This window comes from Eschrichtius robustus, chromosome 18 (assembly GCF_028021215.1).
Source record: "Eschrichtius robustus isolate mEscRob2 chromosome 18, mEscRob2.pri, whole genome shotgun sequence".
Taxonomy (NCBI): Eukaryota; Metazoa; Chordata; class Mammalia; order Artiodactyla; family Eschrichtiidae; genus Eschrichtius; species Eschrichtius robustus.
The window spans coordinates 43,591,210-43,735,388 of NC_090841.1; the positions used below are offsets into that span (position 1 = coordinate 43,591,210).

At 35.3% G+C, this 144,179-nt stretch overlaps 1 pseudogene; it reads left to right on the forward strand.

Moving 5' to 3' along the window:
• The first annotated feature begins 4,266 nt into the window (after positions 1-4,266).
• On the forward strand, positions 4,267-71,848 carry LOC137751863 (uncharacterized; annotated as a pseudogene).
• Positions 71,849-144,179: the final 72,331 nt, after the last annotated feature.

Sequence of the window (144,179 nt, forward strand, 5' to 3'; positions counted from 1 at the left end):
TAAATAGAATTATCACCTAATGTAAATAAGAATAATGGCATAAATAACTAAAATTAATATGTTTAAATATATAATATCTTATCTGTTTATTTAAGCTCTATCATCTGAGGTTTTCAAATAAAAAACAATTTTTTTCTGTCATCTTCTGTTAGCCAATCTACTTGTGCTGGCAAAAAAGCAAGACTTTAAATAATTATCTGTATAAATCGGGTAAAAATTGGTTATTAGGAGCAAATAAACATTAAATTCTGATCAAGGTAATATTTATATTTATATTGGTAACAAAGGTCTATCAAGCACAAGGTAAAATAGAAGGTAAGCAGTATCTAGACTACATGATGTCCAAGAACACTGTATTATTTATTACCCAATTAAATGGAAAGTGTACATAATTGAGTTAATTATGCATACAATTTTAGAGTAAATTGTCTCTAGTCTTGAGGAAAAAATGTGCTTCCAAGCTGTAAAATTTCTAAGTAAACTGTTCATATTGATAAAATTTATTGGTCTTGGTCAATTATCTGTATTACTTTTCCAAGATAGTCAGGGCTTTGTTGTTTCCTGTCCTGTATTTTATTTTATTTCATTGAACTGCTAATTGAATAGTTAATGGTCAGTGAAGTGGTCAAAGGGTAGATGGTAAATAGAAGAAAAAAGGCAAATATATAGATTTTTCCTTTATGGAAAGGACAGCCTGCAGTCAATCTAAGCAATGAACTGATTCATTTTCCAGTAGTAAACCTATTCCATTAATTAAAGAAATTTTTTTTTCCAAGTAAGTCAATGTAGGTTTTTTTTAAAGATGTTTTATAAGGATTTATTCTCTTAAATTTTAATTTAATGAGAGAAATTTTATATATTGTTGAAGTACTGTTTAAAGATTCTGAAAAGCTATAGAAAATGAGGAAATAGTCAAGGACAGAAGAGTGAAATAGAGAAAAATGTTGAATCTTAGAGATTACAGACCAATATGTTATAGTCCATTAGCCATAGGCAAACGACTATTGATTATTAGAATAATTTCTCAATAAATTGCATAAATAGAGACATTGTGAAATGTTAATTATTTGGAACTTGAATAGTTTACTGATTAGAAGAAATACCACAATGCCTGACATATAGAAAGTACACAATAAATAATTTTGATCTGACCTGTTCCTCAAATAAAGAATTTTATTCAAATAACATTGCATTTCATGACTAATTGAGAACTAAAACCTAATCCTGGTTTTTAATAGGTATAGGCTTTAAGCATAGATACTACATGTATCTATTTATAGCACTGTTACCAAGCAAGGGATTGTTTGCCTGCAGCACAGAAAGCCTAACTCTGACAGGGGATGTATGGAGCAAGCCAAGGGTTTATTTGCAAGGCACCAAGCAAGGCGAATGGGCAGCTCATGCTCAAAAGACCCAAATTCCCTGATGTCTCTCAGGCAAGGCTTTTTAAAGACAGTGTTTGGGGAGAGAGTAATCAGCTTGTGGAGCTTCTTCTGATTGGTTGTGGGTGAGGTAACAGAGTGTTGTTTTGGGAATCTCAACCTTCTGGTTCCAACCAGTCTGGAGTCTAGTGCTTGTGGTCAGAATGTAATCACCATCCTCCACCTGGGTGGTGTGGTGTGGGGGGTTGGTTCTTAGTTTCTACCAAGCAACTCAAAAATATGCATCACATTGTGATCTATATCCCTTCAGGAGGAACTAGGAGTCTGTGCCTCTGCTGTCCTAATCATTAGATGCTTGAGCCTACTCTTTGGAACTCAGAGAAGGCCTAGGAGATGAAAGCCCATTTTTCTACAAACAAGAAACAGGGGACACAGAGGGGCTTTTATACCTGGGAAGGCCTCACAGAGTCTTTTCCTTGGTTTCAATCTCCCCCTTCCTTTGATACTCCTCAATTCTGAAGGGTACAGGGCCCCTGTATTACTGTTAAGCATTCAGTTGGATTTTCCTGTATTTCATCCAATTTGGGTATATGTCTGTTTGAAATAATCAAAACCAGGTTATCAATCAGGGTTTGGGGTTGCAAGTGAAAGTTCTGGAGATCTGAAATATAGATGGAACTATTTATGAAGAGACCTGGTAGCTGCAGAATTAATGGGACAGAAGAGGAAGCAAGTATAGAAAATGAAAGGTAACAAGGATGAAAAAAAAAGAATAAAACCCAGCCTAGGACCTACTAGGATCCTTCGGGTAAGATGCTGCCAGGTGCTCGGGAACCAGTCCACCCTTGACACCACCACTGAGCACCTACACATGTTGCCTTGGCACTACTAGGAGTAATTTGGCAAGTGATGTCTTTTTACCTTTCCCTGTTGATTTGAAGTTCAAAGCATTTGATAGTTCAAGTTTAAGTCATGTCTGAGGTTCAAGCTTGTGTTTTCAAGGGGTAGGAAAGTATACCAGGCCTGTAAGAATTCCAGAGTGGGATGTGGGGTACTGCACAGCAGGGCATTCCCTTAAATTAGGATATCTGTTTATGTTCAAAGCTGTTTCATAAAGGCAGATATCTATAAGTCCATTTTATCTTCCCTTATTTTTTTTACTCTAAGAATTAATGCAAGCTCATTATGCTATAGAGAACTAAGAAGCAGAAAATTACAAAGAAAAAGCATAATAAATTCATAATTTAACTATTAACAAAACACAACTATTAATATTGTATCTTCTTTCTGGTTTTAAAAAAAATCAGGAATATGTTTGTATGTATATTGCAGATGTACCCATATTTTAAAAACTTAGAATCTGCATAAATGGATTTAATTCTGTATCCTGTTTATTTAAGTCAACATTTCATCAAGAACAGTAAACATTATTTTAAAACATAATTTCTATGTTGTATAGCATTCCACTCTATAAACGTATCACCTTTTACTTAAACATTCCTTTAGTTTAATATATATGCTGTCTTTTTTGTTGTTATAAATAACAAAATAAACTTTTCTCAGAAACTTTACATGCATTTGTTTATTTCTTTTTCTTTAGCATAGATTCACTCAGAAGGAAATTACTTTAAGGATAGACCTTTTAAAGTTCCTGAAAATATTGATATTTTTTCTAGAAAAGTTAATTACAGTATGGTAAGATAATGTCATTTTAAACTTTCATTCAGTGATAAAATTGTAGAGAGTATTTCCTTATATATAAAAACAACTTGCTCTCTCATTTTGCATTTGACCATTTGTGAAGTTAATGTGTTTATTTTATAAATATGTATTATGTATGCTAAGACTAGTGCCAAGTATAGGGAATACATTAGTAAAAGGAACTATACTGATTCCTTCTCTCTCAAAGCGTACAATGTAGAGGAGGAAACTCATGAAGCGATTAAAAGCTCGTTTGTTAAGAGCTGTGCAGTATAGATGATGCTATGAGATGACATAATATGAGCAGCACAGCCAAATCTCATAGTCAGTTATGCCTCCCAGAAGAAAGAACCTCCTAGACTGAGAGATGAGCAACTGTACAAAGAAATGAGAGAGATGGAAAAACAGTATTACAAGTGGCAAACACTTGTAAATTACACATTACAAAAGTTTGGCCACATGAGAATAAGACATAAAGAACTTAATTTGAAAGTTTATAGTGTAGAATGTGAAAAGTGGTGGTCAAATATGAATCTGAAGGAATAATCAAGAGCTGAATTATATAAAGCTACAAAATATAAAAAATAAGCTAAATCAAGGGACTGAAATTTCATTCTGACAGCAGTGAAGATTCATTGAGTTTATTATTTGTTTTAAAGCAGGGAATGCCATTTCTACTACACGCCTCAAGATAGAGTTCTATGGAAATGGAGGTAGAGACTTTGGCAATAATCTTGATGAGATATAATGATGAAAAATTAGACTTGGAGCAGAAAAATGGAAAAAATTAAATATTTTTAAGATATTTAACTTGGTGATGGATTTTGTAGTAAGGGATGAGTGGGAGAGAGAGAAGGAGAAGAATCAAATATTACAAAGAATGCAGTTTGGAGAGCAATACTTTTGAATTATCTTGTCTTTAGGATATCTAAGAGGGTTTGCAAAGTAGGCAGAAATCATTTTGACTCTGCTATAAACTCAACCATGTCTCCACAAAATTCATATGTTAAAGCTCTAACCCCCAATGTAACTGTATTTGGAGATAGGCTTTTTAAGAAGTAATTAAGCTTACATGAGGTCACAAGGGTAAGGTCCTAATCCAATAGGATTGATGGGTTTATAAGAAGAGGAAGCTCTCTCTGTCTCTGTCTCTCTCTCCATGTACTTGCAAGGAAGAAAGGCCATGAAAGCACACAGTGAGAATGTGGCCGTCTGCAAGCCAGAAAGAAAGCCTTCACCAGAGCCCAACTATGCTGGTATCCAGGTCTTGGACTTCCAGCCTCCGGAACTGTGAGAAAATAAATTTCTGTGTTTATGCTTCCCAGTCGCTGGCATTTCATTATGGCAGCCCAAGGTGCCTAACCCAGACTCTATATCTCAGAAGATATGGCTGAATGAACAACCAGAGAAGAGGCACTGTAACAGAAACAGGAACGCCAAAATCATAAATAGGCTTATTAATCTTCGCTTGTCTTTTTATTTACCTTATTATGTCTGGCCATGTCTTTTTTTATCCCTGATGAAGTTTTAAAGATTCTCATATCTGTGTATACAGATCTTTGTATATTAAGAATATCAACTCTAACTCCACTGTTTCAGGTGTGTTTTGTCAATTGCAGTTTATTTTCTGTGATGTTCGAATTGATATTTACAGACATGAGTCACTTAACCATATAGTATTGCCAATCTCCAAATCGTGGTAGGATGTTCTAATATGTTCTAATATCTAATATTATCTCTAATATCTAATATCTCTATTTCATACTTAAAGTGATTCTTCTTTGTGTAAACTTACTTGTACATGTAATGCTTTATGAGAGATAAATGTTGGGCTAATTTCTCATTGCACTAACAAAAATTCTTCTCAGCAGTGGAGCAGATGAGGTGTGCTGCCTAGCAACACTCTTCCATATATACTCTGAGTTGCTTAGCAGCAAACTTTTGATAAAATGCTACCTTGAATTGGTATAATTCCTCTCTTCCTTGAGTAGAGAAATGCATGGCTACCCAGATCCACCTTCTTTAATAGCTACATTATGGAATCTGGACAGCGCAGCAAATTAATATTTCTAGTTCCTTTTGGCTCTTATATTCAGAAGCCTGTCTCCTCAAACAAATTTTCTTGACCTACCAGAGGCCTGAGGGTGACTTAATGAATAAGGAGACTAATCTCTCTCAAAGAAACTCATATTTTATTGGTCTTATACTTCAGGGTTGTGGGGCCTAGCATATATATTTAAAACCAGGATAAAGAGAAAATTTTTTTACCATAGGTTTACCATAGTTTTTTACCATAGGTTTGGCAAATGTATGATGTTACATCATAACATAGTTTTTCAAAAAACAATTTGTTAGAATGATGAAATATCCAATAATAATGCATCATTTGTCAAGACTTGAGGCTCAAGCCATTAATTGATTTCAATTCAGTAGTGTATGCCCTTACTGTTCCTCTGTCAATTTTGATATGTTTATGATAGTTTTTTGGTCTCATTTGCATTGGGAAATGTTACCAAAGAGATCAAGTTTTTAACATCTTGATGGGGATATTACCTTCACAAAATCTAGCCTTGGGTTTTATTATGTCCATTTAAATATGAACCTAAATAAAGAGAGTACAGGATCTTAAAGGGGAGTGTTTTCTAAATGAGAAGAATAACCCATGTGACTTGTAAACTGGATGCTTGATGACATTTATCCTGTTTATTTCTTTTTAAGGCTTATCTCAAGTGGAAATATATAATTTAAAATTAGCAGAGTGGGCAAAAATCATAAAGTCTACTTAATAACTAAGGAAAGCTGTCAAAAAGAATATGAGGTACTTAGGACAGTCAAATTCATAGAGACAGAGGGTAGGATGGTGGTGCCCAGGGAGTGGGGGGAGTGGGTGATGGGGAGGTATTGTTTAATGGGTACAAAGTTCCAGTTTGGGAAGACAAAAAAAGTTCTGGACATGGATGGTGGCAATGATTACACAACAATGTGAATGTGCTTAATGCCACCAAACTGTATATTTAAAAATGAATAAAATGGTACATATATTTTGTATATTTTGCTGCACTAAAAAAGAATAAATCAGTGTAAAACAATATTTATATTATTAAACCAAATTAACATCTAATAAGCTTATTATTTTTTCTAAAAAAGAACAGAAAATATTTAGAATTAATTAATAATGATTTAAAATTATATTATTAAGAGAGTAATCTTATAAACTTTATTATATATATCTTATAAACTTTATTATATTCATTTCTCAGATGAAGCAGCAGAGGCACACATAGATAAAGTCACTTCCCTACATCACAGGATGAAGAAGTAACAGAGACCAGAGATTAAGTATACAGTTTATATCCTTAACCACTGTGCTACACTGTTCTTATAGAGATAATTTCTTTATACTAAGAACTTACTATGTGCCAGATACTTTTTAAAATACTTTACAAGTATTACCTTGTTTATTCAGCAGAAGACTGGACTATTAATTAACAACAATAACAAGTGTTATATAAATATATTAACCTATTAATCTTCATTCTATATTATGTGGATTAAATAACCCTATGCATGTTAAAATATTAACTTGGTTTCTCATATATATTAGACAGTAAATATGATATACTATTAACAATACTATCTTTAGGTGTGTAGTCTCAGAATCACTTTTTTACCAACTACCCTGTTGGTCATATTTTAACATCATTGTCAATAATTCAGAAAAAAAGTATCATTTAAATCCTATGAATATTTTTTTTTTTAGTAAATCTCCTGTCTTTGTCCTTAGTTTATCTCAGTCAATGATACCTAGGGTAGGTATTATCTTTCCCCAAATTTTTATTGTAGATTTCATTATTGTAATAACTGCCTAATTCATTTTTATGCCTCAGAACAAATTGGTGGAGAGGGTCCTTTGAGTTGAAACATTAAAAGTCTATTCATACTACATGTATAGACAATATATGTTACATTTAAATCATAGAATTTTAAGTAGAATTGAAATACTAAGTAAGCAGCATGGTTGTTTTCTTTCTACTTGTAAGCTGTTAGGCTATTAAGAGGTTTATCCTATGTAGGACGCAGCTAACTTTAAGTCAAGGTTAGCAAAAATAATACACATTCACCAGCATACTAACAAGGTGCATCATGATTTATGTGCCTATTTTAGATATGAGGCGGGAAGAGTGCCTTCATTTTAACAAGCTAGCTTTTAGTTTGAAAGTAGAAATTATTAGGCTCATGTTCTCACATAACATTCTCAAGAGAACAAAACTAAAAGAGGAACTGAAATAGATGTCATATTAAGCACAGTCATTTCAGCAATGTTTTTGAAAAAAACTCACATTCGTCCAGTTCACACTTTAAAAAATTATAAAACTTATAGGATGAATAGATTTATAAGCTTATGCTTCAAAAGCTATGTAACTGTAGCTGTAACCAAAACAACAGCAATACTTATACACATACGTACAAGGCTAAATACTCTCTGATGCTCATACCTCGAATCCCATTCAGTCCATCTTTTGAATGGAATTCCTCCATCTAGCCTATATATTCTTTAAATTTCTTGCTCTCTTCCACAAGTCATCTTGAACTGTTCACAAACAACATTTTTAAAGGCTTGAGCTGATTAGCTTGATTGCTTTATTTTCTCCCACAAGGCTTAGAAAATTCAACTATCTTGTCCAGAGAGAATAATTTGGTCCAAAAAAAGGGTTGAAATTCATCTCAGGCAGTCATCCTACCAAGCATGTGTTCTTATCATCAACACCACCCAGAAGTTTAAAAGAATGAAAATGTAAGTAAAACTAATACTAACCACCAATGGCACAGTGTATTATATTCATATGAGAGTTTTATTTTAGCAAAAAAAAAAAAATGTTTTGGATATTAGTAGCAGATAACCACTTCCTTAGAACTCCTCAAATGAAAATCAAGTGATAGAAACTAAAAGACAAAGAGATTTGTGTTTCGGTTCATCTCCAGACCTAACCTATATCTAAATCTTGAATGCAAGATTTAAAAATATAGTTTTTTGTTGTTGTTGTTTTCCTTTTTTACATGATATAAAATATTGATATGGTTTGGTGAAAATCCGTTTTCTATTCAGAATCCAAAACATAGTAAAATTTCAATAGTTATTGTTAATATTTTGAGGAAGACATATGCACATTTATGTAGAGTTTCTGTAATGTGTTCTTTTTTTTTAATTGGAGTATAGGTGCTTTACAATGTTGTGTTAGTTTCTGTTGTATAATGAAGTGAATCAGCTATATGTATACATATGTCCCCTCCCTCTTGGACATCCCTCCCACCACCCCATCCCACCCATCCAGTTCATCACAGAGAACCGAGCTGAGCTCCCTCTGCTATACAGCAGGTTCCCACTAGCTATCTATTATACACATGGTAGTGTATATATGTTAATCCTAATCTCTCAATTCATCCCACCCTCCACTTCCCCACGATGTCCACATGTCTGTTCTCTATGTCTGTATTCCTGTATTCCTGCCCTGCAAATAGTTTCATCTGTACCATTTTTCTAGATTCCACATATATGCATTAATATACAGTATTTGTTTTTCTCTTTCTGACTTACTTCATTCTGTATGACAGACTCCAGGTCCATCCACATCTCTACAAATGACCCAATTTCGTTCCTTGTTATGGCAGAGTAATATTCCATTGTATATATGTTTCTTCTTTATCCATTCATCTGTCGATGGATATTTAGGTTGTTTCCGTGTCCTGGCTATTGGGCAACTTTGCTAATATGTTACTGTAGGTTCATTTGAGCATGGATCTATGCTCTTATGGTTTTATTATATTGCATTATACCATATTGTGTCTTATAAAATTATTTTCCTGTACGTGGTTTGGAAGGTTTTCAATTTTGTGAAATGTCAGGGCACAAAATAGAAAGGATTCAACACATTTTAAAAATATAATCAGGTTTCAGATGACATGATCATGTAGATGTGGTTGAAAGTTTGAGGGATTTCTAGATTACTAATTGTCAGTCATATTTTGGCTCTCATGCTACTTCTTTATAGAAGCCTTCCATAATCACCCACTCTACTGCAGTCCCCTCTAACCTGCCACTGGGTATCACATTAGTCTGTTTATTAACTAAAGAAGCTATATCGATAATTTATATGATCTTATTACTTTGTATATTATGTCTATTTTCCCTGCTGTAATGTAAACTCCACATACAAGCAGGATCTTGTTTCTGTTTCTGACCACTGCATTTTGATCTAGAAGGGAATCTACTTGTAGGGCTCATAAATAAAGAGTCTATGAATGAATAGATAAGTGAATAAATAAATAGTATCAGTATCATCATTTTTCTTATATTATTATGTATTGAAATTACACAGACCAGAGGGAAAAAAATAACTGATAGTAAACACTGATTATGCAACTTCATTTCTACTTGTGTTTCATTGTTCAGATATGATTATCTGAGATAATATAAACTTTTTAGATACCAAAATTTGAAAAAAATTAATTAGATACTTTTTTCTCATCTAATTTCTCATATGTAAAACCTATTTAATACAAAGGACTCTGAAAGATGTGAAATCATACTATCCACTCAAGTAAACATCCCCTTAATAAACCTTAAAATAGTCGCATATCCTTATAAATTCCCAAGCGGTTGGAATCAAAGAGCTTTGTTTTTATTTTGTTAAGTATAGCTATTTCAAAAGCATGTAAAATGAAAACCCAAAAGGGGATTATGGTACTTTAACATATCATACTGATTTTAACCATATCATTAATTATTTCTTATGCAAACTTTCTTGACAGATAAATTTGGTAAGTCTGATTTACTTGTGAATTCTTGAAACTGGGTAAATTGATATATTACTCATTGTTCTCTATGTAATCACAGAAATTGCAATCACATGTGACACTGTTAAATCCAATTGTCAAGTCTTATCCATGAGCAGGCCTTATGAACAGTCAGAGTAGGCAGCTGAATATGTCATATGATTTGAAAGCACTGGGAAATTATTTTTACTTAAAATATCTTTCTCATTATCTTTTTCTGTGCATGAAATTTCATCTTTAAAAATCTCTCAGGCCTTTAACTTTAGTTTTCACTTAATACTTGGAAGTTTGAGTCTTCTCTTTTACAAATGCTTTTGGAGAGCTCATCTGGAGATTCAGGGAGGACGTATTTTCTTAACACCCACCTGAAGAACTCTTCTCCTATTTCAGGGAAGTCTTTTCTGTCATGAAATTTAGGTATGATACATAAAGAAGAGAAGAAGGTGGCCCTTGCAGCTGACCAGATCGGCCAAATCATACCTGGGGACAAAGGCAAGTCACTCATGTTGTAGCCAGACAGCACTCATGTGCCCTCAGGAGGTTAGGTGACCAACATAAAGGCCAGGAGAAACATGGTGAGGAAGAGGAGAATCCAAACTATAAGATCTGATAATTTTGTATTTATGAGAATATTCAGCGCTTCATCTGAAGTTTAGCCCATCATTCTACCAAAGAACTGAGGATACAAGAGATTATTATTTTCTTAGAGAAACACAGATAGTTCTTGATGAGAAATTTACCCACATTTTCTGAAAACTGTCTCTTTTTCTACTATGTACAATTGTTTCCTATCCTGGAATCAGGAAAAGGAAAAAATACATTTGGGGTTTAATTATTCTTTTCTGTGTGTATGTGTTCTTATTTTGTTGTTGGTATTGTTTCATAAAACTTGTTTTGAATGGATCACACGTTAGAATGAAGCTAATGTATTTAGTTTGTAAACAAATAGATATAAGGAAAAAAATTAAACTTCATTCCATTACTTAATCATTGTTTGTTCTACTTCCCAGTTTTGAGTAATAAATATAAAATAGTCAATCACCAATATTTCCCATTTTCCTTCTTCTTTTATTTTACATTTAGCAATTAATACTCTTTGACATACCGTATGTTTTGCTTATGTATTGTATTTATTGTCCATTTCCTGCACCCTTTGCCAGAATTAAGCTTTATGAGACCACAGATTTTTACTGATTTTATGTATTGCTCTGTTTCCAGTGCCCCCAACAGTATGACACATATTCAGTATTCGATAATATTTTCTGAATGAATGAATGGATGAAATTTGAGACAAGAGAACCACAATCTTCATTAAACTAAAATGTTAACAGTAGCACCTCCAACACTAATACATATTATTTCTAATGCCAGACATAATCAATGCATGGGGAAAATGCAAATGTTTGAAACAGGCAGTGACAAACGAGTCAAGGAGAACCCATAGCACACAGTCATATTACAGAAGAGCAAATCTTGTCTTTTAGTGGTCTGTTACTTTACAGTCCAGATGTCCTTCTTAAGTGCATACTATTTTGCAGCTTCTAAAGTTGAATTGTAAGTGATTGCAAGGTTTGTTGGATTTATTTCTCTGTTTCCTCTTTTCTTTTCAAGATTTCCTAATGAATAAAAGATAAAAATATAAAGAAATTGACTTCAATCTTCATGTATTATCCAATGCTTTTCTGTGTATATGTAGTACTTAGATGTTCTTTAATTAGCTACGTTGGGCAGAAAATGTCTGGTTTAGAATGTTAAAAAAACAATAGGATTCAGAGAACAATTAAAGGTAAATGTAGTGTTAGATTGTCTGGTGAAAGATGAAAGTTGTTTGATGTTATTATCTTTTTTATAGTATATGTTATTTCACTGTAAGATGAAAATTTGTCAGTAAGCAGTTGGGACACAAACATAATTAAATACCTTTGTTTTCTACATTTCTTGAAAAAATGAGAATATTAAATAATTTGTTAGTTGTTTCATACAGTGTGTGATCACTGAGATCACAATCAATATTTTTAATCTACCTATAATGATTAAGTTCACTGTTTATTTTAAGGGTATAACCATAGTGTTCATTTTCTAAACTTACTAGAGAGAGAGCTCTCTTAGCAAAACTGTGCATCCATGTTTGTTTTGATTTTGGTTCACTGCTTAGCATCTTATCTTGTCTTTAATCAACATAAAGCTTGTCTAATTCATTGGCTTTATATGAGATTTAAGGTTTTCATGGCATGTGAAGAATGTGATTTAAACATGTAATTTTATTATGTGTTAACATAATCTTCCGAGTTAAAAAAGAATAGTTGAGGGAATTCCCTGGTGGTTCGTTGGTTAGGACTTTGTGCTTTCACTGCCAAAGGTTCAATCCCTGGTCATGGAACTAGGATCCCTCAAGCCACACAGTGTGGCCAAAAAAAATAAAAGTTGAGGCAGTTCAGTCTAATACATAAATTCACCCTTTATCATGAGCTAGGTGTTTAAGAATAAAATCCTAGTTACAAGAAGGCCTGTATCTCCAACAGCCTTAATCTTATGGTGCATAATCATGATAGTAAAACTAGAAAAAAACAAAACAGAAAAAAATCAGACTATGGGAGAAGTAGTTATAGACCGTCTGTAACCTAGACAAATCTATGCAACATAAAGAAATAAGAGTTCAATTAGTGCAGGAGATAGAAAAGAAATAAAAGACCACTATCCAGACACTTGAGGTCATTTATTGTAGGGGTAAATGACTTCTATAACTGAAAAAACGCTATGTTACTACATAATCAATTTTACAGTAAGCCTTTCTCATAATTAATTTTTTAAATTATGTTCACAGTTTTTTCTTTTAGGTTAGCTTGGAAGTTCATAATTTAGGAAGTTTTCTATTAGTGAATTCAATAGAGAAATCTAAGTATTTTGGCATTGCTCAATAAATAATAATAACAATAAGGTAAATAATGAAAAGTTATTTTCCTTTCTTTTTCCTTCCTCTCTTCCTGCCTCCTTCCCTCCCACCTTTTTTCCTGCAAATATCTAAACAATATTTATTACACACAAATTATACACTAAAATTCAGCTTGTTACTAAGGCTATAAATACAAATGAGGTAAAAATCTCTGACTTCAAAAAGCTTGTAGGGGAGAATCTGGAAATTTGCAAATAAAAAGATGTAATTCCTCCCTATTTAAATCAAATAGACATTTACGAGATTCTTGCTATAAAAGAAGTTGCTGAGATAGATTTCATCATCCCTTTTTTCTGTACTACACTTACCACAATATTTGGCTCATTAAAGTTGCTCAAAATAATTTTACTAAATTAATATTTTGTGTGTGTATTCTATGTGAACTTTCTGTGTGGGACTCAACGTGCAAATACTCCCTTGTTGGTATTAACGTGGTAAAGACTTTTTCTGTAAGTTTGTTGATGATTGGAAGAAGATAAGTAAACATCATCTAATGATATTTAAAAATTAATTAGTACATAATAGAGAAATCAAACATCTCTTCTACTCTCTCCCTTTATATGTCTATGTATCTTTCTCTCGACAACACATATATTCAGTAGAGGCACTAATCACAACTTACAGATGTAAGGGGAAAAAAATGAAGAAATAAGTCTTCAATATATTTATCTCAAATCAGAGTATCATGCACTTATGAATGATAGAGTCATCCGTATTATAGGATTTTGATTATTAATTAATTAATTTAATTATTATAGGATTTTAAAACATGTACCTTTCAGCCAGAAATAATGGTTTCTAAACCAAAGCAAAAACTACCTGATTGACAGTGGCCTGCTCTTTGCTCTTCGTCACTAGACTATAGGCTCTGCGAAGGGAAGGACTTGTCCATCAAGCTCATTGATGTATTTCTAGCACATAGCACGATACCTAGTACATAGTAGCTATTCAATGACTATGTCTTTTATAAATAAATGGTTTCCAAAGTTTAAAAGCCTTTATAAGATTTTGTAGGAAAGCAGATAATATTCATTTTTAAGCTTGTTTTAGATCTTGCCTCAAGCAGCTTTCCTATGTAACCCCAAAGTAGATTAAGTCTCTTGATAAATGCTCCAGGAACACCTCATAATTGTCTTATGTGGCATTTACTACATTACTGCATTTGTTAATTATTAGGTGACTTTATTATTTTACTTTCTGTCTTGTCCTATAGATTGTAATTCATAAAGACAGAACACACATACTTAGTTCATCAGTTTGTCTCTGCTAAGTATAATATTCCCAGAAACAATATTAATAACTTGGAAAATATTAAATTATTTAAGGAATTACTGTGCTTCAGCTCATAAGCTAATACAAACCTTAGTCAATTTTGCCATGTTTTTGGTAATATTGCTACACTATGTTAGAAGTGTAAAATTATAGGTTTTATATGATGTTTCCCTCCCTTCTCAAAATCTAAAACTCATGGGCTTCCCTGGTGGCACAGTGGTTGAGAATCCGCCTGCCAATGCAGGGGACACGGGTTCGAGCCGTCGTCTGGGAGGATCCCACGTCCCGCGGAGCGACTAGGCCCGTGAGCCACAACTACTGAGCCTGCGCGTCTGGAGCCTGTGCTCCACAACAAGAGAGGCCCGCGCACCACGATGAAGGGTGGCCCCCACTTGCCGCAACTAGAGAAAGCCCTCGCACAGAAACGAAGACCCAACACAGCCAAAAATAAATAAATTAAGTAATTAAATTAAAAAAAAAAATCTAAAACTCATAAAGCTCACCAATCCGCAATTAAGTTAGCCCACCTAATTCTAATTTTGCATATGTTAGATTACCATCCCTTTATATATTTCCTTAAATTTATGTTTAAAAAGTTATTATTTGTTATTAAAACAGGATATACTAATTTTAGGCAAGGAATCATATAGTTAAAGATAAAGGAATAACTCTTAATTAGTTTTCAATAAAGCTTTAAACTCATTGTCCTTTTCGACTAGAGTTATATTGCCTTTTAACAGCTAAAAATATGAGGAACAAGGTAACCTTTGAGAAAAGAGAAAAGAAATGTCATCTTTATTGCCAATAGGGCACAAAAACATGACAGATTTTTTTATTGGTAATATTCAGGAAACTGATGACAAGGGTGTCCTGTCAGTGAATGATAATTGTTGAATATCCATGAGTGTGTTAGAATTTCACTGTTCCTGTGCAAAGCTGTGAGGTGAGAGCTGCATGCTTCTTTTCTCTCTTAGTTTCTCATTCAAATTTCTCTCTCAGCACCTCCCCTCACATGGTCTCCATGAGTGCCCAGTTCACTCACAATTCCCCTTCATTGTACACAGCCCCTCATTTCAGCACCCCACAGAATTGAAATCTCCCCTGACCTACGATCCAAGGTATTTATTACAAGCCCCACAACCAGTTCTCCACATTCTAGTTTATTTTCTCAGCTATTGTCATGAAACAAAGTAGTCTAATAAACTAAGTCACAGACAGCTGATAGTGTGTTTTATTATCCTTTGCCTTTTATTTATTTTAAGAGTAGATGTGTAGAAGTTACACTAGCTTAACTCAAATTAGTATGCCAATGATCAGGCAGATTATAAGGCCTTTTGTAGGTGTATTTAAGGCATATTAGGCAGAATACAATTTTCATTGACTTTAAAATTCTAAGTCCTAGTTGCCTACACTATTTTGATACTTTGATTTGTTGGAAAAAATATTATTCAGTAGTTGCACTTATTAGGCCTTGTGAACAGAGGCTATAGACTTTAATTTTTTAAAAGTCATCTTCTTCGATCATCTTAGGAATAAAAAAGAATGACGCTTGTGTTTAAAATGATTAACCTAAGTAGTGTTATATTTATCATCAATACTGCAATGACAGTGCCAAGATTATCAGACTGTTGCTACGATATGTGAAGCTGCACTTGTCCTACATGTAAGGCCTTTTAGAAGTGTACCCAGGAATTCCTTCTCAGTACGTAGGAACCACCATCACCACCAGCATGGAAACACAGTTTAAGTCTCTTGGCAAAGAAGTTGTAATAGTGTCAATATTTGAAAGAAAACTACAAAACTCCCCCTGCTGGCAGAAAGTACTGAAAAAATTATCCATAGTATATAAATCTTTTTTGCAGGCAACAGAGAAGGAAAGAAAATGATAAGAATCAATCAGTTGCCCAAGGAAATATAATAATCAGAAACCAATCAGCAAGTTAACTGCTCTGGGGCAGTGAGTGGCTTTCTAACGGCTGATAGATAATGATACATAGTAAGAAAAACAGGCTTATAGGTAAGTAACCTTCATTTTTTCCAAAGGCAATGCACACCATCTATTATACTGTCATGATTCCATAGCTGGAGGCTTAGAGAGCTCTTAACTTGTAAATAGATTTTGGATAATGGTTAACTCCAAATGACTTCATTCTTGAGGCAGATTACAGATAGCAATTTTTAAGGAAGGTTTGATGGCAAGACTAGCTAGTTGCCTTGTAATTTTCCACTGTTGTAACATTTTGACGCTTAGAAATATGTTGAAGTATTGCTGTTCGACCCTTTTTCTTGTTGCCAGGTTTCTGCTGGCACTGTTACAGTAGCAACATCTTCTCAAATGTCTAAGGTTTACATGATCCACCTAAATGATTTTCAACATTAACTTTCAGAGACAATTTTAAAGCAGAGTATATATAACTAGTAAGGCATAAACTGGAGCCACTCCCTTAGGTAGTGATATTTTAACAGAAACCAAAATCTTAATCCAAAGACACTCTAATTAGAACTTTAGGCATTGGCACACATTTGAATAGATGAGATTATTTGGGGGACATATTTCTCAAGGCAGACTTATTCTGTTCTTTTTTCCTATAAAGATAAATTGATAGGTTTACATCAATATTTCTGCAAGATATTATTTCTACATACATGTGTTAAAAAGTTTGCGAAACACTGCTTAATATATAGTATCTCGTAGTATCCCCAATGTACATCCATATATTGAATTATCTAGAGTTTACAAAATATATTTTTGTTGGACACAGCTTTCCCAACCAAGTGTGACCATGAAATTTTTTCAATGTAAATTCGTGTAACATCCTATGATACACTATAAGAATACTGTTCTAGAAAAGAAGGACATTGACTTGTCTTTGATCATATTTAAGCCAACATATTTTTCTAAGGAATGAAAGCATGGTAAAATATATTAAGATTTTTTTAATCTATAGAGTTAATTAACATTAGATATAAAATTATGTCATGTTGCCATATGTTGAATTATTTTAGGTGTTCACAATAGTCACTCCCATATTTATATCCTTTCCACAAGTATTTTTCAGTACATACAGCTCATGGATGCAACATATGATGATCACAGAACAATCTTTCTTCACCTGAAATATTACAGCGATGTGAGTCACGGGAGAGCAGAAAGCAGATTATAGATTCATAGTGCTCTCATATGCTCATAGGTGAGAAAGAACATTGCAGTTTCAGGGGAGTAAGGATGGCTCAGCACAGATGGAGGCTCCCATGTCTGCTGATCTAATGTGCAGCATAGAAGGGAGATGAAGATGCAAAGAGAGGCAGTGGTCGGAACATGAAATGCTTTGCCTGCAAAGCCAAAGTCTTGGAATATGACGTATAATCTATGAAAAGAAGGCTTTTATGCAGGGGGAATAACTGGAAGAATAAAAATGTTCATGGACTGCATTTTTCTCCTGCAAATTACAAGGGCTTTCTTGATGTCTATGAAAAATATATATATATTCTTATAAATTGGATGATCTATTTTCTTGAATGGAAGAATGTTACTGAGAAATTGGCACTGCTCTTTAATAATGAAAGTTAATATTAATATCTAGAAATCTTTTAGAATGAACAACAGAAGCAGCCTTATCATGCACTCCTCTCATCTGTGATTTGCTTTAGAATTTGCCTGGCATGTGAGATCTCATGGCATGCTCACTTTCAGAGAAAGCAATGAAAGTTCAGAAGCTTCAGGTTACTTTCTCAGTCTCACACTGAGGAAGAGCTGGAGATTCAGATTCCTTTCAATGAGGCATTTGTTGAGCACCTATCGAGTGTCAGGTACTGTGCTGGGCATACGGAGTAGAGCAATAAATAAAAGTCTTCCGTCAGTCTTTCCAATACCAGGCTCTTTTTTTTTTTTTTTTTTTAAATGGAGGCTCTCCATCACCTTGGGCTAGTCCACCTGATGTATTGTTGCCACCTGTGATCTCTAGGGTATCCTTGCTATCACTGGATTTCTCTCCAAATCCTAGACCCAAGTCCCAGGGCGGGCACAACACTGCATCATTCACAGACAGAGCATTTCTACAGATTTCTTTTGCTAAACCACTTTTTCATTCTTGAAAAATTGTGGTTACATGCTGGTTGTACCATACTCACTCTACTTCTAGTGTTTCTCCTTTCCAAAAATGGAATGCTGCACTTGAAATTAGGTTGCAAAGCTAATTATATATATATGCTGGTGGTGGGCATTGAGTTGCTCATGCCTGTGCTGCTGGAGAGAAATCGTCAGAACGATTTGTACCAGGAGTGTACTGCAACTTAGAAAGATGATTGAAGCTTATGTAGAACAAATAAGCCTTTCTACTTAGTGTAGAAAAAAAAAAAAAATCTAAAGAGACAAGACTAAACACCAATTGGGAGATAATTTAGAAGGTCATTGCTGAAAGCAAAATAAGAAATGATGAGGGTCCAGCCAAAATAGAGGAAATAGAGAGGATTGAATAGGAAAATACTTAGAGAATAAAATCAAATGTATTTAATGGATGGCTAGGTATAAATGAAAACAGAAGTCTGACATAACTTCTATATTTATGAGTTGTACACTGTAATGTCCCTTTAAGAAAGGAAAAATGGGAAATGTGACCTACCCAGCTTTGAAAAATTGAGCCTATGTATGTCTAGTCACACATATAAAGGTTGCTATTTCCTTGCTAACTTCTTCCCTTTCACACTCAGATTCCTAGGAAATTTCACTTATTTTTGTGGTTTAAACTAGTACTTATATACTCATAATGAATAACTATAAGATAAAATAAAATAATTAATATAATATAATATACTTATCCTGGCTATTCCTCCTAAGCGTCCTACTTTTATATCCAGCTCCCTATTAGACCCCTCCAACTCTATTTCCCACTGGTGAATTCATTCAATATGTCCTAATCTATACTCATAGTCTTTCCATCCTAAATTGTCCTCCCTGCTATATAGTATCCTTTCAGTTCTCTAAATTCATTTTCTTATCTATAAAAGAGAAATAATAATATCTACACTAGATTATTTCTATGAAGTTTAAATGAGACAAAAGTATTAGCATTATGCTCTCATACTAGTAAAAGCTCAACAATTGGAAGTTGTTGATGATTTGTTCATCCATTCAATCATTAATTCTTAAATATTTATTGAGTAGTTATTATGTGCATGTATTATTACAGGTGCTAAAGATGGAGCAATAAACGAAACAAGGCCTCATATCTCCTATAGTTTCATTCCAACTGGGGGAAAGACAATAATAAAAAATAAATATGCATTGAGGTTAATGATATAAGAGCTATAAAGATAAATAAGTCAAGCTCTGTGAATCCACATTAGTAGGGGTGCGCTTTCTGATAAAGAAATCACTGAAGGCCTTTTGGAAGTGGTGACATTTGATCAGACATGGTAAAGTTTGGAATGAACGGAAGGAAGAACTTTCAAGGCAAAGACTAAGGAACTGAAAAGACAGGACCATACTTGGTGTATTTAAGGATTAGCAAGAGGCCAATATGAGACCAGCTGGGACCTGGGACCCTATGCTTCAGTGCTTACACCTGGACAAACATCTCCTCCAGCAACAAAATACAAACTCTAAGGAACTAAAATTAACTATGTGCATGAGCAGATAGGACAAATTATGAACAGCAAGATATAAAAAGACCAAAACCCACACAGCACCACCAAGGGGGTGGGAAGATCACCTAAGCTACCCCTCTGGCTGGACCCTACCCTCACCCCATATAAGGAATCAGCTTGCCCTGCCTCAGAGACAAGCAAAGAAACCTGCTACTTGTTTTTGCTCCCTCCTGCTGCATCAGGGGCCTCAATAAAGCCTTGCCTGAATTTCTTGTCTGGCCTCTTATCAATTTCTACTGACTAAGTAGGCCAAGAACTCTGGTTGGTAACAAATATGGCTGTTGTTGAGTGGGGAAATCCACAGAAAATAAGGTCAGAGAGAGAGAGAGAGAGTCACAGGCTAGATATTCTGGTGTTTACTGTACACCATGGATTGCCATTTGTTCTAGAAACACCAGAGGGAGATACAAAATAACTCTCTTTTAAAAATCTGTTATAAATATAATAAATAGAAACAATAACAACAAAATCTTATGTAAAGAAAATAATAATGAAAAATTATTTTAAATAACTCAGAGTGTATTGTGATCAGTCTAAATTTAAATTTAGTCTGGTATTATTGTTTTGTAGATGTTCAGGTGTATAGCACTAAATCAGACTTTACTTTGTCCTCTGTAGAGTTTGGCCCTTCATTTACATATTAACCTTGAATACAGCTTACTTAATCCAGGAGTTTTTGTTTTGGGTTTTTTTTTTTTTTTTAACTATTTTTAACAAGTGGTAAAAATTGTACCTTTAGCTTATTTTAAGTTTTCCCTTTAAAATAAGTTTAGCTTATTGTAAACATTAAAGTTGCAATCACTTTCTATTTCAAATATGCTCTACAAAATTTCACAACTATAGCATAAATGTTATACTAAAATTTTACATATCAGCTTGAATCAAAGATTTTGCACTTCTCATTTTTTATAAGGCATTTTTTTCATAAGAAAATACATACTAGCTGACCCTCAATCCAACAAAAAGATATTTTCATAATTTGAGTTTGTGTTCTGGGATGGTGATGATGGAAAATGTTTAATATTTACACAAAATACTTTCTCAGGATTATAAACACAGAAATGTCATATTTCTTTTAGTTGGCTACAACATAGCTACACTCAAGAACTTTTTAAGAATTGATGCAGTTTTATAAGAAAAATCATGTTTGTGTTTATTTCCCTCATAGTGGTATATACCCACCCTGAAAGCTTGAATTTATTAGTACTCAATAAAGAACTAGGTTTGTTGGACTGATCCCATAAGACACTTTACTGCAGAAGGAGAAACAAAGACCTCCAATAATAATTTATTTGGGGGTTGAATTTAATAATATGCCAGGCAAGGAAGTGTCTTAAAGAAGAGTCTCCCCAGCTCTGAAGTATGAAAGTGTCATATAGAACAAGGTGGAAATACCTTCCAACTAGGATAAGATTTGAAAAGGCATTTACTGATTGCTTATAGAAGGGAACTGGAAATCTGTCTTGCTCATTGTTGTTGCAGTGTCACATCATTGTTGCAGGCATGACACTAGGCTCATTTCTTTAAAAGGTCTGGAATGCTGAAACTTGGCTTAGGGTCATGAAAGGGTCAAGCCCACATATGCGTGTGCAAGACTGAATAGAGATCTCCTTTATCATTACTTATACTCATTTAGTGCCTGCCTATAACCTAGAGGATAAAAACCCCAAGTATATATTTCAAGTTGTTATATGGTCCACTAACTGTTGGTCTATTCAGCGTAAAGTCTTTATACTTTTCTGTTTTTATTTCATGATTTGACTATCAGGAATTGGTGGCAATTAGCCCATATTTAGTATGCTGTTGACACTGAAATGTCTTTACACACACTGTTTCCTTTGTCTCTAATCACCATCTTAATAAATATTTATTAACAATGCATATTTAATAGGTATTTATTATACATTAATTATGTGCTAACAAATAAGATAGATAATGGTAAACTAAAAGTATCACAAGATTTATTAATTCAGTAAGTATTTCTGTTTAATATATAATTTGTGCTAGGTATGGTTCTAAGAAATAAGGATACCATGGTAAGCTGAACATAAATTACCACCATCATGGTGTTGAAGGAAACCAGAATACGTCACCTCCAAATACATCTCTCTGACATAAAAAATTATTTTGAACAGAAGGTATTTAAGAAGCAGCAAATGTAGAGAGAGCTTTCTCTCCTTCTTCTTTACTGCCTAAAGCCCCCAAATAAATTCTCCCTTTACTGCAGACAGACTCTTATCAGCCCAGAGATGGCACCAGAGAAATCTGTAAACAAACCTTACTCCTTTAGTTTCCTCCCGTATAGTTTCCTTTTCACAGTTTGCCTTGGAAGCCTTAAACTGCTTTCCTTTGTCCTGATATTTCTCTACAAATGTATTTTTCTTTCTTGAAGTAAGCCAGAGTTCCAAACCACCACTTTGAGTTACTTTTCTTTGAGGTTTCTCCCACGTGATGTACACTGCATGTGTTAACAAGCTGTTCATTTTTCCCTTGTTAGTCTGTCTTTTTATTAAAAAGCCCCAACTGAAAACCTATTTTGGGTTAGAGGTGAATTTTTGCCTAACTTACAATATTTACATTCAAGTGGAGGGTTCAGAAAATAAACAAGAAAATAAATAAGATTAGTATGATGAACAGTATCAAAGCGAAAACTGCAATGGACAAAGTTAAACAGGCAAGGAAGACTTTTTCCAAGATTATTACTATTGGGAAGGGAGGCCAAAATTAATCAGAACTCGAATCTACTGAAACAAAGAGCAGGAGAATTTTTAAAGTTTGCAATAAACTAGTGGAAAACTACTGGAAGATGTTTTGAGAGCAGGCTGATCAGAGGGATGTATAAAGTACATTGAGTTATTTCCTGAGTTTGCAGATAATTTTCTCTGTGATTAGACAATCTGTGTTTGCTAATTGGCTGCCATGGAAGTTAGTATCCTATTCTTTCCATAGAGACTGAGAAATAGGGGCATTATCTTTCTTGATGATTACATTTCAAAGGGATGTCTTCCAAGTCTATGAGAAAAAACATTCCTGGGTTGTAAACTGGCAAGAGGCTTTTTAGAAAGACTTACATTTATCTCAAAGGGGCAGAAGGAATAACTCACAATTACAGTTGACCATTGAACAACACAGGTTTGAACTGCATGAGTCCACTTAAACACAGATTTTTTTCCATAGTGAATACTATACTACTATATGATCTGTTTTTTGTTGAATCTAGGGATACAGAACCATGGCTATGGAGGAATCATGACTCTAGTTATATGTGAATTCTTCACTGTGCAGAGTGTTGGTACCCCTAACCCCTGCATTGTTCATGAGTCAACTCTATAACTTTTCTAAAGAAAATACTCTGAGAAAAGAGAGGGCAGGGACCTACAATGAGGAAGAAAACTATATAAAGTTTAGTCAAGCTGAGGGAAGTGTGAAGGCTACCTTGGTCAAGAGAAAGCAAGCAAGAGAGAATAATAATGGGAAACAGCTCATTTAGAAAGCATTTTAAGGAGATGGCAGAGGAGGTGATATGTCAGCGATGACAAAGAGGTGAGAAATCCTGGGAGCCAAAGTTTCTAGGCAGGGAGAAAAGAAAGGATGCTTTTTTTCTGTTGTTCCCCTTTTCACTTCCATTCTCAACATTGTCATAAAGCAGGAGGAAAGTTAAATAGTTTCTGTGGTCTTCTCTTTTATATCCTGGGTTAGAGGACAGCCTTGATCAGAAGTATTTGTCTTCTGGTCCCCAGCTCTTCAGCTGATATGGAAGATGGTTCCATAATGAAATGTATCAGAACACAAGGCTAATGGAGCCTATAGGTCCACATACATTTCTTATAGCAAAGAAATGTTCTCACATGTATTTCATTCACTGTGTTGCTTACACGAAGACACAATGTGAACTGCTATTTCTTTACCCACTATTATTGTTTAAGTACTGTTTAATCTACAGTCTCTTTAACTTATATTCCGTACAATTATTTGTATAAAAATGTTAGAATGGAATTCTACACTGCCATACATTTTTATTACTTTTATACATTTCCAATGACTGACAACTATATTTGTAATTGAAATTCTTTTTAGTTACCTCCTTATAGTAGGCTATGAACTCCAAATTAAAATGTGAGTCAGCCTGTCTGAATTTAAAATATAAAATGAATTATAGAATTTTTGAGACAATACAGTATCATTGCTATTGTATTCATCCATCCCAAACAATGCTAACAAAGTGGAGATCTTCCAAGTGAAGGTCTTCCAGGTCCTTCTTTAATGAATAAATAAACTTCATTAACACTTTATTTGCACATTAATAAGAATGAAGTACTTGAATATTCTCTCAGGTATATTAAATGTTTCCCATGCAAAGTTATTTCCTTATTATTAAAATTGTTTATTTTTATACAAAACTAAGGAGGAAAAGAGTAAACTCTAGCCACAGAAGTTCAATTCAGTAAAAGTCATTATTACTCCCCCTCCCTCATAAACACACACAGTGGAGTGAACTTTCAGAAAATGGCTTACATCCTAGCTGGATTTATAAAGCTGAATGATCTATAAATAACTTAAATAAGAATCAAAATATTTCACGAGGAGTAACTGCACAAATTGAGTTTATATGACAGTGTTTTAGAACTACTGCTCAGTTTGAGTAGTAATAATTTTAGGAAAAAATGTATATCTGCCTCATATTCATATATTATTTATTGTAGCAACTATACGTATTCATATTTCAGTAAACATTTTAAATATAAAGAAAGTCTTCATCACGGTGAAAACAGACAATATGAACAGCAACAAATAAGTCCTTAATTGTTCTAAAAGTACCTACTTTTTCTTTTTTTTTTTTAAACATCTTTATTGAAGTATAATTGCTTTACAATGGTGTGTTAGTTTCTGCTTTGCAACAAAGTGAATCAGTTATACATATATATATGTTCCCATATCTCTTCCCGCTTGCATCTCCCTCCCTCCCACCCTCCCCATCCCACCCCTCTAGGTGGTCACAAAGCACCAAGCTGATCTCCCTGTGCTATGTGGCTGCTTCCCACTAGCTATCTATTTTACATTTGATAGTGTATATATGTCCATGACACTCTCTCACCCTGTCACATCTCACCCCTCCACCTCCCCATATCCTCAAGTCCATTCTTTAGTAGGTCTGTGTCTTTATTCCCGTCTTGCCACTAGATTCTTCATGGCCTTTTTTTTTTTTTTTTCCTTAGATTCTATATATATGTGTTAGCATACTGTATTTGTTTTTCGCTTTCTGACTTACTTCACTCTGTATGACAGACTCTAACTCCATCCACCTCACTACAAATACCTCCATTTCATTTCTTTTTATGGCTGAGTAATATTCCATTGTATATATGTGCCACATCTTCTTTATCCATTCATCTGTCGATGGACATTTAGGTTGCTTCCATGTCCTGGCTATTGTAAATAGAGCTGCAATGAACATTTTGGTACATGACTCTTTTTGAACTCTGGTTTTCTCATGGTATATGCCCAGTAGTGGGATTGCTGGGTCGTATGGTAGTTCTATTTGTAGTTTTTTCAGGAACCTCCATACTGTTCTCCATAGTGGCTGTATCAATTTACATTCCCACCTACAGTGCAAGAGTGTTCCCTTTCCTCCACACCCTCTCCAGCATTTATTGTTTCTAGATTTTTTGATGATGGCCATTGTGACTGGTGTGAGATGATATCTCATTGTAGTTTTGATTTGCATTTCTCTAATGATTAATGATGGTGAGCATTCTTTCATGTGTCTGTTGGCAATCTGTATATCTTCTTTGGAGAAATGTCTGTTTAGGTCTTCTGCCCATTTTTGGATTGGGTTGTTTGTTTTTTTTGTTATTGAGCTGCATGAGCTGCTTGTAAATCTTGGAGATTAATCCTTTGTCAGTTGCTTCATTTGCAAATATTTTCTCCCATTCTGAGGGTTGTCTTTTGGTCTTGTTTATGGTTTCCTTTGCTGTGCAAAAGCTTTGAAGTTTCATTAGGTCCCATTTGCTTATTTGTGTTTTTATTTCCATTTCTCTAGGAGCTGGGTCAAAAAGAATCTTGCTGTGATGTATGTCATAGAGTGTTCTGCCTATGTTTTCCTCTAAGACTTTGATAGTGTCTGCCCTTACACTTAGGTCTTTAATCCATTTTGAGTTCATTTTTGTGCATGGTGTCAGGGAGTTTTCTAATTTCATACTTTTACATGTACCTGTCCAATTTTCCCAGCACCACTTAATAAAGAGGCTGTCTTTTCTCCACTGTATATGCTTGCCTCCTTTATCAAAGATAAGGTGACCATATGTGCATGGTTTTATCTCTGGGCTTTCTATCCTGTTCCATTGATCTATATTTCTGTTTTTGTGCCAGTACCAAACTGTCTTGACTACTGTAGCTTTGTAATATAGTCTGAAGTCAGGGAGCCTGATTCTCCCAGCTCCATTTTTCGTTCTCAAGATTGCTTTGGCTTTTCGGGGTCTTTTGTGTTTCCATACAAATTGTGAAATTTTTTGTTCTAGTTCTGTGAAAAATGCCAGTGGTAGTTTGATAGGGATTGCATTGAATCTGTAGATTGCTTTCGGTAGTAGAGTCATTTTCACAATGTTGATTCTTCCAATCCAGGAACATGGTATATCTCTCCATCTATTTGTATCATCTTTAATTTCTTTCATCAGTGTCCTATAATTTTCTGCATGAAGGTCTTCTGTCTCCTTAGGTAGGTTTATTCCTAAGTATTTTATTCTTTATGTTGCAATGGTAAATGGGAGTGTTTTCTTAATTTCACTTTCAGATTTTTCATCATTAGTGTATAGAAATGCAAGAGATTTCTGTGCATTAATTTTGTATCCTGCTACTTTACCAAATTCATTGATTAGCTCTAGGAGTTTTCTGGTAGCATCTTTAGGATTCTCTATGTATAGTATCATGTCATCTGCAAACAGTGACAGCTTTACTTCTTCTTTTCCGATTTGGATTCCTTTTATTTCTTTGTCTTCTCTGATTGCTGTGGCTAACTGTTCCAAAACTATGTTGAATAATAGTGGTGAGAGTGCACAACCTTGTCTTATTCCTGATCTTAGTGGAAATGGTTTCAGTTTTTCACCGTTGAGGACAATGTTGGCTGTGGGTTTGTCATATATGGCCTTTATTATGTTGAGGAAAGTTCCCTCTATGCTTACTTTCTGCAGGGCTTTTATCATAAATGGGTGTTGAATTTTGTCAAAAGCTTTCTCTGCATCTATTGAGATGATCATATGGTTTTCCTCCTTCAATTTGTTAACATGGTGTATCACGTTGATTGATTTGCGTATATTGAAGAATCCTTGCATTCCTGGGATAAACCCCACTTGATCATGGTGTATGATCCTTTTAATGTGCTGTTGGATTCTGTTTGCTAGTATTTTGTTGAGGATTTTTGCATCTATGTTCATCAGTGATATTGGCCTGTAGTATTCTTTCTTTGTGACATCTTTGTCTGGTTTTGGTATCAGGGTGATGGTGGCCTCGTAGAATGAGTTTGGGAGTGTTCCTCCCTCTGCTATATTTTGGAAGAGTTTGAGAAGGATAGGTGTTAGCTCTTCTCTAAATGTTTGATAGAATTCGCCTGTGAAGCCATCTGGTCCTGGGCTTTTGTTTCTTGGAAGATTTTTAATCACAGTTTCAATTTCAGTGCTTGTGATTGGTCTGTTCATATTTTCTATTTCTTCCTGGTTCAGTCTCGGCAGGTTGTGCTTTTCTAAGAATCTGTCCATTTCTTCCAGGTTGTCCATTTTATTGGCATAGAGTTGCTTGTAGTAATCTCTCATGATCTTTTGTATTTCTGCAGTGTCAGTGGTTTCTTCTCCTGTTTCATTTCTAATTCTATTGATTTGAGTCTTCTCCCTTTTTCCCCTGATGAGTCTGGCTAATGGTTTATCAATTTTGTATATCTTCTCCAAGAACCAGCTTTTACTTTCATTGATTTTTGCTATTGTTTCCTTCATTTCTTTTTCATTTATTTCTGATCTGATCTTTATGATTTCTTTCCTTCTGCTAGCTTTGGGGATTTTTGTTCTTCTTTCTCTAATTGCTTTAGGTGCAAGGTTAGGTTGTTTATTCGAGATGTTTCCTGTTTCTTGAGGTAGGCTTGTATTGCTATAAACTTCCCTCTTAGCACTGCTTTTGCTGCGTCCCATAGGTTTTGGGTCGTTGTGTCTCCATTGTCATTTGTTTCTAGGTATTTTTTTATTTCCCCTTTGATTTCTTCAGTGATCACTTCATTATGAAGTAGTGTATTGTGTAGCCTCCATGTGTTTGTATTTTTTACAGATCTCTTCCTGTAATTGATATCTAGTCTCATAGCGTTGTGGTCAGAAAAGATACTTGATATGATTTCAATTTTCTTAAATTTACCAAGGCTTGATTTGTGACCCAAGATATGATCTATCCTGGAGAATGTTCCATGAGTGCTTGAGAAAAATGTGTATTCTGTTGTTTTTGAGTGGAATGTCCTATAAATATCAATTAAGTAAATCTTGTTTAATGTATCATTTAAAGCTTGTGTTTCCTTATTTATTTTCATTTTGGATGATCTGTCCATTGGTGAAAGTGGGCTGTTAAAGTCCCCTACTCTGATTGTGTTGATGTCGATTTCCCCTTTTATGGCTGTTAGTATTTGCCTTATGTATTGAGGTGCTCTTACGTTGGGTGCATAAATATTTACAATTGTTATACCTTCCTCTTGGATCAATCCCTTGATCATTATATAGTGTCCTTCTTTGTCTCTTGTAATAGTCTAAAGTCTATTTTGTCTGATATGAGAATTGCTACTCCAGCTTTCTTTTGATTTCCATTTGCATGGAATATCTTTTTCAATCCCCTCACTTTCAGTCTGTATGTCTCTAGGTCTGAAGTGGGTCTCTTGTAGACAGCATATATATGGGTCTTGTTTTTATATCCATTCAGCCAGTCTGTGTCTTTTGGTGGGAGCATTTAATCCATTTACATTTAAGGTAATTATTGATATGTATGTTCCTATTCCCATTTTCTTAAATGTTTTGGGTTTGTTATTGTAGGTGTTTTCCTTCTCTTGTGTTTCTTGCCTAGAGAAGTTTCTTTAGCATTTGTTGTAAAGCTGGTTTGGTGGTGCTGAACTCTCTCAGCTTTTGCTTGTCTGTAAAGGTTTTAATTTCTCCATCAAATCTGAATGAGATCCTTGCTGGTAGAGTAATCTTGGTTGTAGGTTTTTCTCCTTCATCACTTTAAGTACATCCTGCCACTCACTTCTGGCTTGCAGAATTTCTGCTGAAAGATCAGATGTTAACCTTATGGGGATTCCCTTGTGTGTTATTTGTTGTTTTTCCCTTGCTGCTTTTAATATATTTTCTTTGTATTTAATTTTTGAACAGTTTGATTAATATGTGCCTTGGCGTGTTTCTCCTTGGATTTATCCTGTATGAGACTCTCTGTGCTTCCAGGACTTGATTAACTATTTCCATTCCCATATTAGGGAAGTTTTCAACTATAATCTCTTCAAATATTTTCTCAGTCCCTTTCTTTTTCTCTTCTTCTTCTGGGACCCCTATAATTCGAATGTTGGTGCATTTAATGTTGTCCCGGAGGTCTCTGAGACTGTCCTCAGTTCTTTTCATTCTTTTTCCTTTATCCTGCTCTGCAGTAGTTATTTCCACCTTTGTCTCTTACAGGTCACTTATCCGTTCTTCTGCCTCAGTTATTTGCTGTTGATCCCTTCTAGAGTATTTTTAATTTCATTAATTGTGTTTTTCATCGTTGCTTGGTTCCTCTTTAGTTCTTCTACGTCCTTGTTAAATGTTTCTTGCATTTTGTCTATTCTATTTCCAAGATTTTGGATCATCCTTACTATCATTATTCTGAATTCTTTTTCAGGTAGACTACCTATTTCCTCTTCATTTGTTAGGTCTGGTGTGTTTTGACCCTGTTCCTTCATCTGCTGTGTGTTTTTCTGTTATCTCATTTTGCTTATCTTACTGTGTTTGGGGTCTCCTTTTCACAGGCTGCAAGTTTGTAGTTCCCGTTGTTTTTGGTATCTGTCCCCAGTGGTTAAGGTTGGTTCAGTGGGTTGTGTAGGCTTCCTGGTGGAGGGAACTAGTGCCTGTGTTCTGGTGGATGAGGCTGGATCTTGTCTTTCTTGTGGGCATGTCCACGTCTGGTGGTGTATTTTGGGGTGTCTGTGGTCTTATTATGATTTTAGGCAGCCTCTCTGCTAATGGATGGGGCTGTGTTCCTGTCTTGCTAGTTGTTTGGCATAGGGTGTCCAGCACTGTAGCTTGCTGGTCGTTGAGTGAAGCTGGGTCTTGATGTTGAGATGGAGATCTCTGAGAGATTTTAGCCGTTTGGTATTACATGGAGCTGGGAGGTCTCTTGTGGACCAGTGTCCTGAAGTTGGCTCTCCCACCTCAGAGGCACAGCCCTGATGCCTGGCTGGAGCACCAAGAGCCTTTCATTCACACGGCTCAGAGCAAAAGGGAGAAAAAATAGAAAGAAAGAAAGAAAGAAAGAGGCTATAATATAGTGAAGTAAAATAAAGCTATTATAAAGCAAAGCTATACAGACAAAATCTCACCCAGAAGCATATACATATACACTCACAAAAAAAGGAAAAGGGGAAAAATTAATATATCCTGCTCCCAAAGTCCACCTCCTGAATTTGGGATGATTTGTTGTCTATTCAGGTATTCAACAGATGCAGGCACATCAAGTTGTTTGTGGAGTTTTAATCCGCTGCTTCTGAGGCTGCTGGGAGAGATTTCCCTTTCTCTTCTTTGTTCAAACAGCTCCCTGGGTTCAGCTTTGGATTTGGACCCGCCTCTGCGTGTAGGTCACCTGAGGGCGTCTGGTCCCCGCTCAGACAGAACAGGGTTAAAGGAACAGCTGCTTCGGGGGCTCTGGCTCACTCAGGCCGGTGGGAGGGAGGCGTACAGAGGAGAAGGGGCGAGCCTACAGCGGCAGAGGCCTGCATGACGTTGCACCAGCCTGAGGCGCGCCGTGCATTCTCCCGGGGAAGTTGTCCCTGGATCACGGGACCCTGGCAGTGGCGGGCTGCAACGGCTCCTGGGAGGGGCGGTGTGGAGAGTGACCTGTGCTCGCACACAGGCTTTTTGGTGGCGGCTGCAGCAGCCTTAGCGTCTCATGCCCGTCTCTGGGGTCCGCGCTGATAACCGCAGTTCGCGCCCGTCTCTGGAGTTCGTTTAGGTGGTGCTCTGAATCCCCTCTCCTTGCGTGCCGTGAAACAAATAGGCAAGAAAAAGTCTCTTGTGTCTCCGGCAGCTGCAGACTTTTTCCCGGACTCCCTCCCAGCCAGCTGTGGTGCGCTAACCCTTTCAGGCTGTGTTCACGCCACCAACCCCGGTCCTCTCCCTGCGACCGAAGCCCGAGCCTCAGCTCCCAGCCCCGCCCGCCCCAGCGGGTGAGCAGACAAGCCTCTCCGGCTGGTGAGTGCTGCTCGGCGCCGAGCCTCTGTGCGGGAATCTCTCCGCTTTGCCCTCCGCACCCCTGTGGCTGTGCTCTCCTCCATGGCTCCAAAGCTTCCCCCCTCTGCTACCCGCAGTCTCCGCCCACGAAGGGTCTTCCTAGTGTGTGGAAACCTTTCCTCCTTCACGGCTCCCTCCCACTGGTGCAGGTCCCGTCCCTATTCTTTTGTCTCTGTTATTTCTTTTTTCTTTTGCCCTACCCAAGTACATGGGGAGTTTCTTGCCTTTTGGGAGTTCTGACGTTTTCTGCCAGCGTTCAGTGGGTGTTCTGTAGGAGCAGTTCCACGTGTAGATGTATTTCTAATGTATCTGTGGGAAGGAAGGTGACCTCCGTGTCTTACTCTTCCGCCATCTTCTCTGGTTCCCCCTCCTACTTTTTCAAAAAAGAAACTCGATTAGTGAAAATGTTATGGTAGAACATAAAAAAAATTAATGAAACATTTCAGAATTGAGTAAATTGTTTGCTTTAAAACATTGCTACTAGTATGTGAATGGAAAAAAATCTGACATTACAAAACTCCTTGTTTAAAAAATATCTTTAATTATACTATAATTTAAGTGCATAGGAATTATTTCCCATGTAATGGAATTTGCTCTTCACCAAAACAATGAAGAGCTATAAAACTGATTAACATTAGCTGACAAATTATTTTATTACTGAGAATGATTTTTACTTTTTAGTAATTTGTTAATTTTAGTTGACATTTTCCAAGTAACTGAATACATTAACAATTTATTAGAAACAATTGTGCTTATTTAAAATGTAATATATTCTCAAATTATAATGCAGCCATTGTGTTCTTTGTTATGTAAATATCGGTCGACCACTATGCAGAGTTTTCTTTACCTGAGGATTTGACTATTCCCACGTCGTCAAGGATAAAAATCCCCAATTGTTATGCATTATCACCAGTGTAGGGTACAAAATAAAGGCACTGTGTAGCAAGGAGGAAGCGGTCAACATCTCATTAGTCCACTGAACAAGATTTACACTGCAGCACATCCTCAAGCTTCAATCTATAAATTATGTAGAACCTTTACCCCCAACCCGGGGACATATTTGAGGCTGCTATTCAAAAGGTAGGCAAAAAAATCCTTTCATGTGCTGAATTTAAGTAAAGGCATGGGTTCTAAAATAGCAAGTTTAACATAAACACTTTAAAGTTATGTAGATGGATAAATGTAATTTTTATAAAATAGTATTCTACAATGGTGGATCTATAATATGTTTGTAAGTCTCTTTAAAATACATAATAAACTAAAGGGCAGATAATTATATGAGATTAGAACTTATTTTATAAAAAAAGAATTGATAATTATTTTTGAATAACTTGTATTTAGGCCTTAAGTGTTTGTGTGTTCTTCTGTACACTGGATTTATTTTTCCCCCAGAGGTCTTAAAAATAGAAAAATAGCATAAAGCCTATTCTATTAAAAAACCAAAGGTATTTTAAAGAGGCAGAATAATAGTTTTCTAGAGTAAGTTGGGGAATTTATTATGTATCTTTCACAATTCTGATAAACAGAGAAAGAATTAATAGACATCATTTGGAAAAAGAAGTTAGTGGGACCCGAATTTGACAGCTGATGCTGTTAAGGGAAGTGAAGATGGGCACATGATTTAAATATTCTGATGCTCAGTTTGCTCATCTAATAAAATGGGGGTAACCATTTCTAATAATAATTATGAAACAAAAACTTGTGTAAAACTCTTAACATATGTGCATTAGGATCCCTCAAATAATATGCATCTCTAAATATATAGGCTATTGTTGTTTTATTTTTATTCTTGGCCCTAACAAATGTCTTCATTATTACTATTTGTAATGACACCATAGTGACTTATCAGTAATGTAATGTTTTAGAGCCTCTTATTCATTATGTCATCACCCTATTCACAAACTTTCTCTTAATTTCTTTAATCAAGTGTTTAAGTGCTTCTACTATTTTTCCCCTAAAATCTATTTTTTCTTTCCTCTAGCTCTCTTCCCCAAACATACACCTATGTCAAACTATATGACTTCATATTTCTTAGAAATTTCTTCCTCTGTGTCTTTATCCGCATCCTTGTTTTCTCATTCTCAATTACCTTTCCCTCACTGCTGGTCTGGTCTACAGAAATTTCTCATTTTTTAAGAATCAGTCAAATCCTGTGTATAATTTTTACTGACTCTCGTCTTTCCCCTCCTTTGTGCTGTTTTTGTGTATAGTATTTATATAACATACAAAATAAATAGCTTTATGTTACAATTGTATAAACTTTTCATTTACTTTCATGAATTATAAAATATTTGAAGGGGCTTCCCTGGTGGCGCAGTGGTTGAGAATCTGCTTGCTAATGCAGGGGACACGGGTTCGAGCCCTGGTCTGGGAAGATCCCACATGCCGCGGAGCGACTAGGCCCGTGAGCCACAATTACTGAGCTTGTGCGTCTGGAGCCTGTGCTCCGCAACCAGAGAGGCCGCGATAGTGAGAGGCCTGCGCACCGTGATGAAGAGTGGCCCCCACTTGCCGCAACTAGAGAAAGCCCTTGCACAGAAACGAAGACCCAACACAGCCATAAACAAATAAATAAATAAATAAATAAATAAATAAATAAATAAATAAATAAAACCCAAGCTTTAAAAAAAAAAAAAAAAAAATTGAAGGCCCCACTACTGTCTTATATATCCCTATAACTGTGACATCAAGTATATTATATATGTAGCTTTTTTCTTGAAGAGTAATACTGTGCATTGAGTTTACCTGAAATCATGTCTGCACACAGAAATGAATCAGTTCCCAAATGAAAATCAAACAATTTGATGTGCTTTTTTTTTTGGCCATTAAACTTAACACTTAAATATGGAATATATACTACACTGTGTGATAGTACTGCAGTCCCAGTTTTATGTAAATGGCTTCTGACAATTTAGAAAACAGTGTGAGTGCAAGAGTGATAACCTTGAAACAGAATTTTTAAATTATTTTTCATATTTACAAAAGGTTAAGATGTAACTTTGTTGAGAAACACATATATCTGGAATACCAAAACACACATTTATTGAAAGTATTCTACAAATGAAGGCACAGAACAATTTTACAAGGTTTTATTATGAGATGATTATAAGCTAACCTTGAGGTTAATGGAAAGTTTGCTTAAGAGTACTTTACAAAAAAAAAAAAAATCGAAATCTGGTAATACTCAGTAAGCCAATGTCACTAAAAACTTTCAAGGAAAAGGGGTTATTTTATAATCAATATGTTGTTTAACCTGTAATTTGGATAAAAATCAGAAAGGAGCATGAAAATATATTCAGACTGACATCTTTTGCAGGAAAAATCTGGCAGCAGCATCCAGCACCAGCTGGAGTTTATGCAGGTTCCTCTTGGGCCAGAAGCCAGGAGAGGATTGCAGTAATCTAATCCTGAAATAGCAAAAGCGTGAAAGACTATTTCAAGGTCTAATTCAAATAGACATGATTACAACCTAATGGGGGTTCCTTTAGGAGAAAGGAAGATAGAATACCTTCCCTAGGAAATTAAATATTTTAAAACAAAATAAATCTAGAGAATATAGAAAGCAATAATAATCTTTTATGATTAGTCATTTCTACCAGCAATTAAAACATTTAGTTCAATAGAAGAGGAAAACTTCAAAAATAAACTACCATATGAAAGATAATTAATACAGAAAAGGAGCATATTGCGGCTTCAATTATTTCTGTAAATATTCTTCCACAGTCCATAGTGAATATATATCACACAATTATACTGTAGATAATCTGGCTGGCTAAATTATAGGAACCAGGAAAATATATACTGTTACTGACTATTCTTTTTGCTATATGATTGGAATCTAACTCCACTAGAAATATTTTAAAATGTATAAAAATAATAAGCAATACATTAAAGTGATGAATTAACAGTTAATAATAAAATATTTGTAATAAAATGAAGAAACATTTTAAAAAGCCAATTGTATAACAGACTGAATAAAGAAGAAAAATAAAAGACAGAACTGTTTTGTGAATAAAAATAGTAAATTAATATTACATATATGTGATTATAAATTGCTCTGATTGAAGCAGTTATATATGTTATACACTATGGCTGCCATCAAATGTCAAGTTAAGCTCAAAGGGAATCAGTCGACCTCAAAATAATAATTTTGTTTGTTATTAGCACTATTGGTACTTAAATATAAACAGGACTTTATATTCAAAACATTTTCAAATCTTGAATTTCTGTTCAGTTGAGACTATCAAATTATTTTAACTTCTCAATTCATTCAAACCAGTTCATTTGATCTCCCTTCCCCCCTCTCATCCTCAATCTCCCTCTGTCTCTTCCTCCCTCTCTCTCTCTCCACATGCAGACACACATAGGACACATATTATATAATCTGCTTATCATAACTGAAAACTATTTATTAACTTTGATATTTAAAATGCTAGGTTCACCTATAGCTCTATAAGTTCACATGAAGACAGAGCTGACAGATCTTTTGACCAATGGCTAGCATTCCAATCCTTAAATTACACTGCAGGCAGATGTGACCCTCTAGGTCACATTGAAGGAATAGAAATGGTCATGCCCAGATCTTTTAACGATCCTAATGGTAAAGATCTGCTGATATTCCACAGCATCCTAAATGAAGCATTTATAAATAATTACTTGATAAATTTATGGAATCTACCCATTCCTTGAGATTAAGCAGTCAAAATAAGAATTGTGGTCTTGATAAACTAAGAAGCAAGTTTGTTGTAAAATTTGCCAAAATACCCACAATAAATTATGGTATAAAATATCCAAATGTTTAAACCATTAAATTTAAAAATATATCTATTCATCCATTCCTTCTTAATAAAGAAGAAATAGAGTCTATTCTATTCAACCATACCTAACAACAATTTCTATTCACTAAACAATCAATTTGGAAACAAGGATTATGAGACTATAAAAACAGATCAAAATCTTAATAGATGCTTGAAGCTTCTATTTAGTGAAAATTTGAGTCATTTTGAAAATTTACGAAGGAACAGTTCTACATTTCCCTTTGTGAATTTTATGTAAGAGAGCTTGAAGACCAAAATATGGAATACTATTAAGACCATACTGAGTTTGGCACTAAAATACAAAGAAAAAAGTGCGTGTAAAATAGCTCTTTCTAAAGAAGGTAGAGAAACAGAAGAGGAGGAAAAAAAAAAAAAATGGAGGAGCTGAGTTCAAGCACATAAGCTTAGGAAAATCGAAGAGAAGTTTACAGAGTAAAGTGGTTAAAATGTTCCCCCTGGATTGTTGTAATGAAGTCATGAAAGTAAACTGTTTCTAGAGGGAAAAGCAGGTCTTTGATCTATACCTCACCTCAAAGCCTGAGGGATGTAGGTGGATTATATTTTGAAAGCAAGGTCAGAAGGCTGTAAGAAACAACCAAAAAATCTGTAAGGAAATATTTGGTGTTGGCAAAGGAAAGAGGTCTTGTCTTATTTATTCATATTATCAAAGAAGTCAAGATTCCCTGACTCTCAGGACAGTCTCTGATACAGACAAACCAGGGTCCTCTCGTCTTATCTTTTATCGTTGATTTTTGAACCTAGATAAAGACCTTCAGATTTATCATCAGAAAATCATTTTAAAAGAGTACAACCTTCCAGTTTGGGGAGTCTTGCTTTTGAAAAATCAAAAAGTAACAGAAGCACGATAAATTATTATCAATGATATAGCTTCCCTCAGCACCTAAGCTGCAGAACTGTCGATTGGTAGGAGTTCTATTGGGAACTATAAACCTCAGGGCTGCCATTAGTCCTCATGTCTACCCTTCAAGTCAGAGGAGAATATTTTTTTTCTTTTTCTACCTTCCAAATATCATGTAAGTATGTAGTTTGGACAAAATTCAAACCAGATTTTTGCTGACAACATTGTCTGGAAACATGATTCTTGTTTGCCAGTATGTTTCATAATACAAAAAATTCAAGAGCACATAGATGATCATTCTATCAAAATACAGTATCCAGAAATATTTAGCCATTAGTTAACAATCAGAAAACTAAAGTCAAAAAAAAAAAAAAATTGAAAATGAAATGTAGATGCTGGATGTGAGGAGCAGAGAAAGTAAAGAAAGCAGATAAACTTTTTTGTTTTTTGGTCTAGCGGTACATATTGGCTGAAATCTGGAGTGGAAGAGAATAGGGAGGTGAAGATCAACAACAATAGATTTACAAGTGCTACCAAAGTTATTGAGGGAATACTTAAGAACCTTTCAACTACTTACATATTTTCCTAGGACTGACCTCTACACTTTTCTCAGTGAATCAACCATGGAAGAGTGTAAGCACGTCCATTTGTAACTAGAGTGTGTAATCTGATATCTCTGAAGAATAGTGGCCGGGTATATTTACTGAGGTTGAAAATAGCATATAATGAAAAATAGTAAATAGTAAAAAATAATAATTAATTGTCATATGACTGTTATATGATTTATTAAGAATTAAATAGAAACACTGCTATTGAGAGCTGGAATTATCTTTAAAGATCAACTTTTCTAATCATCTTATTTTAAGTATAAAGAAACTGAGGCTCAGAAAGTTTAAGTGTCTTGATACCACACATCTAGTAAATAGATCTATGCATAATAACTTTGTCTTCTTATTTCTAATATTGTGCTTTCTTTGTGATACCATCTTTAGGTTATGCAGTAGACAACTCTTGTTTTTACCCATTCAGCCTCCATTGTGCTACTTCTAGTATTATTCCTGTCTTGGTTAGGGAACAATCATACCATTGTTGAATCATTGTTGAACCATTAAACAAGTTGCCAGATAATCCTTCTTTTTACATTACAAATTACATGTTTCCAAGTTACATGCTCCTGACAAAGCCAGGCTAAATAAATGCTCTATGCCTTAAATTTAATCAGTAGTAAAGTATATAGGACTGAAAAAAATTAGCAGTCCATTTCTACAGTGGTGTCTTAAAGAAACCATGCATTAAATTCTCCTACATAGCTCATTTCCTGTTTAAGAATAGATATTTTTTCTTTAAATTCTGTGATATGATTCACATAACTTCAAAACATTCCTTCCTGCATCCAGTAGGCAGTATAATTATTGTTATTTGCAATCAATCCTAATCATACAGAAATTGTTACCAGAGAATGAACACTCAGAACAGATGGTCAGGGAAATGTACATGATTTCGTAATGTGGGGTAGAGTAAAAGACAGTGAGATTCACTAAATATTAGTTCGGAGTTTACTTGAATCTTTCATAAATCTGGATATCACTATTATCCTTAAAACAGAGTCATGTATTATAGGAATCAGATGACAAAGTTTGATTTTGTAGTGAGATCCTTTATCAAAACTTTGCCATTTCCTCCATTCTTGAGTACATAATAGAAAAAGATATACTCAGCTTCTAGAAAAATTCTAGCATAAAATTAGAGTAATTTTGGTTTTGAGGGCTAAATAGAAGACATTGAAGCTCTTACTACCTACCATGTACATTCCTGCATAACTACTTGAAACATTCAGTAGTAAAGATTTTAAAAACTAGGTAAGGCAATGACTCCAACTATAATTGCTGTTCCAGATATGGGCTTTCCATAAATTGATAAGGCCTCTGGTTCTTGGTATATGGTTATCAGCTTGACAGATGCTTTTATCTGCAAGGGAAATATATATACATATATATATATATATACACACTATATTAATATAATGTGTATATGTATAATGCATACACACTATATTAGTAGAGATTGATTAAAGCTGCTGAGCCAGTTATATAGAAATAAGGGGTTTATTATAGATATTAAACCATATGCAATTGAGGGAGCTGGTGGAGAAGTCTAAAAGGCTGTTGCCTCTGCATACCGTGTTAGACTTTAAGCCACCATAATTAAGTGAGGCTGGTAGTCATGGTGTGTAATGGCAGAAAGCATGGAAAACTGAAACACAAAAGTAAAAACTGAAACTTATAACAATATGGAACCGTCAAGGACAAAATGGGATGATGAATGAAAAAGTGGAGCTCATGTTTGCCTGGTGGGATTATGGAGATGGCTCATTAGCCCATGAGAGGCCAAATGGTAAATGTTGCTTTTGTTGTGGTCATCCATGTACAATGCTTGGTGTCAGTCTATTTATCTCTTGTAAAAATAAAATACAGGGTGTGTGTGTGAAAAATAAATAAATAAATAAAGTCTATTTGGTCTGATACAAAAAAAAAAAAAGAATTTGTTGAGACAGTTAACATAATATTGGTAGGTTGAAATAGGCCATGGTGAGAAAATTTTCACCATTAAATTGGCAAATTCTTCTAATTAGAGATTTTATTTTCTGGAAATCCAACTTCTAAACTTTACCACTACAACACTGCATCTACCTCCAACCACCTCCAACCCCAATGACTTCACTGACTGATGTCACACCCTCCACCACCGGGGAGCAGCGTGACTGCTTAGCCCAGGACTCCGAAAAGCTGAAGGAGAAAGTCTATGGGAGCTGGAGCTGCAAGCTGGGTGATCCCACTCTCAAGGAGATGAGGCAACAACAACATGTGATCTGATGTAAGCTGAACACCTTGCCCTGAACTTCAGAGCATAAAAGCAGCTACAGCTTCACTTCTCCCTCCAAATGTTACTCAATTTTTCCACATTGTAAACCCTATTTCAGAAATATTCAGGGAAAAGAATTCTAGAAAATGTAGTTCCAACTAAGCTAAGTTGACAAAGCACAAAACCACTACACAGCCAGACACCATGCATTTGCACTTGTCTGGGACAGGTATAGTTGTTTCCCATTTTGTTTCAGAGACATGTTAGCTCTCTGAATATGTACCATTCTGCAGAATTGCTAATCATCTACCATGCTGTTGATACTGTGTTGATAAAATCTGAAAAATATGTGGTATTTAGATTTCCAATTAGGTGTCTCAAAATAAGCCCTCTTGGTGTCCTGGATCACACGTACAAATAACACTGTAGCAGGTAAGTTTCATTCCCAATTCTTCATTTCTCCTTAGTACTACAATAACCCACACGCTCGCAATGGTTTCACTGTAAGAGGAACACACTTCCATTTTCCCAAACCATAATTTTGGTGAGGCCATGTAACTTGCTTTAGCCAATGAAATGAATGCATCAGCATGATATATGTATGGGTGTTTGGATTTAGTACTTTTGTGCTTCTGCTATTGCAAAGTGAAAGAAATACTCCAGACAGCCACTATCCATGATGTCTGGAGCCGAGGCCAGCTGAGCCTAGCAGAGGCCAGCTGAGTTCATGGAAATTTCAGTTAACTTTCAGACTTGTGACTTGAAGGAGAACCATTTTAGCTAAACTGGAGAGCTACGGAAAAGAAGATAAAAGAGGATAAATGCTTATTATTGAGTATCAGTGAATTTTCTGGTAGTTAATAAGCATTATGGTGGCAAGAGCTAACTAACACAGCTACTTTATAAGGAGACTTTCTTTTGGTGCAGAAAACATGTTATAAATTAACTGAAAACAATGTTGGCTTAAATAGATATTTTATAAAACTTGATTATAATATGTCGGTTTGAATCTAGACAAAAACATTTCTATTTAAAATGTTAAGAGTGAGACTGGCTTTTAGCTTTGTATAAATTCGATGGTTTACTTGCTGAGTCAGTCCCAAAACTCAAATTCAGGACTACTACCAGTGGACTTCATAAATATAAATAATCAAATAGCCATCTTTCCAGGACAGTGTGAAAGAACGTAACATGCATGCTACTGATGGCAAAGATATAGCATCTGCAAACAGCCATTGTCAGATGTGTTCTTCCTGCCCCAACCGTATGAGAAAGGACACAACGTGGTACCTGAAAACACATCATTGAGGCCTCTCTCAATATTCAGCAGGCATCTTCTGCCTTGAGTGACAAGAATCACCTCTTTCATTACTTTTTAGTATCACCCTTATCTTTTGACCTGAAATCAGTGGAAATTGCCTGATAAATAATTTTTCTCAAATCTCTTAAGGATCTGTATTACTTTCTTAGGGTTGCTGTAACAAATAACCACAAACTAAGTGGCTTGAAACAATAGGAATTTATTCTTACATAATTCTAGGGACTAAAGGTCTGAAATGAAGATTTTGCCAGGGCCATGATCTCTCTGAAGGCTCTAGGAAAGAATCATTCTTTTCCTCTTCCAGATTGTAGTGGCTTCCAGCAATCCTTGTCATTCTCTAGCTTGTGACTGCCTTCTAATCTCTGCCTCTGTCTTTGTATTGTTCTCTCCTCTTTATAGGACACTAATCACTGGATTTAAGGTCTACCCTAATCCAGTATGATATCATTTTAAATAATTACTTCTGAAAAGATCCTATTTCCAAATAAGGTTGAATTCTGAGGTTAAAGGTGGACATGAATTTTTGACCACTATTCAACAGACTATAGTTTGCTCTTGGGTCCCCTAAAATCCATACCCATCCGACATGCAAAATATTTACATTCATCTTGTCTCAACATCCCCCAAAGTCTTAACCTATTCCAGCATTAACTGTAAATCCAAACTTTAATCTAAATATCATCAACTGAAAATATTCCAAATCTTGTCATCTATATCATATATGGATGAAACTCTGGACATCATCTATTCTGAAACAAAATATTTCTCCATCTGTGGACCTGTAAAATTAGAAAGCAAGTTATTTGCATTCAAAATGTAATGGTGGAACAGGCAGAGTGTAGGCATTCCCCATTCAGAAAGGAAGAAAATGGAAGAAAAAAAATGGGATTACTGCTCCAAAGCAAGTTTACAGTCAAGCAAATCAAATTCCATTAGATTTTAAGGCTTTGGAATAATGTTTTTTGGTTTTATGCTCTGTCCTCTGGGACCTTGGCTGCAGTGGTGGCTCCACTCTGCAGACCAAACCACAGAAAACTTAATGTCTTAAATAATAATTTATTATTATCACTAAGGATTCTGAGGTAAACTTGGCATAGCTTGTGGTACGTGCTTAGATTTTTCATACTGTTACAAACAATCTGGGGCTAGAGTCCCCTTAATGTTGGGCAAGCCAGATGGTTTGTTGAAAAGACTGATAATTAATATTTACCATAGGATGGGACTGTTTACTAAATTATGACATGGCCTCTCTGTGTGTCCAGGCTCTCAAAACATGGCATCTATCTTCCAAGAACAAGAGTTCTAAGAACAAGAGTTTCAAAATGTAGAAATCTACAGCTACTGGGCAAATCAAGGGCTACTTCCAGAACTACTCTCATGCCACTTCTACCATGTTTGATTGGTCATAACAGTCACAAGCATGTTCAGTGTCAAGAGGTCTGAGAAACAAAAGCCATATCTTGATGGAGGAGTTTCAAAATCACATTGCAGAAGAGCATATGAGATGGGAACTACTGTTTCGACATCTTTTTAGAGATACTAGTTTATTAAATATATATATATATGTTTTGCATGTTATCTTGTTATACTATGTAATATGGGTATATTAGTAAGGATTTTCCAGAGAAACAGAATCAATAGTATATATATCTATATATATATATATATATATATATATACTCACACAGAGAGAGAGAGAGAGAGAGGAATTGGCTCATGTGATAATGGAGCAAGTTAAGAAGTCCCACGATCTGTCATCTACAAGCCAGAGATTCAGAAAAGCTGATGGCATAATTCCCATCCCAGTCCAAAGGCCTGAGAATCAGTGGAGCCTATGCTGTAAGTCCTGTTCCAAGAGCAGGAAAAGATGGATGTCCCAGCTCAGCAGAAAGGCAGGAAGCAAAAGGGACAAATTCCTCCTTCCTCTCCCCTTTTTGTTCTATTCAGGCCTCAGTGGATTGGATGATGCCCACCCACACTAGGGAGGATAATGTGCTTTACTGAGTCCACCAATTCATATGTTAATCTTATCTGGAAACACCCTCACATACATACCCAGAAATAATGTTTAATCTGGACACTCCTTGGCCCAGTCAAGTTAACACATAAAATTAACCATCACAGTGGGTCACATTTTTCTCCAGCATCCAATGAAAAATTTTATTTCTTCCAATCTCCTGAAGGCCTTCAGATCTCTGCCCTCTGCACAATCCTAATACTAATGTCACATAATTGTTTTTTAATAACAGTATCTCATTCCAGGAAGTAATTTCTGTTCCAATTATCTATTCTTGCATGCCAAGCTACCTCAAAACTTCATAGGTTAAAACAATCATTTATTATTAACCTTTGTATTTCTGTAGATTGTCTCAACCTAGCTAAGTGGTCTTTCTTAGCTCTCTCATCCATTAGTCAGGTGACAGGTAGGACTGGAGTTGCCAAGTAGGGTCACTGACATGGCCTTTGATGCTGTTTGTCAATTGGGAATCTCAGCTGGAGCTTTCAACCAGAGTACCTATCCTCTTAATGTGGTTTGCGCTACAAACAGGATGGCATCTTTGTTCCAACTGGGAGCATCTCAAAAATCAGCATCCCAAAATATGTGAAGCTGCAAACTTGATTGAGGACTACCCCCAGAACTGGCAAGGTGACATTTTTCCTAATCTATGTGTTAAAGCAGTCTCAGGCCCTGCTGATATTCAGGGGGTTGGAGAAATAAATGCAAATTCTTGATGAAAGTGACAAAGCCACTTTGCAGAATAGCATATGGGAATGAACATATGGTTGTGGACATCTCTGGAAAATATGACTATGGAAGGGGTTTCTCTTGTAAGAGAGACTGAAAGGTAACTGCTCTGGTCTGATGTTTTGCTTCTTCAAAATTCATACATTGAAATCCAGTCCACCAAAAGTCATGGTACTGGGACATGGGACTTTTAGGAGGTGCTTAAGTCATGAGGCTGGAACTCTCATGAATGGGATTAGTGTCTTGTAGAAAGGCTCCACAGAACTCCCCAGCCCCTCTGACCATGTGAGGATACAATGAGAAGTCTGTGATGCAGAAGAGAACCCTCACTCAACCCTGCTGGCATCCTGACCTCTCTCTTCCAGCCTCCAGAACTGTGAGAAATATGTTTCTGATGTTTATAACTACCTAGTCTCAGGTGTTTTCCCATAGTAGCCTGAATAGACTAAAACAGAAACCATCTAAATACATTTTCATTTCACTTTAGGCACAGAGCTAGAAGACATTTGTAGTTTCTTTAACTTTTAGGAATGGCCATATCACTGACATCTTAGAATGAACTTAGAAATATGTGTACCACCTCCATACCTGAACCATGATTCTCCCCATTGTGTTATTTCTGACTATTTTTCTGTTCTTAGTTGGCTAGGACAGTGATACCCAAGGGCAATCTGGGAAACAACATGTTGAAGATGGCAGAATCTCTGTAACCCTGTGTCCCAAAGTGACTGTGTGGATTAGACAGAGCCATCGCTGACACAAGCCTCTTACCTTGATTCTTCTATGTGTAATGTGTAATGAGTGTAGAATTCTAATATGACAACTCCCACCCCATGACCATCACCCTAATTCCCTCCTGTTGAATGTGGACAGAATCTATAAATATGATGAGATATTTCTTCCACGCTTTTATTACTGTTATAATCTATAGCAAATGAGATTTTGCAGATATAATTTTCAAAATCATTTGACTTTCATATTGGGAAATTATTTTAGGTAAGCTGGACCTAAGGGGCTCTTTCTGGTGAAAAATATTCAAAGACAGAAATGTGAAGCATAAGAGGGATTTGATGTGATGGAGATTCTACATTGTTGGCTGTGGCAAGGAATGTAGATGACATTTAGGGCCTAAGAGTGACTTCTGGATGACAATCAGCCAAGAAATGAGGATTCCAGTCTACAGTCACAAGGAACTGAATTTGTCCAACAACCTGAATGACCTTGGATGTGTACCCCAAGCTCCAGATGACCACACAGACTGCCAAAACCTTGATTTCAGCCTGGCACGGCCCTAAGCAAAAATCCCAGCCACATAGAACCTCAACTTCTGATGTACAGAATAATGGGGGTGTGTTGTTTTTAAATTTGCTATATTTTCCCTTTATTGTACAGGTAAACCAAGTGTAATTTTAAAAATTTAATAAACTTTTTATATTTTAGAAAAGTTTTAGGTTGACAAAAACATTGTGTAGAATGTACAGAAAGTTCTTTCTCTGTGCACAGTTTCTCCTATTAACATATTGTATTATTGTGGTACATTTGTTATAACTGATGAACCAATATTGATACACTATTATTAACCAAAGTCCATAGCTTAATTAGGATTTACTCTTTGTGTTGTGTAGTTCTATAGGTTTTGACAAGTGCATAAAGTCATGTAACAGCCATTACAGTACTGTAGTATACAGAATAATTTCACCGATCTAAAAATTCTTTGTTCTACCACCTTTCTCTCCTAAACCCCTAGCAACCAGTGATCACTTTACTGTCTCTATAGCTTGTCTTTTCAGAACGTCATTTAGTTGGAATCATACAGCATATAGCCTTTTCAATTAACAATATGAATTTGTTTCATCTATGTCTTTTGTGATTTGATAATTTCTTTTTATCACTGAATAATATTCCATTTTATGTATTTACCAAAGTTTATCTATTCAACTATTGAAGAATATCTTGGTTGCCTCCAATTTTTGAGTAAAGTTGTCATAAACATTTATGTGCAGGTTTCTTGTGTAGACATAAGTTTGCAACTCATTTGGACAGATATGTAAGAATATGATTGTTGGATCAGATTCTAAGACTATGTTTAACTATGTGAGAAACTGTCAAATGGTGCTCTGAAGTGGCTGTACAATTTTGCATTCCCACCAACAATGAATGAGTGTTCTTATTGCTCCACATCTTGACCACCATTGGGTGCTGTCTGTGTGGTACAGTTTAGCCAGATATGTGGTACTATCTTGTTTTCATTTGCAATTCCCTAATGACTTATGATGTTGAGCATCTATTCATTTGCTTATTTGATGGCTATATATCTTCTTTGGTGAGATGTCTGTACAGATCTTTAGTCTTTTGGGTTTTTTTTTTTTTTTTTTTTTTTTGGTCTTTTTTTATTATTGAGTTTAAAGAATGTTTTGTATATTTGGATATAAGTCCTTTATGAGATGTATGTTTTGCATATATTTTTCTTCCAGGCTATGACTTCTCTTTTCATCATCTTAACACTAACTTTCACAGAGCAAGACTGTTTAATTTTAATGAAGTTCAACTTATATTTTTTTTCATGGATTGTGCCTTTGGTGTAGTATCTAAAAATTTATCACCAAATTTGAGGTCACCTACATTTTTTCCATTTTTATCTTCCAGATATTTTTATAATTTTGTATTTTACCTTTAAATCTATATTCCATTTTGTGTTAATTTTTATGAATGTTGTAGGGTCTAGAGAGTTGTATGTAGATTTATTTTCTTGTATGTAGATGTCCATTTTGTTCTAGAAGCATTAATTGAAAAAAAAAATCTTTTCTGCATTGAATTATTTGCCTTTACTTTTTTGTCAAAGATGAGTTGACTATGTTTGTCTGTGTCTACTCCTGGGTTCTCTATTCTATTCTATTCATGGTTTTGACTATTCTTTCCCTAATACCATAATTTCTTATTTGCTGTACACTTATAGAAGTACTTGAAGTCAGGTAGTGTCAGTCTTCTGACTTTGTTTTTCTTCTCCGGGTATTGTTTTAAGCATTCAAATTTGTGGTAATTTCTTACTAATCACTGGAACAGCTACATAAGGTTAGAAATGAGTAAACATTGTTATCTTTACAACACAGTTTGTGTGTGTATGTGTTATTTCAATACAATCTATCCTAAATACACCACTTATTATTATCCAGAAAAGTTTGGTAATTTTGGAATCTTTTTGTTCCATGAATGTCTTGTAGAAATCTCTGCTTGAAACTTTCTAGCTTTAAGTGTTATTTATGGAAAGGTTGATTACTGATTTGAATTTTCTAAACTTTATAGGAGTATTCATTCTTATGTATTTATGAGTCAGTAATGCAAATTTTGGTTTTCTAGGCATTTTTCCATTTAATTCAAATATTTGGGCAAAAAATTTTGTTTAATGTTCCTAATTGATTTTTTGTGTCTTCACCATCTGTTGTGATATCCCTCTCTTGTTGCTAATATTGTTAATTTGTACATTCACTGTCAGTTTCATGCTCATGAAAAAAAATTAATATTACTACATCTTAACAAAGACTTTTTTGAGCAAGATGCTGGCTTAATTAAATTTGGTCTTTCTATATTTTTCAATATTTGATCAATTTTTGTAAATGTTTTATGTATGCATAAAAGGAATGACTATTTTATTATAATTGAGTACATTTTTCCATATATGTATATTAGGTCAATTTTTAATTTGTGTTGTGCAATTCCATTATATTCTAATTATTTTTGTCTTCTATAAATTACCAGAAAAGATGAATTAAAATCCCAATATGATTGGGGATTTGTCTCTTACTCTTTACAGTTTTCTCTCTCCTTCTCCTTGTTCACCTCCCTCTCTCTATTTCTTTCTCATTCTCTCTCTCTCTATATATATATATATTTATATAATATATTATATATATATAATAGAAAATAGAAATAGTCATAGAAAATATTTTTGCTTCTTGTAAGTTTTCTAAGGCATCAGTTGTTTCCTTTCAGCATTATTAAAAGTATCATGCCTCTATCTACTGACTTGCATTGTGATCTTCTACTTAACTCCATGTCCTTTGACTTCTTTTCCATCTTTTCCATCTATTTATCTTTCTTGTTACTACATCCTGGATAATTTTTTTGAGCTGTTTTCCAGTTCACTAATTTGTTGCTAACCTATGTCAACTGGGTTGTTAAACCTGTCCTGTGAGTGTTTAATTTTGATTATTATTATTTTTTCCAGCTTTAGAACACTTGAAGATTTATTTTTCATTCTTTAGCCTTCAAATTACATTGATTATTATTTTTTAAATCTTTATTCCTTAATTTTCTAAATGTCACTGGACTCAGTCCATATTTTTAACTTGATTTTATTTTTTCAAACATAGTAATATTTTTAATGTTTGTGTCCAATAATTCAAGTCTCCTCATACACTTGTATTAATCTATTAGTGCAATACACTATGTAACTCTTTCTGCTCTCTCTTCCCTCTAATACTTCTCTCTCACTATGTTTCATTTTCTTCTGTGTTAGGATATTTTTTACTATCTTTCACATGTTTTTTTTTTCTTTTGACCATCATCCTTCAACTTCCCCTCTCCCGCCCTCTGTCTCTGGTAACCATAAGTCTGATCTCTTTTTCTATGTGTCCCTTGTTTTTTGTTTGTTTGTTTGTCTCTTTGTTTTTTTAGATTTCACTTAAAAGTGAGATCACACAGTATTTGTCTTTCTCTGTTTGAGTTATTTCACTTAGCATAATACCTTCAAGATCCATCCATGTTGTTGCAAATGGTAGGATTTCCTCATTTTTTTATGGCTGAATAATATTCTAATGTGTGTGCATATATACACACACAAATATATATCACATATTCTTTACACATTCACCCATCAATGAACACTTAAGTTGTTTCCATGTCTTGGCTATTGTAAGTAATGCTGCTATGAACAGCAGGGTGCCAATACGTTTTTGAATAATGTTTTTGTTTCTTTTGGATATATTGCCAGAAGTAGAATTGCTGGATCATAAGGTAATTATATTTTAAATTTTTTGAGGACTGTTCATACTGTTTTCCATAGTGGCTGCACCAATTTACAATCCTACCAACAAGGGTTTCCTTTTCTCCACATCCATGCCAGCATTAGTTATCTCTTGTCTTTTTAATGATGACCATTCTAACAAGCATGAGATGATACTTCACTGCAGTCTTAATTTGCATTTCCCTTATGACTAGTGATGTTGAGCATCTTTTCATGTACCATTTGGCCTTTTTTATATCTTCTTTGTAGAAATATCTCATTAGCCTTTTTCACTCATTTTAAAACTGGGTTCTTTTGTTTTTGTTTTTCTGTTTTGTTTTTAATTTTTTTGCTATTCAGTTGTATGAGTTCTTCGTATCTTCTAGATATTAACCTCTTGTCAGATATATGACTTGTAAATAATTTTCCCATTCTGTAAGTTGTCTTTTCACTTTGTTGATGGTTACTTTTACTGTTCAGAAGCTTCTTAGTTTGATGTTATATATATTATAATTTTTGAAGTATTATTTATGAGATATCTTTGAAGGCTGGGATAAAGATATTATCTTCAAGAGAGTATTTGGGTATGCTTCTTGTAGACTCAAATCAATACATATTTAGTTTATAATTTATAGCTTGAAGTTTATGGGACCCTGGGGATGAAAGCTTGGGCTGTAAATCAGTGTGCATGCCAAAGGTATTTGCTGCTTCTCAGAAACAGTTTTTCTTTTTCCTGCCCTATTCGTCAACAAAGAATCTAAGTGTCAAAGTATTTACTACTGCTTCAATTGTCTCAAGAGAATGTATCTCTTGAGGTATTCAAACTTAATACCAGGAAGATCTCCTTTAGGCTGCTCAATTTGGTAGTATCTGGACTATGATTTCTGAAGTCCTTATTCTACTAGGTCATCAAAATTATAGTAAATTTCTTTAATATTGACAAATGCTGTCAGGAAAGATGTGGTATTTTGTCTTTCCTTCCTCTCTGTAATCTAGCTTTCTCTTAAATTTAACCTTTATGTTTATAAAACTCCTATGTTTTAAGAAGACTTTTAAATTGTTCATCCACATTTTTAGTTGTTTTCAGTAGGAGACAGGACTAAATATTCCAGTACACTGTATTCCTGAAATAAAATAATGTGTACCTTAAATAAAAATCTTGTCACATTTACCTGGAGCAAGAGCTGAAGAGAGGTCAATATGTAAACTAATTCGTGGGTGGTGGCTAATTAACCAGCCAGATGTTAAGTAACCTGTCTGTAGCAAAAATAGATGGTTAATGTCAATGATGTTTTGGAAGGAAGAGAAAAAATAGACCTCTTTAATTACACAGAAATTAAGACTATTCATTGACTGTGTATGTTTATCAAGAGATTCAAATTACAGAATATGTTCTTAAAAATCTGCTAGAGAAGGTGACCATTCTTAGATTAATGAGCTTGTGAGCAGAATGAGAATTGTGATAAAAATTTTGACTACAAATGGGCTCAACAATATGGGCTGACAGAGACCTTCAAGATGGTGAAAGAATAAGATGTGGAGATCACCTTCCTCCCCACAAATACAACAGAAATACATCTATATGTGGAACAACTCCTACAGAACACATACTGAACCCTGGCAGAAGACCTCAGACTTCCCAAAAGGCAAGAAACTCCCCACGTACCTGGGTAGGGCAAAAGAAAAAAGAAAAAAACAGAGACAAAAGAATAGGGATGGGACCTGCACCACTGGGAAGGAGCCGTGAAGGAGGAAAAGTTTCCATATGCTAGGAAGCCCCTTTACTGGCGGAGATGGGGGGGTGGCAGGGGTGGAAGCTACAGAGCCATGGAAGAGAGCTCAGCAACAAGGGTGCAGAGGGCAAAGCGGAGAGATTCCCACACAGAAGATCTGTGCCAACCAGCACTCACCAGCTCAAGAGGCTTGTGTGCTCACCCACCAGCCAGGACGGGTGGGGGCTGGCACCTGAGGCTCTGGCTTCTTCGGAGATCAGATCCCAGGGAGAGGATGGGGCTGGCTGCAGGAACAAAGCCTGAAGGGGGCTAGTGTGCCACAGCTATCTGGGAGGGAGTCCGGAAAAACTCTGGACCTGCCTAAGAGGCAAGAGACCATTGTTTCAAGGTGCACAGGGAGAGGGGATACAGAGCACCACCTAAACGAGCTCCAGAGAGAGGTGTGAGCCATGGGTATCAGCGTGAACACCAGAGACGGGCATGAAATGCTAAGACTGCTGCTGCAGCCATCAAGAATCCAGTATACAAGCACAGGTCACTATCCACAGCTCCCCTCCTGGGTGCCTGTACAACCCGCCACTGCCAGGTTCTCGTGCTCCAGGGACAACTCCAGGATAACACACGGTGCACCTCAGGCTGTTGCAATGTCACGCAGGCCTCTGCCACCACAGGTCAGCCCACTTTCTCTACCCCTCTTTTGCCCTGGCCTGAGTGAACCAGAGCCCCCTAATCAGCTGCTACTTTAACCCTGTCCTGTCTGAGCAAAGAACAGATGCCCTCAGGAGACCTGCATGCAGAGGTGAGGCCAAATCCAAAGCTGAACCCCAGGAGCTGGGTGAACAAAGAAGAAAAAGGGAAATCTCTCCCAGCAGCCTCAAGAGCAGAGGATTAAATCTCCACAGTCAACTTAATGTACGCTGCATCTGTGGAATACCTGAAAAGACAACGACTCATCCCAAAATTGAGGTGGTGGAGTTTGGGAGCAAAGATATATAGATATTTTTCCATTTACTCTTCTTGTGAGTGTGTATGTGGATGCTTCTTTGTGTGATTTGGCCTGTATGACTTTACTTTTACCATTTGTTCTAAGATTCTGTGTGTCCTTATTTTTCTTGATTTTTTTATTTTATTTTTTTTTAGTATAGTTTTAGCACTTGTTAACATTGGCAGATTTGTTTTTTGGTTTGATTCCTCTCTTCTTTCTTTCTTTCTTTTTTTAATTACTTTTTAATTTTTTAATTTTTAATAATATTTTTAAATTTTTTATTTGAATAACTTTATTTTATTTTATGTTTTTCCTCTTTCTTTCTTTTTTTCTCCCTTGTCTTCTGAGTCATATGGCTGACAGGGTCTTGGTGTTCTGGCCGGATGTCAGGCCTGTGTCTCTGAGGTGGGAGAGCCGAGTTCAGGACATTGGTCCACCAGAGACATCCCGGCTCCATGTAATACCAAATGGCAAAAGCTCTCCCGAAGATCTCCATCTCAATGCTAAGACCCAGATCCACTCAACGACAAGCAAGCTACACTGCCAGACACCCTATGCCACACAAAGAGCAAAACAGGAATGCAATCCCACCCATTAGCAGAGAGGCTGCCTAAAACCATAATAAGATTACAGGCACCCCAAAACACACCACTGGACGTGGTACTGCCCACCAGAAAGACAAGATCCAGCCTCATCCACCAGAATACAGGCATCAGTGCCCTCCACAAGGAAGCTTACAAAACCCACTGAACCAACCTTAGCCACTAAGGGCAGACACCAAAAACAATGGGAACTATGAACCTGTAGCCTGCAAAAAGGAGACCCCAAACACAGTAAATTAAGCAAAATGAGAAAACAAAAACACACAGCAGATGAAGGAGCAAGGTAAAAACCCACCAGACCAAGCAAATGAAGAGGAAATAGGGAGTCTACCTGAAAAATACTTCAGAGTAATGATAGTAAAGATGATCCAAAATCTTGGAAATAGAATGGAGAAAATACAAAAAAGGTTTAACAAGGACCTATAAGAACTAAAGTGCAAACAAACAATGATGAACAACACAATAAATGAAATTAAAAATTCTCTAGAAGGAATCAATAGCAGTATAACTGAGGCAGAAGGATGGATAAGTGACCTGAAAGATAAAATAGTGGAAATAATTACTGTACAGCAGAATAAAGAAAAAAGAATGAAAAGAACTGAGGACAGTCTCAGAGACCCCTGGGAAAACATTTAATGCACCAACATTCGAATTAGAGGGGTCCCAGAAAAAGAAGAGAAAAAGAAAGGGACTGAGAAAATATATGAAGAGATTATAGCTGAAAACTTCCCTAATATGGGAAATACAATAGTTAGTCAAGTCCAGGAAGTGCAGACAGTCCCATACAGGTTAAATACTAGGAGAAACACGCCAAGACACATATTAATCAAACTATCAAAAATTAAACACACACACAAAAATTAAAAGCAGCAAGGGAAAAACAACAAATAACGTACAAGGGAATCTCTATAAGGTTAACAGGTGATCTTTCAGCAGAAACTCTGCAAGTCAGAAGGGAGTGGCAGGACATTATTTAAAGTGATGAAAGGGAAAAACCAACAACCAAGATTACTCTACCCAGCAAGAATCTCATTCAGATTTGATGGAAAAAATGAAACCTTTACAGACAAGCAAAAGCTAATAGAATTCAGCACCACCAAACTAGTTTTACAGCAAATGCTAAACGAACTTCTTTAGGCAGGAAACAAAAGAGAAGGAAAAGACCTACAATAAGAAACCCAAAACAATTAAGAAAATGGTAATAGGAACACACATATCGATAATTACCTTAAATGCAAACAGATTAAATGCTCCAACCAAAAGACATAGACTGGCTGAATGGATACAAAAACAATACCTGTATATACGCTGTCTTCAAGAGACCCACTTCAGATCTAGAGACACATACAGACTGAAAGTGAGGGGATGTAAAAAGATCTTTGGTGAAAATGGAAATCGAAAGAAAGCTGGCATACCAATTCTCATATAAGACAAAATAGACTTTAAAAGATAGACTACTATAAGAGACAAAGAAGGACACTACATAATGACCAAAGGATCAATCTAAGAAGAAGATAGAACAGTTGTAAATATTTATGCATCCAACATAGGAGAACCTCAAAATATAAGACAAATGCTAACAGCCATAAAAGGAGAAATCGACAGTAATACAATCATAGTAGGGTACTTTAACACCCAGTTTCACCAATGGACAGATCATCCAAAGGAAAATAAATAAGGAAACACAAGCTTTAAATGATACATTAAACAAGATGGACTTAATTGATAAGTAAAGGACATTCCATCCCAAAACAACAGAATACACTTTCTTCTCAAGTGCTCATGGAACATTCTCCAGAATAGATCATATCTTGGTTCACAAACCAAGCCTTGGTAAATTTAAGAAAAGTGAAATTGTATCAAGTATCTTTTCCAAACACAACGCTATGAGACTAGATATCAATTACTGGAAAAATCTGTAAAAAATACAAACACATGGGGCTAAACAATACACTATTTAATAACCAAGAGATCACTGAAGAAATCAAAGAGGAAGTCATAAAATACCTAGAAACAAATGACTATGAAAACATGATGACCCAAAGCCTATGGGATGCAGCAAAAGCAGTTCTAAGAGGGAAGTTTATAGCAATACAACCTCACCTCAAGAAACAAGAAAAATCTCAAATTAGAAAAAAGAACAAAATAACACCAAAGTTACCAGAAGAAAAGAAATCATAAAGATCAAATCTGAAATAAATGAAAAATAAATGAAGGAAACAATAACAAAGATCATTAAAACTAAAAGCTGGTTCTTTGAGAAGATAAACAAAATTGATAAATCATTTGCCAGACTCATCAAGAAAAAAAAGGAGAAGACTCAAATCAATAGAATTAGAAATGAAAAAGGAGAAGTAACAATGGACACTGCAGAAATACAAAGGATCATGAGAAATTACTACAAGCAACTATATGCCAATAAAATGGAAAGCCTGGACGTAATGGACAAATTCTTAGAAAAGCACAACCTTCTGAGACTGAACAAGGAAGAAATAGAAAATATAAACAAACCAATCACAAACACTGAAATGGAGACTATGATTAAGAATCTTCCAACAAACAAAATCCCAGGACCATAGGGCTTGACAGTTGAATTCTATCAAACATTCAGAGAAGAGCTAACTCCTATCCTTCTCAAACTCTTCCTAAATATAGCAGAGAGAGGAACACACCAAAACTCATTCTACGAGACCACCATCACCTCGATACCAAAATCAGACAAAGATGTCACAAAGAAAGAAAACTACAGACCAGTATCACTGGTGACCATATGCTAACACATATATATGGAATCTAAAAAAAAAAAAAAAAAAAAAAAAGGTTCTGAAGAACCTAGGGGCACAACAGGAATAAAGATACAGACGTAGAGAATGCACTTGAGGACACAGGGAGGGAGAAGGGTAAGCTGGGACGGAGTGAGAGAGTGGCATGAACTTATATATATTACCAAATATAAAAATAGATAGCTAGTGAGAAGCAGCTGCATAGCACAGGGAGATCAGCTCAGTGCTTTGTGACCACCTAGAGGAGTGGGATAGGGAGGGTGGGAGGGAGATGCAAGATGGCGTAGATATGGGGATATATGTATATGTATAGCTGATTCACTTTGTTATAAAGCAGAAACTAACACACCATTTTAAAGCAATTATACTCCAATAAAGATGTTAAAAAACAACAACAACAAAAACAATATGGGCTATTTTTACTATAAGTATCCTTGCCTCTGCTTAAACAAGTATTGCACAATTTTCTAGAAGCAATGCCTAACATGAACTCCCAATATATTAGAATGGTCAGTGATTTGTCTTTCATGTAGTAAGTAATTATTTTGTATTTTTATTTGCTTTTTCTTAACCTTATTTTTTTCTCACTATTATAATCTGGACATTCACTGGAAATCTTTATGATATACAGGATTGCTTCCAAAAAGTAATTCATATCACAGTAGAAAGCTAGTACCCATGAAATATACATTTCCTAACATTTACCTTATCAGTGGAAGCAATTTGATTTTACTTTAAAATGGTGGTATGGCTTTGAAAATCAAAATGCTCTGATGCTTTCCAGCAGAATGTGGAATATGCTATAGATTTGTAACTTATATATGATCATGTTCCTTCCGTGTCAAGAGTACATGTTACTGGGGACTAAGGTATGAGGGTAGAAGAAGGGTCTATTATTATTATTCCTAGATATATTCCCTAAATATTAACTTTCTTATCAGGATACAATGGGCTGTGTTTGTTCTATTAGATTTTCTAATATTAAAACAAGGAATACTTTCACCAGAGATTGCTTTTAAGACAGCAACTTATCCATTCTCAAGTCTTCAGGGCACAGGGTTAGCCCTTCTAAAAAGAAGAAATGCTGTGATGACTGTAGTGATTTGTTCAAATTTACACATGGAAGTAGAAATGCTACCATATAGTGAACACTGAGTATTGGTGAACTCTGAAGAGGCCCATGGGTCACCTTGTGTCCTAATGTGGCTGGGGATGACTTCAATGATTTGATGGTGTCAGAGTTGATGCTGGAAGATCTACTTCTAAAAAGCCTTTTTCAAATGTATGCACCTGGTGCCTTGATGCGGGTGAGTAGAAGGCTTGGCTCAGCTGGGTCTCAAGTTCACAGATATAAACACAGACTCTCTAGCATGACACTTTCTGCGTAGTTGGGCTGAACTCAGCTCAGTTTTACATCAAACAAGATGGAAACTATGGGGCATTTTATAACTTGGCCTTAACAATTACATAGCATCATCTCTACAGTACTCTGTTTGTCAAAGTAGCCATAAAATCACCCTGAATTGAGACAAAGGGATACAAATCCCAACCTTTCAGTGGTAAATATGTTACAGAATTTTAGACATAGAATTAGACACAGAAATGCATAGACATTTAAAAAAATAATCTAAACTCACTCTCTGATCACAAATTAATTACATACCTTTTACATATAAAATAAACTCCCTTCCAGGATCCCCAAAAGTCCAATCCTTTTATGATATCAGTTCAGGCTCATGGTTGAAGATCTCAATCACATCAGAATACATATGAGTATCTTTGGATTTTGTTCTTCAGGTAAAATTTCTATCAATCTGTAAACCAATGAACTAAAGAGACCAATTTTCTGCCACCTAATAATCAACATCAAATGGAAGAAAAATAATTACATAACCAATAACCACCTCTACTCACAATGGAAAAAAGGAAGGTGTACAGAAAGCACTGGTCCTAGCAAATCTGCAATCAAGCCAAGCAGACATGTCTCGTTTCTTGATTAGGCTCCAATCCTGCTTCCTGGGACTTTTGGTTATATCTTCTGGACATTAAGTTCTACCTTCTCAGTCATCTTTCCTTTTCCATTATAAATAGGCAATGTCTGTAGCTGAGTAAATATCTCAACCTCCTTCCTGCCCATAGAATTTTGGAGTCCACTGAGATATTTTCAGGCTGTATTTTGTGCATAGAGTCCAGGTTGCTACAGTATTTTTAAACTGTGTTTCTTATGAAACTTTTCATAATTTAGTCCATTAAACAAAAAACTATGTTCACAAATTTCCTTGAAATTAACCCTTCTTTACCAAAGCTTCCTCTGAGCTTGCTATAAGACTACAATTATAAAATTCTTAGAAATCCTGTTGTTTCAGAGAGAGGGACAGTGAGGCACACCTTTGGGAACCTTTGTTTTCCTTATCTGAAAGATTCTATGAGACATTAGCTTAAGATATTTGTCTGTTTGTTTGTTTGGTTTTGAGGGTTTTTTTTACTTTTTCCTTTTCATCTTTTTTTATTTTTTTGAATTCTATTTTATTTATTTTTTATACAGCAGGTTCTTATTAGTTATCTATTTTATACATATTAGTGTATATGTGTCAATACCAATATCCCAATTCATGTGACAACCACCCTCCCCCCACCTGCTTTCCCACGTTGGTGCCCATACGTTTGTTCTCTACATCTGTGTCTCTATTTCTGCCTTGCAAACAGGTTCATCTGTACCATTTTTTCTAGGTTCCACATATATGCTTTAATATACGATATTTGTTTTTCTCTTTCTGACTTACTTCACTCTGTATGACAGTCTCTAGGTCCTTGCACGTCTCTACAAATGACCCAATTTCATTCCTTTTTATGGCTGACTAATATTCCATTGTATATATGTACCACATCTTCTTTATCCATTCCTCTGTCGATGGGCATTTAGGTTGCTTCCATGAGCTGGCTATTGTAAATACTACTGAAATGAGCATTGGAGTGTATGTGTCTTTTTGAATTATGGTTTTCTTTGGCTGGATGCCCAGTAGTGGGATTGCTGGGGATATAGTAATTCCATTTTTAGTTTTTTAAGGAACCTCCATACTGTTCTCCAAAGCAGCTGTATCAATTTACATTCCCACCAACAGTGCAAGATGGTACGCTTTTTTCCACACCCTCTCCAGCATTTGTTGTTTGTAGATTTTTTTGTTGATGGCCATTCTGACCAGTGTGAGGTGATACTTCATTGTAGTTTCGATTTGCATTTCTCTAATAATTAGTGATGTTGAGCAGCTTTTCATGTGTTTCTTGGCCAACTCTATGTCTTCTCTGGAGAAATGTCTATTTAGGTTTTTGTGGTGGCCCCCAAGCTGTAAGCTTATTCAGCTTTCTGCTTTCCGGAGAACTGCTTGTCTCTTTCTTGGTATGCACTCCTGACGCTGTGGTATTGAGCGTAAAAAAGGAAAATGGCTTGCGGCCAGTTTCGTTCCAGGTGCCTGCTCTGGATCTAAGAGCCCCTGGTTGTTCCCCAGAAGAAGGACGTGCTGCCCTGAGGGGGAAGTCTGTATCTCCAAAGAATGGCCCATAAGGCATGCTGATGCATAGATAGTGGCGCATAGATAGTGGCGCATAGATAGTGGCGCATAGATAGTGGCGACAGAATTATGTGGAAATACAAGGTTTACTGATTTATTGTCTAATATTCGTTCCGTACTAAACCTATATATACATTCATGCTCTTTGAATAAACTTGCCTTGCAACCATCAGTTGTCTTGGCCCTTCTGACCCCATACTGGTGCTTTTCAGTTCCTTACCCCTCACCGCCAGGAACTTCTAGCTTTCTGCAGCCGGTCTGTGGCAGGTTTTCTGCCCATTTTTTGATTGCCTTGTTTGTTTTTTAATATTGAGCTGCATGAGCTGTTTATATATTTTGGAGATTAATCCTTTGTCCATTGATTCATTTGCAAAGATTTTCTCCTATTCTGAGGGCTGTCTTTTCATCTTGTTTATAGTTTCCTTTGCTGTGCCAAAGATTTTAAGTTTCATTAGGTCCCATTTGTTTATTTTTGTTTTTATTTCCATTACTCTAGGAGGTGGGTCAAAGAAGATCTTGCTGTGATTTATGTCAAAGAGTGTTCTCCTATGTTTTCTTCTAAGAGTTTTACAGTGTATGGTCTTACATTTAGGACATTAATCCATTTGGAGTTTATTTTTTGTATGGTGTTAAGAGTGTTCTAATTTCATTCTTTTACATGTAGCTGTCCAGTTTTCCCACCACCACTTATTGAAGAGGCTGTCTTTTCGCCATTGTATGTCCTGCCTCTTTTGTCATAGATTAGTTGACCATAGGTGCATGGGTTTATCTCTGGGCTTTTTAGCCACTTCCATGGATCTATATTTCTGCTTTTGTGCCAGTACCATACTGTCTTGATTACTGTAGCTCTGTAGTATAGTCTGAAGTCAGGGAACCTGATTCCTCCAGCTCCGTTTTTCTTTCTCAAAATTGTTTTGGCTATTTGGGATCTTTTGTGTTTCCATACAAATTGTGAAATTTTTTGTTCTCGTTCTGTGAAAAATTCCATTGGTAGTTTGATGGCGATTGCATTAAATCTGCAGATTGCTTTGGATAGTACAGTCATTTTCCCAAAGTTGATTCTCCCAATCCAAGAACATGGTATATCTCTCCATCTGTTTGTGTCATCTTTGATTTCTTTCATCAGTGTCTTATAGTTTTCTGAGTACAGGTCTTTTACCTCCTTAGGTAGGGTTATTCCTAAGTATTTTACTCTTTCTGTTGCAATGGTGAATCGGATTGTTTCATTAATTTCCCCATCTAATCTTTCATTGTTCGTGTATAGGAGTGCTAGAGGTTTCTGTACATTAATTTTGTACCCTGCAACTTTACCAAATTCATTGATTAGCTCTACTAGTTTTCTGGTGGCATCTTTAGGATTATCTATGTGTAGTATCATGTCACCTGAAAACAATGACAGTTACTTCTTTTAAAGTTGTATTACTTTTATTTCTTTTATTTCTCTGATTGATGTGGCTAGGACTTCCAAAACTATGTTGAATAATAGTGGTGAGAGTGGACCTCCTTGTCTGTTCCTGATCTTAGAGGAAATGCTTTTGGTTTTTCACCATTGAGTATGATGTTTGATGTGGGTTTGTTGTATATGGCCTTTATTATGTTGAGGTAGGTTCCCTTTATGCCGACTTTCTGGGGAGTGTTTATCATAAATGGGTGTCAAATTTTGTCAAAAGCTTTTTCTGCATCTATGGAGATGATCATATGGTTTTTATTCTTCAATTTGTTAATATGGTGTATCACATTGATTGATAAGCATATATTGAAGAACCTTTGCATCCTTGGGATAAATCCCACTTGATCATGGTGTATGATCCTTTTAATGTGTTGCTAGATTCTGTTTGCTAGTATTCTGTTGAGGATTTTTGCATCTATATTCATCAGTGATATTGGTCTGTAATTTTCTTTTTTTGTAGGATCTTTGTCTGGTTTTGTTATCAAGGTGATGGTGGCCTTGTAGAATATGTTTGGGAGTGTTCCTTCCTCTGAAATTTTTTGGAAGAGTTTGAGAAGGATGGGTGTTAGCTCTTCTCTAAATGTTTGATAGAATTCACCTGTGAAGCCAACTGGTCCTGGACTTTTGTTTGTTGGAAGATTTAAAATCACAGTTTCAATTCCATTACTCGTGATTAGTCTGTTCGTATTTTCTGTTTCTTCCTGGTTCAGTCTTGGAAGGTTATACCTGTGCAAGAATTTGTCCATTTCTTTCAGGTTGTCCATTTTATTAGAATAAAGTTGCTTGTAGTAATCTCTTATGATGCTTTGTATTTCTGCAGTGTCCATTGTAACTTCTCCTTTTTCATTTCTAATTTTATTGATTTGAGTCCTCTCCCTCTTTTTCTTGATGAGTCTGGCTATTAGTTTATCAACCTTTTTTATCTTTTCAAAGAACCAGCTTTTAGTTTTATTGATTTTTTCTATTGGTTTCTTTGTTTCTATTTCATTTTTTCTGCTCTGATCTTTATGATTTCTTTCCTTCTACTGACTTTGGGTTGTGTTTTTTCATCTTTCTCTAGTTCCTTTAGGTGTAAGGTTAGATTGTTTATTTGAGATTTTTCTTGTTTCTTGAGGTAGGCTTGTATTGCTCTAAACTTCCCCCTAAGAACAGCCTCTGTGGCATCCCATAGGTTTTGGATCATCCTGTATGCATTGTCATTTGTCACTAGGTATTTTTTGATTTCCTCTTTAATTTGTTCAGTGATCTCTTGGTTATTTAGTACTGTATTGTTTAGCCTCCATTGTTTGTGTTTTTTTACTTTTTTTTTCTCCTGTAATTTATTTCTAATCTCATAGTGTTGTGGTCAGAAAAGATGCTGATATGATTTCAATTTTTTTAAAATTTACCAAGGCTTGATTTGTGAGCCAAGATGTGATCTATCCTGGAGAACGTTCTGTGTGCACTGGGGAAGATAGTGTTATCTGCTGTTTTCAGATGGAATGTCCTGTAAATATCAATTAAATCTATCCGGTCTATTTTGTCTTTTAAAGCTTGTATTTCCTTATTAATTTTCTGTTTGGATGATCTGTCTATTGGTGTAAGTGATGTGTTAATGTCCCCCACTACTATTGTGTTTGTGTCGATTTCCTCTTTTATAGCTGTTAGCATTTGCCTTTTGTATTGAGTTGCTCCTATGTTGTGTGCATATATATTTATAATTGTTATATCTTCTACTTGGATTGATCCCTTGATCATTATGTAGTGTCCTTCCTTGTCTCTTGTAACATTCTTTATTTTAAAGTCTATTTTATCTGATATGAGTATTGCTACTCCAGCTTTCTTTTGATTTCCATTTGCATGGAATATCTTTTTCCATCCCCTCACTTTCAGTCTGTATGTGTCCCTAGGTCTGAAGTGGGTCTCTTGTAGACAGCATATATATGTGTCTTACTTTTGTATCCATTCAGCCAGTCCGTGTCTTTTGGTTGGAGTAATTAATCCATTCACATTTAAAGTAATTATCAATATGTATGTTCCTATTACCATTTTCTTAATTGTTTGGGGTTTGTTTTTCTAGGTTCTTTACTTCTCTTGTGTTTCCCACTTAGAGAAGTTCCTTTAGCATTTGTTGTAGAGCTGATTTGGTGGTGCTGAGTTCTCTTAGCTTTTGCTTGTCTGTAAAGCTTTTGATTTCTCTGTCAAATCTGAATGAGATCCTTGCCAGGTAGAGTAATCTTGGTTGTAGTTTCTTCCCTTTCATCACTTTAAATATATCATGCCACTCCCTTCTGGCTTGTAGAGTTCCTGCTGAGAAATCAGCTGTTAAACTTCTGGGAGCTCCCTTATATGTTATTTGTCATTTTTCCTTTGTTGCTTTTAATAATATTTCTTTGTCTTTAATTTTTGTCAATTTGATTACTGTGTGTCTCTGCGTGTTTCTCCTTGAGTTTATCCTGCCTTGGACTCTCTGCACTTCCTGGACTTGGGTGGCTATTTCCTTTACCATGTTAGGGATGTTTTTGACTATAATTTCTTCAAATATTTTCTCTGGTCTTTTCTCTCTCTCTTCTCCTTCTGGGACCCGTATAATGCAAATTTAGTGCATTTAATGTTGTCCCAGAGGTTTCTTAGGCTGCCTTCATATCTTTTCATTCTTTTTCTTTATTCTTTTCCATGGTATTGAATTCCACCATTCTGTCTTCCAGGTCACCTACCTGTTCTTCTGCCTCAGTTATTCTGTTATTTGTTCCTTCTAGTGTTTTTTGTTATTTTTGTTTGTTTGTTTTTCATTTCAGTTATTGTATTGTTCATCTCTGTTTGTTTATTCTTTAATTCTTCTGGGTCTTTGTAAAGAGTTCTTGCATCTTCTTGATCTTTGCCTCCATTATTTTTCCAAGGTCCTGGATTATCTTCACTATCATTTTTCTGAATTCTTTTTCTGGAAGTTTTCCTATCCCCACTTCATTTAGTTGTTTTTTCTGGGGTTTTATCTTGTTCCTTCAACTGGTACATAGTCCTCTGTCTTTTCATTTTTTCTGTCTTTCTGTGAATGTGGTTTTCATTCCACAGGCTGCAGGATTTTAGTTCATCTTTCTTCTGTTCTCTGCCCTCTGGTGGATGAGTCTATCTAAGAGGCTTGTGCAACCTTCCTGATGGGTGAGACTGGTGCTGCGTAGGGCTGGGTGTTGCTTTGGTGGCAAAGTTCAGTAAAACTTTAATCTGCTTGTCTGCTGATGGGTGGGGCTGCTTTCCTTCCCTTTTGGTTGTTTGCCTTGAGGCCACCCAGCACTGGAGACTACAGGATCTTTGGTGGGGCTAATGATGGATGCTGGGAGAGCTCACACCAAGGAGTACTTCCCAGAACTTCTGCTGCCAGTGTCCTTGTCCCTTTCCTCTAGGTCCCCTTTCCTCCAGGTTCTAAACGACATTTTTCTTTTTTTTTTTCAATTCTTATTAATAACTTTTTGTAGGCCTATCAGGCTTCTCTAACAGTGTCTTCAAAACTCTGCCACATCCTATCTGAATAGCCAAAGCATCGTGAAAAAGAAGAATAAAGCTGGAGGCATAATGTTTCCTGATTTCAAACTATATTATAAAGCTATAGTAATCAAAAAAAGTATGATATTGTGTAAAAAAAGACACACAGATCAATGAAACAGAATTGAAATAAGAAATAAACCCATGCATATATGTTAAATTAATTTGCAACAAAGGAGCCAAGAAAATACAATGAGGAAAGGACAATCTCTTTAATAAAATGTGTTGGGAAAACTGGACAGCCACATGCAAAAGACTGAAACTGGACCATACACACCAAAATTAACTCAAAATGGATTAAATACTTGACTGTAAAATCTTAAACCATAAAACTCCTAAAAGAAAATATAGGTGATAACATCCTTAATCTTGGTCTTGGTGATGATTTTTGGATTTGCAAAAACAGTAAAAGCAAAAAAAGCAAAAGTACACAAGTGGGATTTCATCAAACTAAAAAGCTTCTTCACAGCAAGGTAAACATCAACATCTAATACCTATATTAGATAATAGTAATCTATCACTTGTAAGAAGCAAGGAGCTGAATGACTGTGTGTGCCCTGAGGGAAACCACTATCTCCTATAGCTGCAATACTGAGATTGCTTAAAATCAAACACAGAATCTTATCCTGTAACTGGGTGAATTACAATGCAAATTGAGCTCCAAGCTTGGCAGCATGTTTACTTTTAAAGGGAGGGCATTGATTGGGAAAAAATGGTATCTTTTAAATTATGATGATGGCATATGGGAAGACCCTTGATGAAACTGGAGACATTAGGTCCCTAAATTCTGCTGGAAGAGGTCTCCAGACTTCCAGTGATATTTGCCTTACTACCCCCATCTGCATTGCCTAAGGAAACTCTCATGGCCTTCCCTGAGGCAGTAGCCATGCAAGACAATGGTAATTCTCCTGAGTACCCACCCTCAGCACTCTTCTTTTTTTCTAGACCTTTAAGTAGACTCAAGTGCCAACAGGCCCATAAAGGTGAGGTACAAAGTGTATTACACTACAAAAGAATTATTTGCATTTTTAATTTATACAGAGAAATACAATTAACATGCATAGGAATGGATACTAAGGATGTGGGATAATAGTGGAAGGAAGATATAGTTGGATCACATTGAATTTATGGATGTGGGTTCACAGAACAGAGATTCTGCATTTAATGTGGCAGCTCCAGGAGTCAGAAAGGGTTGTAACAGGTTTTTTTTGTTTGGTTGCCTGAAGCATGGACCAAAATGTGACCCACAGTGAGCAAACTGGAAATGCCCAAGCTGCTTTGGTTTAATGTGGATGAAGGGATTCAAAGGCTTAAGGAGATTGGAATTTTGAGGGAATTTTTAATATAAGACCTACTCACCCACATTGGGGGGTCCAAAAAGCATGGCTTCCACTAAGACTGTGAGAAATAAGTTTTCAATGGGCTCCCCAGTATCCTTGAAGGGCTCAGGGATTGCTCCTCTATATAGGGCAGACCTTAGTAGCAACTGCAGCCACTGAACTGGGAAACTTAAGTGCAATGGGAGTAGTTGTATCCCCAGGTATCAGGGACCAAGTGGCAGCATTAAACCACTAAAGGAAAGTTGGGTTTGATTACCTTAATAGACAGGGGAGTCAAAGTAGCAATCAGAAAAGTCTCACTCCTGCAAATCTATGGCACTGGTTAATCGATCACGGTGTTCTTAGAAGTGAAATAGGTATGAAGCCTACTAAATTCTTATTTGATCTGTATAAGTAAGAAAGTTCTAGATCACACACTCACCAATGCCATGACAGTTTGGAGGTTAACTATAAAAGGCCAAAAATTGGGCAGTGGCCCAATTCTTGGAAATCCCCAGTCCGTCCCTGAAATAGTTGGAATAATCCACCACTCATTAGCCTCCGAAATTACCCAGCCCATAAAAACTAACCACAGCATATTTTGGGGACTCTCGCCTTCTGAGATAGCCCACACTCTGTCTGTGGAGTGTGTTTCTCTCTAAATAAATCCACTTCTTACATATCAAAAAAAAAAAAAAAAGTGCCAGATCAAGTGAACAAAATTCTAGCTTGAATCATGAAAACAGTGAGTCACAATCCTCCAGTCAATTCTTAGATTTGTCTTTTACAAAACCAGAATCCCTTGAGTGAAGAAGAGAATAGATCTCCTTGAAGAAGGACTCTGGTTCATGCCCCAAAATTTATACTGTGAATCTTTTTCCCAGCCTTTTCCAAAGGGAACTACAATCTTTTACCAGGGTAACTATGCTTTGGGGAAAAAGAAATAATCAGACCTTTTGGAGACTAGTAGACACTGGTTCTGAACTGACTCTAAATCCAGAAGACCAAAAACATCACTGTGGTTCACTACTCAGAATAGGGGCTTAAAGAAGTTAGATGATCAATGGAGTTTTAGCTCAGGTTCATTTCACAGTAGGCCCAGTGTTGCTTCCAAACTCATCCTGTGGTTATTTTCTCAATTCCCAACTGAATTATTGGAAAAGGTACACTCTGCAGCTAGCAGAAGGTTCACATCACTTCCCTGACCTATAGAGGGAGAGCTATGATGGTGAGAATGGCCAAGTGAAAGCCACTAGAGTGGTCCTACTTATGAAGGTAATAAATCGAAAGCAATACCACATTCTTAGAGGTATGGTAGAGATTAGAATCACCAACAAGGTCTTGAAGGGTGTAGCGGTGGCGATTCCCACCACATTCCCATTCAGCTTTTCCCTAGTTGGCCTGTGCAGAAGACAGATGTATCTCCAAGAATGACAGTGACTCTCATAAGCTTAACCAGGGTGGTGACTCCAATTGCAGCTGCTGTACCAGATATGGCTTCATTGTTGGAGCAAATGAACACATTCCCTAGTACCTGGTATTTAGCTATTGATCTGGGAAATAACTTTTTTTTCTCCTTTCCTGTCAATAAAACCAACCATAAGCAGTTTGTTTTCAGCTGAAAAGGACAATAATATACCTTCACTGTCCTTTGTCAGAGGTATCAACACTCCAGCTCTATGTCATAAATTAGTTTGCAGGAATCTTGATCACCTTTTCATTTTACAAGATATTACACTGATACATTACATTGATTGAGACTAGTGAGCAAGACGTAACAACTTATTTGTTAAGTAAACATTGGCAGTAGTACTTATTGGTAAGATATTTGTGTGCCAGAGAGTGGGGAATAATTCTGACAAAATTCAGGGACCTCTATGTCAGTGAAATTTTTAGGGTTTTATTGATATAGGGCATGCCAAGATATTCCTTCTAAGGTGAAGGATAATTTATTACATTTAGCCCCTTCTATAACCAAAAAAAGGTGCAGTGCCTAGGAAGCCTCTTTGAATTTTGGAGGCAACATATTTCTCATTTGGGTGTGTTACTTCTCCCTATTCACTGAGTGATATGAAAATCTGCTAATTTTGAGTGGTGCCCAGAACAAGAGAAAGCTCTGCAACAGGCCCAGACTGCCAAACAAGCTGATTTGTAACTTGGGCCATATGATCTAGGAGATCCAATGGTGCTTGAAGTGTTGGTGGCAGATAAGAGGAGTATTTGAAGACCTTGGCAAACCGCTCTAGGTGATTTGTAGAGCAGGTCTTTAGAATTTTAGATCAAAACCCTGCCATCCTCTTCAAATAACTCCTTTTGAGAACAGCTCTTGACTGGTTATTGGGCCTTAGTGGAATCTGAATGCTTAATCGTAGGCCAAAAGTTGTGTGTGCAAGGCAACACTCCATCATCAAATGGAGACGGTATATACATGATGGGGAAAGAACAGACCCTGAAGGCATAAGTAAATTACATGAAGAAGTGACCCAAGTACCCATGATCCCCACTCCAGCTCACCACCTTCCCTCTTCCAGTCTGCACATGTGGCTACATGAGGGATTTCCTATGATCAGTTGACAGAGGAAGAGAAGATTCAGATCTAGTTTACAGATGGTTCTGCACAATATAGAGACACTGCCTGAAAGTGGACAACTAAATCCTTACAGCCCCTTTCTGGGACATCTCTGTAGGACACTGGTGGAGGGAACTCCTATTAGAGGCATAAGTTCAAGCAGTGCACCTCTTTGTTCATTTTCCTTGGAAGGACAAATGGCTAAACATGCAAGTGCATACTGATTTATGGTCTATGACCAATGGTTTGGTTGGATGGTCAGAGACTTTGAAACAACATGATTGGATAACTGGTAACAAAGATTTTTGGAAAGAGGTATGTGGGTTGACTTTTCTGAATGGGTAAAAACGGTGAAGATATTTGTGTTTTCTGTGAATGCTAACCAAATGATGACCTTAGCAGAGGAGGATTTTAATAATCAAGTGGATAGGATGGCCCATTCCGTGGATACCAGTCAGCCTCTTTCTCCAGCCAACCCTGTCATCATCCAATGTGCTCATGAACAAAGTGTTTGTGGTGGCAGGGATGGAGGTAATGCATTGGCTCAGCAAAATGTTCTTCCATTCACCAAGGCCAACCTGGCTATGGCCACTGCTGAGTGCCCAATCTGCCAAAAGCAGAGACCAACACTAAGTCCCTGATATGGCATCATTCCCTGGGATGATCAGCCAGCTACCTAGTGGCAAACTGATTACTTTGGACCACTTCCATCAGGGAAGGAGCCTCCTTTTGTTCTTAATGGAATAGACACTTACTCTGGATATGGACTTACCTTACTTACACACGTGTTGCTGCCAAAACTAATACCCATGTATTTATAGAATGCTTTATGCACTGTCAAGTAATTTCCTACAGCATTACTTCTGATCAAGGAACTCACTGCACAGCAAAAAACCCTGCAGCAGTGGGCTCATGCTCATGAAATTCACTGTTCTTGCCATGTGCACCATTTTCAAGCAGCTGGTCTGATAGAATGATGGAATGACCTTGTGAAGATTTAGTTACAGCATCAACTAGGTGGCAACACATTACAGGGTTGATGCAAGGTTCTCTATAAGGTTGTATATGCTTTGAATCAGCATTTAATATATAGTGCTATTTATTTCATAGCCAGAATCCATAGGTTTAGGAATCAAGGGATAGAAATGGGAGTTGCACCATATACTATTATTACTTTTGCTTCAAGTTTCCATGACCTTATTCTCTACTGGTGTGTTTGTGTGTGTGTGTGTGTGTGTGTGTGTGTGTGTGTGTGCATAAAAGAGCCTCCATATCCCTGGAATGAATGAACTCAAATGCACAAATTTTATCCCTGATTTTCTGTCTTGTATACAAATGTAGAGCACTTACATTTATATTGTTTCTTATGTGATTTTTCAAAACAGTTTTATTTTCTTAGATAAGGAAATTAAAGTTTAAAAAATTAATTTACCTGTTTATTCATGATAAATTTATTAAATTTATCTATTTATTAAAAATAAATTCAAAATGAATTAAATACTTAAATGTAAGACTTGAAATCATAAAACTTTAGAAGAAAACATAGGCGATATACACTTTGACATTGGTATTCATAATTTTTTTTGGATACATCTTCTTGGTCAAGAGAAACAAAAGCAAAAATAAATAAATGAGACTACATCAAACTAAAAAGCTTTTGCACAGTGAAAAAAATTATCAGGAAAGCAAAATGGCTGCCTACTGGATGAGAAAATATATTTGCAAACAATATTTCTGATAAGAGGTTATATCCAAATTATACAAGTATCTCATACAACTCAACATCTAAACAAAAACAAACGACTCAATTAAAAATTAGGCAGAGAATCAGAATAGACACTTTTCCAAAGAAGACCTACATATGGCGAACAGGCACATGAAAAGATGCTCAACATCACTAATCATCAGAGAAATGCAAACCAAACCACAATGAGATATCACCTAACACCTCTCAGGATGTCTATTATCAAAAAGACAACAAATATCAAGTGTTAGCGAGGATATGGAGAAAAGGGAACCCTCACACACTGTTGGTGGGATTGTAAATTGGTACATCCACTATGGAAAACATTATGGAGATTCCTCAAAAAATTAAAAATAGAACTACCGTATGATCCAGCAATACCACTCCTGGGTATTTATCCAAAAAAAAATAACCAAAACCACTAATTTGAAAAGATATCTTCCCCCTCATGTTAACTGCAGCATTATTTACAATAACCAAGATATGGAAGCAACCTAAGTGCCCATCAATAGATGAATGGATGCATATATATATATATATCATTTCTTCCATATAATATATAAAATGGGATATAACTCAGCTACAAAAAAGAAGGAAATCTTGCCATTTATGACAAGAGGGATGGACCTAGAGGGTATTAAGCTAAGTGAAATAAGTCAGATAGGGAAAGGCAAATACTGAATGATTTCATTTATATGTGGAGTCTCAAAAAGCAAAACAAATGAACAAACGTAAAAAATTATAAACAGAATTATAGATACAAATAAACAGGTGCTTACCAGAGAGGAGGAAGGTAGGGGAAGGAAAGAAATAGGAGAGGGAGATTAAGTGGTACAAACTTCCTGTGGCAAAATAAATGAGTCATGGGTATGAAATGTACAGTGTGGGGAATATAATCAATAATGGTGTAATATCTTTGTATGGTGACATATTGTAACTAAACATCATGGTGATCAGTTTGAAAAGTATAGAAGTATCCAATCACTATGTTGTGTAACAAGAACTAACATAATGTTGTACGTAAGTTATGCTTCAAAAACAAACGAACTCATAGAAAAACAGATCAGATTTGTGGTTACCAGAGGCAGGGTTGGGCACGCGGGGAATTGGATGAAGGCAGTCAGAAGGTACAAACTTCCAGTTATAAGATAAATAAGTACTAGGGTTGTAATATACAACATGATAAATATAATGAACACTTGATGCATGTTATATATGAAAGTTGTTAAGAGAGTAAATCCTAAGACTTCTCATTACAAGAAAAAAAAAAACTTTTCTTCTATTTCTTTAATTTTGTATCTGTAGGAGATGATGGATGTTCACTAAACTTATGGTGGTAATCATCTCATGATGTATGTAAATCAAATCATTATGCTACACACCTTAAACTTATACAGTGCTGTATGTCAACTATATCTCAATAAAACGGGAAGAAAAAAATAATTTATCTAAGTTTACAGAGCAAGTATGTGGTGGTCCTGGAATTTATACAACTTTCAAAACTATGTCACAAAATCAAAATTTAGAAGTCAACATTGACTTTATACGTTGGGGCCTTGATGTCTTTCTTCCTATTTTTTGAGAAATAAGAATGAATTATACAAGCATGAAGAGAGGTAGATTTGTTATGACATTAATAAAGTTTGGGTTTCAGGATCTCTTTGTACTCCCTAATATAAAGCCTCCTAAACTAGGCACAGTTTTCCAGATGACCCACCAGATTTTATTTCTCTTGTACTTCAGAACCCCCACTTGTAGGTTCTCCATGTCATCATATGAACATAATCATCTATAGGGCTTTACTTTGGCCTTGTGCTCTAGAAGAACTTATGGCCACCTTGAAAAAAAAATACTGAACACTGTGTGGTTATAACCATAGATACTCTCCCTCAGAATAATACACTTTACATCCTTTTTCAAGTGGTTCTTAAACTTCAGCTCTATAGAACTTTTCAGAACCTTGGCCTTGAGTGTAAGAGACTTGAGAGCAGAGATCATGTGTTACTCATCATTTTACTCCTAGTACCTAGAATAGTGCTCATCAGTAAGTACCTTGATAAGTTGAAATATTCCTCTTATTACAGATGTAGTTATTTCAGGCAAGAATAAAAAGGTTAGTGTACTGAGGGTTATATACATTTATGAATAAATAAAAACTCTTCAGAAACAGTAAATATTTCCAGCAGGAATTAGCTAAGAATGAAAGGTATGGGCCTTCTCAAATATAGGAGATCAATATGGGTGGGCTTTAGATAAGAGGGAAGAAAATGCTCTGCTTATCTCTGACCCCAAAATAAAATTCAAATTGAACATGTATCCTCTTTATGGATGCCGACTGAGAGCAGAGAAACTGAGACCTCAGAGTAAATTATAACCTGGAGATGTAATGAATAGGCTAAATTACATGATGCCATGCTATTGTCTGTGTATATTTCTAGCTATCTAGATATATGTATACAGCTTTCATCCTTGGGTTTTACTGTATCACACAACAGTACATTTTTTTCCACATTTCTTTGTTTACTGATATAATACTTTTACTACCAACAAATATGCAGAGGCACAACCATACCTAATAGGCACTTGCACACACATACACACTTTAAAACCAAAAATTTTGGCACTAGGTCTTTTACCTATTGGGGTCTTTATGTCTTTCTTTTATTTTTTAGGAGTTTTCAGCATTATTAGAATTATATTAAAATAACATTAAAGACCTTATTAAATTTGTAAGTTCAATGAAAGAACAGCAATTTTTGAAGGGAAAACTTCTCAAATGTATTACTTTTAAAAAGTCCTCACTCATCAACTTTCTTAAAAGAAAATTCAGGGAAGAGCCCAGTCAACTATGCAAAAATTCATGAGCTCAAGGGCAGGGAGAGTCAGAAGAGTTAGAGCCCTAGTGGAAAATCTAATATCATATACACACTCAAAATAGCCCTTATATTTCAAGAATCTAAAACATGTTCAATTATATTGGTGAGGTTGACAGAAATAATAGTGTCTGAAACAAGAATTATATCACTAAGTATATTAAAACATAAAGCAGTATGTGGCAAAACAATGGTAATTCTTATAACAAAAATTAGTGGTTTGGATACATGCAGCAGATGCCATTTTATCATAATGTTACTCCCTGCTACCAAATGAGTAAAGTCTAAATGGTGTTGTAAGATATAAAGTCCTCCATGAGCTGACCTTGACCAACCAACGTCCTTAGACTCAACACCTGACCAAACCTGCATGCTTTCTCATCCTCTGACTTTGCACAAGATGTTCTCTATAGCAAATAGCTGCCTAACCCCAACCTATCTTGCTCGTCCCTCATCCACATGCGAAATCATCAGTGTCAGTATCTCCCGAGAAACATTTTATGGCCCATTACTGAGCTAAATACTTCTCAATCTCCTCTACTAGAGCATGAGTTTCATGGTGTCATAGGTTATTTCTTTCTTCCATTCACCAGGGACAAGGTGAAGAGAGAAGCACCCTTTCTTACCTATCAATGTAAACATTTTTTTCTTCTGTGTTCAGGACCCACCTCTTTCCAAGATAAAGATTCATTCCTACAGGGAAACAATACCTCTTGATGTGACTTTGCAGGCCCAGCATAGGGTATACACAATGCATAATTAGTCAATGTACAAATCAATTATGGCTTTTATTTCCTTATTTGACAAAAAGAGAAGAAAAATTAGGTTATAAGAAAATGATGAAGCAGAGATAGAAGATGGCAGTGTGGGAAGATGTCAAGTTAGCATCTCCCCACAACTAGGGTGACTGCAGGCCACTGGTGGGGGACCCTGACACCTAAGGAGATGGGAGGAACCCCAAGTGAACTGGTAGGAAGTGGGGGAACTGAAGAGGGAGGAGAAGTGGAGGCCAGATCAGATCAGTGTCCCTGAGGCCAGAGAGATCAGGAGAGGCAGGCAGGAGGAGCCTTCTGGCAGGAGCAGGAGAGGAGTGGAGAGTATTTACCCTGCCCACTCGAGCCAGGGAAGACTGCTGGGCTCCCAGGTGAGGTTCCCCACCCTCTGAGACCAGGGGTGGTGGACACGCCTGGGCCCCTTCTATTCCATTGAGCCTAAGCCCCACCCCCCACAGCCCTCAGGGCCTTTTACAGCCCTGTGGGTCCTAAGCATAGGCCCCACCCACTGCCCTTGCTTAGGCCCCACCGTCCTCAGCCAAGGCCTTCCCCCTCCCTTTCTTTTTTTTCCCTCATCTTTTTTACTATTGTGGTATTGTTGTACCTTCTGGTTGTTGGTTCATCTATAATTTTATATTTTTATTCTTTCAAACATGTTTGTTAGTTTCCTAGTCTAATTTTATTTTTTACTTGGTTCTGTTTTTTCTTTTTTTTTTGCCACCCCACATGGATTGTGGGAACTTGGTTCACAAGCTGGACGTCAGGCTGAAGCTCCTGCAGTGGAGCTCTGAGTCTGAACCACTGGACTAAACAGGAAACCTCAGACCCCAGGGAATATTCATCGGAGTGAGGTCTCACGGAGGTCCTCACTTCAACACCAAGACCCAGCTCTACCTAACAGCCTACAAACTCGAGTGTTGGAAGCCTCGGGCCAAACAACCAGTAAGACAGGAACACAATCCCACTCATTAAAAAATAAATAAATAAATGGCAAAAAATACGTCACAGATGAAGGAACTGGGTAAAAACCTACAAGAACAAATAAATGAAAAGGAAATAGGCAATCTACCTTAAAAATAATTTGAAATAATGATAGTAAAGATGATCCTGAAATTCAGAAATAGAGCAGAGGCACAGATTGAGAAAATACAAGAAATGTTTAACAAGGATCTAGAAGAACTAAAGAACAAACAGATGAACAACACAATAACTGAAATTAAAAATACACTAGAAGGAATCAAAAACATAATAACTGAAGCAGAAGAAAAATAAGTGACCTGGAAGACAAAATGGTAGAAATAACTGCTGAGGAGCAGAATAAAGAAAAGGAATGAAAAGAATTGAAGACACTGTCAGAGACCTCTGGGGCAACAATAAACACACCAACATTTGAATTATAGGGGTCCCAGAAGAAGAAGAGGAAAAGAAAGGGTCTGAGAAAATATTTGAAGAGATTACAGTGGAAAACTTCACTAACATGGGACAGGAAATAGTTACCTAAGTCCAGGAAGCACAGAGAGTCCCATACAGGATTAACCCTAGGAGAAATACACCAAGACACACATTAATCAAACTAACAAAAAATAAATTCAAGGAAAAAATATTAAAAGCAACAAAGGAAAAACAAAAAAATAACACACAAAGGAATCCCCATAAGGTTATCAGCTTATTTTTCAGCAGAAACTCTGCAGGCCAGAAGGGAGTGGCAGGATATACTTAAAGTGATGAAAGAGAAAAACCTACAACCAGATTACTTGACCCAGCAAGGACCTCATTCAGATTCAATGGAGAAATCATAAGCCTTTCAGACAAGCAAAAGCTTAGAGAATTCAGCACCACAAAACCAGCTTTACAAAAAATGCTAAAGAAGCTTCTCTAGGTGGCAAACACAAGAGAAGAAAAAGACCCATAAAAACAAGCCCAAAACAATTAAGACAATGGTAATAGGAACATACATATCAATAATAACCTTGAATGTAAAAGGATTAAATGCCCCAACCAAAAGACACAGACTGCTTGAATGTATACAAAATAAAAAGACCCATATATATGCTGTCTACAAAATACCCACTTTAGACCTAAGGACACATACAGACTGAAAGTGAAGGGATGGAAAAAGATATTCCATGCAATGGAAATCAAAAGAAAGCTGGAGTAGCAATACTCATATCAAATAAAATAGACATTAAAATAAAGACTGTTACAAGAGATAAGGAGGGACGTTACATAATGATCAAAGGATCAATCCAAGAAGATATAACAATTATAAATGTTTATGCACCCAACATAGGAACACCTCAGTACATAAGGCAAACGCTAACAACCATGAAAGGAGAAATCAACAGTAACACAATAACAGTAGGGGACTTTAACACCCCACTTACACCAATGGGCAGATCATCCAAACAGAAAATGAATAAGGAAACACAAGTTTTAAATGACACAATAGACCAGATAGATTTATTCTCCAGGACAGATCACATTTTGGGTCACCAATCAAGACTCAGAAAATTTAAGAAAATTGAAATTTTATCAAGCATTTTTTCTGACCAAATTGCTATGAGATTGGAAATCAATTACAGGAAAAAAATTGTAAAAAACACAAATATATAGAGGCTAAACAGTACACTTCTAAATAACCAAGAGATCACTGAAGAAATCAAAGAAGAAATTAAAAAATACATAGAAACAAATGACAACAACAACACAAAACCCAAAACATATGGGATGCAGCAAAAGCAGTTCTAAGAGGGAACTTAATAGCAATTCAATCTCACCTCAAGAATCAAGAAAAATCTAATATAAACAATCTAACCCTACACTTAAAACAACTAGAGAAAGAAGAACAAAGAAAACCCAAAGTCAGTAGAAGGAAAGAAATCATAGAGATCAGAGAAGAAATAGAATAGAAACAATGAAAACAAGAGCAAAGAACAATAAAACTAAAAGCTGGTTCTTTGAGAAGATAAAAAAAAAAAGTGATAAACCCTTAGCTAGACTCATCAAGAAAAAAAAGGGAGAGGACATGAATCAATAAAATTAGAAATGAAAAAGGAGAAATCACAACTGACACCACAGAAAGACAAAGGATTATAAGAGACTACTACAAACAACTATATGCCAATAAAATGGACAACCATGAAGAAATGGACAAATTCATGGAAAGGTACAATTTTCCAAGATTGAAATAGGAAGAATTAGAAAATATAAGCAGACATATTACAAGTAATGCAATTGAAACCATAATTAAAAATCTTACAACAAACAAAAGTCCAGGACCAGATGGCTTCACAGGTGAATTCTAACAAATATTTAGAGAAGAGGTAACACCCATCCTTCTCAAACTCTTCCAAAAAATTACAGAGGGAGAACCACTCCTAAATTCATTCTATGAGGCCACCATCACCCTGATACCAAAACCTGAAAAAGATATCACAGAAAATGAAAATTATAGGCCAATATTACTGATGAACATAGATGCCAAAATCCAGAACAAAATACTAGCAAATGGAATCCAACAGCACATTAAAAGGATCATACACCATGATCAAGTGGGGTTTATTCCAGGGATGCAAGGATTCTTCAATACACACAAATCAATCAATGTGATACACCACATTAACAAATTAAGGAATAAAAACCAAATGATCATCTCAATAAATGCAGAAAAAGCTTTTAACAAAATTCAACACCCATTTATGATGAAAACTCTCCAGAAAATGTGCTTAGAGGGAACCTACCCCAACATAATAAAGGCCATATATGACAAACCCACAGCAAGCATTATACTCAATGGTGAAAAACTGAAAGCATTTCCACTAAGATCAGGAAGAAGACAAGAATGTCCACTCTTGCCATTATTATTCAACATAGTTTTGGAAGTTTTAGCCACAGCAATCAGAGATGAAAAAGAAATAAAAGGAATCCAAATTGGAAAAGAATAAGTAAAACTGTCACTGTTTGCAGATGACATGATACTATATATAGAAAATCCTAAAGATGCCACCAGTAAACTAGTAGAGTTAATCAATGAATTTGGTAAGGTTGCAGGATACAAAATCAATTCACAGAAATCTCTGGCATTCCTATACACCAACAATGAAAAATTAGAAAGAGAAATTAAGGAAACACTCCAATTTACCATCACAACAAAAAGAATAAAATACTTAGGAATAAACCTGCCTAAGGAAGCAAAATACTTGTACTCAGAAATCTGATGAAAGAAATCAAAGATGACCCAAACAAATGGAGAGATATACCATGTTCTTGGATTGGAAGAATCAATATTGTGAAAATGACTATATTACCCAAAGCAATCTACGGATTCAGTGCAATCCCTATCAAACTACCAATGACATTTTTCTCAGAATTAGAACAAAAAATTTTACAATTCTTATGGAAACACAAAAGACCCCAAATAGCCAAAGGAATCTTGAGAAAGAAAAATGGAGTTGGAGGAACCATGCTTCCCGACTTCAAACTATACCAGAAAGCTACAGTAATCAAGACAGTACGTTGGGCTTCCCTGGTGGTGCAGTGATTGAGAATCTGCCTGCTAATGCAGGGGACACAGGTTCAAGCCCTGGTCTGGGAAGATCCCACATGCCGCGGAGCAGCTGGGCCCTTGAGCCACAGCTGCTGAGCCTGCGCATCTGGAGCCTGTGCTCCGCAACAAGAGAGGCCGCGATAGTGAGAGGCCCGTGAACCACGATGAAGAGTGGCCCCCCACTTGCCACAACTAGAGAAGGCCCTCACACAGAACAAAAGACCCAACACAGCCAAAAATAAATAAATAAAGAAATAAAAAAATAAAATGCAACTGTGGGAAAAAAAAAAAGACAGTATGTTACTGGCACAAAAACAGAAATATAGATCAATGGTATAGGATAGAATACCCAGAGATAAACCCACGCACATATGGTCACCTAATTAACTACAATGGAGGCAAGAACTTACAGTGGAGAAAAGACAGCCTCTTCAATAAGTGGTGCGGGGAAAACTGGACAGCTACATGTAAGAGATTGAAATTGGAACATTATCTGATACCATACACAAAAATAAACTCCACATGGATTAAAGTCCGAAATGTAAGACTGGACACTATAAAACTCTTAGAGGAAAACATAGGAGAAACACTCTTTGACATAAAAGACACCAAGATTTTTTTGACCCACCTCTTAGAGTAACGGAAGTAAAAACAAAAATAAACAAATAGGACTTAATTAAACTTAAAAGCTTTTGCACAGCAAAGGAAACCATAAACAGGACAAAAAGACAACCCTCAGAATGGGAGAAAATATTTGCAAGTGAAACAACAGACAAAGGATTAATCTCCAAAATAAAAAACAGCACATGGATCTCAATATCAAAAAAAAACAAAAGATCCAATTAAAAAATGGGAGGAAAACCTAAATAGACGTTTCATCAAGGAAGACATACAGATGACGAAGAGGCACATGAAAAGATGCTCAACATCACTATTTATTAGAGAAATGCAAATCAAAACTACAATGAGGTATCACCTCACACCAGTCAGAATGGCAATTATCAAAAAATCTAGAAATGGTGTGGTGAAAAGGGAACCCTCCAGCACTGTTAGTGGTTATGTAAATTGATACAACCACTGTGGAAAACAGTATGGAGGTTCCTTAAAAAATTAAAAATAGAACTACAATATGACCCAGCAATCCCACTACTGGGCATATAGCCTGAGAAAACCATAATTCAGAAAGAAACATGTACCACAATGTTCACTGCAGCACTATTTACAATAGCCAGGTCATGGAACCAACTTAAATGTCCATCGACAGATGAATGGATAAAGAAGATGTTGCACATATATACAATGGAATATTACTCAGCCATAAAAAGAAATGAAACTGAGTTATCTATAGTGAGGTAGATGGACATAGAGTCTGTCATACAGAGTGAAGTAAAGCAGAATGAGAAAAACAAATACCATATGCTAATGCATATATATGGAATCTAAAAAAAAAAATGATACTGATGAACCTATTTGCAGGGCAGGAATAAAGATGTAGACATAGAGAATGGACTTGAGGACACGGGATGGGAGGGGGAAGCTGGGGTGAAGTGAGAGTAGCATTGACATATATACATTAGTGAATGTAAAATAGTTAGCTAGTGGGAAGCAGCAGCATAGCACAGGGAGATCAGCTCAGTGCTTTGCTATGACCTAGAGGGGTGGGATAGGGAGGATGGGAGGGAGGCTCCAGAGGGAGGGGACATGGGGACATATGTATGTATATGGCTGATTCACTTTGGTGTACAACAGAAAATAACACAGTATTGTGAAGCAGTTATACTACAATAAAGATCCATTAAAATAAAAAAGAATAGGCAGAGATAAATTTCAAAAAGAAAGAGACTGATGAGAATTTTGAAGTACATTTAAAAATAATATTTTATAATATGCTAGAAATTCACCATGAATAATCAAATGAATTAATGAAATATAAATTATTCATGTTTTAGGGATATAGAGTATTTTCTGAGTCTATTTGTTTTCATTTCCCTCTCTAATTTGCTATTTTAGCAAATTTTCTAAAAAATATATTTGAATTTAAGAATTCTTACTCAAAAATCATGTGGTTTCTTTACTTTTTAAAAACTATTAGTGAGTAAGAATACTGCTAGTTGAACTTATTTAAAGCACTGAAATACTTGGTTTTGGTAGAATTATGTAGAAGAAATAAAATAATTAAGCAGTGAAGAGAAGTGGCCAGGAAATCAAGGTCTGAAATCAGATTCGTGCTCAAATCGCATTTCTTATGCTTGCTAACTTGTGACTCTGGACAAGATCATATTGAATTTTCCTGCTTATAAAGAGGAAATAATAAGAGTTTTTCCACTTGGGGTTATTGGAGGGATTGAACGAAATAAGAATTATAAAAAAAATTTCACAGTGCCTGGAACGTAGTAGATGTTAAATAAATATCAGCTATTCTACACTTTAATAATAAGAGGGAACTAGCACAATCAATAATACAGGAAACAATGTGAAAAATGAAACCAACCCAAACTATCCAGGCTCTCTAGTTGAGGATCCCAGGAAATACAGAGATACTAGGATTATGCATTGTAAGACAGATGAAAGTCTATATGAAAATTGGAGACTGAGATAGGAGGGTCCACTAACGACCTCGGGGAGAAAAAACAATCAGCAGAATCACGGATCCATAAAACATGCTGCAAGGTAGCCTAGAGGAGATCTTTGAAAAGAGAAAATCAGCACAGAATAAAGAGGCACAGAATTACAGAATCAATTTGGAGAAAACCATTTTGAGAAGTTTTGAATTGGTTTTTAGTTTCACTTTCAAAGACACCTTGATGAAAGTTCTTTAAATGTATTCTGCAATTATTCTTTTAAAGTCTAAAGGAAAGAAAACAAATGGAATAGGTGCTGACTGCAAAAGAAATTCTAAATAAACCATATAGAAAAAATATCCTATTTTTATTAACACATTTGATATCATAAAGTATATAAGTAGCAATATGCTTTCTTTGTTGTTGTGTCAATGAAATATTGTCACAAACTTATTTTTTTAAGGAAAGGTAAGTTGTTCATTTATTTCATGATTTTAAAATGTACTAACTTTTAATTGGTATTGTTCTCTAAGGAACAGACTCAAAACTATTATTTTTTAAAAATCAGCAATGTGATAGTGGATTGAAGAACACATATAGCTACATATTGCATAAAAGGAAAATATTAAATCAATAAACTGTAATACAACTGTAATCCTGTTACCGATAACCCAAGTTTTCAGTAAATCTGCAACATAGTTATATTTCTGTCTGGGCATTTTTTTAAATTTTTAATGGCATGAGTAAAAGTTCCAGCTAAAGGAACCCCAAACCATTCTTCTTTCAGATATCTGCCTTTTAATATGGTAGAGAAGTAAGATGATCCAGAATTTGGTAATTTCAGTGAATTCTGAAAGAAAGACCAAGGTGAATTGGTTGGTTCAACATTGTGATAACCTCATTCTTCGATAATTTCTCTCACTGTGCCTTGGGTCTCAGGTAGTACTGATATCCCTCTATCCTATAAGAGATATGACTGAAATACTTCTTAATGCCAAGATGTTAGAAATGATTTAAGAATAAAACTTGATATAATCTAGAAAAACAATTTTGAACAAAGAAGTTGCATAAGCAGATAAGTAGCAAGCAGAAAAATCTAGGTACAAATTACAAAATAGTTTTAATTTCAAACCAAACAAAAAAAAGAGAGAGAGGTGAATTTTTAAAAACCTTTTATTTTGAATGTTTTGGAATTAAAGTAAGATCACCCACCTCCCATCAAAAAAAAAGTACAGAATTCTTTTATACTCCTCACTCTGCTACCCAGGAGGCAAAAGTGTGAGGAGAAATGGAATTTGCAAAATCTCGGTATCTCTCCCAAGATGCTTATCATCTACCACAAGAGAAATGGTAACTCATGCTGCCGTTGAGAAACAGGACAGACATCGACTAAACCACGTGATTAAGGTAAACATCTAATGAGAATCTCTATCATAAATGCCTGAAAAGAAATGTTTATTTTTAACAAAAGGAAATCTATCACCAAATGTTCCATAGCACACCTTGGATATTATACAATGAGAATCTCAATCACTGTTCAGTAATAAGTTCTGTATCAGACAACCCTAAAGAAAAAACCCTAAATACTATTTAAGAGAAATGATTCTACCTAGAAATGTGTTTATGTAATCTTCATAGAGTTTTAAAAATGAGGACATTTTATAGTAAATTAAGAGAGTTTTTTTTTTTGTTTGTTTGTTTTGTTTGCTTGCTTGTTTGTTTTTGGTCTTTTGAAAAGCTGGAAGATCTTGCCAACCTAGGTTTGCATTCTCACATGGTAACTGCCTTCTTTAGACAGAGAGAAACTCTTCAGTTAGCCCCTGTCCCCACCACTTCCATGGCCTTACTTCAGAGAAACTTCACTTTTCTATGTTACCTGGTTAACATAGGTAAACCAGGTAAATGCCTGGTTATGTAGACATTTGATTCTGTGCTCCCCAATGTGTAATATTGTGCCACGTTTAACCTACCCTCACCTTCACTCTGGGTATGTGTGTGTGTGCATGTGTGTGGAGATATATATATATATTTGTTAATTATTTATTAACTTAGAGGAGGATAGGAGAGGAACTACAACAGACTTAACACTTATCTCAGAGTTTATATAATTAGAATGGGATGGTGAGAAGGTTACTTACTTTTATTTTTGTGCTTCTCTGTATTTGTATTTTTAAAATAAACAGGTATTATTTTTGAATTCAAAACAAATCTCATAACAAAGATGCTATTAAAGACAAAAAAAGAATGAAAGACATAAAGATAGACATAAGGAAAAAGAAAGAAGCAAATTATCACTAGGATCAAGAAGCATGGCCACATACATTCTACCAGGATCTAAGTGTGGGAAAGAATTCAGCATAAACAGGTCTAGTTTTGCCAAATCTCAGCATATAGTCAATATTAAGAACTTATAGTTAACATGTACTGGAAAAAAAGAAATTTCAGGAGGCTGAAGAATCTAAATCCCTTTCCTTGAGGGATTCACAGTCCATTGGGAGAATATGAACAATAACAACAAATTAACCAAAAAACAAAACAAAACAAAAATAGCAAACAAATAGATCAGAGCATAGTTTAAACCTTAAAAATTGAGTTCAATTTTCTAAATATGTGTAATATATATGTTTGCAAGTCTACTTTTCAAGTCTATAAGTCCATTAACTTATGTTCATAACATATTTAGGAAATAAGGAGGTGTGTATCATCTTTCTTGTATTTCAGGTGAAAAAAAATGCTCAGAAAGGAATTTAAATCATCATGTTTACACCAAGCTGGAAGAAAAAGCAAAATTGCCTGATTTTTCCTTAGACAACTTTTACTACAATATTCCGTCTTAGAAAGTATTTTAAAAAGGTCATATGATTGAGTATTCAATTTCATCTTCATAAAATGGAGATAGATTCCTACAAAGTTGATATTTGAACTTCATTTTGAGCGGAGGCCTATTAAGTTATCTTTAGAACATTTTCTCTTAATAGCTGTCTGGCATTGGTCAGCCTCATTAGAATCTTCTGATGGTGATAAAAACCTCAAATTTTCAGTTGATAAAATACAGATTTTTAGCACCAGTTCCATATATGAATTAATAGGTTTGGGCTTGGTATAAAAAAACGTGCATTTTTAAACAAACTTACAAAGTTTTCATGATAAAGAAACTTCTGATGTTTATACAAATGTGAGACCTCTGGTTGCTAAAATGAAAAGGATAGAAAAGAGAGTTCATATATATTGAAAATGTGAGGGAAAAAAAAAAGGATTCTGAATAGGTTTTGTTGTAAAAGAAGAACAATGTGCAGACAAACTTGGCTCGTGTGGAACATTTAAATGTTTAATCAGGACAACTAGTGGATTTGAAAGGCTTTGTCAACTCGGCTCCATCTGGCCTTGATTCTACAATTTTGAGAGTAGCTTCTCTTTCAACTCAAGGTCAGCATCAATGTAGTCTTAAAACATCAATGGGAGTAAATTTGATTCTGCAGGATCCTGGAGCTATTGCTTGTATTTCTCTGGTTCTGTGTCTTTAACTGAATGACCATTCAAATAATCATTCACATCATATATTAATAACAGAAATTTTAGGTTAGGTACAATGTTTCTAACAAAAGTGCCCTGAGGAAAATTATCCTGAATTGATTCTATAAACTTTTAATAAATTGAAACTCTTTAATCAGTGCTTAACATTTACATTGCTTTGTTTTGGGTCGAAGAGTTTTGCAAGGTGGAGGGTCAGTTAAAGGAGGGAATGATCAAAGACTGGGTGAACAGGAAGAAAATTATTTAATAATCCCCATAACATACGATAAAGATTTGAACTAATGTTAAATGGGAATGGAATAAAAAGGCATTTGTGAACGAATTCAGCAAGAAAGATTTGAAAAATTTTGATGACAGAATAAATATAGAGGTAGATAATTAGATAAATATCAAGAATGTTGTTGAGTTTAGTTTCCTAACAAAATTATGATGCTCTTTTGTTTTCTAAAAAAATAAAAAAGGAGGTCCAGAGAATAATCTGATTTTTAAAAAATATTGGTGAGTTTTCTTTTCGCATGTTGAGGAATTTAAGGTGAGAGGAATGCTAGATGGAGATTAAAATAATTTATAAACTTGAATGTTCAAAATTGACTCTAAACTTAAGCAGTTATGCATAAACTCTTAGACATAGGAAGAGCAAAAGTAGTTCTTTATATTTTGTATCAAATTCTGTGGTGGTTTTAAAATATTTCCCCTGAAATTTTGGACATTCTCCCATTGAGAGATGGAGTGTATGGCCATCTCCTTGAATCTGTCCTGTTTTATGACTGCTTTGAAAGATAGATCCCAGCAGAAGACACAGTATGTGACTGCCAAGTACACTTGGTCCTCTCAGGATGCTCTCTCTCCATCAACCCCCTCTCATACTGTCCCTCTAAAACACAGCCACCATGATGCAAAAAACATAAGCCAATGACAAAGCCATCTGTTGGCTCTTTGGTTTGTAGTCCCAGCTGAGCCCACCCCACGGTCATTCCAGACCTGGTTCCGGACATATGAATGACAAAGACATCTTAGAAATGGATCCTCCAGGCTTAATTCTTCTACTCCTTAGCCATTTGAGTCTTTCCAGCTGTAGTTCCATCTTTAAATTCCCAGTACGCAGAATCTGTGAGCTTAATAAAAATTTGTGCTGTTTTACACAAAAAGATTAAGACGCTGTGTTGCATAGTAATAGTACCAGAGCAACCTCAGTTGGTCACTCTCAGTCAGTCAGATCGTCCCAGCTGAGACCTAGGCATTATGGTGCAGACAGAAGCCATACTTGCTGTGCCCTGTCAGAACTCCTGATCCACAGAATCCATGAACATTATGAAACTTTTTTTTAATACCACTACATTTCATTAGTTCATTATCCAGCAATAATAAAAACATATAGCCTTTTGAAAATGTGATGAAATTCATGTATGACTTCCTTATATTGCACCCAAAATGTTGCTTACAACTCTGAGGAGTTCTCAAACGTTCTTGTTTTTATCGCACTAATAAAAACAGTTATCATTGAACAGATGCTTATGGGAAAACCTACCAGACGATTTCTCTGAAGAAATTGATCTGTCTACAGATCACTTCCCCAAACTCTATAAGGTAATTATTACTATTAGTTCAATATTACATATAAAAAAAAACTGAAGCTCAAAGAGAGTAAGTAATTTTTCTAAGTTTATGTGATGATTTAGCTATGGGGAAAGTGTATAAATTCACAGTCTAGCTTGAGACTCTATGCTCTTAACCTCTATATTATGATGGATCTCAACTAACCCTAGAGAGTACACATACCTCAGCTAAGATTAAACCCTTAGTTACAGATTGTATCTAAATTCAATTTTTGTTTCTTCACTCTAATTCCATGCTCCTTCATTCAGTCTGCCTCAACAAATCACTAATTAATAATTCTACTTTTCCATGTGAATTGAACAGTGATTAAATTAAGATGTCTTTTACTAAAAATATAAGGCTGAAAACCCACACACGAAGTACGTACATTGAGCATAGCAGGATACCAATCAGGGTCATTAAATAAGAGTAAGTTAATTAAGGTCATTAAACTGTTTCTAGGCATGGTGATCTGACCTAAAACTATGCAGCCTTTTTCTGCTTTATTAAATTTGAATTGTGCCATTGTAGATCTCTCCCTTTTGGAAAAAGCTAAAGTATATCTGGAAGAAAATCAGAACATTGGGGAATATTCACAATCTCATAAGAATCTTTCATTATTTGAACTTGTCTCAAATTGTTTTCATTATGGATGTTTTAACAAGAGATGAATGCTTATCATGAAGGAAGAGTAATTTTTTTTTTTTTCAAGGTTGATATTCCTTTAACTAGGAGGGATACATGTGAACTGGGGAATGACAGAAAGGAAAGAGGTATGTCAGCTAAATCAAGTGATTCACATTCTGTTAATAGAGGGACAGTTGTTCATCTTAATCACTCTCAGGCCCTCTTTCACTGCTCTGTATTTCCATACTGTTATCTTCACAGTTCCCTTGGGTGTGTGCTATCGCTTCTGCACCAACATGCTAACAGGGGTTAGCTATAGAAGGCAATGTGCACATGACATTTGTGTGGCACAGTTCTCTTGCAAGCATCTTCAACATAATGTTGATTCTATTATTTGTGGTCCTGTTCATTTCAATCATGCAGATATAGATAAGCTTGGATAAAATGACACAACTCTCCTCTATTTAATGACCTTTGTTGTCACACCTCTACTAAGTTTTTGGTTTTGTTTTGTGATAATATAGTTCTTCAATGCAATCAGTTCTCTATTTCTACAGTTAAACTTTGAAATTTTCTCCATCACTCTCCTTATTAATGGCTTCCTTCTTGATATCTTATTTATTTTATAAATTTATTTGACATTACTCATTTTGTGCCTCCTTTCTTACAGGAGACGACAGACAAACTGATTTCTGATTGTTTCCTAAATTGTTGCTTAGGTTTAGAATAATATTTCCTTTTCCATCAAATCACATGTAAGTCATATGCAAGCTAACAGGCATCAGAGGCAGCTTTTCCAAACTTGTTTTCTAGTTACTTTTTAAGTCTTTTCCCACTTCCACAGTTTAGTTTTACTCTCTTCATTCTTTATATTAAATTGTTTTTATTATTGGATTTTATGTCACTACAAAGTGAACAGTAACAATTCTCTCTAATCCACTTTTTATTTTTACAACTTTGGTAGCATAAATTTCTCCTTGACACCATTTATTTTTAAATAAAGACTGTCATTTCCATGTGAACTTTTGATTTATTTTCTTGATTTTCTGATGATGATGTATATTATATACTATACATATGTATGTATAATTTGTTATTTATAATAATGTAAGTATTGAATTCATCTTATATATTATAATATACACATATTAAACTGTTTTATTTATTTAAAATATTACATTAATTCCTGTCTATGTTAGTGATTAATTCAAAGTTAATATCCCTTTTTGATCCTTAGCTAAATATCTTTTAATTATAACATATTTCTTCTTATGATCAAGGGTCCATCATTTATAGAAGTAATAAGATGCACATCAAGATCTTTTCATTTTATACAAACATTTCATTATAGAGTTATTGCTCATCTATCCGGTCCCAGCCCTTGTCACGACCCTTTCCTCTCTACACTACAGCAATAATAAACTATTTGTAATTTCTGAGATATCACAGTTACACCATAGAATAAAATGTTGGCATCAAAGGAACTCTTGTGGAAAAGAAAGGGAAATGAAGAAGGACTGGGAAGAAGTTATCCTGAAATGAAGGACCTGCAAACCCTCAGTCAGTCCCATCAAGAGCTCTGTAACAATATGGCTTTTCAGAGGTGTTCTGCAGAGGCTCAAAATAGCTGCATTTTTATACCTCTGGCTGATGCAGGCTGTTTAGGGAAGGGACCCATTGGTAAAAGTGGTTCTATGAAGTTGCCACAAACCTTGAAATAGATAACAGCTGGAAAATGTATTGGTACCTGGCACAATTTCTTCCCTTTGACAGGGATCTAGGGGGCAAATCCCCATGTTCCCTTGAACTTGGAAGATATAGTGAACTAGGGTTTTCCTCTGAACTAATATGATTTTAAAAATGTGAATGCTTTATAAATGAACTGGCTATGAAAGAAGGAGAGGTGGCTGGGTTAGGACTGGTCCCATATCCCATGGTTTGTCAGAGTGAAGGATGCTTAGAACACATACCCCATGTGCCAGATAAAAGCTATGAACCGTAGGGAGCTAGCATGGGTTGCATAGAACTCTTCAAGACAGCTCGCTAAGGGGATGAGAAACCTCAATAGAAAGCACCTAGAGGTGTACCTCCAGATATCTAGGCATCAACCAAGGAGTTGAAAACAAGCCAGAATAAAGATGCATATTAATTATTGAAGTCAGGTTGTCTTTATGACTAGAAGTGCCTAAAAATCTCTTTTATTATTTGAGAATCATCAGAAGAATATAGAATGCCTCCTAGTTTTCTTCTAGAAAGATAGGGAAAAATTCATCTTGCAGAATAAGATAAATGGAGAGTGATAGAAAAGATTCAGGTTCTTTTCTCATTATTTTCTGTACACCCTACTTGTTCAACAAAATAGTGTACTCACATTGAACTTCACATTTTTATGCTTGCTTAGATCATTTTGCATAAATTATGTGTAAAAAATATACTTTCTAAAATAGGAAGTAAGGTTAAATTTATGATATGAAGTTATCATGATTCATTTCTTCTTTATATATACTTAACCCTTTCATATTTTGAGGTATTTTAAAAAAAATTTGGTAAACAAAGCTTCTACAGAAATTGCACTTTAAAACCACTGGAAACGTCAAAATTAGGAGGAATCAAAATATATTAAGCAATTTCAAGTGGAAGTACTTGGACTGTGTGCTGGGTCCCTGTACTTACTCCCTTATCACTTGAAAAAAATTGCCATCTTGTTCACAGAATAGAACAGCAAGCCTAGTCTTTGATAATGACATAGCTTTGTTTAGAACAAATTAGGAGAGACTTTAATAAATAATGGGTCTTAATACATAATAATTACTGGAAAGAATGGCTCTGTAACTACAGTTTTTCTTTTCTCTTTTACACACACTTTTGCCTATTAGAACACATAGTGGTCATTTAATCCTTACTTGACTAACCTGTCATACTCTATAATCAGTAAAATAACTCAGCTGTAGTTTTAACTTGGAGTGTTTTCATTGACAAATTACAATAGAGTGTAATCAGAAACTCAAAAAGGAAATGGCGGCATATTGCTTTTTTCACCCACTTAATGTAAGTTACCATACTTCATAGTTAGTGAGTGACATTATTGCTGGGAATATTCACCTTGTGTAAAAATAGAAATCAATCACTGGAGTAATCATATCCTCCGGGAATAATAGCATAATAGAGCTAGAAGGATCTTAGCAATTATCTAATCCATTGGAGAGCTGGATGTGTGAGAATTCGCTTCTCCCAGGGATGCCACAGGGACTGCCTTGGGAAAAGGGGACTGATTTCTGGGTTTCTTTCTGTTATCTCACCTAAAATGCATCAACTTTTTATCTATTCAATAGATTGGGGGAAAAAACAATTTGATTTACAAAAAAAAAAAAAAAAATATTCAAAATCACAGAGTTCAAAACACTTGTCCTGCATATAAGAAAACCAAAGCTCAGGAGAAGAAGTTTCCCAAACATGGATAAAATGAAGTAGTAGAAGAGGACAGGTTACAGTGATATAGATATGGATTAGCTGTCTGTGACTTATTTAAGCAAAATTTATACCTTGAAGTATTTCTTTATCACCATAGAAGATTCCTACAGTTCATGGCTACAATTCATGCCCCCCTTTAACTCTTAGTATAATATTTTTATTATTTTTCTTTGTGACAATTGTAATAGTTTCCTAACTTGCCTTATTGCCTGTATCCTCTCCATCTCTAGTCAATAGCCTTATGCTACTTCCTCTACTAAATTTCCTTCATTGGCTCCATCACTGACAAGATGCATTTTAAATGCCTTAACAAAATTGACTAATTATTTTATAACTAGAATCCACCACTCATTCCAATCTCAGCTTTAACCATTCTATCCTATACACCCTATGCTACACTCCCACTGCTCCCTGTTCATACAATGTTTTTCCACATGATCCCCAGGCATATTATTTCCACTTCCTGGAATAATGATTAGATGTCTTTGCCTATTAATTTTTCTTTTTCCAGAATCTAGTGTAAACTCCTCCATGAAGCTATCTCAGGCAGGTCTAGCCACTGCTGCTTCTTTCTTCACCGATGTTTTCCATATATCCATTGTGATGTGGATTGTATTATTTAACCAAAGTGTGTGTGTGTATACACACACACACACATATATGTATATACACATTACCTCATATTTGTAAAAGAGATGCAAACCTCCAAGAATAGGAGATCCTTCCTCTGATCATTTGCCAACTAATTAGCACATTGTTTTCCATCCAATTCCTTTTCTGGATACTGTCTTTTGCCATTCCAGTGCATCAGCAAAGAGGCATTTTTATTCTTAAGAAGACTAGTCTTAATAGAACTAAATATGGTTTGGAGAGACAGTCCATTTTTCCTGGCTATGAGATCTGGTATGTGTAGTCCAGTGAGGTGCTCCACTGAGCTGTCTGGATATGTACTACCAGTGTTTAATTCCTAATGTCCCCTTGGTGTCTATGACAAATCACAAGTATTGCAGAGCTATCTTTACCCCATCCCAGTCTTTCTTCTTTTACTATTTATAGCTCCATTTTTGAATGTTCCATGGTCTCAGGCAGCTATGTTAATGCATCTTTGTAACTGACACTGTCTCTGGTGTCACATTTCCCAGTGGCAATTATACAAAATTGTAACAGACTCATAGACATAGAAAACAAACTTATGGTTACCAAAGGGGGAAGAGGGGTAGGGAGGGGTAAATTAGGAATTTGGGATTAAAGTATACACACTACTATGTATAAAATAGATAACCAACAAGGAACTACTGTATAGCACAGGGAACTATACTCAATATCTTGTAATAACCTATAATGGAAGAGAATGTTAAAAAAGAATATATACTTTTATACATATAACTGAATCACTTTGTTGTACATCTGAAACTAACACAACATTGTAAATCAACTATACTTCAATAAAAATTTTTTTAAAAAAGAAAGAAAATAGCAATATGCACAAAGACATGGAAGCATGAAAATTCCTGGCACTTTCTGGGAATTCCATAACTGATTTTGACTAAAGCAAACTATCTGAGGGGTGAAACAGCAGGGGCTGAACCTAGGAAGAGTGGGCTGTGACCAGATAGGGAAACACTGTTTATATAGGAATAAAGCTGCAGTCTCCATCTGTGACATGAAGGATACTGAAAGTTTCCACAATAGTGCTATATAGGGAATAGTGTCATATCTTAGAAAATCAGCTTAAATTCAGGAAAGATTGGTTTGGTACAAAGAATGGAAACAACAAGATAAGTTAAGAAAATTTTGAAAAATTCAAGGTGATGAGGAACTGAATGCATGTGGTGACCAACTTGATGAAGAGAAATGAATGTATTAGAAATCTCTTTGGAATGTTGACTATAGGACTTCATTGGCTATCATGAGTGAGAGAGAAGAATTGTTAATTACAATTGGATTTAATGCACTGGACATATCAGTCTCTAGTCTGTTTGATATCACAGTAATATGTTCATGGAGAATTTGAAGCTGAAATGGTTGAGATGCATAAAGCTAGTGTGAGCACTAAAAATAAAGGTCTTAATGCACTTTTAATTCTATGCAATTAGAGTTGAGAAGAATTTGTGTATGTGGGCTGAAAAACACCACTATTCTCTGTCAATGTTCTGATCTTTATCAAAAAACTTTTTAGCAGGGTCTAAAAGTTTTTGACTCTGAGGCAGAGTTAAAGCATAATAATTAGCCTCTGATTAGTCTCGTTTGCCTCTCAACATGATTTTTAGTTTTAGCAAGAACTGATTTACTGAGAAACCTCAGTAATCAGAAATTGGCATGCTTATTTACTCCCCTGGAAGTGAAACCCAGACTCTGAAGGATAGATTTCTGGAAATAACATTTTAGGAAACCCATAGGCAATCTTTATAACAAGTTAGCTAATTAGCCATGACTTTAATCTCCTAAAACAAAAACTTTTGGCCATCCTTTATTGTGTCTCTGCTTTACTAAGAGCATTATAAATAAAATGAATCATATAAAGTAATTAGAATATTCAAGAGCATAGGGTGACAAAGCTTTAAAAATGATCAATTTATATGAGATTGAAAATCAAAACTGATTATATTGTGTTATTCTGTGAATGAATTAAACCATACATAATAATAGCTAGTAGTTCTTGGGTCTTAAAAATCAGTGATAGTAGAAAGAGCAAGTGCCACTCCCTAACGGTGGAGATTCTTGCCAAAGGCTATTTACTATTGCCCTTTTATGATAAATACAAGCACAGATATTTATAAATACTAATTTTGGATGATTTGGGTATTGCTTGGCAGAAAGCACACAAAGTTGATTGGAAAAACTAGGAGTGGGCAAGGTTGGAAAATATTTGGTTAAGAAATGTTTGTGAAAAAAACACCTAAGAAAGTAAAAATGAAGTAACTAAGAGGTTATGCAAGTGTGGAATTAGGGAGAACTTTTGAGGGGGCTCTATTTTCATGTCTAGGAAAAGAAAAGAGCAATTCCTTTTTGTAGAAACTAGAAGGAAAAATAATGTTTAGTTCACGTTGTCAGAGAGAGACCTTCTGGAAAAAGAGCAATTTCAGTGAAAACATGAGAGTTCTTTCTATGAGAAACCAGGAATAACAAAACAAAACAAAATAAACAAGTAATATACAAAATATTCTATCTTGTTAGTGATAAAGGATCTTACAGTTAACCTTGTTATTTCTGAAGCATAAGCAGGGGGAGACTAATCCAATAAATCAAGCTTTCCATTTGGACATTATAAAGCTATCTATACTGACTGTCCTTCATCAGAAGTTTGTTTGAATTTTTGAAATTGTCCAGAAGAAGAAATGCCTTCACACTGAGTGACTATATCATTTGAAAAAGTACTGTGGCTTTTGCTGAGTACCATTTTGCTTCTGCTTATTTGCACCTGTTACAATATCAAAAGTTCCTCAAATTGAACTTGTTTTGTTTGTCTAGCTCCTGTGCTCAGATTAACTCTTTACCTTTAGTCATCCCTGATTTGAATCACTTCTATTTTATTTTTTTTAATTCATTCTTCCTCAATTGATGTCTGAATAATTTCAGCTTCTATATTCCCACCACCTATCTTCATTCTGTGATTGGTCTAAGCTTGGGAAATCTCCAGTTTTACTCAACTTTACCACAAACAGCAGGTCCCCATTTAAGGCATGTGTCACAATAGTTGGCAGCATTTCATCTGGGCACAGAAGGGTAATTTACTTACAGATTGCGAGTCACATCATTATTAGCAGTCTCTTAACTGCTCTGAGGCCAAGGCTGAAATACTAAAAAGGTCTGAAGAGAATCTCCAGATATATTTGTGGAATTCCCATTTTATATGATGTGATGAAAACTAGTCGGCAACACTTCATAAAATTCTCTGAGAATGAGTTGATTACATTTTTATAAGCCAGCTGACAAGCTAGGCAGAGAAGTGGGTTAGGCCAGGTATAGAACTAAAGTTTGCTTAGATCAGTATAAAAAAGTCATGGTTGAAATATGACAAGGTTTTGGAAACTCCTACATGCTACAAGATGTATAATCACAAGCACACAGTTACATCATGGTACCAGGAATCAATCTAACAGGAAGCAGCACCTTCTTCCTCCCAGCTCAGGGGATGATTGAAACAAATCAATAGCTACCACCTACTCTTAGTGAAGAAAGTTTCTGAGAATTCTCTTGAAATGATTTTCTCTTAATATGCATAATAAATAAACTCCCCAACCTCATAATTCATGCATCTTCGTGGAGGTAATGTTCATATCTTAGATATAAGTCTAAGCCATCACCCTGTGTTAGCAATATTGTCCAATGGGGCTGATTTCAGAGATTGCCTTGATATAGCTGTGCATGTTGGATTAGCATGAGAGAAACCTAGCTTCTAATAAAAACACAATACCAGTTAGCTGAAGGCCAAACTTTGTTTCTAGTGTTGCCAACCTGATCATTGTATTTGGGTCTTATTTGGAACTTTGTTTCTCTGCAACATAGAATTAGTACAATTAGCCCTTTCTGAATAAATTCCTACATCCCTACTTGTTTTGCCTACTATAATATCCTGAGTCCTACCTAGCTCTTGAAATTTCTCCAGGAATTTTTCCTTAATAATCAGAAACTCTCCCTTCTATATGCCACACACGTCCTGCCCTGGTTCAGCCTGTAACAAAAGCAGAGCATCTATGAATTGCTTATGATAGCTAATGGGTCAGTGTGGCCTGTTCCAAGATTGCACTCACAACCGCTGGCCACTGACATTCTGAACACATAGTAAGAAAACCTAGATTATGCAATTCATGTTGTCACAGCCTTGTGAGGTTTCAAAAGTGTGATGAATTAAAAACTCTCCCAGATACAGTTCATGCTAATCTAGACTGGTTGAGAATGCATTTCTGAAAAACAGTTGAATCAACGGATTATACTATTAGAAGTTATAATATCCACATGACCCAGAAGTGAAAGACCAACTAATGCAAACTGTTGTGGGTTATTTTGAATGGACTCACTTTCTATATACTGAGATAAAGAAATGCAAATTTGTCTACCAAGGCTTCAGCATGGAGACATCTGCTCACACACTTCGTTACCTCCATTTATTTCTATTTTCCTTCTTGCACAAACCACTGGCCCTGGAGAGGGGAGTGTTCTCCTATGTTACAGGTCACTTTCCATAGATAATAAACCCTTCTTGTTTCCCCATTTTTCTGAACTATAATTTTAGACAAACTGAGGAGAAATGCATTTCAGCTTGTAAAGGAATATAATTCTGAAAATATTTTTAAATAATATACATTCATATTATCAAAAAAAATATTTGACCATATGTCAGAACATATCCAGAATCTGATCATGTCTTGCCATTTGTGCTGCCACAGACCTGGTCCAAGCCGCTGCCATCTTTAGCCTGGATTATTAGAACAGTTTCAAAACTGTTTTTCAGGCCATTGTCCCTGCCCCACTCTAGTGTATTCTCAAACTAAGCAGCCAGAGGGATTCTTTTAAAATATAAATCAGACAGTATTGTTTCTATGTTCAGATTTCCCACCACAATCAGTATAAGGGCAAAGCTTTTACTGTGGCCTGTATTACCATGGCCTCTTTTACCAAGGAGATTCACACCTGCCTTTTTCTGACTTTATTTCCTACTAGCTCACCCAGCACCCAATCCCTGTCTTGTACATTCTGCTTGGGTTATACTAACCATCTCCTTCTTTGATCTCTGTTAGCACATTCCACCCTCAGAGTCTTTATCCTTGCTATGAAACTCTCTTTGCACAAATATCTCATCCACCAGGCTCACTCATTCACATCCTTTGCATTTCTCCTCACGTATTACCTTAGAGAGCAGTCCTTCTCTGACAACACAAAATAAAACAGCACATGCTCCAACCCACTGCAGAGCATGTCTTTACTCATCCATGGCTATATTTTTTCTCCATAATACTAATGTGACTGATGTCTTAGCTTTGTCTGAATTCATTACTAGACTGAAGGCAATAATTCTGTCCATACTACTCATTTATGTTCCTGTAGCACCTGGAATGATGCTTAGCATCTGATAGGTACTAAATTAATGAATAACATTTGTTAATGTTACTGGGAACATTGGTTAATGATAGAATTTCACAACTACTAGATTTAATAACTGGTTTAAAAAACAACCTTAGATGGGTTGGGGCAACTTCTTCACTTCTAGTCACTTTTATTTATTTATTTATTTATTTATATTTATTTATTTATTTATTTAACATCTTTATTGGAGTATAATTGCTTTACAATGGTGTGTTAGTTTCTGCTGTATCACAAAGTGAATCAGCTATACATAAACATATATCCAGATAGCCCCTCCCTCTTGCGTCTCTCTCTAGGTGGTCACAAAGCACCAAGCTGATCTCCCTGTGCTATGTGGCTATGCAGCTGCTTCCCACTAGCTATCTATTTTACATTCGGTAGTGTATATATGTCCATGCCACTCTCTCACTTCGTCTCAGCTTACCCTTCCCCCTTCCTGTGTCCTCAAGTGCATTCTCTACGTCTGTGTCTTTATTCCTGTCCTGCCTTTAGGTTCTTCAGAACCACTTTTTTTTTTTTTTTTTTTTTAGATTCCATATATATGTGTTAACATACGGTAGTTGTTTTTCTCTTTCTGACTTACTTCACTCTGTATGACAGTCTCTAGGTCGATCCACCTCACTGCAAATAACTCAATTTCCTTTCTTTTTATGGCTGAGAAATATTCCATTGTATATATGTGCCACATCTTCTTTATCCATTCATCTGTTGATGGACACTTAGGTTGCTTCAAACTCCTGGCTATTGTAAATAGTGCTGCAATGATCATTGTGGCACATGACTCTTTTTGAATTATGGTTTGCTCAGGGTATATGCCCAGTAGTGGGATTGTAGGGTTGTTTTTTCAGGTTTTTAAGAAACTTCCATACTGTTCTCCATAGTGGCTCTATCAATTTACATTCCCACCAACAGTGCAAGAGGATCCCCTTTTCTCTCCACCCTCTCCAGCATTTATTGTTTGTAGACTTTTTGATGATGGCCATTCTGACCGGTGTGAGGTGATACCTCATTGTAGTTTTGATTTGCATTTCTCTAATAATTAGTGATGTTGAGCATCCTTTCATGTGTTTGTTGGCAATCTGTATATCTTTTTTGGAGAAATGTTTATTTAGGTCTTCTGCCCATTTTTGGATTGGGTTGTTTGTTTGTTTGATATTGAACTGCATGAGCTTCTTGTATATTTTGGAGATTAATTATTTGTCAGTTGCTTTGTTAGCAAATATTTGCTTCCATTCGGAGGGTTCTCTTTTCATCTTGTTTATGGTTTCCTTTGCTGTGCAAAAGCTTTTAAGTTTCATTAAGTCCCACTTGTTTATTTATTTTTTTATTTCCATTTCTCTAGGAGGTGGGTCAAAAAGGATCTTGCTGTGATTTATGTCATAAAGTGTTCTGCCTATGTTTTCCTCTAAGAGTTTGATAGTGTCTGGCCTTACATTTAGGTCTCTAATCCATTTTGAGTTTATTTTTGTGTATGGTGTTAGGGAGTGTTCTAATTTCATTCTTTTACATGTAGCTGTCCAGTTTTCCAGGAACCACTTATTGAAGACAGTGTCTTTTCTACATTGTATATTCTTAACTCCTTTATCAGAGATAAAGTGACCATATGTGTGTGGGTTTACCTTGGGGCTAACTTGTTCCATTGATTTACATTTCTGTTTTTGTGCCAGTACCATACTCTCTTGATTACTGTAGCTTTGTAGTATAGTTTGAAGTCACAGAGCTTCATTTTCTCTCCAGCTCCATTTTTCTTTCTCAAGATTACTTTGGCTATTCGGTGTCTTTTGTGTTTCCTTACAAATTGTGAAATATTTTCTTCTAGTTCTTTGAAAAATGCCATTGGATGTTTGATAAAGATTGCATTCAATCTGTAGATTGCTTTGGGTAGTATACTCATTTTCACAATGTTGATTCTTCCAATCCAAGAACATGGATATCTCTCCATCTCTTTGTATCACCTTTAATTTCTTTCATCAGTGTCTTATAGTTTTCTGAGTACAGGTCTTTTACCTCCTTAGGTAGGGTTATTTCTAGGTATTTTATTCTTTTTGTTGCAATGGTAAAAGGGAGTGTTTCCTTAATTTTCTTTCAGAATTTTCATCATTGGTGTATAGGAATGCAAGAGATTTCTGTGCATTAATTTTGTAACCTGCCATTTTACCAAATTCATTATTTTGCTCCAGTAGTTCTCTAGTAGCATCTTTAGGATTCTCTATGTATAGTATCATGTCATCTGCAAACAGTGACAGCTTTACTTCTTCTTTTCCGATTTGGATTCCTTTTATTTCTTTTTTGTCTTGGATTGTTGTGGCTAAAACTTCCAAAACTACGATGAAAAATAGTGGTGAGAGTGGGCAACCTTGTCTTGTTCCTGGTTTTTGTGGAAATGGTTTCAGTTTTTCACCATTGACAATGATGTGGGTTGTGGATTTGTCATATATGACCTTTATTATGTTGAAGTAAGTTCCCTCTATGCCTGCATTCTGGAGGGTTTTTATTATAAATCAGTGTTGAAATTTGTCAAAAGCTTTTTCTACGTCTATTGAGATGATCATGTGGATTTTATCCTTCAATTTATTAATATGTTTTATCACATTGATTGATTTGCGTATATTGAAGACTCCTTGCATTCCTGGGATAAACCACACTTGATCCTTTTAACGTGCTGTTGGAGTCTGTTTGCTAGTATTTTGTTGAGGATTTTTGCATCTATATTCATCAGTGACATTGGCCTGTAGTTTTCTTTTTTTGTGACATCTTTGTCTGGTTTTGGTATCAGGGTGATGGTGGCCACATAGAATGAGTTAGGGAGTGTTACTCCTTCTGGTATATTTTGGAAGAGTTTGAGAAGGGTAGGTGTTAGCTCTTCTCTACATGTTTGATAGAATTCGCCTGTGAAGCCATCTGTTCCCGGTCTTTTGTTTGTTGGAAGATTTTTAATCACAGTCTCATTTCAGTGCTTGTGATTTGTCTGTTTATATTTTCTATTTCTTCCTGGTTCAGCCTCGGAATGTTGTGCTTTCCAAAGAATTTGTCCATTTTTTTCCAGGTTATCCATTTTATTGGCATATAGTTGCTTGTAGTAATCTCTCATGATCCTTTGTATTTCTGCAGTGTCAGTAGTTACTTCTACTTTTTCATTTCTAGTTCTATCAATATGAGTCTTTTCCCTTTTTCTTGATGATCTGGCTAATGGTTTATCAATTTAGTTTATCTTCTCAAAGAACCTGCTTTCATTTTTATTGATCTTTGCTATCGTTTTCTTCATTTCTTTTTCATTTATTTCTGATCTGATGTTTATGATTTTTTTCCTTCTGCTAACTTTTTTTTGTTTTTCTTCTTCTCCTCTAATTGCTTTAGGTGTAAGATTAGGTTGTTTATTTGAGATTTTTCTTGTTTCTTGGTAGGATTGTATTGCTATAACCTTCCCTCTTACAATGGCTTTTGCTGCATCACATAAGTTTTGGGTTATCATGTTTTCATTGTGATTTGTTTCTAGGTTTTTTTGATTTCCTCTTTTATTTCTTCATTGATCTCTTGGTTATTTAGTAGTGTATCATTTAGCCTCCATGTGTTTTGTTTTTTTTACAGTTTTTTTCCTGTGATTGATATCTAGTCTCATAGCATTGTTGTTGGAAAAGATACTGGATACGATTTCAATTTTCTTAAATTTTCCAAGGCTTGATCTGTGACCCAAGATATGATCTCTCCTGGAGAATGTTCCATGAGCACTCGAGAAGAAAGTGTATTCTGTTGGTTTTGGATGGAATGTCCTATAAATATCAATTATGTCCATCTTGTTTAATGTGTCACTTAAACCTTGTGTTTCCTTATTTATTTTCATTTTCGATGATCTGTCCATAGGTGAAAGTGGGGCGTAGAATTCCCTTACTATGATTGTGTTACTATTGATTTCCCATTTTAAGGCTGTTAGCATTAGCTTTATGTATTGAGGTACTCCTATGTTGGGTGCATAAATATTTACAATTGTTATATCTTCTTCTTAGATTAATCCCTTGATCATTATGTAGTGTCGTTCTTTGCCTCTTGTAATAGTCTTTATTTTAAGGTCTATTTTGTCTGATATGAGAATTGCTACTCCAGCTGTCTTTTGATTTCCAAATTCATGGAACAACTTTCTCCATCCCCTCACATTCAGTCAGTATGTTTCCCTACGTCTGAAGTGGCTTTCATGTAGACAGCTTATATACAGTCTTGTTTTTGTATCCATTCAGCCAGTCTATGTCTTTTGGTTGGAGCATTTAATCCATTTACATTTAAGGTAATTATCGATATATATGTTCCTATTACCATTTTCTTAATTGTTTTGGGTTTGTTATTGTAGGTCTTATCCTTCTCTTGTGTTTCCTGCCCAGAGAAGTTCCTTTAGCATTTGTTGTAAAGCTGGTTTGGTGGTGTTGAATTCTCTTACCTTTTGCTTGTTTGTAAAGGTTTTAATTTCTCCGTCAAATCTGAATGAGATCCTCGCTGGGTAGAGTAATCTTGGTTGTAGGTTTTTCCCTTTCATCACTTTAAATATGCCCTGCCGCTCCCTTCTGGCTTGCAGAGTTTCTGCTGAAAGATCAGCTGTTAACCTTATGGGGATTCCCTTTTATGTTATTTCTTGCTTTTCCCTTGCTTTTAATATTGTTTCTTTGTATTTAATTTTTGATAGTTTGATTAATATGTGTCTTGGCATGTTTCTCCTTGGTTTTATCCTGTATGGGACTCTCTGTGCTTCTTGGACTTGAAGAGCTATTTCTTTTCCCATATTAGGGAAGTATTCAACTATAATCTTTTCAATTATTTTCTCATCCCTTTCTTTTCCTCTTCTTCTTCTGGGACTCCTATAATTCAAATGTTGGTGCATTTAATATAGTTCCAGAGGTCTCTGCGACTGTCCTCAATTCTTTTCATTCTTTTCTTTTTTTATTTTGCTCTGCAGTAGTGATTTCCACTATTTTATCTTCCAGGTCACTTATCCGTTCTTCTGCCTCAGTTATTCTGCTATTGATTCCTTCTAGAGAATTTTAAATTTCATTTATTGTGTTGTTCATCATTGTTTGTTTGCTCTTTAGTTCTTCCAGGTCCTTGTTAAACTTTTCTTGTATTTTCTCCATGCTATTTCTAAGATTTTGGATCATCTTTACTATCATTACTCTGAAATCTTTTTCATGTAAACTGCCTATTTCCTCTTCATTTGTTTGGTCTGGTGGGTTTTTACCTTACTCCTTCATCTGCTGTGTATTTCTCTGTCTTCTCATTTTGCTTAACTTACTGTTTTGGGGTCTGTTTTTCACAGGCTGCAAGTTCATAGTTCCTGTTGTTTCTGGAGTCTGCCCCCAGTGGGTAAGTTTGGTTCATTGGGTTGTGTAGGCTTCCTGGTCGAGGGGACTGGTGCCTGTGTTCTGATAGTTGAGGCTGGATCTTTTCTTTCTGGTGGGCAGCACCGTGTCTGGTGGTGTGTTTCAGGGTGAACTTATTATGATTTTAGGCAGCCTCTCTGCTAATGGGTGAGGTTAAGTTCCTGTTTTGCTAATTGTTTGGCATGTGGTGTTCAGCACTGGGGCCTGCTGATCGTTGAGTTGAGTTGAGTCTTAGTGTTGAGATGGAGATCTTTGGCAGAGCTCTTGCCGATTCATATTACATGGGGCCAGGAGGTCTCTGGTGGTCCAATGTCCTGAGCTCAGCTCTCCCACTTCAGAGGCTCAGCCCTGCCATCTGGCCAGAGCCCCAAGACACTGTAAGTCACACAGCTCAGCAGAAAAGGGAAAATAATAATAATAATAAAATAAAATAAAGTTATTAACGTAAAAAATCAAAAGGTAAGTAAAAAAAAAAAAGAAGAGAACAACCAAACCCATAAACAAATCCACCAGTGATAACAAGCACTAAAATCTAAACTAAAAAAAATCGACAGACAGAACCCTAGGACAAATGGTAAAAGCAAACCTATACAGACAAAATCACACAAAGAAGCATACACAGACACATTCACAAAAAGAGAAAAAGGGAAAAAAAAAATATATATATATAATAAAGGAAGAGAGCAACCAAGTCAATAAACAAATCTACCAGTGATAATAAGCTCTAAATACTAAACTAAGATAAACATAAAACTAGAAACAAATTAGATGCAGAAAGCAAACCCCAAGCCTACAGGTGCTCCCAAAGTCCACCACCTCAATTTTGGGATGATTAACTTTCTATTCAGGTATTCCACCAATGCAGGGTACATCAAGTTGATTGTGGAGATTTAATCCACTGCTCCTGTGGCTGCATAGGGAGTTTTCCCTTTCTCTTCTTTGTTTACACAGGTCCTGGGGTTCAGCTTTGGATTTGGTGTTGCCTCTGCCTGTAGGTCACCTGAGGGTGTCTGTTCTTTGCTCAGACAGGATGGGGTTAAAGTAGCAGCTGATTAGTGGACTCTGGCCCACTCAGGTTGGGGGGAGGAGGGGTATGGAATGTGGGGTGAGCCTGCAGTGGCAGAGGCTGGCATGACTTTGCAGTAGCCTGAGGCACCCTTTGTATTCTCCCAGGGAAGTTGTCCCTGGATCACAGGACCCTGGCAGTGGCGGGCTGCACAAGTTCCCAGGAGATGTGTGGAGAGTGACCTGTGCTTGTACACAGGATTCTTGGTGGCTGCAGCAGACTTAGCATTTCATGCCCATCTCTGGTGTCTGTGCTGATAGCCATGGCTTGCCCCCATCTCTGGAGCTCGATTAGGTGGTGTTCTGAATCCCTTCTCCTTGTGCACCCCAAAACAATGGTCTCTTGACTCTTAGGCAGTTCCAAACTTTTTCCTGGACTCCCTCCTGGCTACCTGTGGTGCACTAACCCCCTTCAGGCTGTGTTCATGCAACCAACCCCAGTCCTCTCCCTGGGATCTGACCTCCAAAGCCTGAGCCTCAGCTCCCATCCCCCACTTGCCCTGGCGGGTGAGCAGACAAGCCTCTCAGGCTGGTGAGTGCTGGTCAGCACTGATGCTCTGTGCAGGAATCTCTCTTCTTTGCCCTCTGCACCCTGTTGCTGCGCTCTCCTCCGTGGCTCCAACACTTCACCCCCACCCACCCCCCGGTCTCCACCAGTGAAGGGGCTTCCTAGTGTGTGGAAACTTTTCCTCCTTCACAGTTCCCTCCCAGAGGTGCAGGTCCCATCCCTATTTTTCTGTCTCTGTTTTTTCTTTTTTCTTTTTCCCTACACAGGTACGTGGAGTGTTTCTTGCCTTTTGGGAAGTCTGAGGTCTTCTGACAGCATTCAGTAGCTGTTCTTTAGGAGTTGTTCCACATGTAGTTGCATTTTTTATGTATTTGTGGGAAGCAAGGTGATCTCCACGTCTTACTCTTCTGCCGTCTTGAAACCCCCTCTCTAGTCACTTTAAAACCAATTTAATCCCTAAATATTAAAATTATCTGAAGAGAAACCCAAATATATATTTATGTGAAGGCATATTTTTTCAAAAGTGTTTCTCTACCCATATTATTTTCTTCTTATAAATGTAGTCTCCAGAATATTCAGTTCACTGACATAATGTGTGTGATACCCAGTAGTTTCTCATCAGCAGATGATCACATTCTATGCCTCTTTTTCAATATGCTACAGAAGTGTTTCTGAGAAGTACATTATAAACGGAGTCTGATTAGGATGTAAAGGAACCTTCAAGGGTACCTAATCATTCCTTGAAAGGTTATGTGTGTTACAAGGTTAACTGAAAATCTGTAGCATCTGTGACAAAAAAATTAATGCAGAGGACATTGGGGCTTCTACTGAACCCTAGATGGCTCTATGATACTGAATTCATTCTATAGTCCTAGCCACAGATGAAATTGTGACACATTTTATTCAGAATCTCTTCAGACCTTATTTCCTCACAGATGCCTTACATTTGTATAAAGAAAGTCAACATTTGATGGTCATTTTAAGAATCAAGTTATGTCAATTTTTCACCATTGACTGCATTCCAAAGACCTTCATAAATGCTGACACATCTGTGTGTTGATACTGAAAGTGCTCTATTTGTAGGAAAGCAAGGTGTCTACCATACAGTTCCAGCAAAATTACTTTCAATTTATACTAGAACCTGAAGTATCAAGGGATGTTTTCTGGGTCATGCTGTCATTTTGGGTGCTAACAAGATTGATATGTTCACTAATTTCATGAGGAAGCAGAACAAAATTAGTGTGAGCTTGAGTGAGAACTTTTTTTTTTTGTCTTTCTTTGCACTTCCCAAAAGTGACGGTGTCATTCTCACTTACAACACTATAGAATGTCACCTCAAAAGTGATGAAAACCTTTGTAATAGCTTTTAGCTCATTTTCTCATCCATATTTTCATTAATCCTGATATTAATTCATATACATAGCAATTTAGCTTATAGATAAAAAAAAATGAGGACTCCATTTCTCAAAAATGTGATTGTGAGGAGTTGTATACCCAAGGCTTGGTGGAAAAATTTTCAGGATGATAAATAATAAATATTATTGTGTTTTCTTCATTGAAAAATTATGGCTACTCCTTTATAAATTTCATAGGGTTGTGAGGATACCTGTATTATCAATTCAATAAAGCTAAATAAAAGCTTAAAATATTATTTATTTAAACTTTAATTTTTCACTGGAAATGGTGATCAAAATAATAAAAATAAAAGCACATTTGCAGTGAGAAGTTGTCTTGATCAGATACTGATTCTCCTCTCCTGAAGCTTTGTTGTCTGGTTTTCCCTAGTGCCCTGGCTCCATCCTCTGAGATTTTTTTTCTTTGCGATTATATACTTTGGGCTCATCTGAAAAAGTGTTGGAAAACACGCTTTCCTTGTAGGGGAACAATCAAGATGGTGGAGTAGTAGGACATGGAGCTCACCTCCTGCCACAAATACATCAAAAATACATCTACATGTGGAACGATTCTCATGGAATATCTACTGAATGCTGGCAGAAGACCACAGACTTTTGAAAGGGCAGGAAAATCTCCATGTAAATCTCCACGTAATCTCTTTTGTCTTGTATAGGACAAAAGAAAAAAAGAAGAAAGAGAAAAAACACGCTGTCTTTGGCTCATCTGTCTTTGAATGAAGCCTGTCTCTCACCCAGAGTTTGGTGGCCTGAAAGCTGCTTTACAGCTCAAAGAGGTAAAGGGTTTTTTTTTAAATCTTGGCTCATTGTTTCTTAGGTAATATGGGTCTTTAAATGGCTTCTGATTTATTCACTCTCAGTCAGTTTCTTGCACAATTAATTGTTCTCAAATTTTCTTCTCTTGCTATGGTTCTCAAATGCATTTAATTCCTTTCTTTAACATCCACATGTTTCTCTCCCATCTTGATGTGGCTGCCTTGAGACCAAGAGTCTTATGTGGGAAGATTGTACCTTCTTTGACACCAGGCAGTTTTTCTAACTAAAATATTTTATTGGACCCTTATCATTGAAAAGATGTTGAAAACTCTACCAAAAAGTGGTGAGCTTTCCCAAATCTGCAAGATTCTGAATTTATGTAATGTTATTTTTTGCATTTTTGCTTGCAGAGTGGGTCATGTCTATCTCGTCAACCTTGTTAAATGTAGCCAGTAATAAACAATACACTAGAAACATGTTTTTGAAACATTTCCTCTAAAGTTAAAGTAAGTATGTGGCCTGCCCCACAAGTGATTGCAGTTTTCCCTTTTACCAAGTGTGTTGCCACTACCCAACATATGTCATGGTCTTTCCAGCACCTAATATTGATTTATCCACTGACTAGTATTTCTCTTCTAATTAAATAAGAAATGTTTTAGGGTTTTTGTATAACTATACCTCTCTTCTGATCCCAATTTCTGTTTTAAGTAATGCTAACATCCCCAAATTTGAAAAGCCCTAATTCTCAGTTTATTATCCCTGACCCCTCCCCCCCCCAGAGGTATTTGTCACTAATATGAAGCTTAATGCAGGTTGGGCTGTCCTATTTCTTCTAACTACATCTTCTAGAATAATTTGCTTCCAAGATATCTCTAGCAGAGAATGTGAAGACAAGAGGATTGCATGGGATGATTTTAAGAGCCATGCCTAAAAGTGGCTTTATTTACTCTTCTCAAATCAAATGTGCCAAAACCTTGTCTTATGGGATCAGCCTAAAAGCAAGGAGTCCGGGAAATGTAGATGAGGACATGAAGCATTGGTAAGAACTAGAAATGTTTGCCACAGTGTTTCATTTATGAGAGAAACACAGAGAAAAAAGAGAAAAAACAACTGTAGCTAAAGATGCATGGTAAACTGATTATTGAATACATTGATTGTAAGGTGTTTCTGAGATGCAAGAAGTTAAATAAAAGATGAACATAGGGGGACTGCCCTGGTGGTCCAGTGGTTAAGACTTCACACTTCCAATGCAGGGGGTGTGGGTTTGATCCCTAGTCAGGGAACTAAGAACCCATTTGCTGTGCAGCCAAAAAAAAAAAAAAAAAAAAGATGAATATAGGTTTGAAGAAAAAAAACAAACAAGCAAACAAGCTGTTCTAGAACAGAAGTTTAAGAAGCCTATGACAGAGACCCACGACCACAAAGTCATAAATATACATGAAATATAAGGAATTCTTAAGACTTCAGAATAATAAAGAAAAATCATTGTGAAAGTACAGCAAGCTGAACAAGTCATGTACCAAAACTTGGAAGAAGAACTATTTAGAAAATATAAATGGAACAGTTAGCAAGATTTTAAGAGATACAGCTATTATGACCAAAATATGCATTCATTATATTTAAGAAAATGTATTTCTTTTTTTAGAAATCATTTGGAAAACAATTTTCAACACTAACTATTTTGCAAAAGTGATATTTCACCATTTTACTAATGGAAAAGTCAGTACATTTAGGAATATTCAATAAACATTTAAAATCTCATTTTAAAAGGCCATCATTTCAATTAAGAGTAAAAAAACTCTCAGAAAGAAAAAAAATTATACTTGTTTATAATGACAGATGAAAGATTCCTTTTTTATATTACTATATAATAATCTTGAATATATTATATAGAACATCATGTTAGGAAATTTGGGTTGTAAAAGTATTGCACATTTCACAAAAATATATTTGTACAATTATTCTATGTTGGTTTATAAAACAGAAATGATCTTTTAAGAATACCCAAAATTTAAGAGAGAAGAAAGGAGTGATATTCAATCTAGTTTTTGGGATATTTGTAAATGCTGTGCTTATACCCAAGACCAACTTTAAGAAAGGCACCGTGAACTTTGCCGTGAAACAAAGAGATTGCTGAGCAGTAACTTGCAGATCATGTGTCATCTATCATTTTCTTGAAGGATATTTTGACATGAAGTTTAATTTGAGACATCAGTTACCATCGTTAAAAAGTCCCACAGTGCTGTTTTCTACCATCCCTTTTTATCAATTGCCAGGAATGAAACTAATCCAAAGTGCTTTTATGACCTACGCTTTCAAAAATAATGCTCATCCACCAAACTCGAATATGCACATGCATCTCTCTGACTTGCTTAAGAAATAGTTTTTATTATTAAATTAAAAGGCCAACATTTCTTTCTCAAAGTATGAGAATAAATACAATAGCTCTTAGTTATTTCAGACAATGTGGAGAATGTAGAAAATGATATTTTCTAGGATGTGATGGGAAAGGTATGATGAGAGCAGTTTATATTCAAGACCAAGAATGATATTTAAAAGAATCAAGGACATGCCACAATTTTACCTTTGAAAATTAAAATAACTTTAGTTCTGATAAAAATGACATTGTGCTATATTACATAAAAGATTAGAATTTATGGATTGAATGTAGATAAAGAATTGATGTTTTGAGGGATACACATAGGTTTTTGTTTAAGAATACTGATATTTGAAATTTTAATTAGCAGTAAAATAATTCAATTTTATTATCAAATAAAATACAATATTTTACAGAGGGAGTGCATAAGCTAATTTTGAAAGTAGGAAAACAGATCTAAATGTATTTTGAAAACTCATAGATGCCTATATTTCCCCAAGTGAAGCTAATATTTAAACACTGCAGAATAATTTTTACTGAACACATGTATAAGTGATAATAATCTTAGATTCTTCTCTGGGAATTTTAAATAGTATGTAAATCACTGTATTCCTGAAATGATAAGTTACATAATATCCAACTACTCAGTTAACTGATTTATGTTAATATAAATGATTAATGGCCCCTATGTCAAGATAATCAAAATTGTTCTCCTCATATTTCCATAGTGATACCCCATTTCTTGAGCATATCAATATAACCCATTCAAGTGGAAAATAAGCCATTAGCAACAGTAATTTGAATTCAAAATTTCTTTAAAATTCCAGCAGTGAGACACAGACTCCCAAGAAACAAATTAGAGAAGGCATGAAACACAGTTTATCATTTGTTCATCACAACAAACATTATTAAATGCCTATTTACACATGTAGGAATATGATTTTGAATTTCTATTGTTTTCTATATTAATAGCAATATCATAGAAAACTAGAAATATCATTGGGTTATAAATTATGAGACGTAAAATCTAGTAATGTATCTATTAACCAACACTATAGTTTCTGGTAAATCACTTAATCCATTTGGACAGACTATAAATGGATTGGTTCATTTTAAAGTTTCTTTATTATTTTATGAACTAGTGATTCTTTTACCAGGTAACATAACATATATGGACCACTAGATAATTGTTAAATGAAAAATCATTTAAGAATTTAAACTACCTATATCTATCTGAATAGAATGATTAAATGCATTTTGTGCAGTGTCAAAAGAAGAATCATATTTAACAAAATAGTTGTAGCTTACTTTCTTAATATTGTAGCTTTATTTATATTGTGTTGATATAGAGACACTAAAATGACAACACAGAGCAGAGGTTAAGAGCATGTACTCAGGGAGCTGGGGTAATGAGGTTCGAATCCCAGCTCTGAAACATATTAGTCCTGTCATCTTGAGAAAGTTATTAAACCTCTATCCTTAGAGTTTTCTCACCTGTGAAGGGAAAACAAACACATTTAACTCATAATGTTGATGTAAATAGTAGATAATAGAGCCTTTTCGAGCTTATGCTGAGTTTTGTTTCTATGATTACTATATATATTTCCCCCACATTTTTAAGAGCTATTAAAAAGAAATGTTTTTTGTCTTAAATAATTATAATTTGAAGACAATTTTCAGTGTGGTTTCATTGAAGTAGACCTATGCATATTTAGTTTTTTTTTTTTTTCTCCCATCTTAGAAAGCCTAGAGTATGGAATTGTGTGAATTTTAGAATGTCTTAATTTTTATGTAAGTTCCATTTATTTCTACTTCTTTTTGCCCTCCATGATATCTAGAGAATGCTGTGCAAACAGTAATCACACTGCGAATATTTATTACTTTTTATTGTATTGCACTGATTTCAGTGAAATTAAAATGTCTATATAAAGTTAGATGATGATTACATTTATGTGTTTTGAGAAACAAAGGTATACTGGGGTCCCGAAATTTAGCTAGATGAATTGGATAATATGGAACAGTTATCTCATACTTACCTAACTCACCCACATGGCTTCAACGAAGCAGAGACAAGTGCCAGAAGCCTGTTTCAGTGAAGTTGACAAAAAAGAATGTAGTGTAAACGGCTGTCATTCTTTGCCTTGTAGTCTTAGGATAAGATTCTCTTAATTCTTTGTGTATATCTGGCTGACGATATATGAGGTAGTAATGACTTATTTTGGACCAGGCCTCAACTTTATTTCATTTGTCCTGCTTTAGCTATCTATTCAAGGGAGAAGCCGAGTAAATGATTAAGTCTTAAGAATTATATAAAAAGCCTTATCACAGCAACCTCTTGTTTCCTAATGCCTGCCATAGTGAAACACTATTACTGATTGAGAGTTTCTCTATTTATTTTTTTACATATATCCTAAAATATAAAGAGGTTAGCAAAGATGCCTATTGCTTTATGAATCTTAAAATGACTGTTTAACTGGTGGAACATGTAATAATAGAAATGTCAAATATCAAATTGCCCCATTTCATCCCTTTTTCTGTACCTGCAGATAGGACTAGCTTCCCTAATTTTCTTTTGGAAATGTGGACTACCTAAGAAACAGAAGCTTTAGCTATAAAGACTATGTCAAAACTGATTCTGGGTGTCACCCATGTTTTAATGTCAATCTGAATATATTTAGTTGTGGCTTAATTGCTCAAGACATGGTCTAGTCTGAAAAAATTATACTGATAAAGGACTATGGACACACTCTCCCTTTAGAATTTCACTAAACACTTTTATTTTAAGGGTAATCATTTCCTTGATCATCTATTTCCTGGGAGGGTTCTTCAAATGAGAACATGTGAGATTATTTTAGGTTGACAGCTCTCCAGTGGCAGCTTACTTAAACCAGTAATAAGCTCATTAAATCTAAAGATTTCACAGAAACTGTGATAAGAGACACAATCAACTTCAGGGCTTTTCAGGGGAAAAAATTCATAAAAATATACTTTAAAAAAACTGAATAAGAGCTATTTGATTGTCACGTTTCCAAGTACCACCATGTCACTCTCAGATTAAAGGATAAAGAATACCAGAAATTCACCAGGCCCACTACTCATTTCAGCAATGCTTACCTTGGTTGGAATGCTCTTCATTCCTTTCATCTATCAAAATTCTGTCCGCTTATCAAGATTGAGCTCAATATTTTTTTTCCATAAAAATCTCTCTGAATCTGACAGCCTTCAATATTTTTTTCCTTCTCTGAATTTCTATGTCAATTTTAGTCTACATGATCTTGTTTAGCATTTCATCATAGAATTTTGTTTTCAAGTTCTATTTTTAGTGCTATAATCTCACTTAATATAATTATTTACTAACTACTTCTATTTAGCAGTACATGTCAAATTATCCGAGCTCCTCAAATCTAAAAATATTTTGATCTTTTGGAGGTTGAATTCCCTGGAAAGCAAACTCAGGTTCAGAGATTATTATACAGGATATTTATTAGAAACATATGTATTTTAGGACAAACATCTGTGGAAGAGGGGGAGGGGAGACTGGAGAAAAACACAAGGCGTTGTGATTTAGTCTTACAGTGATCTCATATAACCCTATAGGGAGCTCTGAAATTGGAATGGCTCTTCAGAGGTGTCTTACATTGGGACAAGAGAGGTAAGTCTTCATATTCTGTCACTGAACAGTCACTAGAAACAGGCTATCAAAAGAAGGTGTGTGAGGCAGCTCTCTCTAGTCATGAGCAATTTATGAAAATCGAGTGTTGTCTGCTGACAGTACCAACAACTGGGGAATTAAATCCTTCAGTTTTGAATAGAAATTTAGGTGGCATGTAACAATATCTACCATATATCCTCAAATAAAAACTGGAAAAAGAAAAAGTCAGGAAACAACTCAACAGAAAAGTAGATTTTGGACTGCTAGGTCTTTCCTTAATGCAATGCCAGCTACTATTAATAGGACAATAGGAGGCTGCAACCACATGGTACATGTTTTTAGAGCATAGGCTATCTGATCAGTATCACTTTAATGAAATGTCAACACAGAGATATGCTGCAGGTAGGAGCCTGTTGGAGATCTGAGATTTTGAGGTGGTCCGAAGCAGCAATGCATCATGAGAGGGGTGTGTGGGAAATGGTAGGTCTAAGGCATGAAAGTAAGAGTTGTCATCAGACAGCAGAAGAATTTAGAAGGGGAGAGGAACACTTAAAAGAGAATTTGGCAGTGTAGAGGTCATATTAAATGTTCGAGGGAACACTGTATCACAGGCAGGGAAAGAAGTGGATAAAGGCATCGGGAATATAAGGGAAATGAGAAATTTGTTTTGACACATCATGTTAAATAAAAGGACCAAACAGTAAATTCATTAACATAGCTAATAGAATGATATTCTCAATTTCGTTTTAAAATTGTGTATGTGTATGTGTTGGGTGTATGTTTGCTATGGATTATGGGAAATTAACAAAAAATGTGGTAAAAAGCAACATTAATGTTAAATATTTAGTGAGTATGTGCCATATAATGTACTAGACATTGGGGATTCAACAAAATAATCACTAATTCAACGAATATTTATTGAGTGTCTACTATGAGCCAGTAACTGTTCTTGAGGTTGAGGATACAAAATGTACAAAATAGGTAAAAATTCCTGCCCTTATGCCCTTTACATTCTAGTGGATAAGTAATTACATTCTTGTGGATCTCTTATTCAATTATTTTCTAAGGTGTCATCACATACTGCAAAAGGTAAAATATTGAAAACTGAATGCAAGACTCTGTAGCTTGGATTCTAGGTGAAAATTAATGTTTCCACCTAGATGAATTCTCATGAGGTGTGGAATCAGAAATGAAATGAAAGCCATCTTCCACTCCCTTCTTTATTTTAGCTCTTTTTCTTCTGTTAAGCAAGTTGATGAAAGTTTTTCTACAGAGTTTGAGTTCAAAATTGGAGTCTGAGAGGCAATTGCAGCAGCAGCAGAAAGAAAGATTCCTTTTTTTTCTTTCAGTTTTATTGAGATATAATTGACATACAACACTGTATAAGTTTAAGGTGTACAGTATAATGATTTGAGTTACATACATCATGAAATACAAACCACAGTAATTTTAGTGAACATCCATAATCTTGTATAGATGCAAAATTAAAGAAATAGAAAATTTTTCTTATGATGAGAAAGCTTAGGATTTATTCTCTTACCTACTTTCATATGTAACATACAGCAGTGTTAATTATATTACCATGTTTTACAGTGTATCCCTAGTACTTATTTATCTCATAAGTGGAAATTTCTACCTTTGATCACCTCCATCCAATTCCCCCTGTCCCCATCCCCTGCCTCTGGTAAACACAAATCTGATCTTTTTTTGTTTGTTTTTGAAGTATAATTTACCTACAACACTATGTTAGTTCATTACACAAGAGTGATTTGATATTTCTATACATTTCAAAATGATCACCATGATAGATCTAGTTACAATATGTCACCATACAAAGATATTACATAGTTATTGACTATATTTCCACAGACTGTTCATAGCAATCTATATGCAATGTGATTATCTTAAGTTGCTGATCTCTTAAGTTCAAACGTATTTTAACAATTTTAACTCCCCCACCCCCAACGTTTACTGTTTTTGGCATCATATTTTATATCTTTTTATTTTGTATATCCCTTAACTACTTATTTTGGATATATTGGGTCAGCCAAAAAGTTCGTTCGGGTTTTCCCATAAGACGTTACGGAAAAACCCAAACAAATTTTTGGCCAACCCAGTACATGATTTTACCACTTTTATCTTTCAGCCTTCCTACTAGCTTTATATATGGCTGATTTACCATCTTTACTGTATATTTGTCTTTGTCAATGTGATTTCTCCTTTTGTAACTTTTATGTTTCTAGTTGTGACCTTTTCTTTTTTACTTAGAGAAGTTCCTTTAACATTTCTTGTAAAGCTGGTTCGGTGATGCTGAACTCTTTTAGCTTTTGCTTGTCTGTATAACTTTTGATCTCTCCATCAAATTTGAATGAAAGCCTTACTGGGCAGAGTATTTTTGGTTGTAGTTTTTTTCCATTTTATCACTTTGAATATATCATGCCACTCCCTTCCAGTCTGCAGACTTTCTGCTGAAAAATCAGCTGATAGATTTATGGAAATTCCCTTGTATGTAACTTGTTGAGTTTGCTTTGCTTCTTTTAATATTCTACATTTATCTTTAATTTTTGCCATTTTAATCACAAGGTATCTTGGTGTGGTCCTCTTTGGGTTGATCCTGTTTGGGACCAGAAGGAAAGATTCTTCATTCCAGCTTTGGGATTGCAGCTAAAGGTGTATGTTCTTGATTTCACGACTTGTGTTGCAGTCTCATAGATCAAAGATTCCTAGATGAGTCTGTTGTTTTGATTTTACAGAACTCATCCTGGATACACAGTTTTGGCTGCTCTTACAGATATTGAAACAATTTTATTAGTGTCTAATTTCTTGTATAAAATATCTTTTTACTCAAAATACCAAGAGTGATTTCTGTTTCTGTCACTGAACTTGTACTCATAGTGTAAGTACAGCATTATCCTATCATTCTAGATTTTTATAGTATAGAGAAATAGGTTAACATATACCTCTCATTGGAAGTTGAATATATTCTTTTTACTTTATTAATTTAATTAGACTGAATCAATCTACATGACAGTAAAATTAACCAAAATATGTAGAAATTGTAATCTAATTTGCTTTGGTAGATAAACGCAAATAAAACATAGTTAGTTAGTATAGTTATAATTATACTCAACTAGTTTCAGTGATAACAAAACAATACTGAATAATTCCTTTTCTTATTGTCAGTGGACTTTATTTTTCCAGGGTAACCAAATAATACAACTGCTCTCCAGTTCCTCAGTAAGAGGGATTCTTTCTCATTTGCTATTCGACTTTGACTAAGACATCATGCTGGAGAGTACCTTATATGTGAACATGCTAAAGAATCTTATATTCTTCAACTGTCTTTACATAATGTCTCTATCTCTAACTTTATGAATCCTATCTTCATTTATTCATAGTTCAAATGAATTGCATTTCTCTTTCAACGTTAAATTCCATTTATAAGTAAATAAAATCAACTAGACTTCATGAACCTTTGTAAATAAATGAGATCTCTTTGGTCATAAAATTTTTCATATTTCTGCGTGGCTCAGGCTTTATTATTGAATGTCAGATATGAAATTTACTTAAATTCTAAAGTAATTGACCCAGAGACAAGTTTCTTATCTCCTTTTTAGCCATTTGCTTATATTCCAAGGTATAGATCTTTCCCATCCTTCCCTAGAAGAGATGTGTTTATCTTAGAGAATAAAAGTTTATTTGTCTCTCTTTGGTGGAAGAACCGCAGATGTGACAGCTGCCTTATTTAAGCTCCAAGTCTCATAATTTTGTCCTTTTCTGTGGTGCAATTTTCCCTATCAACTCATGTACACCTGACCTACATCCTGTCACCCTGTGGAAAACTGGGGCAAGAGGAACCAGTGATGTTAAGGTAATCTGTGAGTAAATAAAATAACTCTCCACTGATCTACAGATGTTGTATTTTCTGCTAGAATAAATGAATAAACATAGACATGGAAAAACTTAAGAAGGTCATATTTTCATGAAGGCTTAAATTATGGTGATTATTTCCCACATCAAAGTATTTAGAACTCAGCAACCTTTCAGAGACTCATATACATTTTCCCTACTCTTGTACTTTAAAATGCTTTTTAAAAAAATCTAATTTCATATCTAACTAAGGTATAATATCATTATAAAAGAAATATAATGTAAGCCGGGTCTTTAAAAACTCATAATTCTGCCCTTAAGTTCAAAGTTTTAACCCTGCTTAGCATGTGTTATGTGCTATGTGTTACTCTTAACATATAAACAGACTATGTCTCCTTCCTGCAACATATTCCTATAAAACTCTACAATGACATAAATATTTCTGGATACTTTAATATTTACATGTACTTTTATTCAATTCTCTGCTTCTCTTGTGTTATCTTCTGCAACTTGTTTTTCAACAATATTCCCTTTTGGTCATCTTTCTTATCATGTTAATGATGATCATTTATATATATATTAATGGATAAATAATCTCCATAGTTTGTCATTTAAAATTAACTATCATTTATATATGAATGGGTTAATTATCTCATTCATAAGCATCCTCTGAGCCACAAATATCTTAAAATTTGTCATATAGTTCAGGAAATGTTTTGATTAAGATACCTATGCTATGGACCATCCTTGCTATAAATATATGCCTCAGTTAAATATTGAATTATACAAGAATTTTTAAGATGATAGAGTACAGGAAAATGTGGGAGCCTCTAGTAAACAATGGAAGATTGAGGATGGTTTATGATCAAAATGGTGCTTTGAGTTTCACATCTTGGAGCAATCTCTCTGCTACAAACACCTCATGGTAATTACAGCTCCTTGCCCTGTAATGGAGGACTAGTTGACCTTGTGATATGGTGGAACTGGAAGCAAAATGGCTGGATCAATTACTAGACTAGTCCATTTAAAAGACCTGTGTATCATTCTGATTTGTCATGTATGAAGTGCCCACTTTGGGGGCCATACAATCTGTGAATCCAACATGAGCTACCGTTTGAGGGCCCATCAGATTTTAGGAGGCAAAAGGGGGTTTGCAGAATTAATGTGTGCTTTCTTTGGTAGTAGAGTCTTTTTGATAACTGCTATCTTTCGATAAGAGTCTATCTGCTTCTTGCCTATTAATCATAGTGAATGACATTGACTGGACATTGATTTTAAGCACTTAAACTCTGCCTATCACTATCTTTTACTCAACGGAGTCTATCTTGAGTCTAAATGGAACTACTGGCTTTGATTGGAAGCCTATACTTTTAATACTGAATCTGTCAGAAATATCTTAACCTTTGGTAAGGCAGCACAAAATATTAATATCCTGCTACTGCTGCAGCTTCAAAGCTGTTTCTTATAAGTAATCCATTGAGAGAATCAAAAGCTGCTGGATTTTAAAACACTTCAGGGCTGGAAATTATGGTGTTCTCAATTATCTTAGTTTTCAGACCTCAGGCAGATATTGTTGTAAGAAGAAATGTATTGTTTTTTATGGTTACTTGCACACTGGTATTTCTCACATAAATTTGTCTAGTTTTGGGAGCTTTGCTGAAAGTATCAATAAGCATCCAACACACACTAACATTCTGAATCTTTCCTTTTATTATTCCAAATGTTAAAAATTTGTTGGCTTCAAATTTGCTTTCAATACTATGAGTCAATTTTACCTAATCTTTTACCTTAGCCTAACAAGGATCATTAGCTGTCTAGCCTCCCATACTGAATTTTTTATACTTATTTTTTTAACTACTAAGCCCATACTAAAGTACAGTACCTTAAGGAGGATAAAAGCTCAAGTAAAATTCCAGCTGTAGGCAGTTCAGGCCTAGTACAGCAATTTTCAGTCATCAAGGACCCATATGCTTACAGCTTTCTACTACTTCATCCATAGGATATGGCAATCCTCTTAATGCATCAAGATGCACATCCATAATTCAAAACAACACACACACACGCGTGCACACCCACACCCACACACGTAAAGTGTGTATTTTAGTAGTTCACATTGAAGATAGTTCAACAATTGAAAAGAGAAAATTCCTTAAAAGACCACCTTAATAGATGAAAGGACAAAAATATTGGGTTGGCCAAAAAGTTCATTTGGGTTTTTCTATAATACCTTACAGAAAAACCCGAACAAACTTTTTTGCCAAACCAATACATATGAATATTTCAATAAATGGAAAACAAAACATTAAATAAAATTTAAAAGATATTTAATCAATCAACATCTATATATTATGGGTCAGTGTTATATGAGGTTGTAAAAATTCTAGGCATTATATGTAATAAGAAGTAAAAAAATCTGCCTGTTCTCATGGATAAGTAAATTCTAATCAAAACAAAAAAATCTCTCAGGAAAATAAGAATAAAAGAGAATAGCTTAACCTGCCAGATTATCAAAAGTATTTGATAAAAGGTTAACCTCCAAAATATAAGGAACTCCTACAACTCGATAGCACAAAGATTTAATAAACTGATTAAAAAAATGAACTAATAAATTGAATAGAAATTTTTCCAAATAAGATTTACAGATGGCCAACAGGTATATCAAAAAAAGTTCAATGTCAATAACTGTCAGAAAAATGAAAATCAAAACCACAAAGATCACCTCAAATCTGTTAAAAAGAACCAAAAGACAACAAATGTTGATAAGAATGTGGAGAAATCAGGACCCTTGTACACTATTGAATGTAAAATGGTGCACGCATTATGGAAAACAGCATGAAGGTTCCTCAAAAAATTAAAAAATAGAATTATCACATGCTCCAGCAATCCCACTTCTGATTACTCATCCAAAAGAATTGCAACCATGTCTCAAAGAGATATTTGCACACTTATATTCACTGAAGCATTATTCACAATAGCCAAGATGTGGAAACACCTAAATATTCACTAACAGATGAATGGATAAAGAATATGTAGTATATACATAACAACAGAATATTATTCAGTCCTAAAAAAAGAAGAAAATTCTGCAAAACATGACATCACATAAGAACATTGAGGATATTATACTAAGAGAAGTAAGCCAGTCCACGGAAAGACAAATACTCCATTATTCTACTTATATGAGCTAATTGAAATAGTCAAATCCATAGATTAAAAGAGTGGAATGGTGGTTTCCAGGGGCTGAGGGCAGGGGGAAATGGAGAAGGCATAAAATTTCATTTAAGTAGGATGAGTAAGCCCTAGAGAGCTATTGAACAACATTGCACCTATAGTCAACTATAATGTAAACTTAAAAAAAAAAATGTTAAAAGGGTAGATCTCATGTTACGTGTTTTCACCAAAATAAAATATTTTTAAAGAAGCAGATTAGCTATAATACTTAATAATGACACTTTGTAAGCGTTCATGTCAACATAATGAAAAAGTATAAATGTCTTCTATGACTGCTATCTTATACATTATCAAAGATATCCTGACAAGTAAAATGAGAAAAGAAAATGACTTGGAGGGAGCACTTTTAGGAAGGAACAGATTACAGATTCTTCTCCTCTTATGAAATTGAAACAGAAGAGTAGAGTGAAATGGCTAAAACGTGATGGTCCATAAATATTTTCTAATAAAATCTACTACACAGAATGAATTGATGAATGTATCAGAGAGTACTTTCAAATCAGTGGAGAAAAGATAGCTTTTTAAAAATATGATACTGGTACAATTGATTCTTTTTATAGAAAATAATTACATTAAATATATGCCCTACACAAATAGAGCCTGAAGTATGAAGACCAAATCTTGGAAACTAACAAAATTTACAGAAGACCACCTTATATCCTCAATAATAGTATAGAGAAAAACACAACTCATTGAGGTGAGGATGGATTAATTTGAATACACTAATTTTTTTTATGTAAGAAAAGTGAAATTACAAGCCTCGTAATTTAACAATTTATTTTGCCACACATTAATACAAGCCAAAAAGGCAAACAGTTCAAGATATTGATGAATGAAGGAAATGGACAAGCATTTCACCCCAAAGAGAAAGTTTTATGTGAAAATACTCAGCCTCATAAACAATTAGAAAAACACAAGTCAAAATCTTGAGAAATCATTCCACATAATTTTAATTAACAATCGTTAGAATGTATGATGAAAGTATTTGAGATATGCTTAAATAATACTGGTGGAATTCAGAATTTGTACAAATTGTTTTGGATAGAAAACTAGAAATTGATGATGATGAATCAACATATCCCCTTGTGAGTAAAAACCTTAAAGAAATTCTCAGTCACCTGCCCAAACTGCGAGTATGACCATCATAGCATTGTTTGTAAGAGCAAAAGTGGTAAATAACTTAGTACAATAAAAAAATTGATGAATAAAGTATATATTTTATAGTAAATCATATATAAAATTTAAGAGACATACAATATAAATCAGAATAGATAAATTCTAAAAAGCATGATGGTGAATGGAAAATTACACTGTGGTGTGATAAGTATTCTGCAAAGTTCAGTTTTTAAAAACTATTCAGATGTAGAAATAGTATGAAGGCATGTGAGGAAATGCTAAATATCAAATTTACTCTAGTAATTAGATCTAGAAAGAAAACTAGGGTAATGTCTGATTGCTTCTATTATCTTGTAGTATTAAAAAACTAGAAAGGAAAATATTGAATATCATGCTTTTTTTCTGTCTTTGAAGATTATTTTAATGAAGATGATTTCAGCAGAAAACAGTAATTACAGTTTTAAGATAGGCAATTAGTTACTAGGCATTTTCTGTGATGTAAAGGTCTCTAAAAGCAATAAACACTTGCTTCCAGTTAATTTTAAAGACCTTTGGTTCATTGTTACTATTTAATTTCGAAGGTAATTTCCATGCTAATTAAAACATTTAGTACCTGCAATGAAGGATCCTATGTAAAGCAACTTAAATTTTTATGAATCTAGAAAATAAATCTAACCTTTAGAAAATTTGAAGTAACAAAATATGATATTGGGGGAAGCATTGGATTACAGGGATAAGAGCAGTTTTCTCATAAGCCACTTCCTCATCCTGACCTTTCCCCTCAGGTAAAGTTAATTACCAAGAATCCATTAAACAGTGTGTGAATTTAGAAGAACAAATGTTTGGAAACAAGCTCTCATGATCTTTCCTTATTTTCAAAGTAATCATGATCTTTTTTTCAAAAGAGATATTTACAACTGATTACAAAATCCCATATTAAAAAGAAGTTAAACGATCTGTATCTAAAATGTATTCAATCAAATAATTTTGAGTAACAAATAGATGCACAGGTTGTGCTGGAATCTGAGGCTAAAAACAGGTGAAAAGGTATAGTCCTTGCCTTCAGGCACTCAATTAAGTTTAATTTATTTGATGGAGGTTGATATTAGAATAATTAAGGAAATGTATGCATAGGAAAAGAAACCACTCTGTAGCTACTTCAACTAAAGTATCAAATCTAGCCCAATGTAACATCGTGATTTGAACCATCAGCTTTGGGCTATGCCACACACTAATTATGTGACCTTGAAAATTTATATAAGTCCTTTAAGTCATGATTTCCTTATTGGCAAAATGAAGCTAATAATATCTCACAGGATCGTTGTTGGAATGAAATGATGTGATCCATTAATATACATAGTACAGTGCTGGAAACAATGGCAGCATTGTTATTATTGTTATTAAGTTCTCAACTCAAAATTTTACAATGCCAGCAAAATTATTTAATAACCTGATTATTTTACATATAATATATTATAGGTTGATTTTAAAATAAAAGTTCATTTTGTGAATAAATAACTTACTTCTAATTATGACTTAAAAAAAAAACGAAGTAAAAATATGCATCTCATCCCACCAATGTGGTCCTCATAAATGAACTGCATTTTAAATTAAGCTCTGAGCCAACTGCAGTTTTGAAATATCATATTATGCAATATAGGTCATACATGTGGAAAAATTCAGTCCTAGTGTTTACACTGAAGTAAAAAGAAGATCAAAAGTATAAATAAAAGAGAAAACAACCCATTCACAGTGTTCTAAAGAAGAATACAGGTAACTTTTAACAAAAATAAATGAGTTATAGGCACAAAGAATTATGTTTTGATTAAATACTTGATTATCAGACTTCAGAGTTGATATTACCAGATGAGCATTTACGTAAGATAATAAGCTAAGGAGCAAAACCTACAAAAATAGGAAGTAAGCGAGTTTTGAATCACAGTAAAACTGGAAAAGAATCTCCAACTGTGAAATAATATATTCACTTCTAAGAAAGCCATGAGTTTTAGAAGATCTCATGGTTAAAATGTCTGTTGCTATATAGCACATTGTACATTCCTTTGTGTAATATGTATAGTTGCCTTTGTAAATCTTTGTCTAACTCTTGAAGACATGGACTGTATACTTGTACATTTACTCATTTATGAATTTAGTAAATGCTCATTAGGTGCCCACTCTGTACCTGACATTCTAATAGATGATTTAATAAATTCTTAGATTTATTTTGAATCTTCTGTAACTGCTACAGTTATTGATGCATAGTAGATACTCAGCAAATACTTGTGATTGGCCATAAATGAGTGAAGGTGATGTGTGCTAGACTAAAAAGTAAAAAAAAAAAAAATCCAACACTGCCAGAGTAGTTCAATTATCAGCCAGAAATACTTTACAGAAAAAATTGGAAAAAAATATAATAGAATTCTATCTGTTAAAAATTACAGATCTGGAAAAGTATGAAGTCTCAAATATAACATTATGCAGATAAAAGAGCAAATAGATTGTTCAATAATGGTGCAATGAACACTTGTGCAAAAGTTTTGCATTGACATCTTTTATTTCTTTTGGGTATATACTTAGGAATAGATTTGTTGAATAATACAGTCACCCTATGTTTAACATTTTGAGGAACTGCCAAACTGTTTTCCAAAGAGTCTACATCATTGTATACTCCCACCAGCAACATAAGAGGGTTCTAATTTCTCCACATCCTCACCAAAACTTGTTATTCTGTCTTTTTCATTATAGGCATTCTGATGGGTCTGAAGAAGTGTCTAATTGTAGTTTGATTTTTGCATCTCTCAAATGTCCATCAACTGAGGCATGGATAAATAAAATGCAGCATATCCATAGAATGGGAAATTATTCAGCAATATAAAAGGAATGAAGTAATGCCACAACTTGGATGAACCTCAAAAGTATTACCCTAAATGAAAGAAAGAGGTTAATCACAAAAGGCTGCATAGTGTGTGATTCCATTTATATGAAACGCCCAAATAGCAAATCTAGGTGACAGAAAAGAGGTTACTGATTGACTAGGGTTGGGGGAGGTGTGGGTGTTGATGAGAGTGAGTAGGGAGTGACTGCTAAGGGGTACAAGATCTGTTTTGAGAGTGATGAAAATGTTCTAAAATTGGATTATGGTGATGGTTACACAACTCTGTAAATATACTAAAATACAATGAACTGCACATTTTAAAAAGATGAACTTTATGGTATGTAAGGTATACATCAATAAAACATATAAAAATAAGATTTTTACAAATTAAATAAAATTTTAATAAAAAAACAATTAAATTGAATACCATAAAGTATTTCAAAATTGATTTGTGGATACTACAATATGATTGCAAATTTCCTGAGTAATCCATTCACTGACTCAATGAATATTGATTGAGAACCTATAACATGCCAGTTACCATGGTAGATATTAGAACAACAATAATAAAATAAATATTTTCCTGTCATTATGCAGCTTAGAAATTCTTAATACCTCTGCAAAAATCACTGATTTTTATATTTTTCAGCAGAAGAACCCTTTCTTCAAGGTACTTTTATGTGTATGAACATGCAAAGGAAGTGCTATTTTTATTGAATCAAGGGAACCTTATCCATTCATCTTACCCCAAGTCACCTTCCTTGTGGTCCCTGTGAAATCTTGAACACTTATGCCACAAGTGAGAATTACTACATATAGTCATATAGTTCTTGGTCCAGTTTTATCTAAACATTTATGATATCCCAAAGAGAATGATATTGTAATTGTAAATAATAAGCTTTACAATTCTTCAATTTATTCTTTTGGAGTTAGCTTTAAAATCTAATTCAGGACTTCTGCTAATATCAAAGTAGGTAATTCTGAGGAAATCTTTGAGTAGACCAGTAATTAAGAATCCCTTTGACAACTCTGGAAAACTTCACCTCACAGGGCAATGAAGAAATATTAAGCAGGATCCAGAAGATGGAAGCCCAGAGATATGAGCTCTGATTTGGAGGACATCTTTGCACCATACACATCTGCAAATACCCTAAGAGACAGCAGAGAGCAGAGATGCTGAGCAGAGCTTTCAACATTAACCTGTGTTAGGAGGAGATCGTCAGAGAGGCCTAATTACCTCCACTCTCCATACGCTCATACACGCACATTCACGCAACTGTAATTTTAACCCTGAAAAGTTATACCCTGGACATGAGGGTGAACTGGAAATGAACCAGCTGTGCAGAAACAGAGTCTGAGGTTTAAACCTCTTTAATTTGTGATTTAATTTGAGCATTAAGTTGATTCAGTATTGTAACAGTCCTTAGATGCCTGCTAGAAAGCAAACATATATCTGCTTTGGAGACTGAAAACCTTGTCTTAGGTTTTGAACTATGCCTAGATTTATTGATTTTAAGATGACTGTTTACTGTCTTCAAGGAAATAATGACTGGTTTGAGACTTTCTTCAGTGAACTGGAATCAATGCTACACAACCAAGTGTACATTCTAGAACTGAGAAATACTTAAAACTCAATGGATGTATTTAACAGCAGATTCATTTAAAATGAAAACTAATAAGAACAAGTAAACTGGAAAATAGGTCAATAGGTGCACTGAACCATAGAGAGACAAAAGAATGGAAAATATGAGCATGAGATATACGTGTTAACAGTGAAAAGGTTTAATGTGTATAATTGAAATTTCAGAAGGAATTTTTTGTTCCTAGTCATACTTGTTTATAATGTGATTAATGTCTTTCTTTTAAATAATAAATAAATCATGTTTAACTACTGAAAACAACTCTCTTTTAACTCTTGATATTTTTTTTACCTTGTTTTGCCTCATATTCTTCATTTTTTATTTAAGTTTTAAAGTAAAAACTTTGTTTACATACTCCAGCCCTCATAGAATATATCATTCAGTAATCTTAAATATTCCATCCTAAATATTTCTGGGAAGGCAAGAGAAAATAATTTATGTAACTGGAAATTTGAGAATACTGCTTGTACATTTTGATACTTTTGGTCTAAAACTACCAAGACTCCTAATTCATCTAAATCTTTTCATCCCAAGGTTTGGTCTTTAAACAAAAACCATCAAGACTTCCCTGGTGGCACAGGGGTTAAGAATCTGCCTGCCAATGCAGGGGGCATGGGTTCGATCCCTGGCCTGGGAAGATCTCTCATGCTGTGGAGCAACTAAGCTCATGCACCACAGCTACAGAGCCTGCACTCTAGAGCCTGCGAGCTACAACTACTGAGCCTGCGTGCCACAACTACTGAGCCAACGTGCAACAACTACTGAAGCATGTGCGCTCTTGGGACCGCGTGCTGCAATTACTGAAGCCCACGTGCCTAGAGCCTGTGCTCCGCAACAAGAGAAGTCACCGCAATAAGTCCAAGCACCACAATGAAGAGTAGCCCCCACTCACCACAACTAGAGAAAGCCAGCACAGAGCAGCAAAGAACAAACGCAGCCAAAAAACCAAAAAACAAAAAAAAACAATCTAAGAATAATAAAACTGGAACATAAAAGAAATAAGAACATATGTATATTATAGTATATTGCAAAATAAGGTTTAGGAAATACGTAGATGAATAACTTACAGATATTGAAAATATACAAACAATTATAGTTTTTAAGTCCTCGTAAAACTAAAGTAGTAGGTTTTAGCTTTTCAAAAAGATGAAATTTTATTATTAGAAAAATTAGCATGTGTTAAGAGCCATCTTATTTCCTAATTCTAACTTAACAATGTATTTTAGTCACTGAATCCCATGATTTGTGCATATGACAGAATTTTAGGAATCAGGGAATTATGATGTAGACTAATAATTATGAATTACAGTTTCATTCAAATCCTTAAAGGTTTTAGTTCAGTATAATTAAAGTTTTTTTGGAAAATTGGCTATGGAAGTTTAACAATAAATTGAATATACTTTATTAATTTTTGCCTCATGGACTTAGTTAACGTACCCTTCAAGCCTAGTTTTCTTTGTTAAGAACAAAGGGTCTGCTGAGTCCTGCCTGCTGAGTGAGCTGGGAGAAACTAACTGTTACACTGCTAGGTCTTTGGTTAAGCTCAGTGATAGGCACGGGCTAATTTTGCCCACTCCAAATCTGACTCCTCTGAAGCTTTCTCTAAAAGGCAGAGGTATTTCTGCATTTGTTAATATTCTAATCTTGAGTGGTCAACAAGCAAATATTAACTGTTTTGTATCACCTCCATTCTCTTCATCTCAAATATGATTGAATATATTGCTTCAGTCCTTCAGTTTAAATTTTGATTCTTGTGGGTCTTGGTTTTAACTTTCTGGTTGGAGTGGGAATAGAAAAGACTATGGGTTTTTTGTTGTTTGTTTTTGTTTGCTGGTTGGTTTGCTTTTGTCTTTTTTTTTTGCTGTTGTTGTCAGTCTTTCCCTCTGATTATGGCTTTGTGTATCCACAGCAAATCTTCTGGGGAACATTGTTTCCAGCTCAACATGGCTATTGAGACTTCATCTTCATTTTGTCCTACAGCATCCTTCTCTGTCCAATCTGGCCTCCTGGACAGAAACTGTACAATGTCAGTGCAATCACTAAGGATAAAACAAGTTATAGCTCTCTAAAATCAAGACTTCGTTCATTTAAAAACCATCCCTCAAGTTTCTAACTGGACTTGAAGTAAAAGAGCAAAAAAATATATACTGTTTGTTTTCAAGACAATTTCTGTCAAGGACAGCAAAGCAATAAGTAAATAAATTATAACACAGTAAAGTGTTTTCTTTGGATTGGATGATGGACAGGATATCATGAAAATATATACAGTACAATAGTCATCTTTCATTTTTAATCTTAAAAGTACAGGAAGACTTTTGCATATGTTGATGTTTCATGTTTTTCCAGGGAATAATGATTTAGGAAAAATGAAAGCTTGACAACAAAACATTCCCCGCCTCTAAATTTCCCTTTCCAAGGCATCTAAAGGGATAAAACTGTCTTTCACCCTTGCTACATCTGAGATGATTTCATCGCTAAATCCTAGAAATACATGCCTTTGTTAGGAGCTCTGCTGTCCAACTACCAGAGAGAATCTATAGTCACTATCTTTTATATGGGCATCCTGTCCTGGTAGCAGCATTTAATTTGGAACAATTTCATTACTGTAGCAAATTGGCACTCAACCAAGAAAAATGACAATTTCTATGAAACAAAATATGTGGACTGTGGGGAGGTGAAGGAGGAGGATATACTGCAGACGGGGGTAATGAGACTCATTACATTCCTGATACTAATCAGTTCCATAATGGGTTCGAGGCAGCAAAGGTTTCCAGGCTCAAGCAGCCTGTTCCTAATGAATCTTTGGCTGGCTTAAAACTTGACCTTCATTTTAATAGAACTGTATAAATACCAATGTTATCCCTCTCTTGGGAATTTCCACCAGGTTGTTTTAACTTGAGAAATTTTCTAATATTAAATAAAGTCTCCTGGGGAAAGGTTAAAGATTATTATTAACATTCAGTCTTAACAAAGTAACTAAATATTATGTCACCATATAAGGGTGATGAATGCTTTTTTTGTTATTGCTGATTGATGGACCTAGAATTTTGAAAGCATTCTGTAACTTTTGAACTCACAGCCTGACAATGCTACCATTCTTTTTATATTTATGCACACACACACTCATATACACACAGAGTTTTAAGAGATTCTCAGCATAAAATATATTTATATATTCAGTAAAGGCATGATTTAATCATGTTATTTCTCAAGATAAATGTGTGGTCTATAAATGGCCCCAGGGTGTCAAGAATTGTGAAAGGCCTGAGGATTTACCCTGCATGGACACTAATGTCATAGTCTGTGACATTTTCATGGATGTTGGCTGAAGATATGAGACTCCTGGTCTGAGACCAAGGACTTTCTTATTCATGGCACAGAAAGCAACACAAGCATACTTACATGAGTTCACCTTGCCCCCTAGTCCTGAAGGGAGCATTGTCTCCTGAGCATGCTGCTTGGTCAACCATTCTGATTAATCTCTCCTACAGAGACTGGGACCATATCTACTCAATGGTCTCACTTAACATTAATTAAGGCTACTGTCAACAGGTCCCCAAGTAGCAGGATGAGACCAACTTGAGTACTGACCTCAAGCATCCCCTCAATGTCCTGGACAAAATCAGCTGAACAAATCCCATAATGCATCAGAGCCCACCTTAAAAAGCCATGTGACTTTCTTGTTAAATGTCTGTACTGATCTTTCCACCTTCCCCAAGGCATTAATCAACATTTAGAAGGTTGAATCAGGCCAGAGGCACTGTAGTCACCACCACACCTCCCAGAGGAAGGCTGATCTTGTGGGATCTCTATCTGCAGGGTCCAGCAGGTGAGTCCTGGGATGAGAAATGCCTCGGTCCCCCGAGGCTGAAGGCCTCTTCTCCTGGACTCGTAAGTAAGTAGTTTGTCTCACACCACCCATAACACAATCCTACCATTCATGCGTTCCTCAACTTTCCACAGTCAGAGTCATGGTGCTGCAGTGTCCCCTGAAGAAGTCTGCACAGAACCCTCTCTGCCTCAGATGCTGGGAACCTGGAAGGACCTTCTGAAACCAGAACAGGGGAGTGAACTGTGCATATGCAGGCCACGAACCTATAGCCTTCCAGGAACCCTCAGTCAGTCCAACAGTCCTGTCTGTCTATGCCTCTAGCTAAATGGGACTCATCCACCCATGGTCTGACTCTGTTATGGCTGTGGAATCAGCACAGGAAAAACACCAGGAAATGCTGACGTATGTGTTGTGTGGAAGCCCTGCTGTTTCTGACATCTCAGTAAGATCAAGATGGTGATCAGATCATGGTCAGTGAAATCTGTCAGGAGATGGAAAACCCAGCAGTCAGTTAAGCAATGTGCTGCGAGGCTTGGGACACTGGCTCCATAGTGCTTTTCTATTTTGAGGAAGACTTTGGGGTGAATTGTAAAGAGATAGATCATTAATGTTCCTCCTTTAGACTTTCTTGGGTCTAAAACACCTCAGAGAGGTGTTTGCCGTAAAAGTCAGAGGTCCCATTCTAATAGGTATAACCTCACCCTTTTTCCATGTATTTCCTACTCATATGAAGACCTTTCATCTGGAAAAGTCAGTTCAAGGACAAGGAAATTTTTAAAAAAATTACAGAGTTCCATGATGATCTCACTTTAGCCCATTGTAGAGGGACTTGGCAAGCAGTGTGCTTGACTAAGTAGTCATTATTCTTGTGATCTAGGACTCTTTTAATCAAACAAAATAATCTAGATGACTGAATCAAAAATTAAATTTGAATGCTCTGGGACTTCTTCTGTCCAGCCTGACACCTGGATTGTAGGTATTGTAAGTAAGGAAAGGAAAGAAGCAGTATGTCCCAGAATGAACAGGTAGACTCCTGAATTTTTAAAATAGGTCTATATAAATTTCCCAATCCTTTTGTTCTGAGCATTAACCATGAAGCAGTAGAGGGGGGTAATCCCATTCTGGGTATAGATGCATAGAGTTACAAAATTTCCTTACTACATTTACCTGAGGAAAATTTTGCCTTTGGGGAAAATAGCATAGTTATGAAATTTAAAAAAAAAATATCATTTTGCTATTTGTTTGCTTTAGTCAAATAACCCAGCAGGTCTAAAATAAACTTAATCTTTTTCTCTTTTCCAGTTCAATGAAAAAGAGATTTTGAACACTGTTTTAAAAACTAAACACTTTTATATGCTATGGAGAACATTATAGCATCTATCCTAAATAAAGAGGCTGCGTATAATTATACTGAGAAGAACATTGAACCTGGTTCTAGCTGTGTTTTAGAAAATTTTATTTGCTTCTCTGTATACATGATTCCCTGTTTGTAAAATGAAAGGACTGGGCAAGCTGGTCAGTAACATTTCTTAAGATCTAAAAATTAGAGATAGCTCCTGGAGAGTTTGGCTGGGTTTACATTTGCTTTCCTGTAACAGATATAAACAATTTATAAATAATTGGGAGATTTTTTAAATTCAAATTACTTGACTAGAAATCCAGAAATATCTCTATTATTTTTTGTACCTTACACTTTTCCATTATGCCTGTCTCTTCCCTAATTCCTGCTCACAATGGTGGCACAATATCATAGTATATTTTTACCAACATCCTCGAGATATAATTAATTAATATATAACATTGTATAAGTTTAGGTGTACAATAAGGTGATCTGAATTTATATTTTCAGAAATGTGAAATGATTACCACAGTAAGGTTAGTTATTGCATCCATCACCTCACATAATTACCTGTCTTTTTTTTTTTCTTTTGATGGGATTTCAGATGTATTCTCTTAAAAACTTCCAAGTATATAATAAATATATATATATATTTTATTTTATTTTTATTTATTTATGGCTGTGTTGGGTCTTCGTTTCTGTGCGAGGGCTTTCTCCAGTTGCGGCAAGCGGGGGCCACTCTTCATCGCGGTGCGCGGGCCTCTCACTATCGCGGCCTCTCTTGTTGGGGAGCACAGGCTCCAGACGCGCAGGCTCAGTAATTGCGGCTCACGGGCCCAGTTGCTCCACGGCATGTGGGATCCTCCCAGACCAGGGCACGAACCCGTGTCCCCTGCATTGGCAGGCAGACTCTCAACTACTGCGCCACGAGGGAAGCCCAATAATAAATATTAATAACTATAGTCACCAAGCTATACATTAGATACCCAGAACTAATTCATCTTATTACTAGAAGTTTGTACCCTTTGACCATTTCCCCATTTCTCTCATCCCTCAGACCCTGGCAACCACCATTCTACTCTTTGTTTCTATGAGTTTAATTTTTTTTTAGATTCCACATATAAGTGAGATCATACCATATATGTCTTTCTCTGTCTGAATTATTTCACTTAGTTTAATGCCTCAAGATTTATCCATGCTGTCACAAATAGCAGGATTTCCTACTTTTTTTATGGATGGCTAAATAATATAATCTAATAATATATGTAAATATAACAATATATATATAATTTGATATATATATGTATATTTATTTATTTACACCACACTTTCTTTCCATTCATTCATTGATGGACTTTTAGGATTTTTCCATGTCCTGGCTATTCTGAGCAAAGCTGCACTGAACATGGGGGTACATATATCTCTTTGAGAGAGTGACTTTTTTCCTTTGAATATATATCCAGAAGTGGAATTGCTGGATCATATGGTAGCTCTATTTTTAAATTTTTGAGGATTCTTTATACTGTTTTACATGGTGGCTGAACAAATGTACATTCCCATCAATAGTGCACACATGTTCTCTTTTCTCCCTATCCTTGCCAACTCTTGTTATTTCTTGTCTTTCTGATAATAGCCACTCTAACAAGTGTGAGGTGATATCTCATTGTGGCTTGGATTTGCATTTCCCTGATGATCAGTGATGTTAGGCATTTTTATTTTGTGCTTTTGTTGTTATATCCAAAAAAATTGTTGACTAGACCAATGTCAAGAAAAATTTTCCCTATGTTTTCATCTAAGAGTTTCATAGTTTCAGCTCTTACATTTAATTATTTAGTCTATTTTGAGTTAATTTAAGAGAATGGTATAAGATAGGGGTAAATTTTCATTCTTTCCATGTGGCTATCTGGTTTTCCCAAGACGATTTATTGCCTTTCCCCATTAAATATTCTTGGCTCCCTTGTCAAATAGCAGTTGGTATTTTTGATGAATTAGTTAATAAATATAAGCCCACACTTCTACTAAAGTAGTTATAGAATGAAGGGAAAAGATACACAGTGGAAAAAATATGGCAAAGGGAATATTAAAAGTAAATTTTCTTTGTTTCCTGTGAGTGCAAAGCATCTATCTTCTCCATTGTACACCTATTCATCTTTCTAGAAATCTAGTCATAGTGCTGATACAAATCCATTGGCATTTCACTTACCCCCAGTGGTTTCCTTAGCTCGACTCAAGTCTTTGAAAATAATCCCTTTATTAAAGTATCTTTAATTACCCATTGAAGTTGCCATCTGTTCTCTCCCAGGCTTATGACTGATTTAGGTAGCTTGGCATGATTATCATCATTTAACAGTAGAGAAGTCAAACACACAGAACTATATGGCTTGCCTAGAAGCCCATGGCTAATAAGTCATGAAACAAGGACTAGAACTAAGATCTTCTCATTCTAGTGGCCTTCCATTTAACCATGGTAGCTTTTTAATTTAATTCTCTTGGCATCAGTTTGCTTATCTAAAATTTTTAAATGTGAATTTGTTGAAGTAAATATTGCTGAGGATGCTTCCTCTTCTAAAATTCAATGATTTAATAATGCTAATCTACATAATATTTTGCACTATGGATCTACAAGAGGACACTGTCCTCTGCAAGAGGACCTCTGGACACCCAGAGGTGTCTAAGTACATCAATGAACATAAGACTCCTACCTTAAATTGTGTTCCTAAATCCTCTATCTCCTGACTAAAGATAAGTATTCCTACAATGTTGACTTTATTGGTTAATTTGAAGGTAGCATTTATGACCACAACCCAATTCCAAATATTTTTAGTGAATTCTAATATTTAAAAATAATTTCTCCTACCAGAAATTTTTACACATTTAAGAAGTTATACCAACATTTAGTTGCTTAACATTTTACATATGATTAGGACCCAAACACTTACACTTAGTTACTCTAGGCTAAGCATGCTCTAAGTGTTACTGCATTTATTCATTCATTGAATCCCCATAACAAATTTATGAGGAGAGTGAAGCTACTTATTACCATTTTCATAGATGAAGAAATTGAGGCGCAGAGATACAATTTAATTTGCCCAAGCTCACATAGCTAATTTAATTCCTACTCAGAGATGAAATCACTGCAACACAGATAGCTGAGCTGAGCTGCCAAAAGTAGCACAGCTGCGCAACAGATCAGTGCCAATGCTAAGGCTAAAATCTATTTTATACAATCTCCACATACCTATGCTGGCCCTCCTTCCCATTCCATGGCAATTTATTAAAGCAAGGCAATCCAAGTTAATATTAGGCTAGTTATATCTTCAAGAAAATATATGTTAACAAGTCTAAAATTCAATAGTGGATCTATTTTTTAATGATTAATATATTGGTGCCATTCTTCTCTGAATGCCTTATAGACACACAAGAGTTATCACTTGTTTGGCATATACAATGTCTAGTGTTTATTTCACCTTAGTTCCAATCATGATCAAGCAATTTTGAAACACGAGACACAACTTTGGTTTAAATAAATGCCACAACGTCTGCTGACAAAACTGGGAAAATGAAGACATTTCTGGGGCAAGATTGGTCTTAGAAATGTACTTCAGGCAGAGTGAGAACTTGCCTTATATGAAAGGAAATGAGATTTTTTTTTTCAGCTCTAAAGATACCAAAGTATAGAACAAATTTTTCTTCCCTTAAATTTAAAAAGAACATCGTTCACTAATAAGTAAATTCTAAAAATAAAAGCTTTGATAAAAAATAAATTGGAATAGAAATTATTAAAACAAACTTGTGTTGACTTTCTAATTGGGGGTTCATCCAACATTAATTGTGTAGGGGAATAAAACTTGCCACCCCAAAATGTATTCTTGGTATAAGGATTATTTTGAGCAGAAAACAATAAAAACCCAAATGACTTGGGAAGAAATTTTGACCTTCCCTCTAACTGCCTAAAAGAATGTACACAGAGGACCTGTTCCAGGAAAAGAACTGCTGTCAGCATAGATAACTATAGTATGAACTAAGTGTGTAGACAGGGAGGAACCTAGCAAAGTCTGTTAAAATTCCTTTTTGTGTCTCATTGTCCCTGCATAGCAAACGTTTGTTTACCAAACATTTGTTTTTCCATCTCCGTGTAAATTGGCTTCCTCCCCTTTGAAGTCCCAAACAAGTACCCTCAACATCCTCTTGTTTTTAGCTGAAGATGGTATTTAAGGTGAGGGCTTCAGTTATTTTGGAGAGTTACTCAGTTCTCCTGGGTCTCTCCCATGTGATTAAATTTTTGTTTGATTTTTCCTGTTAACCTGTCTCATATCAATTTAATTTTTAGGCCACCCAGAATAATCTAGAAGGGTAAAGGAAAATTGCTTGCTCCCTGACAATTGTAAACTTCTTAATACAACATTTATGGGTATTATTATTATTATTATTATTATTAGGTCTCGATCTACACTCAAGTTGAAATTTCTGGTATTCCATTTATTTATCTTATATTCAGAGACCTCAGATTCAAATTCCCACAGGGTAAGTAAATAATGTAATAAGTGAAGCATGCTGTATTTTTTCATAATGGTGATTCAAGTGCATATTAAAGCTGAATAAAGAGAGATATATTTTTCTTCCCTAAAGTAATATGTCTTCTTTGTTTTCTTACAAATATTTCCATATATTGATACAAAACATACTTCAATTTCTTCTTAACTTTATTGTTTGAAAAAGAAAATAAAAGAGAGCAGCGCGAGGTTGGTGATAAACGATGACTCCAAGCTTTATTGTCAGGGACACAAAAGGGAATATTGGAGACTATATTAAACATAAGAATGAATGCTTCATATAAAAGATGCATGTGCTCCTGGGATTCAGACAAATTTTTTATGAGGTAGTATAGTTCCAGTGTTATAGGATCTTCCAAAACTTTAGAAACATATAGAGAGCTAAAGAATAGTCTTAGACATTTAGGATTAAGTAATAGTCCAGACAAGAAGTCTTACCCTCATAGAACTCAGTCTACAGGGGAAAGTACCAGCAATATACATACTAAATGAGTGAATTATATAATCTCTTAACATATGATAACTGCTCTGGAGAAAGAATAAGAAACAGTAGAGGAGCTAGAGAATAATGTGTGGGGTTGCAATTTTAAAGAGAGCAGTCAGTGTGATTTTAACTTGTAGGAAATGAGGGAACAAGTCATGCTGGTATCTGGGGACAAGAGGCTGTTATTGTACAAGATGGTATGTTGAAAGAAGGGCAAGGAAGCCAATGTGGCTACGGCAAAGGGAGAGAAATAGGCAGTGACTTCAGAGAGATAAGGCTACAGTGTGGGCAATTCTAGGTTCCTATACAGAATTGTAAGTAATTTTGTGTGTTTCTGAATGAAATGTGGATCCATTGAAGAGTGTAATTTTTTTTCCATGTGACGTCTCAAGCTTTTAAAAGTTGGCAATTATTTACTTTTTTTTTTCTTTTTTCACACTGTGAGGGTCAATCTGAATGCACTTATGTGCAGCCAAATTCATGTGGCAGGCAACCAGTCTGCCGTTCCGCCACTGAAATGTTTTTATTGCCGCATCCTTTCATAATTATACCTTGCCTTTTAAATATTCTTTGTCTTGCATTTAAAATATTTTTTCTTAATATCTTAAGCTGAATTGTTACATAGCCTATTTCTATTTCTTAATTAATTTAGAGGATTCTCCAGTCCTACCTACTGTGCCCTGTCTAAATTTTGTTTCCTGCCATGTCATGCATCCTTGGGCCAAACCTTGTTCTTCCGTGTGACTTTGACTCCTAATTAGACTGCTAGCCACTGTCCTTTCCCCTGCTTATTTGCAGTTCATGTTGAGTGGAACATGCTCACTGATATCGAATAAATCTGTCCTACTGTCAGAGGTATCCTCTTCTCCTGACACCTCTTGTCCTTCTGATTCCTCCCATTATAAATGTTGGCTCTTCAATCAACTTCCCACAGGTTTGGCACTCTTACATGAAGTCAAGGAAATTAATCCACCCTGTTTCATTGCAAAACTCGACTGACCCAAAGTGGACTTACTGAAATATTTTTAAACAGAAGGCAGTATGGGTGGCTTTGGAATAGTTATCAGCAATGTTATATTCTTTTTCACTGACAAAATTTTGCCTGTAGAAAATGGAACAGCTACACATTTAGATGAGACACTTTTATAACTAATGAGATCTTAGAATTTAAATGAGAGAGACATTTAAGCTCTACTGCTTCTAAATTTTCAAGTTAAATGGTCAAAAGAGTCATCACATATATAGCTCTGCTTAAGGCAATCAACCTGCCCCAGGCCATCAGAGTCTTAGCTAGAGTCTGAATTTTGCTAATAATTCATTTTGCTGCTGAAAAGACAATACCTCATTCTCAATTAACATGAATAAATTACTACTTTCCAACTTCATTTGAAAAGGAATTAGACTAAATGAAATTGTTTGTATTGAGTATTTGCTAAATAAGATATTTTAAAATTGGTAGTATTTTGGAGATAAAATAATAGTGGATTCCACCTTTGCAGAAATGAGATCTTGACCATTTAGATAAGAAATATAGTCTAAAGGAAATCCTGAGTCAACATAAAGCAGTAGGTTTTTTCCTCACCTATAGAGGTGAAACCACATAACAGGTGAATGACATATTATTATGTAAAACATGAATTATAGAAATAATATAATGAACAATTTTTAGTAGAGTTTTGGCTTTAGTAAAAATACACATTTTTCTGCAGGATTTTTAAATAAATTCCATGGATACTTATTTTAAACATGTCTTTCTGAACATAATTATCCATGATATAATGACGATAAATGTTCTGGAATTATTCACTTTGGAATCAAGAAATATTTTATGGAAATCCAAAAATTATTTTTAAAAATAATAAAGTATCATAATAAAATGCATTCACCAGATTATATATGAAGATACACAAATGTTGAAAAACAGACAAGCATTCTGAAATGCTTTCAACATTACTTTTGGATGATTTCTTCTGCGATTGTTTAAAATGTTATCAGTAACTCTGTTTTATTATTGCTGTTCTGTTTGTTTTTATGCACATAGACTAAAAAGTTTACACTTAAAAGAGAAGATGCCTACGTCAGTCACTTATACCACATAAAGTAAAACCATGAAATCTGAGCTTGTGTAACATGGAAAATCTAATATATGTAAAAACTAATCCCAGTGGCAATAAATCACATTATTACTGACAAGAAATAATACTAGGTGAATTTTCATAGCCTAGAAAACACACGTTAGAAGTTAATTTATAACTCATTATCCAGTAAGAATGATAGAGACATTTACTTCTTCAGAGATGTGTCTGTATTTCAAAGGAGGATGCTACCCGGGAGAAGGAGACATTCCATGGCTTGTAAAGTTGGAAACAGTAGTGTTATATCTCCCCTGAAGAGGTTTACTTGCACTCCAAAGAGTAAGGGCCCAACATCCTTCTTCTTACATTTCTCAAAAGACTCTCTCTGAAGGGAATGGGAGACTTCCCTATATAAAGTCCAGATTTTTGTGCTTGGTCCCTCACCTACAGTACAGACCCTGTATTTGTCGGATAACATCTGGTTTTCATCGTACCAATGCAGTGGTAAAAAATGGGGCACAGAGGAATCACACAGTTCTTATTTACTGTAAGTAGATAATAATAATCTGTTCTGCTCCAGAAACTTTGTACATATATTTAAGATAATAATAATAAATATAGATATTAAAAAGCTAACAGTGAGAAAAATACTCTACTTAAAATTAGAAATCATGATCTTGAAACACAACATAATTACTAGTTATATTATCTTGCACAGTTTTGTTTTTGTTTTAACTTCCTTGGGGCTTTGTTGCTCTGTGTAAGTTGGTCATTTTTACAGTGCCATTGTAAGGTTAAATGAAAAAGAACTTGTTAAAAATGGTAATTTCTCAAGAACTATACGGAGAAAGGAAAGATGATGATGATGAGGAGGAGGATGATATTGATGGTGATAGATAATAAGTGGAAATTATTTGGTAAATTATATTAATATTTCCAAAAAGCTTATTTGGGTCAAACAAAATAATTAATATTGCCTTTCTTTTTCCTCTTGTCCTTCCTTCAAAATCCAGTTCTTGAAATTAGATTATTTTATATGCTAAACTGCTAAATTGTTGCCAAGCCAAAGGCCTGGACATTATAATCTATAAATGGTTTAGTCTGTTATCATGATGTGATGCATAGATGGGACAAGAAGAAAAAAACAATTCACAACTTTTTTCAAATGATATTCGAAGATAAGGCGTTTGAGCAGAGAGGTATGAGAAGTCAGTCTCAGATGGCTGGTGTTTGAGAAAAGCATCATTTCGAAGATAAGGAGCAGATTGCTACCCTTCTAGTCTAGTCACTCTAAAGGAACTTTATTAGAAATGTTTGGTTTGGCATTATGATGATTTCAATAGTGAAGAAACTTTACATTGACTAATAAAATAAGAAAATGGATTTAATTGCAACTGAGAATATGTATACATGTGAGAGGTATGTGAAAAAGTAAAGCAATAATCCTAATAATTTGACAGAAAAATAAAGCTTTTTTTCCAGTATGTAGACATTTTACAGACAAATATGTTTATTTTTTCCCTTTTGTTGTACTTTATATTTAGCTTAATTTATATTATTTCTCCGTTTTAGTCTCATTGTAATTCTCATCTCTATAGGAAGATAGTATCCTGGCAAGCAATTCATGCAAAATAAAAAATAATTCAGTTTATTTAATTTTAAATACAGATGGCAAATTTTAAGAGTGCAAGAAAAGTGTTCCACTAATATCTTTAAACATATCCACATACTTAACCATACAGACTGACAGAAACACTGTGCATAATGCTTTAAAAATCACTGTTAAACCCATTTAAAAAAAAAATCTGTTGGAAAGCAAAGAAAATATTTGAGAGACTTTTCAACTTATATCATAGGATGAATAAATTAGGATCTACAAATGAGAGAAAGGAGAGACCAGGAAGGTACCCGGCAAATTAAGAAAGCAGTCCATCTGGGGATGCTGGGATAATGGGAAATGTGGGAGATTGAAACTAAAGTCTGCTTCCATTTCACGTATATCTAGGTACTGACTAATATTTTATGCAGTTTATGAGGCTATACATTGGATTATATCTGTTAGGTATAAAATAAAACCCTAAGATTAGATACTTTGGGTTTCTTTTTTTTAAGAAAATATTCCAGATAAACATGTTAATTTTGGTCTACTGAAATTAATTCCTTGTCCACAAAAATATTCTGTAAATATTTCCCTTGAAAATGAAACACTTCAGAATAATTACCTATCTTTTATGCTGAAATCAGCCGAAAAACCTCCTAAAACACCAACAGATATTTACATACTAAAAGCCAATGGAAAACTTCCCTTTTTCCTTCCCTTTTTTGGCTTAAATTTCCACATCCTAATGTATCATAATATCTGGGTCTTATTGACTGGAAAGCTACAGAGTTTTTTATCCTCTCATTTTCACTTACTTCAAGTAGCATAACAAGCTAGCATCATCAAGTATAATAGTCCACTGGATATGGTCTAAAGAGATTCATATATATCCCAAAGGCACAACACTTTTACTTCAGGTGCCAAAAGTAGGCTAGATTAAATTGCTACATATCTAATCAGTTTGCAGAGTTTTGTGGTTCTAAAAGTTTCAAGAAACAGTGGTGTCATGAATTATGTTACTTACAGGTACATATTTTATACTAATCAGACTGGATCACTTGCAGCCCCATAGACCAAAAATTAATGCTAATCATAAACCCATTTGTCCAGTTACTACTACTGCAGACAGATACTAAATTAGACATGGCATAGGTAAACCAACAAAGTCTATTAGCCCAGAAAAATTGTGCCATATAATGCTCATCTGCTCAAAGCAGTGACTCATTTGAGAAAAAGTCCTCAGGACCTAAACTTCCAGGGCTGACTATACCATTGGAATACATATTGTGGTTTACCAGATGCTTAACTGCTTTTTATCAGTGTGGCTTCTCTTGATATTTAGACTAGGGATTGCATGGTGATTTATTGATTTCAGTATCTTACTCCAAAAAACCTGGTTTCAAAATATTCTGAGAACTGTGTCATGATATCATAATATATATCATGATATGTGATGAAAACAATATATATCATGATATGTGATGAAAAGCAATTCAATGCTTGAATGTAATTACTGCTATATAGTAAAAGTAATGACAAGCGGGGAACCATATTTTGAATGAGTGCTATATGTCATACAAGAGCTATATTACTGCCTTAGTCTGTTCAAGCTGCTATAACAAACTACACGAGACTGGGTAGCTTATAACCAATAGAAATTGTCTTGAACAAAGCTGGTGGCTTCAGTTGAGATGACTGACTAATCTCTTTATCAAATGGTTGTTTGGCCACACCCTCATTTTTTACAATATGAATAGGCTGAGAATTTTCCAAATCTTTAAGTTCTGCTTCCTTATTGATGAACAATTTGATCTTCAAGTAATTTCTCCCCTCTCATTTTATTATAAGCCATCCAGAGGAAGCAGGCCACCCCTTAAACATTTGGCTTAGAAATTTCTTCAGCTAAATATTCAGTTTCATTGCTCATAAGTTCTACCTTCCACAAAACCCTAGAACATGACAATCCATCCAAGTTCTTTGTCACTTTATAAGAAGAATGGCCTTTCCTCCATTATCCAATAACATTTTCATCATTTGTACATGAGACCTCGTCAGAATGGCCTTTACCATTCATATTCCTATGAAGATTTTGTTCAGGATTACTTAGATGTTCTCTAACATTAAGGCTATCTCTATATATCTTTCCTTTTGCAACTGAGCTCTCAACAGAATTACACCTAATGGTTCATTCATAGCAATGTAGGTTTTTGTTAGCATGCATCTCCAAAATCTTCCAGTCTCTATCCATTACCCAGTTCCTGAGCCCTTCCACATTTTTAGGTTTTTGTTATAGTATCACCCCACTTCTGGTACTAATCTGTGTCTTAGTCTGTTTAGCCTATTATAACAAACTATCATACACTGAGTGGCTTATAAATAATAAAGTGATTTTTCACTGTTCTGGAGGTTGGAAAGTTGAAAATCAAGACGCTGGCAAATTCAGACTTTGTTGAAGACAAACTTCCTAGTTCTTTACATGGTGGAAGGGATAAAGCAACTCTCTGGAGCCTCTATTATAAGTGCCCTAATCTCATTCTTGAGGACACTGTCCTCATTACCTAATCACCTGCCAAAGGTTTTAACGCCAGATACCATCACATTAGGAAAGATTTCAATATATGGATTTTGAGGGGACACAAACATTTAGTCCATTATATTTATCATTATCATCCAAAAAAATTTAAATATACCTATGATTATTTAGAGTTAAGGGAATAGCTGATAAGAGACTCACCTAGAACCATACAGTTAGTAAATCACAGAGATAAAATTTCAACTCAAGTATGTCCAGCTACAGGCTTACAATATTTTCCTAATATTACCCTGTTTTCTTAAACTCTGAGGCAGGGCAAAAATGGATGGTGACTTTTAAATTTTCCTTTACTAAAATTAACAAGCTCTAATATAGAACACCTAACCTCCTCTGTACCCTCAGTTCTTCCATAGTAATTATCTCACCAAACTTCCCTTTTTCTCTGAAATTTTCTCCACAGAATTCTTCTCTGAACTTGTCAGGACCTGTCCTTTTAAAATTAATCTTCTTGAATCTAAAAAATCCCAAACTTGAGTAGGACCTTCAAGATGGCAGAAGAGTAAGAGGTGGAGATCACCTGCTACCCACAAATACATCTACATGTGGAACAACTCCGACAGAACACCTACTGAATGCTGGCAGAAGACCTCAGACTTCCCAAAAGGCAAGACACTCCCCACATACCTGGCTGTGTGGCTGACAGGGTCTTGGTGCTCCAGCCGGGTGTCAGGCCTCAGCTTCTGAAGTGGGAGAGCAGAATTCAGGACACTGGACCACCAGAGACCTTCCAGCCCCAGGTAATATCAATTGGTGAGAGCTCTCCCAAAGATCGCCATCTCAACGCTAAGACTCAACCCCACTCAACGTCCAGCAGGCTCCAGTGCTGGAAACCCCATGACAAACAACTAGCAAGACAGGAACACAATCCCACCCATTAGCATAGAGGCTGCCTAAAATAATAATAAGTTCACAGACACCTCAAAACACACCACCGGACGCGGTCCCACCCACCAGAAAGACAAGGTCCAGCCTCATCCACCAGAACACAGGCACTAGTCTCCTCCACCAGGAAACGTACACAACCCACTAAACCAACCTTAGCCACTGTGGGAAAACACAAAAAACAACAGGACCTACAAACCTGAAGCCTGTGAAAAGGGGACTCTAAACACAGAAAGTTAATCGAAATAAGAAGACAGAGAAATACACAGCAGATGAAGGGGCAAAGTAAAAACCCAGAAGACCAAACAAATGAAGAGGAAATAGGCAGTCTACATGAAAAAGAATTCAGAGTAATGACAGTAAATATGATCCAAAATCTTGGAAATATAATGGAGAAAATACAAGAAACGTTTAACAAGGACCTAGAAGAACTAAAGAGCAAACAAACAATGATGAACAACACAATAAATGAAATTAAAAATACTCTAGAAGGAATCAATAGCAGAATAACTGAGGCAGAAGAATGGGTAAGTGACCTGGAGGAAAAAATAGTGGAAATAACTACCGCAGAGCAGTATAAAGAAAAAAGAATGAAAAGAATTGAGGACAGTCTCAGAGACCTCTGAAACAACATTAAATGCACCAACATATGAATTATAGGGGTCCCAGAAGAAGAAGAGAAAAAGAAAGGGACTGAGAAAATATTTGAAGAGATTATAGTTGAAAACTTCCCTAACATGGGAAAGGAAATAGCTCCTCAAGTCCAAGAAGCACAGAGAATCCCATACAAGATAAAACCGAAGAGAAACACACCAAGACACATATTAATCACACTATGAAAAATTAAACACAAAGAAAAAATATTAAAAGCAGCAAGGGGAAAGCAACAAATAACGTACAAGAGAATCCCCATAAGGTTAACAGCTGACCTTTCAGCAGAAACTCTGCAAGCAAGAAGGGAGTCACAGGACATATTTAAAGTAATGAAAGGGAAAAACCTACAACCAAGATTCCTCTACCCAGCAAGAATCTCATTCAGATTCGACGGAGAAATTAAAACTTTTGCAGACAAGCAAAAGCTGAGAGAATTCAGCACCATCAAACCAGCTTTACAACAAATGGTAAGGAAATTCTCTAGGCAGGAAACACAATAGAAGGAAAAGAGTTACAAAAACAAACTCGAAACAATTAAGAAAATGGTAATAGGAACATACATATCGATAATTACCTTAAATGTAAATGGATTAAATGCTCAAACCGAAAGATACCTACTGGCTGAATGGATACCAAAACAAGACCCGTATATGCTGTCTACAAGAGACCCACGTCAGACCTAGGGACACATACAGACTGAAAGTGAGGGGATGGAAAAAGACATTCCATGCAAATGGAAATCAAAAGAAAGCTGGAGTAGCAATTCTCGTATCAGACAAGATAGACCTTAAGATAAAGATTATTACAAGAGTTGAAGAAGGACACTATATAATGATCAAGGGATCAATCAAAGAAGAAGATATGAATGTAAATATTTATGCACCGAACATAGGAACACCTCAATACATAAACCAAATGCTAATGCCATAAAAGGGGAAATTGACAGTAACACAATAAGAGTAGGGGACTTTAACACCTCAATTTCAGGAATGGACAGATAATCCAAAATGAAAATAGCACAAGTTTTAAGTGACACATTACACAAGATGGACTTAACTGATATTTATAGGACATTCCATCCAAAACCAACAGAATACACTTTCTTCTTAAGTGCTCATGGAAGATTCTCCAGGAGAGATAATATCTTGTGTCACAAATCAACCCTTGGTAAATTTAAAAAAATTGAAATGGTATCAATTATCTTTTCCTACAACAATACTATGAAACTGGAAATCAATTACAGGAAAAAAACTGTAAAAAATACAAACACATGGAGACTATACAATACACTACTATATAACCAAGAGATCACTGAAGAAATCAGTGGAGAAAAACAAAAAATACCTAGAAACAAATGACAATGAAAACAAGACGACCCAAAACCTATGGGATGCAGCAAAAGCATTTCTAAGAAGGAAGTTTATAGCAATACACTCCTACCTCAAGAAACAAGAAAAATCTCAAAAAAACAACCCAACCTTAACCTAAAGCAATTAGAAAGAGAAGAAGAAGAACAACAAAAAAGTTAGCAGAAGGAAAGAAATCATAAAAATCAGATCAGAAATAAATGAAAAGAAATGAGGTAAACAATAGCAAAGGTCAGTAAAACTAAAAGATTTTTCTCTGAGAAGATAAACAAAATTGATAAACCATTATCCAGACTCATCAAGAAAAAAGGGAGAAGACTCAGAAAACAGAATTAGAAGTGAAAAAGTAGAAGTAGCAACTGACACTGCAGAAATATGAAGATCATGAAAGATTACTGCAAGCAAGTATATGAGTATAAAAGGGAAAACCTGGAAGAAATGGACAAATTCTTACAAAAGCACAACTTTCTGAGGCTGAAACAAGAAGAAATAGAAAATAGAAACAGACCAAACACAAGCACTGAAATTGAAACTGTGATTAAAACTCTTCCAACAAAAAAAAGTCCAGGACCAGATGGCTTCAAAGGTAAATTCTCTCAAACATTTAGTGAAGAGCTAACACTCAGCCTTCTCAAATTCTTCAAAAATATAGCAGAGGGAAAAACACTCCCAAACTCATTCTACAAGGCCACCATCACCCTGATACCAAAACCAGACAAAGATGTCACAAAAAAAGAAAACTACAGGTCAATATCACTGATGAACATACATACAAGAATCCTAAACAAAATACTAGCAAAAAGAATCCAACACCACATTAAAAAGATCATACACCATGATCAAGTGGGGTTTATCCCAGGAATGCAAAGATTCTTCAATATATGCAAATCAATCAATGTGATACACCATATTAAAAAATTGAAAGATAAAAACCATGTAATCATCTCAATAGATGCAGAAAAAGCTTTCAACAAAATTCAACACCCATTTATGATAAAAAAACCTCCAGAAAGTAAGCATAGAGGGAACTTACCTCAACATAATAAAAACCACATATGACAAGTCCACAGCCAACATCATTCTCAGTGGTGAAAAACTGAAACCATTTCCACTAAGATCAGGAACAAGACGAGGTTGTCCAGGATCACCACTATTATTCAACATAATTTTGGAAGTTTTAGCTACTGCAATCAGAGAAGAAAGAGAAATAAGAGGAATCCAAATCGGAAAAGAAGAAGTAAAGCTGTCACTGTTTGCAGATGACATGATACTATAAATAGAGAATCCTAAAGATGCTACCAGAAAACTGCTAGAGCTAATCAATGAATTTGGTAAAGTAGCAGGATATAAAATTAATGCACAGAAATCTCTTGCATTCCTATACACGAGTTATGAAAAATCTGATAGAGAAATTAAGGAAACACTCCCATTTACCATTGCAACAAAAAGAATAAAATACCTAGGAATAAATCTACCTAAGGAGATAAAAGACCTGTATGCATGACACTGAAGAAAGAAATGAAAGATGATACAAACAGGTGGAGAGATATACCATATTCTTGGATTGGAAGAATCAGCATTGTGAAAATGACTATACTATCCAAAGCAATCTACAGATTCAATGCAATCCCTATCAAACTACCAATGGCATTTTTCACAGAACTAGAACAAAAAATTTCACAATTTGTATGGAAACAAAAGAGACCCCGA